The 108,640-nt window shown below is 45.2% G+C and overlaps 3 protein-coding genes and 2 long non-coding RNA genes across 7 annotated transcripts in view; 2 read left to right on the top strand and 3 right to left on the bottom strand.

Moving 5' to 3' along the window:
* The first annotated feature begins 4,220 nt into the window (after window positions 1-4,220).
* On the top strand, window positions 4,221-55,286 carry SCG3 (secretogranin III). The gene is made up of 12 exons (XM_079953379.1): window positions 4,221-4,833; window positions 5,744-5,796; window positions 9,551-9,596; window positions 9,699-9,914; window positions 13,983-14,125; window positions 14,963-15,124; window positions 16,207-16,360; window positions 21,946-22,062; window positions 37,305-37,382; window positions 39,606-39,731; window positions 48,750-48,830; window positions 52,581-55,286. The coding sequence occupies exons 1-12, from the start codon at window positions 4,743-4,745 to the stop codon at window positions 52,697-52,699; spliced, it is 1,386 nt and encodes a 461-aa protein (XP_079809505.1). The 5' UTR covers window positions 4,221-4,742; the 3' UTR covers window positions 52,700-55,286.
* Window positions 25,068-45,969, bottom strand: LOC307203056. The gene is made up of 2 exons (XR_013833113.1): window positions 45,816-45,969; window positions 25,068-25,520 (listed from the first exon to the last, which is right to left on the bottom strand). It is a non-coding gene; the product is annotated as an uncharacterized lncRNA (long non-coding RNA).
* A 5,709-nt stretch (window positions 55,287-60,995) lies between the features above and the next one.
* On the bottom strand, window positions 60,996-72,338 carry LYSMD2 (LysM domain containing 2). The gene is made up of 3 exons (XM_079953519.1): window positions 71,926-72,338; window positions 64,177-64,508; window positions 60,996-61,888 (listed from the first exon to the last, which is right to left on the bottom strand). Exons 1-3 carry the CDS (start codon window positions 72,145-72,147, stop codon window positions 61,837-61,839), a joined length of 606 nt encoding a protein of 201 aa, XP_079809645.1. The 5' UTR covers window positions 72,148-72,338; the 3' UTR covers window positions 60,996-61,836.
* A 1,660-nt stretch (window positions 72,339-73,998) lies between these two features.
* Window positions 73,999-90,162, bottom strand: LOC307203005 (rho guanine nucleotide exchange factor 11-like). 3 transcript variants are annotated; one of them, XM_079953528.1, is made up of 7 exons: window positions 89,797-90,107; window positions 89,156-89,235; window positions 88,385-89,014; window positions 87,275-87,453; window positions 87,105-87,181; window positions 85,936-86,023; window positions 73,999-74,954 (listed from the first exon to the last, which is right to left on the bottom strand). In XM_079953528.1, exons 3-6 carry the CDS (start codon window positions 88,440-88,442, stop codon window positions 85,969-85,971), a joined length of 369 nt encoding a protein of 122 aa, XP_079809654.1. In that variant the 5' UTR covers window positions 88,443-89,014; window positions 89,156-89,235; window positions 89,797-90,107; the 3' UTR covers window positions 73,999-74,954; window positions 85,936-85,968. The 3 variants fall into 3 exon arrangements, with proteins under 3 accessions (XP_079809654.1, XP_079809653.1, XP_079809655.1); XM_079953527.1 differs by lacking the exons at window positions 73,999-74,954; window positions 85,936-86,023; window positions 87,105-87,181; window positions 87,275-87,453 and having other exon boundaries at window positions 87,954-89,014; window positions 89,852-90,162; XM_079953529.1 differs by lacking the exons at window positions 73,999-74,954; window positions 85,936-86,023; window positions 87,105-87,181; window positions 87,275-87,453 and having other exon boundaries at window positions 87,954-88,503; window positions 89,852-90,162.
* Window positions 90,163-104,401: 14,239 nt separating this feature from the next.
* Window positions 104,402-108,640, top strand: part of LOC307203062 — a 7,088-nt gene continuing 2,849 nt past the window's right edge. The window contains exon 1 of the long non-coding RNA XR_013833119.1: window positions 104,402-104,683. This is a non-coding gene — a long non-coding RNA (uncharacterized lncRNA). The remainder of the gene's footprint in view (window positions 104,684-108,640) is intronic.

Below are 108,640 nucleotides of genomic sequence, written 5' to 3'. Positions count from 1 at the left end.
TACGTGTCATTACACAAATCTATAACATAAAGCATTGCTCAGACAGAGCATCAACTTCCTTCCCTCCCTCTTTCTGACTTCCAAACACCTTTTACTAAATTCTCTCATTTCTATAATCACTTTTTTACCTTAAATCTTCTTCTTTTTTATGAAAATTACCTCCTTATATGTAAAGCGCTTCCTTATTTTCACATTACAAAGCATTTCAATTCAAACCTACAAACGTTTTCAAATGTTTACAATTTTCTTTCTCTTTGACATCTGGTGGGAGGGCGTTCCACAGGGCGGGCGCCACTACCAAGAAGGCCCTCTGCCTGGTTCCCTGTAACTTGGTTTCTCACAGTGAGGGAACTGCCAGAAGGCCCTCAGTGCTGGAGCTCAGTGTCCAGGCAGAATGATGGGGGTGGAGACGCTCCTTCAGGTATACTGGACTGAGGCCATTTCGGGCTTTAAAGGTCAGCACCAACACTTTTAATTGTGCTTGGAAACGTACAACCACAGCTTTCCTCTTGAGTCAAAGAGCTGTGTATCATAATACCTACTGCCAGATCAAACAGTTACTGAGGATCCAGCAAGAACACAGAACATCATTCCAAATTGCAAAAAAATAAAATTTGCTGTCTGGACTGGGTTTAGCCTAGAGACATACGGTAGTAGTTGTTTTTAAAGAGGGTTGAAAATGGTTTGAGGGATGTTTCCTTTTCTTTGGAACACACCAATATTTTTGGGGTCACAGTATCATCTCTGGTCAAGCAGGTACTGCAGGTCTTGGAAAAGACAACAGAACCATGCAGCCCCTGTTTATTAGAGGGAAACATAGGATGAGTGTAGACTTCCTCATTAACAACCATCTCCCTTTCAAACCACCTTCAACTCTGTGTGACAACTATCCATTCTCAGCCTGTCATTCATAGGATTCCTAAGAGTTCCTTTCCTATGAGCCCCATGAATTAATTTGAATGGCAGGAGTCTCTTGGTGTGCACAGCCCTTTGGGTGGATGTCACTGTTTACTCCACTGAGATGAATACAGAAGCCTTTGCAAACAGAGGAGCTCAGTGTATGTAAACAAATCTGCACCCATCACAAGCAGAAAATGGATTACAATAACCTCCCCCAAACGCATCTCCACAGCCACTAGTGCTGGAAACTTGTTTTGTGTGTGTGTCCGCTTTCTTAAATGAGAGCTGCAGTTCTGAGGAACCTAAATTTCACTGTCCAGTGCCATCCCAAAATGCTCTATATAGCACTTTTAAAATGTATTTTTGGTCAAAAGGCGGCATTCAATGCAGTGCACCACACTGACCCTCAGGCTTATTACATTCCCCCTGTTTCAATGTTATTCATCTCATTTTCCTGATTTTGTTATTTTTAATGCCCAAGAATCATGGCAGCAGCACAAGCAGATCCTTGGCAATTCATTAATTTGCCTTTGGCCGCTCATAATTGACTGAATTTGGAAGGTTTATTGCTCAGCATTGGGCTAGGAATAAAGAGTTGTCAAAAGAGCATAGAGTAATTACAGCGGAAGAAGGAAAGGCAGCTGTGGGAGACAAATTTCTTTTTGATTGTGTTAGCAAATTTGGGAACCTAATTTAAAGCTACATGATCATTAGCCTAGAAGCACAATGACGGGAAGGAAAACCATGCCACATGGGGCCTGGAAATTGATCTGCCTGGTTTTCTGTCTCAGTATTATACAGTATCTTTGGTTTAGACCGATTTCTAGTGATACCATACTAAAGGTGGCCACGCCAAGGAATCTTTGGGATCTCTCAGTTATCAGTACAATTATGAGGATTTTCTAGGGCTTAAAACAGAACTCAGATTCCACAATGTACTATTCTCATTTTGTAATCTGCATGATAGTAAGAAGGCCAGAATACACCATCACTACCTTCAGCCATAAATATGAAGCTCTGACAAGTTCACTATTGAGCATATACAAAGTATCCTTCTGAGCAAACCCAGGCATATGTTCAAAGACAGCTTCTATGTGCAAAGTGCCATAACTTTTTCTTCATAACTAAGTAAGAGTGAAAGCATTCGTGCACACACACGTGAACACACACACACACACACACACACACACACACACACACAAATATGTTTGTAGATAGCTAAGGTTTCAGGCTGATTAATAAGATTTTGGACTCTTAGCTCCTGGAACTACCAAGATGGCCCCATGATTTATGTTACAATATTCACCACGTAAAATACAGTGGTACCTCGGGTTAAGTACTTAATTCGTTCCGGAGGTCCGTACTTAACCTGAAACTGTTCTTAACCTGAAGCACCACTTTAGCTAAGGGGGCCTCCCGCTGCCGCCGTGCCACCACCACGCAATTTCTGTTCTCATCTTGAAACAAAGTTCTTAACCTGAAGTATTATTTCTGGGTTAGCTAATGGGGCCTCCTGCTGCTGCCGCACCGCCGGAGCACGATTTCTATTCTCATCCTGAAGCAAAGTTCTTAACCCAAGGTACTATTTCTGGGTTAGTGGAGTCTGTAACCTGAAGTGTATGTAACCTGAAGCGTATGCAACCTGAGGTACCACTGTATATTATTATTATTATTATTATTTAATTGATTACCCACCCTTCAACCTAAGGTCTCAGGACAGGTTACAACAATTAAAACACAACGTTAAAAGCAGTTTAAAACAACTTGCAACCACAGAATAAGTTGGTTCTTTAAAAGAGGTGTGTTTGGTATTTACTGAAAGCTGTATAATGAGGATGCCAGATGCAGCTGTGTGGAGAGAGAGTTTCACAATTTGGAGCTGCCACAGAGAAGGCTCTCTTCTGGGCTGCCTTCACCCCAAGCTTCTGAGGGCAGGGGAACAATAAATAAGAACCCCTCTGCCACTATTCACACCTAAGAAGGTCTGTGGGAAGGGAGGCCGCCTTTCAGGTATCTGGGACCTGGGTAGATTAGGGCATTGAGCACCACTGTCAGCACCTTGAATTGGGCCCAGAAGCAAAGCAGCAACCAATTATTACTGTGTTTCTTTTCCCTGTATTCCCACTGTCTGTCATTCCACACACAAACCCCCCCAAAAATGTGCGTGTCTACCTGTAACACTTCATGGATCCGATGAAGTGAAGTGCAGTCCACGAATGCTTGTGCCACAATAAATTTGTTGGCCTTGAAGGTGCCACAAGGCTCTCTGTTTAATATACACCTCTGATCCTGATCTTTGAAAACTCATAAAGGTAAAGGTAAAGGTACCCCTGCCCGTACGGGCCAGTCTTGACAGACTCTGGGGTTGTGCGCCCATCTCACTTAAGAGGCCAGGGGCCAGCGCTGTCCGGAGACACTTCCAGGTCACGTGGCCAGCGTGACATCGCTGCTCTGGCGAGCCAGAGCCGCACACGGAAACGCCGTTTACCTTCCCGCTGGTAAGCGGTCCCTATTTATCTACTTGCACCCGGAGGTGCTTTCGAACTGCTAGGTTGGCAGGCGCTGGGACCGAGCAGCGGGAGCGCACCCCGCTGCAGGGATTCGAACCGCCGACCTTTCGATCGGCAAGTCCTAGGCGCTGAGGCTTTAACCCACAGCGCCACCTGCGTCCCCATGAAAACTCATAAAGAAGCCTAAAAAGATCTTTTTTCACCTCTCAAACATGTGTGTATGTCTGTGTATGCACGCACATTTCTGCTCTTCACAAGATAGAAGATAAAAGGTGAACTGTGGCTAAACTGATTTATCATGCCCTGCAGCTCAGGAAAGATGAAACTGCTCTGTGCAGAAGAGTGTGAGTGGAATGTGGGGGTGGTGATTTAGCTATTATGCTCCCTTGCTGCTGCAACGGGTCTGGATTTTGCCAAGGGAAAACCCATCCATTGCAACAACTTGCTTTTCTATGCTGTCTGCAGATGGATTCTTTCTCCAGAAAGCTCACCAGATTGGCTGAGGTTCCCTGATTCTGCCTTAACAGCCTTCCCCCTTAAAAAAATAAATAAATCGCCTAACAGATGAAACAATGCTGTTCTCACTCGCCAGCCTTGGTGACTGAGAAGCCAAGATGCTGCACGTCATAAATGTGAATCATACGCCTTGCACATCACTTAAACAGATGCTGCTTGCAGAATAGAGATATAGATCACCGTCAAAGCTCTTGGCCTTTTCCTCTGCTTAGAATGGGCACAGGGGCGTTCTGTGGGTGGAGATTTTGTATGCATGCAATTCCGGAGGCAGGAATCCCCTGCCTGTGGATTCAAGGCTTGCTGCTGGCTCGGATAGAGCAGCTTTATCCAACAGGCTGGGCTGGGCTAAAGAGCTGCGTGTAGGTCCAGGTGGTGCACGCATGCTCCCACATCCGCAGCCCCCCTCCCTCCCATTCTCCTCCCCTTCTTTCTCCTCCCACCCCTGTCCGGAGCTTTCAGCGGGGAAAGGACCTCGCTCGCCTATCGATCAGGGCAAGGGGAGAAGAGGAGGAGGACGCTGAGCAATAAGGGCTCGAGCCATATCCCGGAGCAGTGAGCTGCGGCTGCGGCTCCTGTGATTTCAGCACCAAGAGTGCTGGACAGCTCCCACTGCGGCGGGCGAGGCACCGCTGCCAGTTGGGTTCAGTCTAGGTCCGCCAAGGGAGGCATTGACACACAAAGCCTGCTGGAAAGAAGGGAGGGAAGCATTTTTGATCTTGCTGAAGCAGCCAGGGGATCCTCTCCTCTCTGGTTTTGCCGCAAACCTTTTTCCAAAGCCACAGTCAAAGCAGCAAAGAAGACCTAACACACGGGAGGATGCTTCTCAAGCTGTCTTTATTGATACCGGTGCTGGCACTGATTTTAGGCCAGGTACATGGATTTCCCAAGCCCGAGGGCACTAGAGGAGGTAGGTACTTTAAAAGGTATAGCACCTATTTTGAAAGGCATAGCCCCTATTTTGAAACTTCCCAGTGTTGGGTAGGTGGGTCATCTCTTCTGATCATTCATTCCCGCATAGCTGTGAGAACTGGGACACTTTATTTTATTTTATTTTATTTAGCCAAGTTGATCCAGTTTCCTCTAGTGACTATTGACATATTACATGCCATTCTGTTTTGAAATCACTGCCAAGGGTCATAGCTGAACAAGGTGGATAAGTGTGCCAAGGTAAAAAGCAAAATGGCATTTTTCTCTTCCACCCACCCACACCCACCCCAGATAATTGGAAGGAAATGAATGTGTGTTCTCTTTTTTATGCTAGATTTTCTTCTTTCTGGAGTGTATTCTGAGACAGCCTGATCTGTAGTGCAGCAGTTTTCCACGTCTCTCTTTGTAGGGATTGCTCTGAATGTCATAAAATCTTTTAAGCTCTTGATTATTCCAATCCGATTAGATTACTGCTATTTTAGTCCAGCTCTTATGTGAGGTTTTTCTTTTTTATGCGTGTGTGTGTTGGTTTTCTGCTTGAGAAAATGTAGGAACAGTCCAGGGTGAAGGAGATATTCAAGGCTAATTTCCTAAACAAAGGCAGGAACCAGGCAAACTGTACCCTCCTTCCTTTCTGTGACGTACAATGTAATCCTAGGCATATTTCCTCAGAAGTTCAGTGGGGCTTACCTCCTGAAAAGTATGCATAGGATTACAGATTTAGCTTCAGCATCTTCAATATTTATATTCCAGGAACTGATGTTTAAATACAGGCAGGGTATTAAGGGTAGATTGTTTAATACTATAACTTGTTTTTTGTTAGTGTGTGTGTGTGAGAGAGAGAGAGACTGCATACCACAATTATATGTATATGTGTGTCTCTTTTCTAGATAAAGCTTTAAACAACAGAGAATTAAGTGTAGAGAGACCACTAGAAGAACAGGTAGGTAAAACCAGTGTCTATTTATTTATTAAATGTCTATCCTGCCCTTCCGCCCAAAGGAGCCCAGGATGGTGAACACCCAAATGATAAAACAAGAGAATGAAAAATAAAATAAAATAATAAAAATAAAAACTAATTTAAAGACATGTAAAATACAAATTCTCTTTGAAGTTGTTGCAGATAGCCCTGCTTTTAATTGTCAGGAGAGTCCCAACAGTTTGATGAGATGAATGGAAGAATGGTAGGCTATGTTGTAAGACTAGCGGGGGGGGGTGAAGTCTCATGTTGCCATAAAGATTAATTATCCCAACTAACTTGTACAAATATACTTGCTTGTAAGCCCTCAGAGTTCAATGGCTCTTACACCCAAGCAAGTCATTGCAGCCTTATTTGTGGTGGGAGCTTTCAGCAGGTAAGAAATGTAACAGTGCTATCCTAACCACGTCTACTCAGAAGTAAGTTTTACTGAATCAAATGGGGCTTACTCTCAGCTAAGTGAGGTGAGGATGGCAGGCTAATTCATTGGAGGAATGAATCTGATAAAGTAGACTCTTGGTGTTCTAAAAGCTCATGACATAGTAACTGTGTTAGTCTTCTGAATGTGTCCTAGGATTCTTGAATGTTTTGCAGGCTAGCTAGAGTTCAAGAAGAAAATCATTTAACTAAAACAAGAACATGTTTCCAGAGCTCACTTCTAGCCCAGCCAGTGTCTTCTGTCATGACAACTTACAAATTATTCAGTAGACACATATAGCAGGGAAATCCAATAGTGCGCCATTCTTTTTCACTTACCCTGAACATTTGTCTCGTACAGGCCATATTTACTCAGAGGTAAGTCCCATTGTGATCAGCATGGCTTACTTAGATTCATAGATTCATAGAATTGCAGAGTTGGAAAGCACCCCTACGGTCATCTAGTCCTAAGCAACATGAAAAGCTCCAGAGCACCCTGAACGCAATAATTGATATCTTGGCTTCACTCTGTATTGATTTCAGATGCTTGTAACCTCTGGATATGCAATGTCTTAACAGTATATAAGGGAGGTGGGGGGATTCTTGCAAGAACTGTTACCTTCTAGCCTTCATAGCCTCTTTCAGCCATGTGAATTTAATGTCATGTTCCTTCTTTGAAGAGACATAAACAAGGTTATAAATAAAAGTATTTCTGAGCACGAGGTGCCTAATCTCCCACCAGGCTGATCAAGTGTAGCCCGTCTCCAAGGACTAGAGTTTCCTACCCAGATGGAATCAATAGATCTTAAAGCCTGATGGCTTTCTTTTATTTATTACCCACACAATTTATTTCATTTCTCTCCCTTCCAAGGAGCTCATGGTGGTGTACATGGTTCCCCCCTCCCCATTTTATCCTCACAACAATCCTGATGTTAAGCTAAGAGACAGTGATTGACCGACCCAAGGTCACCCAGTGATCTTCATAGCTGTGAGGGGTCTAGATCCCCAGTCTCATATGCCTCAGTCCAACCACTCTGGCCACTACCCCACAATGGCTCCCTGTCTCTCACTCTCTCTGCTCCAGCTTGCATTCAAAGCACAGTCATACCTTGGTTTTCGAACAGCTTAGTTCTTGAACGTTTTGGCTCCCGAACGCCACAAACCCAGAAGTGAGTGTTCCGGTTTGCGAACTATTTTTGGAAGCCGGATGTCTGATGGGGCTTCCGCAGCTTCTGATTGGCCACAGGAGCTTCCTGCAGCCAATCAGAAGCCATGCTTTGGTTTCTGAACGTTTTGGAAGTCGAACGGACTTCCGGAACAGATTCCGTTCAACTTCCGAGGTACGACTGCATCTTATAAAAGTCACAGTTCATTTTCAATCCTATTGGTATATTACACCCAGAGGCTTTAAAAATGGACAAGCTGTGTTCCTGACTAGTCCAACAAACCCCTCCCACAGGGCAAAACATGGTCCGTGGTATACTAACCACCCTTTGAACCAAACAGCAAGGTCATTTTAAGAGTGAAAGTATGCAGGATTTATGGAAGAGATTAAAGAGCCACATCTGGGGGCAGAGGAGTGGAACAGAAGAACAGATATATATTCTTGCAAGATATCCTTGAATTTTCAGAAGTGGCCCCCTTTCTCTCCTTCTCATGCCCAGATATGTTTTACCCAAATGTCAAACCTGGTCATGATGCCTTCTCTTATCATTATCAGGGTTATTCCCACCTGTTCCCATCTAAACATACCCACTTTCCAGATCGCAGAATCCCCTCAAATTACCACACCTCTAGTAATAGTTTTAAACTTATATCCCAGCCTCAGATGTGACTTATCTCTAGTTATTGTACCCTCCTAAGTTCTGGTTTTTGTGTACCTTCCTAAGTTCTTCATGCCTTCTTATACCTATCCAGCCACTGTACTTTTGATAACTTAAACGTTATGCAGTAATAACCCTGGTGACCTTTGAAGTATGCCAGTGGCGGCTAGCCCTTTGGGGGGCAGATTGAGGGCTGCAGTGACCCACACCCAAGCCTCCAAGGGCTGCATATCACGGTAGGCATAGAGAGCGAAAGTGGGTGTGGCAAAAGCTGCAGTTCTCAAGGCTGCCTTCCAAAAGGCTTTCCCACCAGCTGTTGCATACTGTTTAAAATCATTTTTATCACTCAAATCTTCATCATTAAAATTAGCAACCAACAAACAAATCCCCAAACACGTTTTTTAAATAAAATTTTAAAAATGGACAAATTTGAGAGATGCCAAACAAACAAAAACCCTTTGGTATCAAAACATCACCAGGGTGGGTGGGTTGGACTATTGTTGCTGTTTAGTCGTTTAGTTGTGTCCGACTCTTCATGACCCCATGGACCAGAGCACGCCAGGCACTCCTGTCTTCCACTGCCTCCCGCAGTTTGGTCAAACTCATGTTAGTAGCTTCGAGAACACTGTCCAACCATCTCGTCCTCTGTCGTCCCCTTCACCTTGTGCCCTCAATCTTTCCCAACATCAGGGTCTTTTCCAGGGAGTCTTCTCTTCTCATGAGGTGGCCAAAGTATTGGAGCCTCAGCTTCAGGATCTGTCCTTCCAGTGAGCACTCAGGGCTGATTTCCTTCAGAATGGATGCAGTCCATGGGACTCTCAAGAGTCTCCTCCAGCATGATAATTCAAAAGCATCAATTCTTCGGCGATCAGCCTTCTTTATGGTCCAGCTCTCACTTCCATACATCACTACTGGGAAAACCATAGCTTTAACTATACGGACCTTTGTTGGCAAGGTGATGTTTCACAGCAGTCAATAAAAATATGCCATTTGACATGTCTATTCAGAAGGACGTCCTACTGTTATTCCATGAGATTTACTCCCAGGAAAATGTGCAGAAGGTTGCAACTTGGAATGCCCCCCCTCCCACTCCGTCAATTTTTTAAAAAAGAGCAGCTTCCCACAAAAGAAAGGAAATTCTCCATGAAAAGAGCACAAATTGGTATTAAAGGGTCTAGCCCAGAATCTTTTCTTTAGGGAAATGCTTCCATCACCTCCTGGGAAAAGGACAAAAGACACTGTGGTGGGAAGTGGAAGGGCTGTGGCTCAATGGGAGAGCATCTGTTTTGCCTGAGACCTTGGAGAGCCACTGCCAGGCAGTGCTACCATAAGCTAGATGGACTCAGCGTCAGGCAGTTTTGCACGTTCCAATAGGTTAAAAGAAATAGATTGGAGGAAAAGAGCTACACACAATTCATTCCAGTGCAACAGATACAGTGTGTTTATATACCCATAAACTATCTTTCTCCCCAAAACAGATTGCTGAGGCAGAGACGGATAAAATGAAAAAGCCAGCCTCTACAGGTAAATTTTGTGCTTCTTCCCCTTATTCATTGCACACTCATACTGCTGATTGTTCAGAGGTATGAGATGGTTTATTGGGCACCTGTGCTGTACGTCTTCCAGACAACAAGCCGGAATTCAGAAATTACTCATTTGCTGATGACCTGAACCTGCTCAAATTGGCAGCAGAAAAAGAGAGGAAGGAGAAGGAAAGGGAATCTATCCGAAGCTCCCTGTATGACCAACAGCTTGCCCTCGAGGATACAGATTCCACCAAGAGCCGGAGGCTGGTTGATGATTATGACTCCACTAAAAGCAGCCCGGACTATAAATATCAAGGTAATTCATTAGCCTTCATACACCAAGCTCGTGTTTTGAGTGTATATTGCATATAGGGCCTCTCCGGACGTCCATTTCATTCATGCTTCTTTGTGCTTGTGATGCTGTTGGGGCAGTCATATGCAATACCATTTTCAATACTATTTGCACACAGCCCTCTGACTGAAAGTTGAGCATTTGGGGAGCAATCCAACGCTCAAGAGGACGCAGGTGGCGCTGTGGGTTAAAGCCTCAGCGCCTAGGACTTGCCGATCGAAAGGTCGGCGGTTCGAATCCCTGCGGCGGGGTGCGCTCCCGCTGCTCGGTCCCAGCGCCTGCCAACCTAGCAGTTCGAAAGCACCTCCGGGTGCAAGTAGATAAATAGGGACCGCTTACCAGCGGGAAGGTAAACGGCGTTTCCGTGTGCGGCTCTGGCTCGCCAGAGCAGCGATGTCACGCTGGCCACGTGACCCGGAAGTGTCTCCGGACAGCGCTGGCCCCCGGCCTCTTGAGTGAGATGGGCGCACAACCCCAGAGTCTGTCAAGACTGGCCCGTACGGGCAGGGGTACCTTTACCTTTACCTTTTACCAACGCTCAAGAAGGTGATGCAAAGCAAACCAGTGTAAATGAAGCCTGTGTGAAGTTACACCAGATCCAAGCCCAGCTCAGCAGCAGGGCTTCTGCTCTGCCTAACCTGGCAGAAAGGAAACAAGCCTTTAGAAGAGTGTCTCACATTAGGTTGGGTTGCTGGATCACATGACCAAGCTGAAGAGGCTTAGGATCCAGCCTACATCTCCCCTCTCTAAGCCTGCTTCCTTTGGGGGACTTAAACAGGCCTTGACCAGCTTTGCCTGTGTATCTTTCGCTAAACTGGAGCTGGGGACTTAATGCTGGCAGAGCCTGGCAGAGCTAGAGATCCCTTGCATCCTGAACCAGCAAATCTTGCCATATTATGTATTGACCCCTTAGCGTAACTACTCTGCAGTGGAACACTGTTCATTGCAGGGATGCAGCAGGCATCTTCACTTTTGACATTCAGGTGCTGCTTGAAGACTTTTTTATGCTGACAGGACTTTGCAGCTGATTAATTTTTATTTTTTATTAGCCAGTCATCTGAATGATTGTGTGTGTGTGTGTGTGTGTGTGTGTAGAAAGAAAGAGACAAAGTTAGGTTTATGTTTTAACATTGTGCACCACCCTGATATTTTATGATCATAGAATCATAGAATAGAATCATAGAATCATAGAGTTGGAAGAGACCACAAGGGCCATCGAGTCCAACCCCCTGCCAAGCAGGAAACACCATCAGAGCACTCCTGACATGTGGTTGTCAAGCCTCTGCTTAAAGACCTCCAAAGAAGAAGACTCCACCACACTCCTTGGCAGCAAATTCCACTGTCAAACAGCTCTTACTGTCAGGAAGTTCTTCCTAATGTTTAGGTGGAATCTTCTTTCTTGTAGTTTGGAACCATTGCTCCGTGTCCACTTCTCTGGAGCAGCAGAAAACAACCTTTCTCCCTCCTCTATGTGACATCCTTTTATATATTTGAACATGGCTATCATATCACCCCTTAACCTCCTCTTCTCCAGGCTAAACATGCCCAGCTCCCTTAGCCGTTCCTCATAAGGCATCGTTTTCAGGCCTTTGACCATTTTGGTTGCCCTCCTCTGGACACGTTCCAGTTTGTCAGTGTCCTTCTTGAACTGTGGTGCCCAGAACTGGACACAAAACTCCAAGTGAGGTCTGACCAGAGCAGAATACAGTGGCACTATTACTTCCCTTGATCTAGATGCTATACTCCTATTGATGCAGCCCAGAATTGCATTGGCTTTTTTAGCTGCCGCGTCACACTGTTGGCTCATGTCAAGTTTGTGGTCAACCAAGACTCCTAGATCCTTTTCACATGTACTGCTCTCAAGCCAGGTGTCACCCATTTTGTATTTGTGCCTCTCTCTTTTTTTGCCCAAGTGCAATACTTTACATTTCTCCCTGTTAAAATTCATCTTGTTTGTTTTGGCCCAGTTCTCTAATCTGTCAAGGTCGTTTTGAAGTGTGATCCTGTCCTCTTATGGCAGGAAAAACATATTTTCATAAAGCAAATAAATAAATTGGGGTACTCAGCCCATGAAAATGCCCAGGGACACCTGACCTTACTACTGCGTAGACAGAGAGTCATTTGCAGGATGCCACATATAATATGTTTTCACATAGGAGAGGACATAAACGACATAAACAATGCAAACCACAGCAAAGTATATCACACAGAAACAGCCTATGAGAAAACCCTAGAATCGTATTGATGTGACCAAAGCAGTTCATCCATTTATGGTTTAGCCTTCTATCCTTTGGGACTGGTGTCATGGGGGGGGGGGGCGTGTCAGATCATCACTTGAAGTAAAATTGGGGGGGGTTCAGTCCAAGCAAACTTTAAGAAGCCTTGGTCTTGGCTGTTGCAAATTCACACCTCAGAAGCCAGGCAAGTCTGCAAGCACAGTTTGATGCAGGAATAACATCCCAGTCATTGCCAGATCCCAGCCTGTCTTCATGGATGGCTTCCAAATGCAAAGTAATCTTCATATGCTAGCGGAACTATAGATGGCACAAAACGGACCTCTTCCAGTGCATCATTATTCCATAAACACTCTCCTTGTCTTATTGCATACTGTGAATTTGCCATTATGTTTTGCCAATATATTAAGACAATGTTGACAACACAAAATATCATATACGATAAAAGCAATCTCAGTTCTCTGGATGCTTGTGTAGCTATTCAAATAACACCCATGCATAAGAGTAGAAAGTATCAGCAGGTATCAGAAAGGGTAGAAAGTATCAGCAGGGAGAACTCTAAGCTTTGTAAAGGTAAAGGGACCCCTGACTATTAGGTGCAATCGTGGATGACTCTGGGGTTGCGGCGCTCATCTCGCTTTACTGGTCAAGGGAGCCAGCGTACAGCTTCCGGGTCATGTGGCCAGCATGACTAGGCCGCTTCTGGCGAACCAGAGCAGCGCACGGAAATGCCGTCTACCTTCCCTCCGGAGCGGTACCTATTTATCTACTTGCACTTTGATGTGCTTTCGAACTGCTAGGTTGGCAGGAGCAGGAACCGAGCAACGGGAGCTCACCCCGTCACGGGGATTCGAACCCCCGACCTTCTGATCAGCAAGCCCTAGGCTCTGTGATTTAACCCACAGTGCCACCCGCGTCCCACTAAGCTTTGTAGATGCACCCAAAAAAACCCCGTAGAAAAAACACCCAAGAGGAAGGATGCTAAAAACAGCTCAATGGAGCATACTCAATAGCCTTAGAATGCTGGCTTGCTGTTGAAACAGAGAGGAACGTAAGACAGGGAGGAAGGAGTGGAACATCCCGAAGAGAAGTGCTCTTCATGGCAACATTTTATCACAGGCTCCTCTTGGGCATAGTTACCTCATTTATTTATGACGGTTGTCTATGGAGTTCCAGTTTATGTATACTGCTCCCTTCACATCCATAGAGCGGGCAACTGCTCAGTTTGCATAGTTTTGGAAAGCACAAATTTGGTAAATGTGAATTTAAATGTGAACTGAATCCAATTTCTTCCCCTTCCCAGCTGACTGCAAATAGAATTAATTGAGTAACCCTACAGTTCTAATTATTTGAGAGAGAATGAATCTCTTGATATTATTCATGCTTATATACTTTTCTGCCATGTCCCCTTAGACTTGTGTGGGTGTTTGTTTTGACAGCTAAAAAGCCCTTATTTCTTAAGACTTTTTTCAGTTGATGGATGGACTTCATCAAGCAGAAAGCACAAAGCCACGTTGATAGATAGTGGCATGAGATTTTCTGCACCCGCACCATTAATTTGACTGTGCCAGACCTGAGCATCTAGCAGTCCCCTGTATTTGCAAAGTTGACAAATGGTGGGGGTCAGAAGAGGCCATCAACACTACGGTATTTCTCTCACCATCAGTCATTTTCTCATACCGGAAAGTATCAAGAATAGCATAGTCCAGTTTCACCTAATGTTTTTACCCATGCAAAAGATAAACTCATCAAACGTAGTAGAGTAGAGCATCACTTTGTCAACCTGTGATACTTTCAGATGATCCAGATGGACTACACCAACTTGATGGTACGCCATTAACAGCTGAAGACATCGTTCAGAAGATTGCCATGAGGATATACGAGGAAAATGACAGAGGAGTCTTTGACAAGATCGTTTCCAAGCTTCTAAATCTGGGACTCGTAAGTTTCTGGGCACCAGTTCATTTATGCTATTATGCCTGGTTTTTTCCCCTTTCTTATTTTAGTCTTAGCTGCTATTTTTAAAAAAGCACTGAATGAATAGTTTGATCCTGAAACAAATGGATGTTCTTTTGAAGCAGAGCTTGGGCTCTGAGCACTGGTTTCAATTTGCATCAATCTCACCCTGCAGTTAAACCGGCTATTTGAAGTTTAGCCATGCAATGCAAGATGCCAAGTTCTTGAAAGGTTTTATAATGGGCAAATAAGCCCAGAAGGAGAGGGGCCGGGAACACAAGAATGTGAGAAACAGTCCCTGTAAAGGTCCAATCCCCAACCAAGGTTGCAGATTACAGAGTGACTTGCAATATATATATATATATATATATATATATATATATATATATATATGAATAATCTGCAGGGCAAACATTACTGGATATAAGGCATAGCACTATTGACTTCAATAAAACCAGGCTATTTAAACCAGCTGAGTTAAAGTCTAAATTGATTTGCTTTGCTTATCATTGCTGAAATATGATGCCAAAGGACTTTATTCAGAGAGGTGGCAGGCTGGTTTTTTCACCTCCTGAAGCTCTGACTGTCCTTATGAATTCTTGTGGCAGATGTTCAACATCGTCTTGAGCCAATGGTAGTGCACAATCAAACCATCAGCTGCATCAAACTAGACGCTATTGATTTCCAAGGGAAACCTGCAAATTCAATTTGAAATGGATGTTCCAGTCTCCCTAATTCATTCTTCAGATGTCCCTGCATGAAACAACTTGCAGACCTGAAGGGAGATGGATAATTTGGCTCTACTCTCCTTGTCTTTCCCAGATCACAGAAAGCCAGGCCTACACACTGGAGGACGAGGTGGCTGAAGTCTTGCAGCAGCTCATTGCTAATGAAGCAAACGATCGCGAAAAGGCATCTGAAGCTCTTGGTGACATTCCAAGCAGAGCAGACAGTAATCCCAGTGAAAAACAGGAGGAAAACATGGTAATGCCTATCAGTTTCATCCCACTTCCTGGAAAGCACAAATAGGCCCCCTCATTGATCTTTGCTTTGGGGGGACGTGACTTCTAGATAGAGCAAATTAAAGAGGTGTTATTATCATTGTCAATATATCAAGTATTTGTAGGAATCTAAAAACCTGCCATTTTTGTCCCTCTAGTCTAGTGTTTCCCAACCTTGGGTCTCCAGCTGCTGTTGGACTACAATTCCCATCATCCCTGACCATTGGTCTTGCTAGCAAGGGATGATGGGAGTTGTAGTCCAAAAACAGCTGGAGACCCAAGGTTGGGAAACACTGCTCTAGTCCAGCCTTCTGCTTAATACAGTGGCCAGTCAGGTGCCTCTGAGCACTCACAAGCTGTGCATGAAAGTGAGGGTGGGTCCCTGGAGTTTGTCCCCAGCTTTTGGAATTAAGAGGAACTTTAGGAACCTGCTAAGAAGAAGGAGGGATGCAGGTGGCGCTGTCGGTTAAACCACAGAGCCTAGGTCTTGCCGATCGGAAGGTCGGTAGTTCAAATCCCCGCGGCGGGGTGAGCTCCCGTTGCTCGGTCCCTGCTCCTGCCAACCTAGCAGTTTGAAAGCACATCAAAGTACAAGTAGATAAATAGGTACCACTCTGGCGGGAAGGTAAACGGGGTTTCCGTGCACTGCTCTGGTTCGCCAGAAGTGGCTTAGTCATGCTGGCCACATGACCTGGAAGCTGTATGCCGGCTCCCTCAGCCAATAAAGCGAGATGAGCGCCGCAACCCCAGGGTCACCTGCAACTGGACCTAATGGTCTTTACCTTTAAGGAGAAAGAAGCTGACAGCCAGATGGGCTTTCCTTCTTACTTGCAACCAGTCCAGAGGGTGGTCCTGACTGTCAGCTTCCTCCTCCTTAGTGGTGCCCTGGTAAAACTCAGCAGGAAGGATGGGGACAAAATTAGAATGAGTTGGCTTTGCCTGTCCTTTGCTCTGGCTCCCCCTACTGTTGGCCTCCCTGCCTTCCACCCTATCAGTCCCAATGGGCACCAGCTACCACTGGGCATCCATATTTACACACTTCTGTTGTTAATGTCTTACATGGAGGCTACGAAAAATACTGATCAAGATGACACATTGGATAACACGTGGACTTCCTCCAACATCTTGGAAAGAAGAAATGAACTGCCTCCCGAGGATAATTTTGAAGATCTCCAGTATTTCCCTAACTTTTATGAGCTACTGAAGAGCCTCAACACAGGTGAGTCTCATACAGGTTGAAATATTTTCTGACGTTTGGTTTTCTGGAACACCGACTGCCTATACGCTGATGTGAACGTGTGTGTTTTTTAATAAAATAAAAAAGGATGGTAAAGACCCATCAGGGCTATAGCATTTCCAAGGCTTGCAAAGCCGTGTAATGGGGTGAAGCAAGTCCCCTGATTCAGGCAGCACATGGGGCAGAGGGGAAGTGACGAAGGTAAGAACATAATAATAATAATAATAATAATAATAATAATAATAATAAAAATAAAAAATTTTATTTATATCCCGCCCTCCCCAGCCGAAGCCGGGCTCAGGGCGGCTAACAACATTAAAACAGTGTGACATTATAAAACATTATAAAAATGAATTAAAATCAAAATTGATGGCAACCATAAACTAAAGCTTTGTAAAGATTGCCAGAGGAGGGGGTCAGGCTGCGCCCTGACCAAATGCCAGGTGGAACAGCTCTGTCTTGCAGGCCCTGCGGAAAGATGTCAAGTCCTGCAGGGCCCTTGTCTCTTGTGACAGAGCGTTCCACCAGGTTGGAGCCGCAGCCGAAAAAGCCCTGGCTCTAGTTGAGGCCAGCCTAACCTCTCTGAGGCCTGGGACCCTCAAGGTGTTTTTATTTGAAGATCGTAAGTTCCTCTGTGGGGCATACCAGGAGAGGCGGTCCCGTAGGTACGAGGGCCCTAGGCCGTATAGGGCTTTGAAGGTTAAAACCAGCACCTTAAACCTGATCCTGTACTCCACCGGGAGCCAGTGCAGCTGGTATAGCACCGGATGAATGTGATCTCTAAGCGAGGACCCCGTAAGGAGTCTCGCTGCGGCATTCTGCACCCACTGGAGTTTCTGGGTCAGTCTCAAGGGCAGCCCCACGTAGAGCGAGTTACAATAATCCAGTCTGGAGGTGACCGTCGCGTGGATCACAGTGGCTAGGTCAGGGCGAGAGAGGTAAGGAGCCAACTGCTTAGCTTGGCGGAGATGAAAAAATGCCGCCTTTGTTGTAGCTGCAATCTGCGCCTCCATGGAGAGGGAGGTATCGAAGATTACACCCAAACTCTTAACGGACGGTGCTGGCACTAATTGCACCCCCGCAAGAGATGGGAGTTGCCCCCTCAGTCCCATGTCGTCCCGTCCCAGCCAGAGGACCTCTGTCTTCGAAGGATTTAACTTCAGCCGGCTCCCACGTAACCATCCAGCCACAGCCTCCAAGCATCTGATCAGTGTGTCTGGGGCCGAGTCCGGGTGGCCGTCCATCAACAAATAGAGTTGGGTGTCATCAGCATACTGATGGCAGCCCAGCCCAAAACTCCGGACAAGCTGGGCGAGGGGGCACATAAAGATGTTAAAAAGCATCGGGGAGAGTATTGCACCCTGAGGCACACCACACACCAAGGAGTGGCGGGATGACAATTCCCCCCCAAGCGCCACCCTCTGTCCCCAACCAGAGAGAAACGAGCGCAGCCATTGAAGGACTGTGCCCTGGATCCCCACGTCGGCAACATGATGTCTGAATGGTGCAGCAAGACCTTTTAAGTGATGGCACCCTTACCCTTCATTAGGGCTGTGTTTCCGGCAGCAAAATGCCTTGCTCTGGCTAGAGATGGGGGAGAATTTCAATTCCATTGCATTTAAAACTGAACCTACCCAAAAAAAAACACATGGATAAAAACCATGACTTTGGTTTTCTGATAGTTTACCACCAGCTGTTCTCTCCTGCAGTATGCTGAGAATTCTCCTATCAACCCTTTTAGGCCTATTTTTGATCAGGGTAGGAGGACTGCATCACCAGCATATAAGAGCACTGAGATTGGTTTTGTGGCCAATTTAGGAGCATGGAACTCCAGAGGTTAGGCTTTTAACCATGTCATTGATATATAGGTTAAATAAAGCTGGGGCTAAAATGCAGCCTTGCTTAACCCCCTTGGTGGCTGGTACAGGGCCTATGTGTTGGCCATTTGTGGAGGATCTTACGTACAACACAGTATATAGGCCATTCATCAAAAATAATAATCTTTTATCTATACTGGATGTATTCAATTTGGCCCAGAGTCTTACTCATGAAATTGAATCAAAGGCAGCCTTCAAATCAATGAAGGCTGCATATAAGACCCCATGGGTTTTCTTGGCGTATTTGTCAATAAGATGTGCTAAGACAAAACAGTGGTCTATGGTAGATCTGCCTTGCCTAAATCCAGCTTGCTCCTCCGCCAAGATAGCCTCTGCGTCCATCCAACTGGTTAATTTGATATAGAGGTGTTTTGCATATAATTTGCTAAAGGTAAAGGTAAAGGTACCCCTGCCCGTACGGGCCAGTCTTGACAGACTCTGGGGTTGTGCGCCCATCTCACTTAAGAGGCCAGGGGCCAGCGCTGTCCGGAGACACTTCCGGGTCATGTGGCCAGCGTGACAAAGCTGCATCTGGCGAGCCAGAGCTGCACACGGAAACGCTGTTTACCTTCCCGCTGGTAAGCGGTCCCTATTTATCTACTTGCACCCGGAGGTGCTTTCGAACTGCTAGGTTGGCAGGCGCTGGGACTGAGCAGCGGGAGCGCACCCCGCCGCAGGGATTCGAACCTCCGACCTTTCAATCGGCAAGTCCTAGGCGCTGAGGCTTTAACCCACAGCGCCTAGGTATAGGTAAAAGACTAATAGGTCTGTAACTCACCGGGTCTGATATGGGGCTCTTTTTACCCATTGTTGTCTTTTTAATTGTATATATTGCTTGTTTTATCTTGCTATGGCCGTTGGCTAATGCGAATAAAGTTCATCTATCTATCTACATGGATAAAAGCACACCCACCCTTTGAAATTCACTCTTCTCTGAATTTTGCAATGCAGTTCTCCAGCCAACTAAGATGTTACCAAATTGCAGATGCCAGGATAAAACCTGCAATAAAATGAACCCCCCCCCCCCAAATGCTTTTTTATTAGGGGAAATAGCTGTACAAAGTTTTGAATATTAGTGTTCTAGCACCATTGAATATCACTTCTAAGCTACCCCAGCTGTTCCAAACCTAGCAAAGAGTCCATATGAGCCCATTGAGGGGACATTGATGTTTGCCCTCCCACACTCGCAGCCCTGCTCTCACAATCTCCACAGCCGTTGATGTTCCAGCATATCATCGCTAAGATTATGCAACAGAATCAGCCACCTCTTCCTTATCCCTGGCCCAATCTGCCTCCAGGAGAGCAGCACTTTGAACCTTTGCATAATTCAGCAGGGAGGTCATTGTCACTCCTCCATCCCATCCGCACAGCTCTCTTGCTTTTGTCCCGTCAGCCCGCATCAAGCCAGGATGCAGAAGAGGCTCCTGGAATTGTAACTGTATGCAGAAATGGGAAGCTGTGCCTTTTCTCTCTCTCTTAAAAACAAGTGGCTGTGGCAGCTCTGAAGCTCTTCTAGTGAGGTCCCCTGCCAAGGCTGAGTGGTTTTCCCCACCTCTCGCCACTTGATGACAGGCTACTCAGCTCTGTATTAAAGTGCCCTTCAGTCATCTTGCACGCTTCCTACATAGATGTCCCTGCCAGGCTAGGCAAATTTCATGCTGCTAATGCAAATGTATATGTCATAGGACTTTGTTCAGTCTGCATTTTTAATCAAGCTTGCCTGATTTGCACTTCCTGGAGGAATCACTGGGCCGGAAAGCAGCTACCCTTCAGTTTTTGCACTTCTCTAAATTTTGCAAAACAGTTATTGGCTAAAACAAACAGACACAAAGAGAGAAAGAGAGAGAGAGAGAGAGAACACAAAAATATGTGTTGAAAGTCATAATTTTAAATGCTGAAATGCATACAACATGTTATTTTATGGGAAAACGTGTACAAAAATATTGCACTTTAAAAAAATAAATTAAAAGGATTACAGTAAGCTACAAAAATGGATGGAGCAGACTTATGAGCTATGTGAAAAACTGACATGGACCAACATCCATCCCTTTTGTGTTTGTATATTAGGGATGGATGATCTGTCTGTTGCACAGAGAGCAGCAGAGATATGGAAAGTCAGAGACAGCCTGTTTGGTATAGTGCTTAGAAGGCTGGAATGGGACCTGGGAGAGGAGGGTTCAAATCCCACTCATTCACGAGGATCTCCTTGGGCCTATCACTATCTCTCAGCCTTAACTGACCTGGCAGAGTTGTTATGGGGGTTAAAGAAGGAGGAGGAGAATGATGTACACCACCTTGAGCTCCTTGGAGAAACTGGTGGGAGTTAGATGCAATAAATAAATAAATGTGGGAAGGAAAGAAGAAAGGTAAAAGAGGAAAATGTGCATGCTATGTTACAGGTTTTATGACAAGCTACTGTTTGGCTCCCAGAACCCCTTTGTGATTTTAGTCCTTCTGATCTATAAAGTGCAGCTCTATGGCTTGGTCCATTGTAAACGTGTGGGAGGTTGCAGTGTTACAGTGCTACAGATTGCACCTTAGAAATTGCTGGAAGAGAAAGAAAAATAGGCATAAAAAGACAATTCTCTGAATGTTTGGGGCAAGTACTATTTGGTGAGAGAATGTAATGGTTCCCTGACAGAGAACCCCAGCAGAGATTTGAAATCACAAAATATGCAGCAGAGTAAAGCATTGAAGTACAGGTTGTTAGACCTTTAAAATATGGCCTTCCAAGTTCCTTCCAAAGTTTGGTGAGTTGAAAATGGTTTACTTACAAACCCTTCAAAGGTCAGATTTCTGTGCTTTTGCATGCAACAGTCATGAAACATGGGTTAGTTCCAAAGTGGTGAAAGTTCCTAAATTATTTGCATCAGAACACAAGGATGGATGGTAGAAAGAAGCCATGTGGTTGGAGTGTGGAGCAGCAGAAGAGTTCACAAACACTATTATTATGTACTTTGTGTTTTTATCTTGTATTTTTATGCTGTGAACTGAGATCTACAGATGAAGGGTGGTATACAAATTTAGTAAATAATAAAACAATACTAATATGGCATTAACCCCTTCATGCATTCATTAGACTTGAGCATCTTGGTTTTTATATGAGGCTGGTTAGCCTACAGAGATTACATTAACCTGAGAGCAAGTTCCATTGAACTGATTGGGACTTGTGTACACTCAGGTATAAGCCCCATTCTTTTGAATTGAACATACTCACAAGAGAGCATGTATTCGACCACAGCCTTAAAGACCTTCTGAGTGGGACCTAGATATCTTGGAATATTAGTCTTCTACTGGTGGGTTGGGGTCCGAAGTGGGTTGTATCCTGATCTGAAGTGGGCTGCAGCAACAGATTGAATACTGTTGTCTTTTGGAGAGGAAGATAGAGCAAAGGGAGGCCAGCGGTAAAGGGAGACAGACCTCCTTTGTAGAAGAGGGTATTCCTATTTCAGAAGGTGCATTTATTAAAGTGCCATCTGCAAAGAGAACCAACAGACTAAAGGCAGAGGAAGATCTCCTCCCTTAAACCAGACTGACCCCAAGACAAAAGTGGGGAGGTGGGCATGCAGGGCTAAAAAATTAAAAGGATCCCATGTTGAAAGTTGAAGTTAAAGGGGGGGGGGCCATCATGTCCCTAACTTTCCACAACCTGTGCACATGTTTACATGTGTGCTTTGCTCATCAACACAGAGAAAGAAGCCAAAGAAAAAGAAACGCTCATAACGATCATGAAGACTTTGATAGACTTTGTGAAGATGATGGTGAAATATGGAACAATCACACCAGAAGAAGGTGTTTCGTACCTAGGTAAGAACACATTCCTAACTCCTTGTAACAACATTCCTCCCAGTGCCAGATTTACCTATAAGCTAAACAAGCTATAGCTTTGGGCCCCACTCTCTTGGGCCCCCCCAAAGAAATTTAAAGGGAAAAAACCTGGATGTACATTTCCAAAATATAAGATAAAAAAACCAACAGTGTTTTGTGTTGTATAGGTTCCTATGATGTAAGTAAAGGGCCCTGCCTGCTAGCCTGCTCCCTAAAATATCACTGGTTTGCTCATTTCTATATATAGGGTACCTACATTCTGCATGTGCAAATGGCTTTAGATACCTATTAGGTCCATAAATTACCATGTAGCATATATTCAATACAAAAAACAGCGACAATTGACAAAGTTGTTGTTGACAACTGAGTTGTTGACAAAGGACAGCTGGACATATAAAGGGCTCCATTAACCTTCAGTAGCTTAGGGCCTCATCAAACCTAAATCCGGCCCTGGTTCCTCCCTTTTTGCCATGAATACTGGTGATTATACTATCATTTGATTATCATCAGGGCTGGTTCCTGTAAAATCAGTGACCTTTTCATGGCAATTTATTGTAAGTAGTGTTGAGGTGCCGGGTTTCTCTGTTCTTGGTCATAGTGTGAAACGATTTCAACCAGAATGAGACTGAACCTGAACAGATGTTCTCTGTAAGCTGCTGTAAGGCAATTCATTTCAGTGGCCTTTTACTTAGGGATGGGAGGTATTTGATTTTGTTTGCATTTCAATGAGGAACTACCTAATTTGCACTGTTCGAACCTGTCCATGAACAAAAACACATCAATCCTTCAGAATCTGTACTATTTCATATTTTATGATGCAGTTCTTCATCCAGAAAATGTGTACCAAAAATGCAGCCTATTGTATGCAAAAATGTGTGTTTGAGTCAAAACTGTATACTAAAATGTGTATATGAGGAGAAGCTGATACCAAAATACTGACAAGTTTTCATGAGGATTTAAAAAAACTGAATTTATGACCAGAAAAAAATGAGAAACGGAAAGAAACTGGAACGGACATTCATTTTTCTGATACTCAATAACAACAGAACATTTCTTGACTGCAAGGTTTCCAATAGGAAACCTATATTTCAGATATTCTTTTCCTGCTATTATTCACTACATGTACAGTGGTACCTCGGGTTACAGACGCTTCAGGTTACAGAAACTTCAGGTTGCAGACTCCACTAACCCAGAAATAGTACCTCGGGTTAAGAACTTTGCTTCAGAATGAGAACAGAAATTGCATGGCAGCGGCGCAGTGGCAGCAGGAGGCCCCATTAGCTAAAGTGGTGCTTCAGGTTAAGAACAGTTTCAGGTTAAGAACGGACCTCTAGAATGAATTAAGTTCTTAACCCGAGGTACCACTGTATAAAGTGAACTAATATCTCCAGTTCTTGGTGAATAGGACCTTGAAGTATTATGACATTTCCCTGTGATCAGTTTTAGTTCCCATTCAGTAGTAGCCCTTGAAGCCAGTGGTCATCAGGACTGCTTCTGATCGCTTGTGTTTTACAAACCCAACAGTTTACCCTTAATGGGATCTAGATGGATTTGGAAACAAAGTGTTGGCCAGGGCTGGAAGTACACACTAAAAGGCATTCTGTGAGGTAGCCTGGTGGAGAGGCAGTGCTGCATGGTGGGGAGGGAGTGGAATGAAATTCCTGCTGTTGCTGAATATATGGCAAAGTTTCCACACGCTTCAATGAGTTTATTGGATTGCAACCCTTTTGGCAATTCAGAATGTTTGGGTGGGTAGCAACAGTGGTGAAGCTGCATGCTCCAGAACGGGGGGCGGAGAGCAGGCAGGGCTTGACTGGCGCACGTCCCAGGTGTGTGGCATGCTCCTGGGGGTGTAGCACATCTCCTGCGGGGGCGTGGCATGCGTCCCAGGGGCGTGACGTGCATCCTGGAGGCGTGGTGCGCTGGCCATGGAGGCGTTGTGCCTGGTATGGTGGGGGGCACATGGCATGTGTCCAGGGGGTGGCCCCAATGGTACCCCCCTCCCTGATGGTGCTGGGGGCAGTGCGTTCCCCCCGCCCACCCCCCGTTCCTCCGCCAGTGGGTGGAAAGCCACTTTGCAAGTACCCAGCAGATTCCAAATATCTGAACAGATACCCTGACGCATGCTGCATCAGGGAGAAACAGTAGCATGACGTGATGTTAGATGGCTTCCTCCAAATGGTAAAAAAAAATGCGAGGGTTTAGACTGCAGTCTCGTGGGAGTAACTTTCCTTGAAATCAACAGGAGTTGATTCTGAGCAGACATGGATGGGATTCAGACTAAACCTCATCTTTTTGTACCATTCCGGTTCCCTGCCTTTCTTAGCCGTTCAGCTGCTTTGACAGTGTATGTCACCTCTTGGGCTACAGTAAGATCCAACCAATCAGGGATCACACAGCCAGCAGCATGCGGCCAATCAATTTGGCCATCATGAAGCCAAATCAGAGTGATGGCCATGTTTTGTGCTCTCGCTTGAAGTACACAAACATCTCCCCCCAGTCTTTCGCAGGCCTCCTAAACTATCAATGAAAGGGGAAGGTGTGCGTTTTGCAGGAGCAAAGTTTTCAGAATGCGCATGCGCCATTTTGGCTCAGCCCAAGTTACTGTGAACTAGATGACTGGTGGTGGAATGTGTGAACCAAGTCCATTGAGAAGCACTATGTTGAAGGCTGTGTGAGAGTTCTATCTGTTGCTTGACCTGCAACAAGTCATTCCTAACAAGTCATTCCTAACTGTTAGAGTACAGTGGTACCTCAGGTTACATATGCTTCAGGTTACATACGCTTCGGGTTACAGACTCCGCTAACCCAGAAATAGTGCTTCAGGTTAAGAACTTTGCTTCAGTATAAGAACAGAAATCGTGCTTTGGCGGCACAGCGGCAGCGGGAGGCCCCATTAGCTAAAGTGGTGCTTCAGGTTAAGAACAGTTTCAGGTTAAGAACAAATTAAGTACTTAACACGAGGTACCACTGTAGTCTGGTGATTATCATGATTCCTTTTATAAATTGCATTCCACACAAGTTTCCCAAGGCAATGCACAAGAGAAAGGTTAAAAACAACACAAATAACAGCAAAGAAAACAGAACAGCAGCAGAAAATACAATATAATATAGACACACATGGCAGAGAACACGTCACCCAGCTGGGAAAGTTTGTTGGAATTAAAATGTCTTGACAAGAATGCTATTCCACAGAACAGGTGTATCTATGTCAAAAGTCCTGCTCTGAGTGTAGAGTGGACTTCTGATATCTTGGGAACTTGCAAAAGAAGCTCTCTCTCCCAGTAACAAATTGGCAGCCAGAGCAAATCCCACAAGTGATGCTGGTGGTAGTTTGTCCCAACATGCAACCAGACACAAGCCTCCAGACCAGGGGTCAGCAACCTTTTTCAGCCATGGGCTGGTCCACCATCCCTCAGACCATGTGGTGGGCCGGACTATATTTTGGGGAAAAAATATATGAACGAATTCGTATGCCCCACAAATAACCCAGAGATACATTTTAAATAAAAGGACACATTCTACTCATGTAAAAACACACTGGTTCCCGGACCATCCGAGGGCCGGAATTAGAAGGCGATTGGGCTGGATCCGGCCCATGGGCCTTAGGTTGCCTACCTGTGCTCCAGACCAACCTCAAGGGTAGCCCCACAAAGAGCACATTGCAGCAATCAAACCCATGAGGCTACCAGCGCATGGAGAGAAGTGTGGTCAGCTATCTCCATCCAGGAATGGACGTAGCTGCCTTAGCAACCGGAACTGGTAAAAGGCTCTCTTAGCACCAAGGACACCTGTGCCTCCAGGAGTATCGCCAAACCGCACATGATGAACATGCATGTGTGAGCCAGCCCCAAGAAAAACCTAGCCACAGCTGTGGCTCCGCTCTGCTCTGCTAGTTTGTGATGCTCAGGGCACTGTTGTTTGCTATCGAAGCAGTCAACTGTGGTGGAAGGAAAACACTCTCTCAAACGCTTCAAGTTGTTTCACCGCTGGGCTATTTTTAGCAGTGCAGTTGAAAAGTGACTCTATTTTTTACCTTCAAAACGCTGATCTGATATTCTTCTCAAGAGGCTTAAGAAACCATGAGAATATGAGCTTGGCATAGCAAGGGGGGGGGGAGCAAAGTGCTTTGTTGCCAGAGCTGCTGTGATTTGTGAAAAGGTCTGATGTTTGTTTTTCCTTGGGAGCATGGACTGCAGGGCAGAGAACTGTTGCTGTGGGCGTAAAGGGAAGCCCCACACAATACCTAGAGACTAATGTTGAAGAAGCACTGGCTTGAAAAGTAAACCACAAAAAGTGGATTATTTGCCAAAATCCATATTGGAGCAGGATTAACAGGCAGGGGAATCACTCGTATCTGCATTTTTTGATACTGGAAAATACCATAGAGGGTGATGCAACTCTGAGATCACTTCCCTTTTCTGCTGTACTAAGGTGGCTGTAGGGATATGGGTGGCGCTCTGGGTTAAACCACAGAGCCTAGGACTTGTTTATCAGAAGATCGGTGGTTCGAATCCCCGTGACGGGGTAAGCTCCTGTTGCTCGGTCCCTGCTCCTGCCAACCTAGCTGTTCGAAAGCACGTCAAAGTGCAAGTAGGTAAATAGGTACTGCTCTGGTGGGAAGGTAAATGGCGTTTCCGTGCGCTGCTCTGGTTCGCCAGAAGCAGCTTAGTCATGCTGACCACATGACCCAGAAGCTGTACGCCGGCTCCCTCGGCCAATAAAGCGACATGAGCGCCGCAAACCCAGAGTCGGCCACGACTGGACCTAACGGTCAGGGGTCCCTTTACCTTTAAGGTGGCTGTAGTGGGCCATTTTCCCCAGATGGAGGTTGAGAGAACTAGGCCAGGAGTCCTGAAAAGTGAGGAATCTGTCGGGAAAGGCAATGACCTCAGTGCTGGGAATCACTTGGGATAAGCAGTGATGGAGGTCACTAGAGGTGGCAGCTGCTTATGGCTCCACCAAAGATCAGGATTAGCAAACAATGACTGAGAGCAGCTTTCCAGGGCTTCAGGAAGACGTCTCTCCTTGTCCTAACTGAAGATGCCAGGAATCAAACTTAGGACCTTCTTCATGCAGAGCAGATGCTCTACCACTAAGCTACAGTCCTTTCCTTATTTCCATTATTATTATTAAAATTTGTACACCGCCTTCTTCCATAAATCCCAGGGCAGTTCACAACACAAAATACATAATAAAAATAAGAACAACTGCAAACCAATAATCCCCCCTCCCACAACACATTTAAAAGGGCATCAGATGTCAATAAGCCAAGGATCTGGTGGAAGAATGTTTTGCATGCATAATGAAGATCATTCATGATACATTCCAGCTATTCACATGAGGCCAATAAACAGTAGGCAAGGCTGTCGACATCAAGTCACGTTCCAATCATGGGCAATGACCCAGTACGTCTGTAGGTTTGATCTGGGTATTTCCAAAGCAAACTAGATTCTCGGGGCTTAGAATTATTGGGGGCACTAGAAGTTGACAAGATGCCCCATTCGGTTAAGGGTCAACCTGATGAGAATCAGTACCTTCATCTTGATTCTCTGTTGACAGACAGACAGACATGTCAGAGTCAATGCAATCCATTTCTGACTTTGTCAAGCTCTTCTCTTTCAGGGGCAACTTTGTAATCAGCATGGATCTTTGCTGCTGCCTCCTGCAAGGGGTTCAGAGTATCACCCTCCACTTTTTATTGACTAGGGACAAGGGCAAATCAACATAGGTACCACCCCTTTTACCTCTTATGAGATTATATGTAAGGAATCTGCTGTAAACAACAACCATAGCTCAGCAGCAACCAGCAATATCTATGAAGTTAAACAAGGCTATCTGGTTTTAGAACAGGTGCATTAAAACACCCCCTCTCCACTTTTAGGCTGAAGCTACGAAGCTGAATTATGCATTAAAGGCAATAAATCATTTAGTAGAGCATATCACATGCTTCTCGAGCTCCTTGCTTGACAATCTGCAGAGACAGTTGCGTTTAAAAGCACATCTCGGTAGCAGCTGGTCTGGGATTTGAAGGCCCAGCATTGTGTCATCTTCGCAAGATCTCTCCCCAGGGAGAACAGTCTTCAAGCATCATTCAGGGGATGAATTAGGTCTCACTGGGAGCCGTGCAGGATTTAGCCTCCAAATCCAAGGCTCACTGAAAGGATACTGAGGCTATATATGCAGTTGTATTCTTCTGAATCTGAAACCTATGCTGACCTTTTAGTTCCAGAATCACATTCTGTCCCCCTGAGACATGTTCTCTTAAGTACTAGCATCCATGTGCAAAAACAGGCACATCAATATCAAATAGGCCTAGGATTAGAATAAGGATGTTGCATAGTAAAATGGATGTAAGCCAATAAGAAAAGAGATGAAAGTACCGTATTTTTTGCTCTATAAGGCTCACTTTTTCCCTCCTAAAAAGTAAGGGGAAATGTGTGTGTGCGTCTTATGGAGCGAACGCAGGCTGCGCAGCTATCCCAGAAGCCAGAACAGCAAGAGGGACTGCTGCTTTCGCTGCGCAGCGATCCCTCTTGCTGTTCTGGCTTCTGAGATTCAGAATATTTTTTTTCTTGTTTTCGTCCTCCAAAAACTAGGTGCGTCTTGTGGTCTGGTGCGTCTTATAGAGCGAAAAATACGGTAATTAATTGAAGGAGTTAATGGTATTAGAAAGAAGATCTTGGAGAACTGTTACAAAGGTGTCACAATGAAATTCAGTTAGGGGAAGATTTGAGGAAGTCAGATAACAATGAAAGTTAATTTGGGTTCTAGAAGTAATAAGTGTTTTTATTTTGATTAGATTTTTATTTTAGTATTGTAATGTGTGTCGTTTTGTGACTTTTATAGGTTATATTTGTTATAAATGTGGAAAATCAATAAAAAAAATAACGGGGGGAAACAAAAGCAGGCACATCAGCCTTGTGTGTGCACAAATTTATAAGGTGTCATGGCTGCCCATCACAGTCTGTGCTTTCTGTAAGGTTCTGTTTCTCTGTTGCCCAATCCGTCAGCAGCCTTCCAAGTGGGAATCCAGTTTCATTCAACGGGTGTCTACTAACTTATTTAGCGACAAGGAGAAAGTCAAGCCAACCATGTTCTGGGGTTGCTGTTATTTTTTAAGAATACCAGTGCAGGCAGCAAACTAGGTGTGGATAAAAACAGGAGCGTGGGTTAAGGCCATGTGCTATATATTGGGAAATCTCCACAATCCAGACCAGAACCTGTGTTCTGAGTACGTTGTGTGCTTTGGGCCACGGTCTCTCAGTTTCAGCCCTCCCCCAACTGACCCCCGCTCACACAGCAGTTGTAAGGATGTTGCATTTGTGAAATGCTTTGAGCATGTGTATATTGAAGGTAAATTTTACTATGATGTTTATTATTAAAAAAAAGAGTTTGGATTTGATATCCCGCTTTATCACTACCCGAAGGAGTCTCAAAGCGGCTAGCATTCTCCTTTCCCTTCCTCCCCCACAACAAACACTCTGTGAGGTTTAAGTGGGGCTTAGAGACTTCAGAGAAGTGTGACTGGCCCAAGGTCACCCAGCAGCTCCATGTGGAGGAGCGGGGAAGCGAACCCGGTTCACCAGATTACCAGTCTATTGCTCTTAACCACTACACCACACTGGCTCTCTATTAAGCTTTTCTGCAGCAATGACGGGTGATAGCACTGCATGCTGCACACCCTGTTTGCTTCTGCAGCAGAAGACGATTCTGAGGATAGGGCATTCACTATCCATGGTAGATCACTCCCAGGCCCTATACCCAATGGCTCCTGTTTTGAGCCTTGGAGACACTTCGTTGTTGAAGCCACATTCCCTTATAGGAGATATGATATCCATCTTCAAGTATCTAAAGGGCTGTCACTTGAAGGATGGAGCAAGCTTGTTTTCTCCTGCTCCGGACGGTAGGGCTCAAACCAATGGCTTCAAATGACAAGAATGGAGATTCCGACTAAACATCAGGAAGAACTTTCTGACAATAAGAGATGTTCGACAGTGGAAAAACTTGTGGGAAGTGTCAGGAGCTCGAGTAGGACCCTGGCAGAGAAACATGCCCGACTGGCATGTTCCCTCCCTCCTGGTCGATCGTTCGGGAGCTTCAAAAGCTTTCTTCAGCCCAAACATCACAGCGACCGATGCCAACAAAGCACACTTAGGGATCCGCAGAGTCTTGACAGCTTGTGTGACAGACCTAAGCAACTCAGCATTTTGGCTAATCTACGAGTGGCACTGTGGGTTAAACCTCAGAGCCTAGGACTTGCCGATCAGAAGGTCAGCGGTTTGAATCCCCGCAACAGGGTGAGCTCCCATTGCTCGGTCCCTGCTCCTGTCCATCTAGCAGTTCAAAAGCATGTCAAAGTGCAAGTAGATAAATAGGTACCGCTCCGGTGGGATGGTAAACGGCGTTTCCGTGCGCTGCTCTGGTTCGCCAGAAGCGGCTTAGTCATGCTGGCCACATGACCCGGAAGCTGTACACCGGCTCCCTCGGCCAATAAAGTGAGATGAGGGCCGCAACCCCAGAGTTGGTCACGATTGGACCTAATGGTCAGGGGTCCCTTTACCTTTACCTTACTTTATTTACATATAAACACACACGGAGCACTACAACATGGCTCCCTCTCTCTCAAGCATCAGACAGCAAAGAGAAAGAACAAAGGACAATAGTCCCATTTCACGGAACACAGTAACACAAACATCCTGTCTCTGTCACTTCCCACTCTGTGGAGTCAGAACATACACCGTCATGTGATAGACAAAAATCCCATGACTGCAATCATGGAGCAGGAATTCTAACAGGAAGTACCATTAAAGATAAAATAACCAAGCATGTAGAAGAACAAGCCTTGCTGAAGCAGAGCCAGCATGGCTTCTGCAAGGACAAGTCTCATCCCATGAAGCTTTCAGAGTCTGTTGAGAGTGTCAACAGCATAAAGAGCGAGATGATCTGGTTGACATAATGTAGTGTTTTCTACGAGGAAAGAGTGCGGCATTTGAGACTTCTTAGTGTAGAGAAAAAGCAAGTAATAAGTGGAACGGTCTCCCTTTAGAGGTGGTAACCCTCTAGGAGTTTTTTAAGCAGAGGTTGGGTGGCCATCTGTCATGGATGCTTTAGCTGAGTTTCCTGCACTGCCGGGGGTTGGACTAGAGGACCCCTGGAGTCCCTTCCAACTCAACAATTCTATGACTCTACCATGTCTCTATCTGCATCCCAACTCCCCCTACTTCTCTGAGCCACTGGCTGTCGCACTGCCTTCCTTAGTCACCAGAATCACACCTTCCTCCTTCGCCCATGACTCAGCAATCCCATTCCCTGGCCAACTTGCAACTGAGAAGAGAATTGCTTTGAGTAGTTGTGGACATGTCCAGATGTCACCATATACTTCACCTCCCCCCATGTTTTCCTCTACTTTGCCAAGATGGGCAAGCCCCATCTTCTGCAGAGGAGTCAAGGATGTATAGCATATGGCGAGGCATTGAGCTGTTTTCTCCAAACAGCTAAATCGTGAATTCATGTGAGCAAGAATTTCTGTATTCGCTTAGGATCAGTGGTCCTAAGCGATTACCAGCTGTCACATGTGCTTCCAGCTAAGGATGTGAGGGATTCTCTTCTTTTTGCATTGGAAGGCAAACATAGCAAATTTTATGAAACAAGACATAAACCGAAATATACCCATAATTTGAAATTCTCAGAGTTCTCTGAATTTTGTAATGCATTGTCAAAAAAATGTGTTTACTGGGGTAAAGTGTGCATATAAATACATATACAGTTATACCTCAGCTCCTGAACGCCTTGGGAGTAGAACATTTCAGCCCCTAAATGATCGAAAACCGGAAGCGAGTGTTCTGGTTTTTTAATGTTCTTTTGGAAGCCAAATGTCTGACAGGACTTCCGCGGCTTCTGATTGGCTGCAGGAGCCAATCAGAAGCCGCTTTTTGGAAGTCAAACGGACATCGGAAACAGATTCTGTTCGACTTACAAGGTATTACCAAAAAGGGGAAATTGCTTTGCAAAAAGTGTGTAGCTTAAGGGAAATTGCATTTAAATAGGTTATTATTTATTTCTGTAGGTGAAGCCATTACAAAGCAACGTACATAAAAACAAAGTAAAATACATTATACTGTTAGGGGGGAAATAGTAAAAAAAAAAAATTAACATTCTTTAACATTTTTTTAACAATTTATTTTAAACATTCTGCCCCCCCCCCCAAATACTTGCTCCACTGAAGAATGTAACTTAGCATTCCCACAGACATTTCTCCTTAAAATTGCTGCTCTAAACACAATATATAAGCCAATCCCATACAGACTGTGCTATGATGATGGTGACAAAGATCTTTGTCACAAATATTTAAATATTTGTGTTCTAGTGCAAAAACATTTCCATAGGGGGAGTGGGTGGGAAATGTCAGGTCTTTTCTCCGAAGAATGACTGAATGCCACAGACGCTTTGATGCGTATTGCTTCCAAGATATACTGACAAGTGAACAAGTGTGCGCTGACAAAGTACCTCTCAGGCATATGTTGATTTTGCAAAGAATACTGTATCTGCCTTTTCAGGAAATGCAAGGAGAGCTCTGGAAATGTATGGAGAGCAGCAATGGCAGTGTAAAGCAAAAGATCTGCTTTGCAGCTCACTGTTTGGACAAATGACTTAATGACAAATGACAAACCTGAAAGTTTTCCCCTTCCCCTGTCAGATGTTAAGATCAGCAAGAAGGCCCTCTTGGCCAGGGATCAGCAACTTTTTCCAGCTGTGGGATGGTCCACTGTCCCTCGGACCTCGGGGGGGGGGGGGGCAGGACTATATTTTGAAGGAAAAAAATTAATGAATTCCTATGCCCCACAAATAACCCAGAGGTGCGTTTTAAATAAAAACACACATTCTACTCATGTAAAAACACACTCATTCCTGGACCATCTGCCGGCCAGATTGAGAAGGCGATTAGGCCTTAGTTTGCCCACGTCTGCTCATGGCAGTTCCACCACCCTCAGACGTTTGGGGTGTGTGACCCAGAAGAAGGAATTCTCTGGCAACCCCTAAGTTGTGGACTTCCCTTCCCATAGAGGTGTGTTTGGCACCTTCATTGTCTTCTTCTTTGAGAATCCCTCATAGCCAAGTAAGATTGTCTTCCATGAACACGGTTTTAAAAGTGAGTCCATAAGTGACTGTGGAGGCCAATTCTGGATCCACACATCCTTCCACAGTGGGGACATTGGTTTCTGGGCAGGAGTTGATCACGGTGTGGATTTGCCAAGTGTGCCTTCCTCTTAGCATGTTTCTCCCTTGCGTCCTGAGTTCAAGCGTCTTCAAAGTCCATGACACCTTTGGTAAAGGCTGTTCTCCAATTGGAGCACTCGCAGGCCAGTGTTTCCCAGTTGTCGGTGTTTACACTACATTTTTTTAGATTTGCCTTGAGAGAGTCTTTGAACCTCTTTTGTTGACCACCAGCATTATGCTTTCTATTTTTAAGTTGGGAATAGAGTAGTTGCTTTGGGAGACAATAATCAGGCATCTGCACAACATGACCAGTCCAACGAAGTTGATGTTGAAGAATCATTGCTTCAACACTGATGACCTTTGCTTCTTCCAGTTCACTGGCATTAGTTCGCCTGTCTTCCCAAGTGATGTGTAAAAATTTTCAGACTTCCCTTCCCACAGTGGTGTGTTTGGCACCTTCATTGTACAGCTTTCCCTGTATACCAAGGATAAACCTCTTCACCCTGGTCTTTGACACTTGAGATACATATATTTTAGGACCTACTGTAGTTGTGATTGTAAACTATTTTCAGTGCTGTATTTTGTATTGCTGTACCCTGTCCTCAGATCGTCTGGGGAAAGGCAGGTAATAAGTATAACAACAACTTAATTAATAACTCATCATTATGTCAGATGATGGCAGGTGGGTGCACCTCATCCCTTGTCAAAGTTGGTCCATGGGGTGCAGGATAGATAAAGATCTGACCCACAGGGTCAAAAATGTTCCTTACCCTGATTAATTTTCTCATATCAATGACTTCCATTCTTCTCTTTCCATGGTTCATTTTGCATATCATAAATCCCTTCATATTTTACAAAAACTAAACCATTCAGTATTCCATTACTGCATCCATCAAAACTTATTTACACTGTTGAATTTATCTTAAGGCTGCCAAAGTTTTCAGGTGTACACAATTTCCCCCCATACGTTCAATAAACATTTTCCAATCTTCTCTAAACGTATGTTCCTCTTTGTTCTCTTATTCTGTATGTTAAGTCTGCAAGCTGCACATATTCTGTCAGTTCAAGTTGCCATTCTTCTTTAGTTGGGAGTTTTCCATTTTTGGGCTAACAAAACACTGGATTCACTGGAGATCACTGGAAATCTGCAGAGCTGTCTCCAAGACAAACCAGGCTGTTTTATTTAAGTTGGAAGCTTTTTAAAAAGTGGTTCAGCTGCGGCAACGTTTCCCTTTCATTAACCCTATTAGAAATAGATGTCCAGATGGGTGAAAGGTTGTCACCTTGATGAGCTCAACTCCTTCCTCTGGTTTTTTTAAGGGTTGCCAAGGCAACCAGCCTAGCAATGACATCAGATCTCATTAGAGGCCCAAGTAGGACACCGAGTTGCTAAGCTACTGGCCTTGCTTATGACATTTCTCAGAATGACTCACCCCATTAGGATAACTCAAAGCAAATATTGTGCACACATATTCAGACCACAGCTGGTGGGCACTTAGAGTCTCGGCTGGAAACAGGGCCGGCTGGCGTTGCTTCCCTTTCCATTCTCATTTGTTTGAGGTAGCAAGTCTTGCTTGACATCATTTTGTGCTTGAGAATCTTGTTCTGTATTTTGTTTGTGGGGAAACAGTTTTAGGGAAGTGACGCTGTGATCCTGCCAGGGACAAAACCTAAATGGCCTCGACAGAAATTGCTTCTCAGCAGACAAGGTTGGGGTTGCACTATAGTGAGAGAGAATGTGGCAACACCTTGCAAAAACTATTGTTTTATGGCCTTGTAGAAGCTTCTTTGGTTTCTAGTCCTTGTGGATACAGAATTTGAAAATGTGATAATAAGGGGTCGTGTAATTCGAGCTTCTCTCGGTTTCTTGGTTTTACAATCTTCAGTTCAGTTTCCACCTTTCCACATCTGTTTACAATTATAAACAACAACTCATCATGAAAATCAATCAGTGTAAATGTTGCCTGGTATCTATACATTTTTGTACGCAATTCTGCCTAATATTCACAGCTTTGCAAATCAACTTTCCCAAATATAATACATATTCTGTGTTGTTTTCAGTAACACATCCATGTATATCCACATTTTTCCTTTGTATATGCATTCTATTACACATAAAGTGCCTGGAGAAGTGATTGCAAATTTTGCAGAACTGCAGATTTCAAAGGCTGGCTGTATTTCCTTTCATGTATTGTTTCAGAAAGTGCGGAGTACGTAGGTTTCTAACCTGCTATATAATTTCCCCCCCTATAAACTGACTCTTTTTTTTTCACAATTGAAGGCAACATTTTTAGAATAAGAATATTGTTAGCATGTCTGAAGGCCATGGTTTGCTGTCCCCCATATCATGTTGTGCTCATTGTGCAGAGGTAAAAGATCTCTCTTGTTCTCATTGGCAGGGTGGCGTACAAAGGGAGCACAATAGTTAGTGAGTGCAGAGGGTGCTATAATAGAACAAGGCTGAGGATTTTTTTGCCTCAGTGGGCCAAATCCTTATCGGCATTGACCTTGCAGGGCAAATTTGACAGGTGAGCGGGGTCACGCACCTGTCAATTACTTGGCATCACAATCACATCAGGTGATTTGATGCTTTGAAGCCCTAAGCTGGGACTTCAAAGCACCTCCAGGCAGCAAGGCACTGCTAAGGGGGGACCTTTGTTTTAGCAGGGGTTTTGATGCAAATCTGTTTGTGATCAGGAAAGGGGTTGTGTTGAATCCTGTTGAATCTCTCATCAACTGATTAAAAGATAAAGGGACCCCTGACCATTAGGTCCAGTCATGACCGACTCTGGGGTTGCGGAGCTCATCTCGCTTTATTGGCTGAGGGAGCCAGCGTACAGCTTCTGGGTCATGTGGCCAGCATGACTAAGCCGCTTCTGGCAAACCAGAGCAGTGTACGGAAACGCCGTTTACCTTCCCGCCGGAGCGGTACCTATTTATCTACTTGCACTTTGATGTGCTTTCGAACTGCTAGGTTGGCAGGAGCAAGGAACGAGCAACGGGAGCTCACCCCATCGCGGAGATTTGAACTGCCGACCTTCTGATCGGCAAGTCCTAGGCTCTGCGGTTTAACCCACAGCACCACCTGCGTCCCTATCAACTGAGTAGCAGGGGGTTAAATCCTGGGGAGCTGACTGCACATGTCAGCTCTTTGCAGGAAACTGGGGTGTGCAGTCAGCACAGAATTGAACACAAACTCGTCCATCAGCTGACATCACCCACTCTTTGAAATGATGTCACTTGATTGACAGGTGGGTGTGGTTTTGGAAAAATTGCCTCATAGGCCTCTGACAGAGTCTGAAGGTTCCCCACAGTCATTGAAGTCCCCATTTACCCTTCTGAAATCGTTTTCATTTCTCCTCTGGCTGTGGGCATAAGTGCAGGCCACTGCTGCTGCTACATTTTCCTGCTTCCTCAGTTAAAACGGAAGAATATTAAACTGGCCTTTTGTTGAATGCAGCAGGCATGTCTATGAATAGATTTCATTTTTGGTTCTTGGTATATTATAAGCAGCATTATTATTATTATTTATTTTCAAACATGCAAATAAATATAGTTAACAAATACATACATTGATAACTTCTCTAAACGTCAAATAATATAAAAGTTAGAAACCATACATCTCAGCATCTTTAATTAGAAAGATAAAGGGGGGGGGAGCAAATAAAAAATAAAGACAAGACAAAAACAATAACAAAAACAAAATAATTCAATATGTGTCTTCTGTTAGATACTATTCAATGCGATTCAGTCCTAGAGTAGCATTTTTTGTATGTAATACCTTTCCATATGGATTGAATCTCCTTGTGTATTTTAATTGTTGTGGACTTCCATCTACCTATTTTCATCCTCTGTGCTCAATAGCTTTTTAAACATCTGAAAACCTGTATTTTCCTCAATGCAAGGGAATAATTCATTACTTTGCAAACCCATCAAATAAAAGCCTCATATAAGCCCATTCTAATGTGCAAGGATAAATATCTTCTGCTTCTACTTTCTAGAAAACCTGGACGCAATGATAGCTCTACAGACAAGAAAGAAACTCGAAAAGCCCAACACCAAAAACAAGCTGCCATCAGGTATTCATTTATTCTGATACTGCATCACTTTTATAGCTTTGTTCCCAGTAGATATATTCAACTGCTTATTGCACAGCTGTCCAGTCGATTTAAATAGTAAAAGCCTTCTGTCGTGAAAATCCTCTATTCCCTGGTGTAATTTGATTCCCATAATTTTCCAATTGCCTTAGTCTGGCTTCTTTGGGTTGGTTTTCTACCTGAGAGCTATCGCTCCTCAAAGCACATAACTGAGTAACAGAACACATGATCTGCTTGAAGAAGGTTCAGTGGCAGATCCTCGGGCAAGATGCTCCCAGTGGATCTTGGACACATCCACACCATAAATTTAAAGCAGTTTTTTGTCCTAGGAATCCTAGGAACTGTAGTTTGACCAGGGTGCTGAGAATTGTTAGGAAACCCCACTCGCAGTTGCATGATTCCCAGCATGCTTGACAACTACAGTTCCCAGGATTATTTATGGGGGGAGTAATGCCTATTTAGGGACACGGGTGGCGCTGTGGGTTAAACTACAGAGCTTAGGACTTGCCGATCAGAGGGTCGGCGGTTCGAATCCCTGCAACGGGGTGAGCTCCCGTTGCTCAGTCCCTGCTCCTGCCAACCTAGCAGTTTGAAAGCATGTCAAAGTGCACGTAGATAAATAGGTACCACTCTGGCAGGAAGGTGAACGGCATTTCCGTGTGCTGCTCTGGTTTGCCAGAAGCGGCTTAGTCATGCTGGCCACATGACCTGGAAGCTGTACGCCGGCTTCCTCGGCCAATAAAGCGAGATGAGTGCTGCAACCCCAGAGTCGTCTGTGACTGGACCTAATGGTCAGGGGTCCCTTTACCTTTACCTTTTTAATGCCTATTTAAGAGGTATAAGAGCTTATTTCTGTGAATGGCCTCACCTTCTCATAGCTCACAATCCACAGAGTTGGCCTAACAGAGCAGGCAAGATGAGATGGGGCTGTTGATCATCCTCTTTGTTCCTGCCAGTACCCACTTGCTTAGTTGAAGATCCAGCCATAATCAGCAAGACAGGAGCAGCAGGGCCAGGATACTCCAGGAGTTGGCAGAGGGTCTTCTGCTGGGGCATGGCCTTGGCAGGTGTCCATAGGTGCCAGCCCGTTACTCCTGCCCCAAAGAGGTCCCAGGTTCAATCTTCAGTGAGCAGGATCTCTGGTAGAATTGCTGGCTAAGCATCAGTCTGAGATGGTGGAGAGCTACTGTTTCTCTCTCTTTCTCTTTTTTAAAATAATTTTTATTAAATTTTCCATTTTAACAATCCAATCAAATCACATTAAGTATTCCAAATTATACAAATACATATCATATAGTCCAAATATTCTGCCAAATTATAAATTTTTGTTGGGGCTTCCCATGCTTCAAGTTCAGTGGGGTCCAATCATCTTATGTTTCTACTGCCTTGAGTTTCCAATAGTTCCTTCTTTAAATCTTCCTGTTGTTATCCTTTTCTTTCGTGGCCTCTGAGTTGTTTCTTTCTAGAGGAGATTTGCCAAATCGGACTTGAAGTACAGATATAATAACAAATTAAGAGCTCACCTGGTGGAGAGCTACTGTCTCTCAAGAGTGTGGCCAGTGTTATTCTACCTGCCTTATAGTGGCTATAAACATTTTACTAGGGTAGAGACTTCAGTGCCATCGGAGGACACAGGTATGCATCAAATTTGCACCTGCAAATCTATAGGTAGAGGTGCACATTTAGACATAATTCCTGCAAATTTATAGGTAAAGACGCACATTTAGACATAATTTATGTAGTTTAAATAGAAACACAATCTGCCTCACCAAAGTGAAGGAGGCCAACCAGGTGACTGCCATGCCTACTAAGAATGAGAGCTACTCAGTGTTGATGGGCAATTCCAGCCCCCACTCTCCATTCTGTAGTTTCTTTATCTTTAAACAAGACTTGGATGAAAAAGCCCTTTAAAGAGAGGAGTGTCCTCTGTAAAGTAGGGCTGTGCACACAAGATAAAGTTAAAGCACCTTTAAAATGCATGGCTTCCCCCAAAGAACCTGGGAACTCTAGCCATGTGCTTTGACTACGTTCTAAATGCACGGTGTGTACACAGCCCTAATGTACTCCTGGAAGAAAGAAGTCAGCCAAACGGCGCTTCCAATTCCACTCGGTGCGTAAGGGTGAGCTGGTGCACTTTCAGGAAATGATGCGGTTGAGATGATACAGGGAAACCTTCTGCTTTCAACCCCCTCCCCCCCCCACCAGACAAGAGCACTGAAGAGGCTGACAGCACAAAAGCTGCAGCAGCGAAGATGGAAAAAGAATACGAAACGCTGAAGGATTCGACAAAAGCCGAAGAACAAAACACAGGAAACGACGAGGAGCCCAAAGGTAAGGAGAAGTTCCTGTCCTTGCTGCTGCCATTGTCAGATCCAGCCCCCGGGGTTTTTCCAGCATGTGTCTTCAAAACCTTATGTAATGAAATTATTGTTGTGGCTGGTTGCCAAAGACCGTACATTAAAAAAGCCCTGAATCCTCGTCTCTTAACAGTGGCCAAAGAGATGCCTCTGGGAAGTCTAGAATCAGAGCCTCAAGGCACATGCCTACCAGAATAGAATCATAAAAGAATATAATTGTAGAATTGGAAGGGATCCTCCAGAGGCCATCTAGTCCAGTGTTTCCCAACCTTGGGCATCCAGCTGTTTTTGGACTACAACTCCCATCATCCCTAGCTAGCAAGACCAGTGGTCAGGGATGATGGGAATTGTAGTTCAAAAACAGCTGGAGGCCCAAGGTTGGGAAACACTGATCTAGTCTAACCCCCTGCAGTGCAGGAGTCACAGCTAAAGAATCCCTGACAGGTGGCCATCCAAACTCTGTTTAAGAACCTCCAGTGAAGAAGAGTTCACCAGCTTCCGAGGGAGTCCGTTCTACTGTCAAACAACTCTTGCCATCAGGGAAAGTTCTTGCTAATGTTTAGTCAGAATCTCCATCAGTTTGGGCCCTACCTTCTGGACCAGCAGAAAACAGGCTGGCTCCATCATCCGTGTCACAGCCCTTCAGATATTTGAAGATGTCTATCATATCACCTCTCAGTCATCTCTTCTCCAGGCTTAGACATCCTCAACTCCCTCAAGTGTTCCTCATAAGGCTTGCTTTCCAGACCATTTATCAGCTTGGTCCCCCTCCTCTGCTTGTCAATATCCTTCTTAAATTGTGGCACCCAGAACTGGACATGGTACTTGAGGGTGGGGTCTGACCAAGGAAGAATAGAGTGGATGCGGGTGGCACTGTGGATTAAACCACAGAGCCTAGGATTTGCTGATCTGAAGGTCGGCGGTTCGAATCCCCGCGACGGGGTGAGCTCCCGTTGCTCGGTCCCTGCTCCTGCCAACCTAGCAGTTCGAAAGCATGACAAAGTGCAAGTAGATAAAGAGGTACCGCTCCAGTGGTAAGGTAAACGGCATTTCCGTGTGCTGCTCTGGTTCGCCAGAAGCGGCTTAGTCATGCTGGCCACATGACCCGGAAGCTGTACGCCAGCTCCCTTGGCCAGTAAAGCGAGATGAGCGCCGCAACCCCAGAGTCGGTCACAACTGGACCTAATGGTCAAGGGTCCCTTTACCTTTTTTATTACTTCCCTTGATCTGTACAAGATACTTCTGTTGATGCATCCTATAATTTCATGAGCTTTTTTTGGCTGCTGCATCACAGCTTTGACTCATGTTAAGCGTGTGGTCCAGTTGTGCACTTTGATCCTCCTCTGAATCTGAGCTCAAAGTCTTCCATGTCAGGGTGGGACTTTTCCTGGAGAACAGCAGTATCGACTGGTTCTGACCCCTTGCCTGTGGTTTCCATTTCTCAGGTCTGACTGGGCAGCTGGCAGTGCCCAAGCAATGATATGAGGCTGTTGCAATGAGTAAATGGCCTCACATATAGTACTGTGCCGAGTCCCACAAACGTGAACAATAAATCAGCTGTAAAATTATCACATCAAATGATTGATTAATGCTTCTGGCCCTAAAAAGAAGGAAACAGGAAAGCAATGCTGAGCCTCTGGTTTAAGCCACACAGTATAACTGGGGTTGATATACTGAATTCGAAGCAATTAGCGTCCTTTATTTTTTCTTTCAGGCTCCGAATGCTACTTTTGCGACCTAAATTCAATACATTCAGTGCACCACTATAGCTAAAGATTTTCACCTAATTGCATCTATCCCTTTTTAAGAACGTAAAATCATTAGTGAGCTCAATAGTCTGGGTCGGGCATATTGATTGGTCTGTAACATGAGAGGTGCTGTAAAAAACCAACGTCTGCAAGTCGATTTCCAGTGCATAATGCTGCCTGCTGAATGGCTCAGAACAAAGTGCCCATATGATGGATGAAGTGGAGGCTTTCAACATCCCTTCTCCACATCACCACTTGTGCAAAGTTGTATGTAGTGAATGGCTAAACAGAAACTTGGCAGTGATGTTTGATCTGCAATTTTGACGATGATACAATTTATTCTCTGCCCTCATCCAAAAATAATGCTCCTTCATTTGCAGGTGTCAGGAGGGGGGGCACTTTGACCAATCTTTTGGGAGGGGTGTGTGCAAAAAACAATAATCAGCTTATAATTGCAACAGACCAGGGGCAGGCAACCTAAGGCCCAGGGGCCGGATCTGGCCCAATCGCCGCCTAAATCTGGCTCATGGACGGTCCGTGAATCAGCATGTTTTTACATGAGTAGAATGTGTCCTTTTATTTAAAATGCCTCTCTGGGTTATTTGTGAGGCATAGCAATTCATTCATTTTTTTAAAAAAATATGGTCTGGCCCCCCACAAGGTCTGAGGGACGGTGGACTGGCCCACGGCTGACAAAGGTTGCTGACCCCTGCAACAGACCTTTGTTGTTGTGTTTCCCTTTCTCCTCAGTTTTATAACCCTTGCCACAAAAAAGTAGCTGCATCCCTCTTGGTGGTTGGTGGCTGGCGGCCAAAATTTCTCTCCCTCACTTTATCCAGGAGACATTCTAGGACATTCTAGGTTCCCAACCTGGTGCCCTCCGAATGTTGTCGGACTCCAACTCCCATCAGACCCAGCTAGCAGAGCCAATCGTCATAGATCGTAGAGTTGGAAGGGACCAGGAGGGTCATCTGGTTCAACCCCCTGCAATGCAGGAATCTTTGGCCCAACTTAGGGCTCAAACCCACGACCCTGCGGTTAAGAGTCTGGTGCTCGATGGGAGGTGCCGTCAACCAGTTAGAAGCAGTTTCCCTTTTGGTGCAGAACTGCTATGCAAATTTTGCAGCGAGTGACTCACTGTTGCTTGCAGAGAGTTAGAGGTGGCAGGGAGGTCATGGTGAAGAAGAGTTTGAAAGAGTTTGGATTTGATATCCCGCTTTATCACCACCTGAAGGAGTCTCAAAGTGGCTAACAATCTCCTTTCCCTTCCTCCCCCACAACAAACACTCTGTGAGGTGAGTGGGGCTGAGAGACTTCAGAGAAGTGTGACTAGCCCAAGGTCACCCAGCAGCTGCATGTGGAGGAGCAGGGAATCGAACCCGGTTCACCAGATTACGAGTCCACTGCTCTTAACCACTATACCACGCTGGCTCTCCCATAAGAGCAAACTGGCATGCCTGCTGGCGAGTTTGCCATGTGCCGACCTGCCCACCAGCTTGCACCTTCCCTTTCCGCTCCCAGTAAACAACAACAACTCATCTGCCACAAAGTTTACATAACCTCTCCACTCCACCCAGCAAGTAGCTTCTGCCAACAATATCTGGAGGGTCTCGTGCTGAAGAAGTCTACTCTGGGATATTTGAGTGGGGGGATAACAGAATGCCCTGGGTGGAGTGTGATTCTGGGGTATTCTGGGGAAAGCATGGTGGCCATTGAGAAGACCTGTGCAACTCTCTGCCCTCAAAGCTTCAGTCACCAAATAACAGGCATTTGCGTATTCAGACCCAGAAACCTCCCCCCCTAAATAAATTCACACATGACTCAAATTTTGGTTTGGTTTTTGGCAGAATTTAGGCCACAACTTTATTGATTACAGAAAGTGATTGGTTGCATAGGCTCTGGTTCAACTAGCTCCCTGCCATGCAGGTAGCGCTAACCCAGGGTTCCAGCATAGGTCAGCCAAGGGTGAACACCTGGATAAGCGGAAAGCCAGGCATGGGCTAACTCCGCCCCCCAAATGTCCCCCTGCACTCAGGCACGGGCACAACCCCCGAACCATTGAGTCCCTGGATTCCGTTAACGGAATACCCTTCACATAAGGATGGCGAGAACGTTCTCCCATCCCTATCACCTGAACCAGAGCCTATCTGCAACCTTACAAGTTGTGACGATTTGCTACACGGCAGGGGAAACCCAAATGGCAACAGCCAATCAGCCAAGTGGGGGAAATTCCTGCCATGCCCCTGTCTCAATGACAGATAACACACGACGGCATAGCAAGGTCAAGCGCACAGCCCTAAATATAGGGAGAGGTGGGCGGGTGTTCCAAATGCACACGCCGAAAGAGGAAGCTCTGGGTCACGTGCATGGGCATAAATAGGTCCCTCGAACCATTTGGACTGCGTCCCATTGGCCAGATTGCACCTAGCTTCGAGGGACCTACCAATCGGGTGTTGTGGCTGACCGATCGTACCCACCCACAACACAGGGTGTCGGTTGTCCAGGTCTCACCACAATACATGCCCTCTTTAAGGGAAGACCCAATTTGTGAATAACTGCTTTTCTTTCTTCCTTTTGATTGACTGTCTTGTACGCCAGGATCAGAATATTGTTAATTTGTTGAAACCATAGATTTATTTATTTATTTTTAAAAAATGCAAATTTCATGTATGTAGTCTACATCCTAATTAAGCAAAGTTGACAGAGTTAACCAGAATACCAAACATATTTCAAATGTTTTGCTACAGGTTGAGACTAATTATATATATTCTGCTGCCAATTGGCTGTGCATTTTAATAGCAGCAACCCAGGAATTAGCCTTTATTTCTGGAATAGCAGGTTTGACATCTGCTGGCGGAAAATTGACATAAAAACCAAAAGATCCTCCTGGGTGACATTGAAGTGGTAAATACATACTTTATTTAAAGCTAATTCACCACATATGTTCAACTCCCATTTAATTCACAACCCCTATTGAATTCATTGGACTTGCATGATAATAAATCAGAGGGAGTTGGGCTGTTGCATTCTTCACCATAGCCTGATTTTCTATGCTCTTCGAAACAAAAAAATATTATCCCACTGCTAGCGCTTAATTCACCTGTTCTTCAAATTACCGGCTCTTGAGGGAATGAGCCACACAGACCAAATGGGACCAGATTTCATCTATGAAGCTCCAGCAAAGTTAAGCGATCATAATCCATTAAACTATTATATTCCACTGGAGACCACATTAGGTTATCTTTTGTCCTGGTTGCCCTGTAGACACAATGACTCACGGCAGTATAGAATTTTAAGCACTAATTTAAGTCACGGCTCCCACTATTCTTTCTCCCCTTTTCTAACGCCCTGTTTGTTGTCTGCTTCCTGATTCTCTTTCCTTCTCTCCTCTTCAACTTTGCATGCTATGGCTTCACTTTCTAAGCAGCTCCTGCTCCCATGCACATCTGTGGACTGCACTTGTGGAGAGCTGATAGAGGGGAGCAGATAGGGCTGTTATGCTCAGTGGGGAAAGCACTGTTGCACTGAGGTCCCACCGGCAGATGGGCTCCTAGCCTGATCTTGCAGGGGTCTTCTTATGTTAAGGCTCTCTGTTGTTGTTGTTGTTGCTGCTGCTGCTGCTGCTAATCATAATTATTTTATTGTTTATATGCTGCCCATCTGACTGGGCTGCCCCAGCCACTCTGGGCAGCTTCCAACAAAATATTAAAAATACAATAAAACATCAAACATTAAAAACTTCCCTAACCAGGGCTGCCTTCAGATGTCTTCTAAAAGTCAGATAGTTGTTCATTTCCTTTACATCTGATGGGAGGACGTTCCACAGGGCGGGTGCCACTACCGAGAAGGCCCTCTGCCTGGTTCCCTGTAACTTCACTTCTCACAATGAGGGGAATGCCAGAAGGCCCTCAGAGCTGGACCTCAGTGTCTGGGCTGAACGATGGGGGCGGAGACTGGGCTGAGGACAATTAGGGTTTTAACGGTCAGCATCCACACTTTGAATTGTGCTCAGAAACGTACCGGGAACCATCCTATTTGTGGGCAGTGAGATTGGTGGTGGGGGAGCATTCTCCTGAATATTTGGGATGGGAGGATGGTAATTCTGCTGCAGTTTGGATGTGACAAAAAAAGAAAACTCAGAAAACTAATCAGAAAACTCCCTGGGAAAATTGCTGGCTCACATAACACCCAGCATGATACTTGCAATGGTCAAAAACCAAGGTCCTTGGTCCAAGGAGCATCTTTAAAAACTGGGCATGTGGTGGGAGCACGAATCTTCAGAATGTCTCCCCTCTTTCCCATGACTTTACCTTCTGCGCAACCAGGGGCACATTGTTCCATGTGGGTAGAAAACTGAAGGTGTCCAGAAAGTCAGTCAATCCATCTGAACAGCTTTCAAGACAAGAACAGAAGAAGGGATCTGAATGGCTTCTAACTGCTCCAACTGACTGGGCTTTCAACTGACCCAGGGATCCTTTTAAGCAACTCACCTGGTCTCCTAGGAAACAAGACATTCCCCAGGATTCCACAGCTGGTTGTGAGGTCAGAGCCGGGCCAAGGACAGGAGCCAATGGGCTCTGGGCACCTGGGCAACCTCAGGCAGCTGCCAAGCGTCGTACCCACCTTTCCCTCAGAGAATCCCAGGCACTGAAGTTTACCTCTCACAGAGTGACAATTCCCAGCAACTGAACAAGAATAAAAATAAGAATAGTTTATTTATACCCTGCCCATCTGGCTGGGTTTCCTCAGCCTCTCCCAACAAAATATTAAAACAGAATAAAACATCAAACATCAGAGTCTCGGCTGAATGATGAGGGTGGAGACGCTCCTTCAGGTATACTGGACCAAGGCCGTTTAGGGCTTTAAAGGTCAGCACCAACACTTTGAATTGTGCTCAGAAACGTACTGGGAGCCAGTGTAGATCCTTCAAGACCAGTGTTATATGGTCCCTGCAGCCGCTCTCAGTCACCAGTCTTGCAGCCACGTTCTGGATTAGATGTCAAAGGAATAAACAACTACCGACATTCAGAAGACATCTGAAGGCAGCCATGTTTAGGGAAGTTTTTAATGTGTGACATTTTAGTGTATTTTTGGTCTTTGTTGGAAGCCGCCCAGAGTGGCTGGGGAAACCCAGCCAGATGGGCAGGGTACAAATAATAAATTATTATTATTATTATTAAGCTTAAAATCATAATTTGGGGGAGGATAAATCAAATTATATAATTTACATTCCACTTTGTGTGTGTTTTGACGTTTTCTTAGTCTATATTGTGCAGCAGCTTGTAACATTCTGAATGCTGAAATTTGGGGGGGGGGGTGCATGCCAAGGATTATGTGGGTAAACTTGAACTGACTGTGAACCAAACTAGTTCTTTTCGTAAAGGAGCAAATATGAACTGGGATGTTTCCTTTTGGAGATGTTGAACTTGAACAAGAGTTAGTTCCTTTTAAAATGTACCTTCCCAAATTCTAATAATAGATTGTGTTTAAGACATGCTGTAATGAATCATTGCCTATAAGAACGGGACGATCTACTAGTCACAGTTTTCTCAGTTCTGTTTGTTTTTCCAATTGTAAACTCAGTACTCCACATTTCTGCAGCAATTTGCTTCTTTTAAAATCCTCGTGAAAATTCTTCAGCATTTTCGTAATGAAACATGTTTTTGTATGCAGTTCTGATTCACGTACAAATTTTGGAAGCAATTTCTCCTAATCTGATGCATTTTTGTATGTTATTTTTCAGGACCCGCCCTTTTTATTTCATTTTATTGTAATAAGTTTTTTAAAGTAATAATAATAATAATAATAATAATAATAATAATAATAATAATAATAATTTATTTATACCCCGCCCATCTGGCTGGGCCTCCCCAGCCACTCTGGGCGGCTTCCACAGAAACCAAAAATACAGTAAAATATCACACGTTAAAAACTTCCCTGAACAGGGCTGCCTTAAGATGTCTTCTGAATGTCAGGTAGTTGTTTATCGCTTTGACATCTGCTGGAAGGGCGTTCCACAGGGTAGGCGCCACTACCGAGAAGGCCCTCTGCCTGGTTCCCTGTAGCTTTGCTTCTCGCAATGAGGGAACCGCCAGAAGGCCCTCGGCGCTGGACCTCAGCGTCCGGGCAGAATGATGGGGGTAGAGACGCTCCTTCAGGTATACAAGACCGAGGCCATTTAGGGCTTTAAAGGTCAGCACCAACACTTTGAATTGTGCTCGGAAACGTACTGGGAGCCAATGTAGATCTTTCAAGACCGGTGTTATATGGTCTTGGCAGCTGCCCCCAGTCACCAGTCTAGCTGCCGCATTCTGGATTAGTTGTAGTTTCCGAGTCACCTTCAAAGGTAGCCCCACGTAGAGTGCATTGCAGTAGTCCAAGCGGGAGATAACCAGAGCATGCACCACTCTGGCGAGACAGTCCGCAGGCAGATAGGGTCTCAGCCTACATACCAGATGGAGCTGGTAAACAGCTGCCCTGGACAGTCCTTAAAGGTTATTTTTAACATTGTGTTTTGGATTGTAATAACCTTATGGTGAAGGGTGGGTAATAAATGTGTTGTTATTAATATTAGTTCATTTTTATGCATACCTCCCCCCTAAAATAGGCCTTTTTTGTGAACATTTCATTTGGTTGGAGAACTGCATCCTAAAATTCATATAAGTGTGAATTTCAAAGGATAGTTGTGTTTTGGATCTCAGATTGCTTTGGAAAGTGGATTTGGTAGGATGAAGTTAATGGACTATGCAGAATTAGATAAACTAACAGGAAGGATTCGAAATCGGCAAGACCAGAAATTCATGGAAGACTGGAGTAAATTTATGGACTATTTGAAAAGTAGTTGTGAAAAACAGACGACGTTTGTAGGGTTGCAAGAAGTTTTGTGAGGAGTATTATTAGAAGTATTGTAAAAATGGAGAAGGGGAAGGATGATTTGTTAAGAGATGTAAAGGCAATATAAAGTTAAGAAATGCATAAGAAGTGGTTAAAACGGTGGATAATCAGAGGTGCTGACGGAAATCTAAAAAGATTGTATAAGTGATAAGTTTTGTGGTACATTTTATAATTTATATGTTAAAATTAATAAAAAATATTATTTAAAAAATGGAAAGTGGATTTGGTAGATTCCGCTTTAAATGAGAACCAAAATGATTCCTACCCCCATCTCTAATTTCCTATAGCTACCCTGAATATTTGGACTTGGTCCTAAATAGTTTTATTTCTCTTTTCTCTTGCTCTTGAAGGGAAAGCAGAGGCATATTTAGAAGCCATCAGAAAGAACATAGAGTGGCTAAAGAAGCACAACAAGCAAGGAAAGAAAGAAGGTAGGGTGGGAGAAACTCTTTTGTGATGGGGAGGAGCTCCTCCCTGAATGATGTTTGTTTGTTCGTTTGTTCGTTAAGCCCTGGGATAATGGACTTTACAGCTCAACAGTGTGCTTTCATTCACTTATAATTTATTTACTTGCTTTACTATGGCTAAATGGACAAAGTCAATCATAGGATTTCATCACACCATAGGACTTGCATAGCGTGGGTTGCCAGTGCCCAGGGCAACGCAGAGGAGGAGGAGGTGATAGGGAGGGAAACAGGCAGAGGACGCATGCGCATTCAGCTGCCTAACGGCATCCGCGTCACCCAGGAGATTGCAGCGGCAGAAATAAGAAAAGGAGGCGTTCCATTGTCTGGAGAGGTCACTTCCTGGTTCACATGGAGATGCCATTTTCACCACAGCCCAGTGACGGAAGTATGCAGCTATACTGAGGCAGCACTGGGCAACAAAATTTTGTGCCCCTAGCAATTTTGCGCCCAAGGCAACCGCCCCTGTGCACACCTCACACTACGCCACTGACTCTCTGGGCTGATTTGCTGGCATAAATAAGAAACATTCATTTCAAGAAATAAAATTAAGGTTGTTCTCTACCTACATTTGTACAACGGAAATTATGTACCATGTTATTTACATATACCGGTATATATATGTATGTGTGTGTGTGTGTGTGTGTGTGTGTGTGTGTGTGTGTTTTATGCACACACACACACACACACACATTGATTTTCAGTTTTATACATTTCAATAATTTTACAATCATTTTAACATTTCAAAACTTGAGTTTCTTCCCCCTCTTTCTCTGGTTCCATAAATTTATTTTTTAATATTTTCTGCATATCCAAATTAACATAATTTGCTCATTTATTCATCTACTTTAAATATATATTCTTATAAAACTGCAGGTTATTACAATAATCCTGCCAATGTTCTTATCTGTTTAAAGTTTGTTTGGAAATATTCCATAAACCATTTCCATGCTTTTATAAAAAAGTTTATCTTGATTTCATGGTTTTTTTTAAATTATATGTAAGTAGATGGTTTAATTTTATATATATATATATATATATATATATATATATATATATATATATATCATACGTAGATAGTGCAATCCTAGGCATGCCTGCTCTGAGCTAGGCTCCCTTGAGTTCAATAAGGCTTACTCCAGGTGAATATGTATATAAGATTGGACTGGAGGCTCGTTTATCAGGGCAATTGGAGTGTTTTCCCACCAAGCTCAGCAGGTCCCACCTGCCTGAGTTCTGGCTTACAACCAATCAGGGGAGAGGCTCTGCCTGTCATTGACTCCATCTCCACCTACCGTTTGGTCTCCCTCCCTCCTGCCCTACCAGACCCAATAGGAACCAGCCGCTGCTGTAACATTGCACCCTAAGTAACTCTCATTTCAAGGTACAGTGGTGCCCCGCAAGACGAATGCCTCGCAAGACGAAAAACTCGCTAGACGAAAGGGTTTTCCGTTTTTCGAGGTGCTTCGCAAGACGAATTTCCCTATGGGCTTGCTTCACAAGACGAAAACGTCTTGCGAGTTTGCTTCCTTTTTTGTAAAACTGTTAATACCCAGGGAATCCGCGCTCCGCAAGACGAAAAAATTGCAAGACGAAGCGACTCGCGGAACGAATTAATTTCGTCTTGCGAGGCACCACTATACTGGACTGCCAGCATTTAGATTTGTGCTGTGTTTGCTGTTTTGCGTCTGCCTGCAGCCTTAGGTCTCCCTTCCCTGCAAACATTTGACCACAGATCCGGTGCACAAATGTTAATCATTCCATTAAACGAAACCGGAACAAAATGAAATTAAAGACTTGAGCACACAATTCTGAGAATGAGGTGTGTTATATTCGTATGGGATGCTAGTGTAGATTCGTATAGAGTTAACGGAAGAAAATCTGAAAGGAGACTCAATGAAGGGGGAATGGGGAGAGCCGATATGATATGGCACAGCAAGTACAAACTTGGCAATGGTATTTGAATTATTAATCTGAAAAGCTCTGCGATCGCGCCTGGGGAAATGGTACAACAGTGTTCCTTAGGCATCAGTGTTAATTGAGACAGCAGATGGGAAGATATTGCTGATTTTTTGTTAATGTGCCCATTACGATACTTTTCCACCGAACTTAACAGAGATAAGCGACATGCTTTGTCTGTTAATTATTAGAGTGCTGTGAAACATATTTACCAAATTAGCCGTAATCTGCAAATTTGCAAAGACCTTTATCCACATATATTTGCCCCTGTCATCTGGAATGTTGGGCCGAATGCTGCAATGAATGTGAACTAAGTGACAGGGAGGCCTCTTTGCACATTCAATTCAGACAAATGAACTGAGCAACTATCCATTTTCTCTAAATGGCCCTGGAAAGCGAGTGCTGTGAAATGTGATGGCTTGGTCATTATCTTTTGTGTTTGCAGATATTTTCACAGTACGCTGATCTGAATATACAAATTGAAGGGGAGTCCTGCCAATTTCTAGGCTGGAAATTAATGTAGGGTTACATCCCACATGCTGCATTCACCTGTCATGGTAAGCCAGACTGTGGCTTACAGAAACTGTGCAGGTGTGCTCTAAAGAGGAGTTTGTAGGGCCAGATTTAGGTTTGATGAGGCCCTCAGCTACTGAAGGTAATGGGGCCCTTTATATGTCCAGCTGTCCTTTGTCAACAACAAATTGCCGCTGTTTTTTGTGTTGAATATGCGCTATATATAAACCACAGCGAATAGGGCTCGCCAATCAGAAGGTAGGCAGTTCAAATCCCCACGACAGGGTGAGCTCCTGTTGTTCAGTCCCACTTCCTGCCCACCTAAGCAGTTCAAAAGCACATCAAAGTGCAAGTAGATAAATAGGTATCGCTCCGGCGGGAAGGTAAACAGTGTTTCCGTGCACTGCTCTGGTTCACCAGAAGCAGCTTAGTTATGCTGGCCACATAACCCGGAAAAACTGTCTGCGGACAAACGCCGGCTCCCTCGGCCTATAGAGCGAGATGAGCACCGCAACCCCAGAGTCGTCCGCGACTGGACCTAACAGGTCAGGGGTACCTTTACCTATATGCTATATGGTAATTTATGGACCTAATAGGTATCTAAAGCCATTTGCAAATGCAGAATGTAGGCACCCTGTATATAGAAATGAGCAAACCAGTGATATTTTAGGGAGCAGGCTAGCAGGTGGGGCCCATTATTTACATCATAGGAGCCTACAAAACACAAAACACTGTTGCTGTATGTAGGTTTTATTTTGTTTTTTATCTTATATTTTGGAAATGTACATCCAGCTTTTTTCCCTTTAATTTTTTTTGGGGCCCCCAAGAGAGTGGGGCCCTAAACTATAGCTTGTTTAGCTTATACATAAATCTGGCCCTGCCTCTCCTCCTCGCTAGCCCTTTCAGCACAACACATCACAACCGCTAAGTCCAGGTTTGACTTAGTGTATCATCTGAACATGGAGTCCTGAATAAAGTCTCTATCCCTCAACCATTGGGCAAAATTAGGCTACAAGGTGTGGTTAAGGAGGAGAGGCATAACCACCATCTCAGGTTTGGACCACAGTTGACGTTTGGCTTCGTTGCCACACTGTGCTGTGCTAAAAGAACTGTGGACTTCTAAAGGCACTAGGAAACCTTCACAAAAACTTTGTTAAACCCTCCCTTGGCAATGAAAACGTTATGTTCACTGGGAGAACCTGACACCGAGGAGGCTTGCTGCATGAATCCTTTCTTGTGTTCCAGATTACGATCTTTCTAAACTGCGGGACTTCATCGACCAGCAAGCCGACGCTTACGTAGACAAGGGCATCCTGGATAAAGAAGAGGCAGACGTGATCAAACGTATCTATGGCAGTCTGTAAAGAGCAGAGAAGGGGACGCCTCTTGAAGCTGTAGGGAATTCTAGTCGAGCTTCACCCACACCTAGTACAACCTCCTTTCTCCCTGCCCTCGCCTCTCACCCCAAGATTATTAGAAAGTATTCTCTCTGCGTTGTACTGAATTTCTTCCAGGTGAAAAGCCTTGGTTCACAACCCACTATGACTGCATCTTCATGTTCCCCTGCGCATCAACCATTCCACTTAAGGCAGGGGTTTCTTGCTGCCCACTTTCTAGTCAACAGGGTAAAATGCTGGCATCATGTTGCCGTTAGCCTAATTTTTGACATCCTCTAGGGAAGGCGGGTGCTTTGGTGAATATATCTTCCCCCTCACGCCCAGCATCCGCCAACTTGTTCCACCATTCAGTGGCTTTGTAGAGATGCCACTCTCTGCATTTGCAAAGGGCATTATTAGGATGAGAACGATGCAACTAAATATTAAGAAATCTCACATTCGGGTTCCCATTTGTCGTTCCTATTATTTGGTGTCAAAGATGGTCCCATTTGAATTCGTATGTCGCCATTTCCTCGCTGTTTGGTGCATTCTGTATTGTGTCCCTGTCTGTGTGCCACTGAATAGCTGCTACATGTTCGACACACTGCATCAAGCCTTTAAAGTAGATCTTACAGGGAGAAGGAACTGTTTTGTCACGGCATTGCTATGGTCAGGTACACCAGCAATGTTGTCATTAACACACCTTCATAGTTCTTTAATAAGTGTTATTTCTCTGCATGTCTAAAGAATGGAATTCTTGATGTGAGTAGCCTAATGGCACATGTAAATAGCTGTTAATTTATAAGGAGGAGGAGAAATTTAAAGACAAAGCATTTGAGGAGCCTAGAATTAGAAGTGTACTTAGGATGAGAGGTTTCAATATCAATATAGGTTGCTCATCACTTCTGCCAGTCAGACCATGCAAAGTTTTGAACTTTTGGCCTGCATTGAAGGAAATTGCTGTTATACCCTCAAGCTTGTTGGAGATTGAATGGCCATTTAGCGCAATGGACTGTATCCAGTGTTAGTCCTACTCAGAGAAGACCCACTGAAGTTAATAGGCATGGCTAACTTTTATTTGTTAAGTTCTGTGGGTCTACTTCAGGGTTTCCCAAACTTGGGTCTCCAGCTGTTTTTGGACTACAGTTCCCATCATCCCTGACCACTGGTCCTGCTAGCTTAGAATGATGGGAGTTGTAGTCCAAAAACAGCTGGAGACCCATGTTTGGGAAACCCTGGTCAAGTTGAACGCAACCCAGTGTTTTCCAAATGTCTAAGAGATGAAGCATACTTTTATCAGGTCTATATCCCTCTTACTCCTAAGCAGATACAGTTATGCAGTGTGTGGGAAGCATGTCTTTTTTAAAAAATAAAGCTTAAATGAATTTTGAACATGCCTCCAAATTGCCCTAGGCATGCCTGTTTCCAATGGCACATGCAAAGAGACAATGATCAGCTTCATCAGAGGACAGGCTATTCTGCTGCTGCTGCCTCAGGAATCAGCAATATCAAAAGCAACACAATGGCCAGAAACAATTACAATGTGAAAAACCTTATGGAATTATTCAAAACCGGAATAGTGCTCATGTGATTATGTAGTCACTGATCACATGAGCACTGTTCCAGAGTATTTTTCATTCTCATGTTTATTATATCTATTCGAAAAAAGATTGGTTAATGAAGAAATTACAAATCTTTCTACTTATGAGTGCTGAACTAATTAGCTGATGAAGAATTCAACAAAACAGTAGTTGTTATCCGGAAACACTGTTCAGCAGAGTTCAGAGCTGGACATCAGAATTGGACATTTGCTGATTATACAAAGCTTCACAGTTGCTCTCCACCAGGTAAAGTCTGGCACTGTGGTTCATTTAAGGACTTTCAGAGACTTCAGTTTGTTAGTTTTGATGTTTTGAATTATTCCTATAAAGTTTTTCAAATTGTAATTGTTTCTGGCCATTGTGTTGCTTTTGATATTGCTGACTCATATTTTGCAACACAGGGGTTTGTTTGTTTACTCATTGCTGCCTCAGGAATAGCTGAATGATCCAATCACATATCCTGAATTGTTGTGACAGAATAATCTGCCCTTTCAGAAGCAGAGATTGGCTGGGGAGGAAAGCTAAGACTAGAGTTGGATATCATGCAGAGTTGCAGCAGGCAGCCTCTTTTGCAGATGGGAATTTGTAGTCCAGGAGGAACTTTCATGATTTCACTACTTACCAGTAACTTCTTGTCTTGGTTCTACTGTGGTATGTTGTGGGATACAGCTTTGGGGAACAACTGATTTACCAAAATCATGACTGTAAAAAGTTGGAAGGAGAAACAACAATGCAATAAAACAACAACAACACATGGGCTTTCCAGTTGCGCAAGAGAAATGGCTTGATGAGTATTAAAAGAGAGAAGAAATAAGTTAGAAAAGAAATAAACATCTGCCCATGAGGAAAGGTTACAATATCTGGGGCTTTGGAGTTCAGAAAAAAATGTGAATAAGGCAGGGCATGATAGAAGTAAATAAGATTCAGGTAGGTAGCTGTGTTGGTTTGATGCAGTTGAAATAAATTTAAAAATTGTCCAGTAGCACCTTAGAGACCAACTATGTTTGTTCTGGGTATAAGCTTTCGTGTGCATGCACATGAAAGCTTATACCTAGAACAAACTTAGAAGTAAATAAGATTAGACATCGTGTGTAGAAAGCAGAATAGAGACATTTTCCCTCTCTCCTTTTATAATAATAGAACCTATGGGGCATTGAGTGAAGCTGAATGTTTGAAGAATCGGGGCAGACAAAAGAAAATACTGTATTTTTCGCTCTATAAGATGCACCAGACCACAAGACGCACCTATGTTATTGGAGGAGGAAAACAAGAAAAAAAATATTCTGAATCTCAGAAGCCAAAACAGCAAGAGGGATCGCTGTGCAGTGAAAGCAGCAATCCCTCGTGCTGTTCTGGCTTCTGTGATAGCTGTGCAGCCTGCATTCGCTCCATAAGATGCACACACATTTCCCCTTACTTTTTAGAAGGGAAAAAGTGAATCTTATAGAGCAAAAAATACGGTACTTATTCACCCAGTCCAGGGTTAGGGTTACCATTCACTTATCTAGGAGTGTCTGAACATTCTTCGGTAGGAAAAATACAGCTTGCATTTCCCCCCACCTCTGCCTCCCTAAATCATACGCAGAACTAGGACCTGCAGAGATTCCCCTGTTGCAGAAGAGAAAGTTGCCACACATTTTAAAGCCTTCCTGGGATTGTTGCAGCTATGAGTAGAATTCTGGTGACTAATTTAGTTGTGTAGTGGTTTCCATGTGCTAGACACTGTGCAGACCACACATGTGGAGCTCCAAAGAGGACTTACTATATCTGGAAAGAAAAAAGGAATGGGGAAAAGTGGGGGGGGGGGGTTTAGATCTGTGTGACCCACGTGTGGGTTATTAACAAAAGAATTGGCTGTATGCCTGGCTTCAAAACATGGGGCTTAACATACTCCCCAGTGGAGTTTAAAACAGTCAGAGTTAAGCAGCAGTATAGCATGGGAATATACAGTGGTGCCCCGCAAGACGAACGTCTCGCAAGACGGAAAACCCGCTAGACGAAAGGGTTTTCCGTTTTGGAGGCGCTTCGCAAAACGAATTTCCCTATGGGCTTGCTTCGCAAGACGAAAATGTCTTGTGAGTTCCTGCAGTTTTTTTTTTCCTTTTCCCCCCCTTTTCCTAAGCCCTAAGCCGCTTATCAGCTGATCCGCTAAAAGCCGCTAAACCGCTAATAGCGCTAATCCGCTAAGCTGTCAATGGGCTTGCTTCGCAAGACGAAAAAACCGCTATACGAAGAGCCTCACGGAACGGATTAATTTCGTCTTGCGAGGCACCACTGTAGGTTGTTTTCATATCCCATTTCGTCTGCTTGCTGTGCTTGCCCCTCTCTCTATCCCTCTGACAATGAACAGACCACACACTTAAGTAAGGTTAAAATACTTTACTTACAAAATCAAAAGTTCTGATTCATGTGTTGTTCCATGCAACCGCAAGGAGAACACAAGTGGAATACTCCTGGGTACAAAATACAGAAAGGTGGTTTCAAGCAAGCTGTCTGATGTTGGAGCAAGCTCAGGCAAGTCCTTCCTGGTTGATTACATGGTGCAAAGAGAGTGAGAGAAGGAGGAGGTGAGATAGTGTGGTCTGAGTCTAGGAATAGACCTCTCTGATCTTAACCCCTTCATGCATTAACTAGCACTCATTCATTGTTACGGCTGACTGCAATTTCCCACTAAAAGAACAGCTAGGTGGCAATGGTCAGATGAAAGTGTGGCTGGGGTTGCTGAAAAAGTTAATTTTGAGAAGATACATAAATGGAGTAGGGAGTAGCATGCCAAAGAGGGAGAGGAATGTGGCTCAGATACAGGAGGTGTAAGAGGCTCCCCATTTTAACCAAAGATAGATGTACGTAGGAGCAGGAGTGGTGACAAACAAGCTTTTGCATAATGGGCAGAAAAGAAAGGAGGCTAATTTTGAGTTTAGCAGAGGAAGACGATAGGGCAGAAATAAGAGTGGGTTTTAAAGAGAAGGATGTGGGATGATGAACTTGATTGCAAATAGCTATAGGGCATCACTTGAAAGATTTAAGGAAGTGATAGACAGAGGTGGCATTAACCACAGGATGCTAGATGCAGGTAATAGTTTCACTAGTCATATAGAAAGAAACCGATCTAGCCTGGAGGTGCTGGAAGCAAAAAGCAGAATTTGCTTGCATTTTAGGTGATGAAGGAAGGAGGTAAAGATGACCCCAGGCTTTCTTTCCAACAAGAGAATTAGAGATGTGTTGGAGAATTAGTAAGAGAAGCAGATTTGCAAGTCCTTAGCATGAAGGTTGTAGCAGAAGCTGTCAAGATGCAGAGAAGTTGTGTGCAGAGGAGGGGGAACAGAGGGATAAAAGGGCAAAGTTTTGTGGTTCCTATTAAGGAATAGAGAAAGAGGAGAAAGTAGAATAGAGACTGGTGGAAAACACAAAAGGGGCTCCATGTATGGCGTTTCCTAGATTTGTCAGCCCAGTTGTGTGGAATGGATCCATCCCTGACCTAGCAACTTGCAAGAGCTGGCAGGAAATGGTCCATGCCATTGTTCTGACACACACTGGAGCACAGGATGCTGCCTTGTACTGAGTCAGACCATCCAGTTCAGTGTTGTCTACTCTGACTGGCAGCAGCTCTCCCTGGAGATACCTGAGGATGAACCTGGGACCTTCTCCATGCAAGGCAAATACTCTACCACTGAGCATAGTTAACAAGACCACTAAGTGACTTACACTTAGCACTGCATTGGATACAACCCAGTGTCTTTTTAATGGCGAGGGAACGTTGCAGGTTCATTTCCCTCTGCTTTTGTTCGGTGCACGGGCTCAGTCAGGCTGCATCAAACGCAACGGCTTTTCATGGCGTGAGATGACAATGCAAAGAGGAGGCAGCCTCATCCATCACCCTGCACTGCAGAAGGGCTGTGGCTTGCGTTAAAAGGCCAAAGTGAGCAATTTCGGTCATCACGATTAGCACTGCAGATGCCCCATATGGTACCCTGACAATTGGAGGCTTTTGCTATCACAGCATTTTAGTAGCAATTTTCAGACCACAGCTTGCAATCATTTTCTCTTATCACCTCCATGGAATGAAGTAGGTATCCTGTACATCTCCAGTTGTAATCCCACACAGCACCATTAATATTTTTTTTAACATTCAAAGTATCTTTTAGAATTTAGGTATTTTGAGGTGTCTTCACTATTTAAGACTATTGCTGATGGGCAAATGTAACAGAAGTATACTACATTCACAATACACTTTTCTAATACAATCCTGTTTCTGATACTGTACTTTATTAAATGCTTTACTACAAGATACATTGGTGCAGGCTTTCTTTTTTTTCGTGCATTGCCTCTGAAGGCTATGATCCTGTACTGTGGAAATTATTATAGAAGTCTATGAACATGCATTGGGGGTGGAGAGAAATCTCTGCCATTTGAGACACATTTTTTGTGAGACACATGTTTTGTGACGCAAAACCTATTTGAAACCTATTCCGACTGATTTCAGAAAGGGGCCAGCAAGAACAGAAAGGCTATATCCAAGGATCTGTACAAAATGTGGAAACTGTGACTTGTAGCCAATGCTACTCCTGCTTAGAATAGATCCATTTAAAGTGATGGACATAACTAACTTGGGTCCCTTAATTTAAATGGGCCTGCTATGAGCTGAATGCAATTGTCTACAATAGTATGTCTGTCTCCCAGAAATCATTCTGACAAGAGTTCAGAATCTTTTATTTCAGAAGTCTGCCCAAACCCACACCTGCCACTTAAAAAACGCGGGTGGCACTGTGGTCTAAACCACTGAGCCTCTTGGGCTTGCTGATCAGAAGATCAGAGGTTCGAATCCCCACTAACGGGTGAGCTCCCATTGCTTTGTCCCAGCTCCTGCCAACCTAGTAATTCAAAAGCATGCCAGTGCAAGTAGATAAATAGGTACCACTGTGGCGGGAAGGTAAATGGCATTTCCGTGTGCTCTGGTTTCCGTCACTGTGTCCCGTTGCACCAGAAGTAGTTTAGTCCTGCTGGCCACATGACCCGGAAAGCTGTCTGTCGACAAACGCCGGCTCCCTCGGCCTGAAAGCGAGTTGAGCACTGCAACACCATAGTTGCCTTTGACTGGACTTACCCATCCAGGGGTCCTTTACCTTTTTTTTTTTTTTTTTTTTTTACTTACAAAACCTGCAGAAAAGACATACTCTTTCAGAACATAGACTGCTGGATGAGGCCAGTGGCTAATCTAGTTTAGCATCTCAGTGGCCAACCAAATGCCTCTGGAAAACCTGCAAGCTCCCCTTCCAACAACTGGTGTTCAGCTACATTACTGTCTCTGCCCACGAGTGCCATCGATGGCACTCTGCTTCATGCATTTCTCTAGATATGCATGTGAAGGTATTTTAAACATGTTTCCAGAGGTTAAAACAAATATTAAAGATGTCGTTCACCCATTACTTTGGGCACTAGGGTAATTGTCCTCTTCAAGCTGCATGGTGTTATGAGATACAGCCCCCTGGTAAGTGCAAAACAATTCCACTGGAGGCTTCTCTTTCAAAGAAAGTGAAGAGTTGACAGGAAATCTATAGGGAGAAGTTAAAGCGGATTCATTTCGCCCAAACGTCAATTCTTAAGGCAACAGCTTTCACTGGGCTTGAATAAAAAGGAGCGGGGGGGGGGGGAAGGCAGAGATCTCTGAAATGAAAACCTTAGAACTTTGCAGTTGCTTTTCAAAACAGAACTCAGGGCTGCTGTGAGACACTGAATGGCTGTGTTCCATCGAAGAATAGAAGTACTGCACTTGATTTTAAATAGGGACATATATTAATCAATTAATTGCATTTATATCCCACTCTTCTTCCCAGGGCAGCAAACACTAACTGGTAAAACAATTAAAATACCGAAAAACAATTCCAATACAGATGCAGACTGGGAAAGCTCTCTCCTTAAAAGGCGTGTTGAAAGAGGGTATGTTTGCTGACATCAATCTGTCTCAGGAGACAATGGAGGATTGCACCTTTGAGGGTGAAGTCAAGGTTGTAGCAAGCACCTGCTGTGGCTGTAGACACCGATACAGGAGAGACATGCTTTGTTGCAGCTGGGGCAGATGAAGGCATCTGGTGTGCTGCTGCAGATGCACCATGGTGTTTATTCTCTCTGTGACTGTCTGATATTTGACAGGAGGCAATTCCAAAGGGTAGGTGCCACAACACTAAGGGCAGATTCCTAAATTGTGCAGAACAGACCAGATAAGACAGTGTCTGTAGGAGGCCCTTGCCTGCAAAGCACAGTGATCAAATTTATATATAAGGGGTGAGATGATCTTTCAGAATCCTGATCACAAGTCACATGGATGTATTGTAAAGGGATGAGACAAGCCTTGAATTACGTGCCCACCAAGGTCCTTATAATTTGTATGCATAGTAGTTCCAGACACAAGCAAATGGTGAGACTTCTATCCATCTTTGCAGTGCCGGTGCAATGAACCGCTGGTAATAGATGGGGCAGAATATTGTAACCTGAAGTTCCCCAACCCTGACATATACAATAGCATCCTCATTCATTTTCCACAGCCAAGATATTAAATTTCTGATTTCAGTTTTTCAGAAAGCATAAAGAATAAAAAAGCATAATCAATAGATTCATTTTTCTTTATGGTCATAAAATTAATGTATTTAAAATAAAGCTGCAGTAGTTAGAAAAAAGTCAGACACTTTGACAGCTTTGGAAATTTTAATACACTCAAATGAAACAGAAAAGCATATTTTTGAAATGTATTTGCAAAGCACCAGACATTCTGTATTTTCTATACAGATAGGCTGAAAAACAAAGACAGTTCACTTTCTTAAAGTGCATTTTGCATTTATTACATGAAAACTACATATATTTGCACACAAGTATCTATGTTTCGAACATTACCCTGACACAAAGAAAAATACATTTTTACCAAGGTTCTTCCCTTTGTTTAAAAAAGTCTCCGAGCAAGGTATTGTGCCATACATACTTTAAAATCTCAACTGATTTCCAAAACAGTTAAAACTGGTTCATTTTAAGAACAAATATCTTTCTATACATATTTTTATATCTGTATAAAGACACATGTACACACACATGGAGAAAAAAATATTCAGAGCTGTATCCATCAGCTCCGATATGCACAAAATCTGCATGACAGGCTTATCTATCTCAAGGCTCCATAATAATGACTTTCATCATAAATACTTAATCTTTCTTACACTTTATCTTATAAGTATATACAGCTGTTTCCTAACGATCCTGATTCAGAGTTGTCTCAGGGATATATTTTCATAGCAGAAATACGAAGGCAATTACTAGTTTTGGAAGGATCACTTCCTTTATTAATGTATAGTAAAAGGACATTGGCCTGCAGAAGGCAAAGGTCAAATAATTTTAGTGCAAGTATAATTAGTGGAATTACCTATATACGACTTGTAACAAGTACACAATAATAAATCAATCCAAAAGGTTTGCTTTTGAATCCTCAGATATTTAGTTCTTTAAGAACAGTTTTGATTCCAGCTCTTCAGTCATCTTCTACTGCTGCTGATAAGAAGAAGTTGCATAGGAGTTTTCCTCATCGTCCTCCCTGTTGAGAAAAAAGGAAGCTTGTGAAAATGTTTCCAGGTGCTTATAAAATTTACTCCACAAAGTAAAGCCTTCAAGGAATGTAGCAGAATGGTCATTCCTTGTAGGAAACCTTCACAATTTTCAAGCAGCAATGTATCAAGCGAGCCCACAAGCATTTTGTATACAGTGAGAAGTCTACAGTCGTACCTTGGTTCTCGAATGCCATCCATTCTGGAAGTCCGTTTGACTTCCGAAAAACAAGGTGCGGCTTCCGATTGGCTGCAGGAGCTTTCTGCACTCAATCGGAAGTCACGTCAGACGTTCAGCTTCCAAAAAAAGTTCACAAACCACTACACTTACTTCCGGGTTTGCGGTGTTCAGAAGTCACAAGGCATTCGAGAACAAAGGTACGACTTTATATGTTGTCTACATAAAATGAAATTAAATATAATCCCTGCCCTCAGGCTTACAATCTACAAAAACATACCACAAAAGGGGAAAAAATAGATCAGTAACAAATAAGAAATATGCAGATGCAAGTACAACTTCTTAGTTACAAGTTTTTCTAAAGACAAGTTGGGGTGAAAAAGTTCAAGGACAGATAGCAAAAGTTGCTAGTCTCTCAGCTGCACTTATGGCATGGGCTTGCAACCTTTCTATTTGTTGCAGCCTTAAGCAGTAACTGCTTCTGGGCAGCAGTTCTTGCTACTTTGCACAATTTATTATGACTTTGCTAATCATGGCAGGGACAAAGACAATTAAATCATTCAACAATATTTGAAATCACATTCAGCTGCATCAGGAAACTGAATTCTGCTCCCACCTCTACATTCTGGGCTATTTCTATGCTCCCAATGGTTCCATGGAATTATGGCATACATACACCCTGCGTACATTAAGAAAACAGCAAAACATACCACAAAAGGAAGATGGTTTGGGCCAACAAATAAAATTAAAAGAATAATATTAAAGAATAAAATTAAATATCTTTCAGTGCCCCTATCGAGTAGAACAAATGTCATTTTTAGAACTATAATTCAAACTTAGCCACCTGCCAAATGCACTGTATCATAGAAAGATGGGGGGGGGACTGCATTTATCAAAGGAATTCAACGAAATTATTGCAACCTTTCCGCAAAGAGTGTTTTGTTTTACTAAAAGAATTTCTAAAAATAAGCTAAATGCACTCCTTTAATTTTTATCAAAATAAAAAAGGAAAGAGTAAAATACAAAGGCACAGAAGAAATAGAAGAACTGCTGCCCTGAGCAAGGAAATAATTACTGTGCATTAACAAAAGGTCAAGAATGAATGAGGCCATAGAGATGCTTGCAAAAATCTGCACTGCTACACTCTGGAGTGGGAGGGAAAGGAAGAGGGAGGGAGAGCCCTGTTATCTCCCTGAGAAGGGAAGAAAAGGGTGAAAAGGTTTGCTCCTGGCCTTGTTGGAATGTAAGTTGTATTGGTGCAACTGACACCCACCCTGTGGAATGTTCTCCCATCAGACGTCAAACAGATAGTCGACTATACAACTTTCCGAAGACATCTGAAGGTAGCACTGTATATGGATTTTTTAAATGTTTGTTGTTTTTATTATGTTGGAAGCCACCCAGAGTGGCTGGGGCAACCCAGTCAAATAAATTATGATGGTGATGATGGCTGCTACAATTATCTTAACTGTTTTTACTTTGTGTGGGTTTCTTTTTGTCTTTTTTACTGAAGGAGGTGAAATGTGCCTAGAAGGAGAGGAGCTGGAAGAGCGGAGGGGCAATCACAGTAGTTCAGGGTAGGGGAAGGGACACATAGCACAGGCAATTAGTGACTGTGCTGTGTGCCAGCCCTCAGGTCTGCTGTGGCTGTTGCTGTTGAATGGTGGGTTGATTCTGAACAAGTTCTCCCTCATCCATGATCTGACTGTGGATGAGGAGGCCAATCTCATTAGCATCGCTGAGACCAGGGCAGGGCAGGAAGATTAAACTCTGGAAAGGTCTTTGGTCTTTTTGCTTTTCTCTTTCTTTTAAAAACGGAATTACTTCAGTTCTCTAGGGGTGTGGGTGGGTGTGTAAAATTTTAGCCACTGAGCTGATCAAAGTATCTGGAATTTGCCTAACCAAATCTGTAACATGGAAGCTCAAATACTAGAATTTAAAGAAAATTCTCAAAATTTTCAGGAAAAATTGTAAACCCTTTCTGATGGTACTGTGCTTTAGTGGGTAACTCTCTGTTTTGTATGCTACTGTTCTAAGTATTATCCACACCAAGCCCTCAAATTGTGTTTAAATAAGCAGGCAGTTTTCTTTTTTCTTTACCTGTTATCTTCAGGTTTTAGTTTCCGAGCTGCCTGCTTGGACATCTTAATCTGCAAGTCCAGTCTATGTAGAAAATCTTTGGCAGATAATTCTTCAGGTGGAGGGAGCTGATTGTCAGGCTCTTGAGGACTGGGTGAAGAGTTGTCTTCCTGAACTGTCACTGGTCCATCTTCACAAGAAGAGGGGGTGTCAGCTTCATTCTCTGGAGACTCCAATGAGTTAAGTCCATTAAACAGCAAAGGCTTCTCAGATATAACAGGGATATTCAATGTTTTTCTCAGAAATATACAGTCATTGGTGAACAGTTTATTTGCCCTTTTTATCTGCTCCATCTGAAACAAACACACAACTATGTTTACTGATTCAGGTAAAGATTGTTTATCAGTTTTCTACAAACAGCTTCATGACACACATTTCCTTCTTAAATGCAATGTCTCAGCAACTTTACCATCTCTTCTTTCAAATATACACTATAAAATGTATCTTTCAACAATGAAATTAAATAATAAAATATGATCTCTTTGGGCATATTCTCTTATTGATGCCCCATAATAATGTTTCTTGCAAAAAGTAGAAAATAATGCTGCAAAACACAAATTGAATTTAAATACCAGGCAACCAGGCAAGTTATCTCTCACTCATTCAGCAGATTAATGGAACTGGAAGTCATGAACCAGGGCACCTAATGCAAAATATTCCATGGAACTTGAAAATTAGGGGTCCCAAGAGCTTATCTGAGTTTCTAGTTGCCAGCCTTGGTGCCCCTTCCAGCACTTGCTAGAAACAAGTGTGAAAGAGGGCCTTGTCATCTTATTTACATCCCTTCCACTCTCCTTCATTTGCCAGTTAACTCGTCAAGTAATAAACATAAAATATCATGTAACTACAGTGACATTAAAGATGGCATAACTGAAGAGCTGTGGCTCTAACTGCACCACACCATCAACCATCCAAAAATCCCACGATGGTGTTAGGAAAAGGTTAGGTTGTAATTAACAGTCATGGAACTAGACTAACCGTCAACATGAAGCCCTATGTCCTATTACAGCTGAAATAACAGGTGCCTACCATAGACATGTGAATATTTAAGTTACAGTAAAGGTTTTGGAGACAAACTGTATTTCCAGCTCTAACTAGACAAATAAAAAAACCCTGAAATTAAATTGCATTTTCTTTTTTATTTCCATAACTTTATGAAACAGTTTTGTGTTTTTGTTTATTGAAACTGGTTTTTATATATTTTTCACTAACAGGCAACAGTTTCTCCATATATGTGAATCATCTCAAGTAGGGTAGTATCAACCAAGAAACACAATATTTTCTCTGAGGTGTTGTTTTCACTATGGGCTAGCAAGAAAATGTAGCAGCCACAGCGCAGCTTAATAAATAATGCACATAAAGCTATTACGTAACTCAAGATTTTGTTTCCCTCCTGCTTCTCTAGCACATGGCTCAAGAAATGTAAAACTTCAAAGGAATTTTTAACATCCTGGTTAAAATTATATCTAAATACAAACATGTTAATTTACACCTATCCCTTAAATCTAAATCAGTAGCTTTCTATTAATCATGCTTGTTAATTTCTGCTTTTCTATATAAATATTGAACCATAGGAATGAGATGAAGCACTACAAATACAGCACTTTAGGTCATATTGTTATTATGAGTCAATAATGGGGACCAGGGACTGAGAAATCATCATAGGTACTAGAATCCAGCACCTGGCTCCATGAGATGCTATCCTGTCATGAGAAAGTTCATCCCACTGTACCAACATGAGCTATCCTCCTGTTTTTATAATCTTCCAATACCTGAGCTCTGCAATCTTCTATATAATTGCTATATAAATCTGTTATAAAATTGCACACCTTCTTCTTATCTTATTAAGACAGAAGATCCAAAACCAGAAGCCTTTGCTTTCGAAAAGTTCTAGGCCCATAGTTATCTCTAAACAAAGTCCCTTGCGCAATGAGTTTTAATGAAACAACATTTTACATCAGAGATGGGAACTTTTCTTTCTTCAAGGGTCACATTGCCTCATACCAAATGTTTAGAAGCTGCATGCCAAAAGTGGGTGGGATCTGAGGCAGAAGTGGACAGGGTTATTGCTGTAACATCCATCTCCCACTATGTAAAAAACACGGTTTGCTTCCCAGGATAGCATTTTTGGCAGCAGGCTGGTGAGCTTGTTCCTAGCTCTTTCATTATTAGATGGTTCATTGTCCTGCTGTATGCCATGTAACAGGTAAATTAGTGCACTTATGTGTGTAACTTGACTTTATAATTATATATAAAACCCCTTACTAGCACGAATGCTTATTTCATAAATATGCTTTAGTAATTAGCTTAGCATATGCAATACTATTAGTAACCCATTCCATTGCATCAGTAATTGTCTTATGTCTGATATACGTTTCCAAGTTTTTCTACCTTCTTCAAGGACAAGCCCAGTGTGAATGTTAGTCCAATAGTTTGCTCTCTCTAGCAACCCATGAGACTAGCTCAGGATCTCCTTAGAAAGCTTGATACAACTCCTGGACTCCTGGTAGCAGCACATATTCCAGGAGTTGCACCTAAATCTCCCCAACCACTCTGCAAGGGATTGTTGGGATGCACCTTAAACCAGTGTTTCCCAACTGGGGGCCATATGGCCCCCTGGGGGGGCCCAGGATATTCCAAGGGGGACACAGGTGAAAATCGCATAAATGGGGGGGGGGGCCTTGGCACGAGGCTAGGGGGCCACAGAGGGAAGTGAGAAGGGAAATCATTTTTTTTTAATAAAAAAATCCTCATTGGCCGACTATCCGCAAAAAGTAGCACTATGTTTTGCCGTGTGCTTTTTCTTGGAGCAGTCCTGGTTTGTTTCCTCTCAGAACCCCCAGGTCAGGTAAGTGCAGGGGTGGAGTGGCAATGGGTAGGGCTGGGAGAGCAGGAGCTGCTTGTTGCTGCCACCAGTGCTGGGCCCGGTGACAGCCTGGGCCTTACTCAGCAAGGCGCAGGGTGCAATCCACCCCAGCGCCAAATGGATCAGGGCCTTTGGATGTTGCCAAGGGGCACAGGGCCTGTTGACAGCGTTGGCCTGGCTCTGCAAGGCACAGAGTGAAATCCACCCCAGTGCCCAGCCAAGCGGAGTTGTCTGGTGCTGCTGACTTGCCTCTAGTAAATAACTGTCTACTCAGAAGAAAGCCACACTGAGTTCAGTGGGCCTTACTATCAGGTAATGGTTTGTGGGGCTATAGTGCTTTGTGTAGGTAGCCAGGGCTCCTCTGGATGACAAAATCTTTCTGCACCAGGTCAGTGAGGACCACTTGCTTTTTAAAATTATCCCTTATATACAGAACTCCCTGTGTACCTTTTGGACTGTATCTGTAGGTTTCCCTCTCTATGTCGAATAACTGGGGTCAAATAAGTGTTGCTTACTTTTTATAAACGCAGGTGGCGCTGTGGGTTAAAGCCTCAGCGCCTAGGACTTGCCGATCGAAAGGTCGGCGGTTCGAATCCCTGCGGCGGGGTGCGCTCCCACTGCTTGGTCCCAGCGCCTGCCAACCTAGCAGTTCGAAAGCACCTCCGGGTGCAAGTAGATAAATAGGGACCGCTTACCAGCGGGAAGGTAAACGGCGTTTCCGTGTGCGGCTCTGGCTCTGGCTCTGGCCAGAGCAGCGATGTCATGCTGGCCACGTGACCCGGAAGTGTCTCCGGACAGCGCTGGCCCCTGGCCTCTTAAGTGAGATGGGCGCACAACCCCAGAGTCTGTCAAGACTGGCCCGTACGGGCAGGGGTACCTTTACCTTTACCTTACTTTTTATAATACATGGAAGATGGATCTCCCTCAGGAGGTTCTGGACTCTCCTTCCTTGGAGGTTTCTAAGCAGATGCTGGATGGCCATCTGCCATGGATGCTTTAGCCGAGTTTCCTACATTGCAGGGAGTTAGAGTAGATGACCACTGGGGTCCCTTCCAGCTCCATGATTCTATGTTTTTCTGCTTCAACAATATTTCATTATGTTCCTATCATTTAATGTAATTGTATTTTGTATAAATTATAAAAAATATAAATAAAACATGTTCTATTTACAAACAAAACATTTAAATAGCTACCTTTCTACCAGTTTGGGGGGGCATGAGCGTAGTCAGGATTTCTGTTAGGGGGCAGGCTTTTGTTAGGGGGAACAGAACCTCAGATTTGTACTGATTTGTATTGATTTTTACTTTTGGGGGGAAGCTGCCCCCCTGCCCATGCCCATGGGGGGCACAGGAAGGAAACAAGGTCGAAAGGGGGGGGGAAGGTTGGGAGATAGTTGTTTGTTGCTTTTCTGAGATATTGCTTCTAAAATGTATTGTCACCCAAAACAGCCACTTCACCTTCTTTTGTATCTGGGTGAATCTTTAAATAATTCATACTAAAGGGGAGACATGCAGCCAAGGCAACAAACTGAATCACAGTTCAGTAAGGTTGGGGAAGTGCAACAGTTGTGTAACAAACATCACCTCTCCTGCTATGCAGAGAATCCTCCAAAAAAACTTTCTTTACACAGGGCAACATACCTGACCATGTCTTTGTTCTTAAAGCTAGAGGTGCTGGAGCTCAGGTATCTCTGAAAGTTTTCTGAAAGGTATCTTCTAACCAGTTCCTAAGGTGCTGGCTTTAGTACCTCTTATGATGGTGAATATACTCTCTTCATGCTGAAAGGTGACCACAGCAGGGCAGCTACATATGAAACATTGACATTTTGTCTGCTGCCCAATTATGTCTTTGAGGGAGGACAGTAGAACAATGTAGAGAATCTGCATTGCGTTCAGAAGGTCCCAGGTTCAATCCCAGGCATCTTTAGGTAGAGCTGGAAAAAGCTCGTACCTGAAATCCTGGAGAACAGCTGCCTCTCACAGTAGAGATTACTGAGCCTAGATGGACCAATGCAGTGAATCAGCATAAGGCACTTCCCTGTGTTCTTACAACTTTCGTGCTAAAGACAGATGTGCTGGAGTTCCAAGCACATCTGTCTAGATTCTAGCAGCTCAACATCTGAGGTGCCATCTACAGATATCCATGTGGGGGGGGGGGACATGAGGACACTGCACAGATTCAGAGGAAAGCATTTTTCTCACATCAATCACAGATGCCTGAGGGGCAATTTGTAGTGGGAGCCGCTCTACACATATTCAGAGTGAATTGTTCTCCTTTTATCTGTCACAGGTGCCTCAGGAGCTATCTGTAATTATTGCAGGGGAAGAAGAGAAGGCAGGCCCTCTGTACATACTTCTTATCACTCACAGAGGCCCCAAAAGCTGACTTGGGTTACTGGGCTGCATACCTATTGCACAAGTACTGTCCACATATCAATCTCAAATGCCTAAGGGGCTGAGATTTATTGGGAGGAGAGACGAAAGGCCCTCTGTACATGCTCAGACAAACATTCTTCTGTCAGTCACAGATGCTTGGGGCTCAGCACACCCGCAAAGAGAAGCACTCTCTTCATATCAAGCACAGATACCACCGCGCCGCTGGAGCACGATTTCTGTTCTGATCCTGAAGCAAAGTTCTTAACCCAGGGTAATATTTCTGGGTTAGCGGAGTCTGTAACCTGAAGCGTATAAACACCACAAAGAACTTTGTAACAATAAGAGTGGTTCAACCGTGGAATGGTCTCCCTCGGGAGGTTGTGAACTCTGCTTCATTGGAGGTTTTGAAGCAGAGGTTAGAATCACAGAATCATAGAGTTGGAAGAGACCACAAGGACCATCGAGTCCAACCCCCTGCCAACTAGGAAACACCATCAGAGCACTCCTGACATATGGTTGTCAAGCCTCTGCTTAAAGACCTCCAAAGAAGGAGACTCCACCACACACCTTGGCAGCAAATTCCACTGTCAAACAGCTCTTACTGTCAGGAAGTTCTTCCTAATGTTTAGGTGGAATCTTCTTTCTTGTAGTTTGGATCCATTGCTCCGTGTTCGCTTCTCTGGAGCAGCAGAAAACAACCTTTCTCTCTCCTCTATGTGACATCCTTTTATATATTTGAACATGGCTATAATATCACCCCTTAACCTCCTCTTCTCCAGGCTAAACATGCCCAGCTCCCTTAGCCGTTCCTCATAAGGCATCGTTTCCAGGCCTTTGACCATTTTGGTTGCCCTCCTCTGGACACGTTCCAGTTTGTCAGTGTCCTTCTTGAACTGTGGTGCCCAGAACTGGACACAGTACTCCAGGTGAGGTCTGACCAGAGCAGAATCCAGTGGCACTGTATTAACCCAGGTTGGATGGCCATCCGTCATGGATGCTTTAGATTCCTGCATTGCAGGGAACTGGACTAGGTGACCCTCGGGGTTCCTTCCGACTATGCTTCTAAGTGTACTCTTCCTAACAGCCACATATGTCTGAGAATCCAGCTGGAGTCACTGGGAACGTGGCGGGGGGGGGGAGCACTCTGCACATGCTTCAGATAAAGGAGGGCCGCTCGCTTTCGCTTATCAATCCCGCAATTATTCCACTCTGGTGGCGGGAGCCCCCAGAAGACGGCACTCTGCACATGTTCAGACGCTTCCCCCCCCAACCCGTGTCCTCTTAAAGGTAAAGGTACCCCTGCCCGTACGGGCCAGTCTTGACAGACTCTGGGGTTGTGCGCCCATCTCACTTAAGAGGCCAGGGGCCAGCGCTGTCCGGAGACACTTCCGGGTCACGTGGCCAGCATGACATCGCTGCTCTGGCCAGAGCCAGAGCCAGAGCCGCACACGGAAACGCCGTTTACCTTCCCGCTGGTAAGCGGTCCCTATTTATCTACTTGCACCCGGAGGTGCTTTCGAACTGCTAGGTTGGCAGGCGCTGGGACCGAGCAGCGGGAGCGCACCCCGCCGCAGGGATTCGAACTGCTGACTTTTCAATTGGCAAGTCCTAGGCGCTGAGGCTTTAACCCACAGCGCCACCTGCGTCCCTTTATGGCTTCTAGGTAAAGGTAAAGGTACCCCTGCCCGTACGGGCCAGTCTTGACAGACTCTGGGGTTGTGCGCCCATCTCACTTAAGAGGCCAGGGGCCAGCGCTGTCCGGAGACACTTCCGGGTCACGTGGCCAGCGTGACATCGCTGCTCTGGCGAGCCAGAGCCGCACACAGAAACGCCGTTTACCTTCCCGCTGGTAAGCGGTCCCTATTTATCTACTTGCACCCGGAGGTGCTTTCGAACTGCTAGGTTGGCAGGCGCTGGGACCGAGCAGCGGGAGCGCACCCCGCCGCAGGGATTCGAACTGCTGACTTTTCAATTGGCAAGTCCTAGGCGCTGAGGCTTTAACCCACAGCGCCACCTGCGTCCCTTTATGGCTTCTAGGTAAAGGTAAAGGTACCCCTGCCCGTACGGGCCAGTCTTGACAGACTCTGGGGTTGTGCGCCCATCTCACTTAAGAGGCCAGGGGCCAGCGCTGTCCGGAGACACTTCCGGGTCACGTGGCCAGCGTGACATCGCTGCTCTGGCCAGAGCCAGAGCCAGAGCCGCACACGGAAACGCCGTTTACCTTCCCACTGGTAAGCGGTCCCTATTTATCTACTTGCACCCGGAGGTGCTTTCGAACTGCTAGGTTGGCAGGCGCTGGGACCGAGCAGCGGGAGCGCACCCCGCCGCAGGGATTCGAACCGCCGACCTTTCGATCGGCAAGTCCTAGGCGCTGAGGCTTTAACCCACAGCGCCACCTGCGTCCCGCGTCCTCGTACCCATACCTATAGCAAGGACGCCAGCGACCCGGCCGGCCCAGCCATCACCTACCGTCACGCCGTACTTGAGCGCGATGCCTTGCAGGGTGTCGCAGGCGCTGATGCGGTGCTCCACGTAGCGCTCGGCCAGCGGCGCCGCCACGGTGGCCGTGCTCCCGTACGAGCGGGTCTTGGTGCGCGCCAGGCTGAGGGACAGCTCGGCCTCCGTCTCGGACGCATCCGGCCCGGGAAGCGGCTCCTCCCGAAGGAAGGGCACCGGCAGGAACTCCGCCATGGGCCTTTTTTTTCCTCACGCGCTCTCTCCCTCTCAGCGCCTGGCGGGCGACGCCGGGATTCGCCGCCGCCACCACCACCACATCCTCCCTCTCCCCTCAGCTTTTCCTGAGGAGAAGGCCGGCCGCCAGGTCGCCCGGAGCAACGGCCTCCTCCTACGCGCCTGCGCACCAGGAAAACTGAAGTGCGTGTGTGCGCGTGTGGAAAAAGTTCCCCCTCTCAGCGAAGGTCTCCGCTCCGCAACTGACCTCCCACCCGCAGTCTGCGCGTGCGGGCAACCGCCGGCGCATGCGCCGATCACGCTTGCGCGCCAAGTCGAGGCGAAGACGGTTTGTCCCTCGGGCCAACCGCCGCCACTGGCGCGCGCCAAGTTATTGTCGTTGCTCTAACCGCCTCCCTCTTATTCAATGGGGGCTATGAACTCTTGATTGCAATACACGGGTGTTTAGGGGAAGGGGCGTTTTTCTTATCAATTCCTCCAATTATCAATTCCTCCAAACATTATTATCAATGCTATTAATAATTATTCACGTTAATCATCATGATTAATTCCTCCAAAGAATCCATATTGCTTTTTTTGACAGCTCTTCTGACTCTGACCGTTGCTTTAGGGAAGCTTTTAATGTTTAATAGGTTATTGTATTTTAGTGTTTTGTTGGAAGCTGCCCAGACTGGCTGGGGAAACCCAGTCAGATGGGCGGAGTATGAATAATAAATTATTATTATTATTATTATTCTACATCCATAGTTTCTCCTTTGTCATCTAAAATTATTTTTGCTGCCAGGATGCCCAAAATGTAGCCGTTAAGAGGCTGCGGCGATATTACTCTCACAAGCAAGTGTACAAAACTATATTTTAAAAAATGCACAACTTGCAGACTTGACATATAGAATAAGAGAACAAGGAGAACATACATTTAAAGAAGACTGGCAAACGTTTGTTGGCCATATGGGAAATAATTGTGTACAGCTGAAAACGCTGGCAGCATTTAAGATAAATTCAGCTGTGTAAATAATTTTTGATGGATGTAATAATGGAAAACCGATTGGTGTAGATATTATAAAACACGCAGGGATTTATGATATGTAAAATGAACCATGGAAAGAGAAGAAGGGAAGTGATTGATATCGTAAGGATGTAAAATGAGTATTTTAAGTTGTAAAAGAGAAATTTTAAATAAAAATTATATACAAAAGAACAAAACTATAAAAAGAATATTGTGTTGTATTCAGTGCTTGTCCTACTCGGACTAGACTCATTGAAGTTACTGGGCGTGATTAACTTAAATTCATTAATTTCAATGAGCATACTCTTGAGGATGTCCTTAGCCGGACATACCTCTTATGAGAACGGGGTGGGGAATAAGAACCCTAATTTCAGCATCAATCACATTTTTACAGTATTCTATTTAATAACGAAACCAGCTTTTTGAACACAGTATTGAATAGTTTGATATTAACCACTTCTACACTTTTAAAACAATTATTTTGACTGCTGCTGTGTCCAGGGGCAAAAGTAGGCTTTCTGTCACCTGGGTGAGAGACCCAGTTTGGCAAACACCACATGCGTTTGTGTAGACACACACACAATCCCCTCAACATTTTGTTTGTAGAAGGCATAAAAATAGGCAATATATAATTTGAATACAAAGATTTATTTTTAAACGTTATTTATATTGATTTCCAGCATCATTTAAACAACAAGATATCCAGCGTAACATAACTAGTAAATAATAAATAAAATATTATAAAAGTATGTATTTTTACAGTATTAGGATATATAATTTATAGCAATTGATAGCACTATTATTATTTTTTAGCTCTGAGATAAATAAATTGTTGTTGTATATTAAAGGCCAGAGTCAAACTGACTGATGATGGGGAGGGTGGGTGGAAAATAAGAATACAAAAGAACAATATACATGATGCTTCAGATCCAAAGGAAGCTATTATATACAAGCAGCACTGGAATTATTTGAAGTAAAGTTTATAGCCAAACTCGTACACGGTGCCCAGTTAGGTTCCCTTCCAAATTTGACATCGTTGGAGCGCATTGAAACCACTGAAGGTGTAATTAGTATATTGGAGATTTCACATAGCTGGTTTTTCGCAGCAATTCATGGGGCTTTGCTGATCTCCAGGCTCTATGTTTTCCCAGGATAAGGTTTGGGTGGACTGCCATGTAGCACTCCCACTGCTTCTCATCTATCTCCTGGAAAAGGGGGAGCCCAGAGGGGATTTTAAATCTTAAAATTTTAAGATGAATCTTTCAGGTCCCAAAATGTGTCACCAATGCCATCTTGAGGCTAGAAGCAGGTCTCTTGAGCATAGAGGCAAGAGTATAGATGCCTATACTCAAATATTGACTAAGATTATATTTTTTTCCTAACTGGGCTTGCCTTCCTTTGTTGTCAAGGATGAATTCCAATCTGCATAGTATCAGGCAGTTATGACCAAAATTCTAGCTCTGGGCTTTTCCCTTGAGCAATTGCTCAGAATGGGCTTTGGGGAGGCTAGATCAGCCATCAAACAGCGTATCACAAACACAGAACACCAAACAGATCTGGATAGGTTCTCCCTCTCTTATTGCCAGGTATCTCTCAACGCCTATGGACTATCTTAGCAATCTGCATCTGCCTAAATACCATAAGGCATTCACTCTGACACAACTCTGTGCTCTCACCTCTGCTGTTCTTGAAGATCGCTATAGAAAAATCCCATATCCGCAGAGATGCTGTCCCTGTGACTGACCAAATTGAAACTGTTAGACCATGGGCTTCTCTAATGCTCGTTTTACAGAGATCTAACCTGTAGAAGTTTAAATAGATAGATTCTTTATTGTCATTACACAAGTGCAACATTGCACAAGTGCAACGAAATTGGATGCCATCCCTTAAAAACAACAAAAGCAAAACAACAACAACAACCAAACAAACCACATTCCAGCCACACCCACACCCACACCCATCAAACTCCCAGGTCACACTATCGAGTTACAGCATTTAAAAAGGCCACAGCTCTTGGATAGAAACTATTTTTCAGTCTATTTGTCCTTGACTTGATGTTTCTATATCTCCTGCCAGAAGGCAGTAGTGCAAACAGACTGTATCCCGGGTGAGATGCATCCTGCAGGATGTTGTTTGCTTTCCTAAGACAACGGGAACTGTACAGTTCTTCCAAAGATGGGAGAGGATGACCAATAATCCTTTGGGCTGTGGTTATGACCTTCTGGAGCACCTTCCTCTTCCTAGCTGTACAACTGGAGAACCAGGCACAAATACAGTATGTGAGAATGCTCTCTATGGAGCCTCGGTAGAAGGACACCAGCAGTCTCTCACTCAGATTGTTCTTCTTTAAAAGTCTGAGGAAATAAATTCTCTGCTGGGCCTTCTTCACCAGAGCAGTGGTATTTGCGCTCCAAGTCATGCCCTGATCGATAGTCACTCCCAAAAACATAAAAAGAAGAAATTTACAACACTGAATTTAAAACTGGAGTGCATTCACATAGCTGGAACAGAACTTCTTGGCTGCCAGTGCAAATTCGGCTACCTGGTGTGTAATACATAGAAGCTTATCTGCTAGGAGTTCAGCTGTCACTTCCTGTGCGGATCGACCTGGAAGCCAGTTAAGAACTGGCAATATAAATTTTCCTCTGGGCATTGTATACAGGGGGCAAATCGTATTGCCCTTGTAGTTGGTTAGGTGCTGCAGTCCTTGTCACACTTGTTTCATGTTGTTATCAGCTAAATAATTTTCCACCTTAAGCTTATATTGTTGTTTTGCTGCCTTAATGCCTTTTTTGAGATTTGTTCTCGCCTCTCTGTATATGACTATATTCCCTGTCTTAAAGGCAGAATTCCGGGTTCTCAGGAGTGTTCTTACCTCAGCAGTCATCCATGGTTTACAGTTCCCATAGACTCTAATGCATCTCTGCGCTGTTACATTATCGGTGCACACTTTAATATAGGAAAGTATAGCATCTGTGTATCTATGCAGATCTTGATGTTCAAACACGCTCCAATCAGTGCTCTCAAAACAATCCTGGAGCTGACTAAGAGCACCCTCTGGCCAAATTCTAACTCTTTTTATAACTGGCTGAATTCTTCTCCTGAGAGGGATGTACTTCGGACATAGAAAAACTGAAGAATGGTCGGATGAGCCTAAGTGGGGGAAGGGGATTGCCCTATATGCCTGTTTCAAATTGGAATATGTGAGATCTAGAATATTCTGTCCTCTAGTGGGAAATTTCACAAACTGTTCAAACTTAGGAAAAACTGTCTTCAGGCAGGCTTGATTGAAGTCCCCTGCCACAACAAGGGTGTCCTCTGGGTGGATTTGCTGCTGCCTGGAGATGAGGTCATATAGCTTAGAAAGTGCCGCACTGACATTAGCATCAGGTGGAATATAAACAGCTATAATAATTATGACAGCTACTTCTCTAGGCAGATAAAATGGCCGACATATAACTGCCATCAATTCTACATCTGGGAGCAATACGTGTAAGCTACTTTGCGGTTAATGCACCAACCATTGTGTATGTAAATACAGACTCCTCCGCCCCTAGCTTTACCAGAATCACTGTTTCTATCAGAGCAATAAATTATTTGATTTATCAGCTCAACTGCCACATCCGGTACTGCTGAATGTAGCCAAGTTTCTGTAATAATTACCACACAGTTTTCACGAAGAAGCTTGTTTGCTGCCATCAGCAACTGTAATTCGTCAATTTTATGGACGAGAAATCTGGTGTTGGTCAGGAAGAGGCTTGGCAGTGCTGGTCTGATGGGTCTTTTTCGAAGCCGGGTTAACAGACCTGCTCTGCAGCCATGTTTTTGCTTTCACCCTTTTCTCTTTCGCTTCTTTTGGCATGTCCCCCTCCCGACAACAATCCATAGAGATCCTGGAGCTCTTACTGTGCAGTTTGGTATACAGTGGGAAATTTGAAACTCTCTAGTTATCTCTATTTTTCTTGCGAGCCCGATGTTTACCAGTTTTGTGAGTGAGTAGGTGAGGTATTGGGAGCTCAGAGCTGCAGCGTATGAACGTGCCGCCATCTTCGAACCAAAATGAAAACCAAAGAGTATTTCTTTACTCAACAGCAGCAGCCAGAATGTTAATAGCAAAACACTGGAAATGTCAGAATTCCTGCTCCATGATTGCAGTCATGGGATTGTTGTCTATCACATGACGGTGTATGTTTTGACTCCACAGAGTGGGAAGTGATGGAGACAGGATTTTTGTGTTACTGTGTTCCGTGAAGTGGGACTATTGTCCTTTGTTCTCTTTGCTGTCTGATGCTAGAGAGAGAGGGAGCGTACAATTTTAATTGGCTCTGGGAATAATCCTAGGCCTGAGGACCCAGTTTCCAAGTATGAGAGCCTGCTCCAACAATTAAAAACCCCATCTTTTTAATACCACAGGGAAAAGGCCAACTAAACCAATAACATCAAATAAACCCTGGTTTGACTACACCCACTTTGAGGCCAAGAAAGCCCTGCAAAATGCTTACAAAGCTGCCCTGACAGCCGAAAATTCTGTCAGACAGCAAGCCTATCTTGCCGTCCGTGCCTTAAAAAAAAAGAGTATAAAGACCTAATAACCCACCAAAAGAACGCCTATACCAGAAAATGTTGGCTAGAATTAATTAGTGCGGCAAAAGCAAAAGATCAGACACTATTCTGGAAACCGGTAGCTTCTGGCACCCACAAGGCTATTTCCCCCTTAACCTCACAAATTCCTCCTAACCTTTGGGTCTCATTCTTCCAATCTTTGTACGAGGACGCTGAACCTCCATTACAAAATTATAATATAGAACAACTGGCAAAATGGCCACCAGTTTCAGTAACTGAGTGAAATCATATATAAACCAACTGAAAACTGCCAAAGCCCCAGGCCCAGATGGCATTACGCCAGAAATGATAAAAGCACAGGCGGATTGGTGGGCACCTTTCTTAGCCACCCTCTTCACCTACATAGATGACACTGGCCGCAACCCAAGGGAATGGGGAACAGTCATAATAGTCCCAATCTATAAAAAGGGCAACAGAGGGGACCCAGCGAATTATAGGCCGATTAGCCTATTAAGTGTGATTAGTAAACTCTGCTCAAAGCACCTCAATAAGTTTACAGAATGGCTAGAGAATGAAGATATCTTGGCAATAGAACAAGCGGGCTTCAGACCCGGAAGGTCCACGACAGATCACTGTCTAACGTTACAACATCTCATCGACAAATACAAATCAGGAGGGCAGGCCTCACTATACGCTGCCTTTGTTGATCTAAAAGCAGCCTTTGATACAGTCTCCAGAACCAGACTCTGGGACAGACTACAGGGTACCAATATAGATAGAAGGCTTCTGCTGTTAATTCAGACACTGCACACAAACACGGCTCTTAGAGTCAGGTGTAGCCGCCTATGACACCTAACGGACCCTATTACTGTAAAACCTTCAAAGGAGTCAGGCAAGGGTGCCTATTGGCCCCTCTATTATTCAATTTCTATTTAAATAATTTAGTATCTGTGCTCAATGACTCAGAACTCCACCCTCCAAAGCTCGCAAATCGGCATATTTCAGTCCTGCTATATGCCGATGATACGGTAATTCTATCTAGAACCCCCATTGGACTCAAAAGAGCACTAAGAAAGCTCGCAGCATACTGTAAATCTGAATGTCTCAAAATCAACTATCAAAAGATACTCGCTTTTGGGGAAAAACCAAAGCTTAGAAGCTGGGAATTCCAAGGCCACAAATTAGAACAAGTCACAATCTATAAGTATCTAGGAATGGTGGAACAGGCCTCAGGAACTACACACAAACTCCATTGGGAGCTCAGCGGGGGGAAACGCAAACTGTATTCTTAAATTTTTCAGAGCACAAGGGGGCTTCTTCATCCCTGTGGCTCTAAAATTATACAAGGCCAAAACTTTGGCACAGCTCCTTTATGGATCCTTTCTGGGCCCACCTTCCTCTGCTTTCTCCCCCCTTGAGAGAGTTCAATCCAGACTTCTTAGAGCTCTCCTACAAGTCCCCAGATGTGTCTCAAACACATGGGTTAGATTAGAAACGGGGATGATGAGAGTGGAGGCTAACATCTGCCTAACATCAATCTACAAATGGCTGACGTTGAATCTGCTCCCCCAAGGGATAGCCCCATTGATCCTCTGCGATCAATTCCAGTCAGGCTGGCAGTTCTGAACACTCTTCAGAAACTGGGTTTTGCCCCTCAAGCTCTTCTAAGTCTGGGCTTGGGCCAGGCAAAAGCTACAGTCAGGCAAAGAATATTAGACACTGAGAGACAACACGACTGCTCAAGGTGCCCCGACTATAAAATTGGAGAAATCGAGAGAGATATAGCCACACCGGCAGCATATCTCTTCTTTCTCGTATCTAGAAATGCAAGAAGGGCCTTTACACTCGCCAGAAGCTCAGCTCTGCCCTCGCCAGTCCTGGAAGGTGCCTTTAGAAAAGTCCCGTATGCTCAGAGACTTTGCACCTGTCCATTGGGGGTCCAGGTACCCTCAACATTTTTGTTATGGGTGCCCGGCCTCTTTGGTGACTGAGCCTAGGCCTGGGTCTCTGCCACAGGACTTCTGCAGTCATTTGCGGCCACAGTGGGGCCTAACAGTGGGGTGGAAAGGCTGAAGATAATGCCAATATATTTTGCATCTTTGTGAAATAGCAGTCTATCTGAGAGGCACAGGCTAAATGCTTTCAAGGATCGTACCCTTATTAAGCACCTGCTGATGAGAACTAAGAGCAGGGGGCTGGGCACAAAAGTGCCAAGATAAGATATGGGCTTATTATCTTCAAATGGAGAACTACTGAGCCCCTAGCCCACGTGACCTTAGAAATTGCATTTTTTATTTATTGCATTTTTAAAAGCTACAGGAAAAAAGAAAATAGATTAGATTTTACACACGTGTATTTCAAAAGAAAACCAAAGAAAAGTACGTTAATTAAATTTTATAACTATAAAAAATAGACTCTGCCGTCTAGCGCAGTGTTTTCAGCCTTTTTTGGGCAAAGGCACACTTGTTTCATGAAAAAAATCACGAGGCACACCACCATTAGAAAATGTTTAAAAAATTAACTCTGTGCCTATATTGACTATATATAAAGTAATTCTCTTGAATAGGAATCAAATAAACACAAAGAAAGTATTTTATAATTACTTTATTATGAAATAGTAAGTAAACAGAAATATGAAAAATTATAAAATACTTTATTCAGTGCGCAACCTGGGCCTGTTTGGCTGAACACAAAGCTGATATTCTGGCTGGAATCGAAGAAAGACACACACGTAGCTCTTCGTCAACAGCTCTCAGTCTCTCTCTGTATTTAGTTTTTATAGCAATCATGCTTGAAAAGCTCATCTCACACAGATATGTAGTGGAAAATGGGAGCAATGTCAAAATAGCTTTGTTTGCCGGAAGGGGGAACTCCTTGGCAGTATCCAACCAAAAACTGTCCAAAGGTAGATCAGCAAATCTTAGCTTGAAACCACAATTTTGTCTCAATTCAGTTAGTTCCTCCTGCTCCTGTAAATTCATGTCCTTTCCACCAACTGATGCTGAGCTATAAGGGTCCCTAACCCAGCCAAGGCATTCAGTGGAGACTGAAGAGAAATAAAATGACAACTTCTCCGGTCCTCCTGGTGACTCGAGTCGCGACGTCTTCTTCTCTCTGCTGCTGCACACACTGTGCTCGGGCAGGAAGGAAGTCGGAAGATGATGTCCTACTGTGATAGGTCCAGGCTGGAGCCCGGACATCAGAAAAGTGGAGGGTGTCCCCCTGAGGAGTGCCAATCGGCACCCCTGCTGGCCGAGGGCAGGGTCAAAAACCCCACCCCCCATACCCAGGACACAGTCCGGCGCCCGCCTAGTGGGCGAAAATTTGATTATTTTTTTTTTTTAATCTTTCGAATTTTTCAATTTTTCCCACGGCACATCAGGCAACATCTCACGGCACACTAGTGTGCCGCGGAACAGTGGTTGAAAAACACTGGTCTAGCGCTCCCATTTCTCCTTGTCTATCTCCTGCAAAAAGGCGAGCCCAGAGGGGAGGGGTTAGGGTCCCCTGAGAAGGAGGGCAGCCATCGCAAAGGGGAGTGTCCATCCCCTTCACCCAGCTGAGAAGCCTCCGAGGAGCGGCTCTCTTCCAAACCGAGGGCCACGCGCCTCCATGGGAAACCTCCTGGGGGCCATATGCTGACAGTGAGAGAGGGCACAGGGCCCAAAGATGAGACAGTCATGGATGAGGCTCCCACCTTTGCCCTGTTGGCTACAATCCAGCCAGGTCCCTTGCCTGGAGGTCTCCTAACCTGGCAATGGGAAACATGCAGAGTGGGGGGGTCTCTCTCACCTGAAAGGCACAGGTGGGTGCACGGGGGTGGGGGCATCTGATGGGGCTGCCTCGGTCAGAGGAATGTGCCACTCTCCAGGCACCGGCTGAATTCCTTGTTGACCTCCCCCTGCGACTCCCGGCAGGAAAACAGGCGAGGTCTGTAATCGGCGATCCTTCCCAGACGTGAGAAGAACACACCACTCCTTCACTCTCCTCCCTGCTATCCCCAGGGAGGGGAAAGAGACAGACAGAAATGTATCTACATCCTTTTATTTCTGTCTTTTGCAGCAGTACAGAGAAACATGTCCGTACTCTTCAAACAACAACAGCAGAGAGCATAATAACTCCACCCATGTACTTCCAGTACAGGTCAGAGGACACACTGAGCTAACATCCGGTGCTCAGTTCGGTGAAAGGACTGCCCCTTTCTTACCATGGTAACAGTCACAAACGTCAACATCCTGTTTGGCTTTCCAGCCACCTGCAGCTGACGAAGCTGCTGCTCGCTGCTGCATTGCTCCTTTTTGGTAACATCCTCCCCCAAAAGAATCAATGCGTGCTGCGAGCAAAGCGTGATCCAGAGAAGAAAACAAACAGTTGTTATACATATAACATTCCCCTGTTGTTCCAGTTCCACCCTTGGAACTACCCGCCACTGGTTTCACCAATGTACCTCTCTGGTTGTGTGACTTCCAAGGAATGAGTGCATCTGCATTACCTTGGCTAGCAACTCTCTGTTGTGCCTTTGTCTCTGACTTAGACACAGCTTCAACCTGTTCTCGGTTGTTTACAACAGCAACACAAGCAATAGCTAAGTTGGTAAACTCTTTTGAATACCTCTTGGGTGGTACACCCTTCGTAACTCTCTCAGACCTATGTATGAGGTGCTGATCTTCTCTGCTTTCTGGTTCAGCCTCTGGACTCTTTGGAGAACCAGTACTAAGTGTAATCAGTGGTTCGTCCTCCATCTCTGAGGGTCTAGCCATTATGTGAGATTTCCTCTCAATGACTGTGTTAACTGAGCTCTTTGAGCTACTACTGTCATCATCAGTACCACTGTAGTCGATAAAATCCTCCTCCTCATCATCAGAATCATCCCCTGTGGGAAATGTGTGAACAATTACTCTCTCCTGTTCAGGAGCACTCTCTAGAAATTTTGTGAGAATCACCTGACCAGATTCAGACAAAATTACTCTGTAGAGACCCTTTTCATATCCCACAAAAATGCCTCTGGCATTCTTTACTCCACCTGGAGCTTCTGTCCTCACATGAGACCCAAAAACCTTGAAATGGGCAACAGAAGGTTTTCTATGGAACAGTTTCTCAAAAGGAGAACTTCCCAACTCTTTTGAAACCTTTCTCAACCACGTATAAGTATACGACAATAGTGACTCCGCCCAGTACTCATGTGGCAGATGTGAACTAATCAATTGCGCCTGCATTCCCTTTTGCAATTCTTTGTTCACCCTAATACAGACACTTTTCTTCCACGCTTCTGCAGAAGCAGCAATCTTGTGTCTAATCCCTTTCTTCTGCAGGAACTCCTGGAAATCCTGTAAAAGAAAAATTGGCTTCTCATCTGTGAAAAGACAAGCAATGTTAGCATCATGCATGTTTTTAACCTTGTCACAAAACTCTTTAAACCTTTCTAAGGCTTCTTTTGGTTTCTCCAAAACATAAATCCAGACAAAATTTGAGAATGAATCCACACACACAAGGTAAAATTTTGCATTGCCTCTAGATGGTGCTAGAGGACCAATCACATCAGCATACACCCGCTGAAATGCCCTGTCGACCCTTGAGGTCACCTGCTTGGCGTTCTTCTTGGTTACACCTGCAAAAGAGATCATGTTAGAATTACATTTCATGTAATCACATTGATCAAAGGTCAACAAATACAGTCCATCTTTCTCTTTGGCGGAAAGATACAACTCTCCATCTTTGTAGATCTTGCAGCTCTCAGCATCATAGGACAGTTTCAGTCCTTTCTTAGCAATCTGCGAAACACTCAGCAGATTGAACTTTAACTCTGGAACCAAGTACACATTGTTAATAGTCAAGTTCAGACTTTCAAGATACACAGTCCCAATCCCGGTCGCTTCCAGCTCCTGACCGTTGGCCTGTTGCACAGCGAAGCTTTGCTTCTTAAACGTCGAAAATAGCTCTCTGTGAGATGTCATATGAACGGTCGCTCCAGTGTCCAGGACGAAAGAGTTCCCCACTTCTGGTGTGGCCTTTAGCGACATCAAAGCCTTTGCAGGCTTCGCCTGTGACTTGGTATGACTTTTGCCTGACACCTCAGACTTCGCAGAGCTCCCCTTGGCTCCTTTCTGCTGACGTGGCTTCTTACAGTTCCGCTGAAGATGCCCAGTCTGTCCACAATTGTAACAACGGACAACGTTCAAAGCTACAGCATTCTCTCCAGTAGCAACAGCAGTGGGGGTGTTAGAACTCCGTTCTTCCCTCCCCCTGTCCTTAACCTCCAGTGCAGCAAGTCTGTCATGTTCATTAAGCACCACGGCACACACCCTCTCCGCGGTTAATTGCTGCGCCGGAAGAGAACCAAGCTGACTGGCAACCGATTTATAAGTCCGATTTAGACTGTTGATCATCATGAAGCAAAACACTTCCTCCTGCAGACGGAAATTGTGTTCCACCATCTGTTGGCGCAGATATTTCATTTCCGTCAGGTGCGCTTGAACATCTCCATCAGGCGCAAGCCTCAGATTGGTCAGCTTTTCAAAATACAGCAACGCTGAAGAACCTGCATCTCTCTGATGTGTCCTTCGCAGTGTGTCCCAAACCTCTCGCGCGTATTCTAAATCTTGAATATGCACAAGTTGGGAATCTGAAACACACAGAATTATAGCCGTCCGGGCCTTCACATTCTGTGATTCCCAAGCACGCGTTGGTGCTGCAGGGATGGGGTTCTCAATCACCCCAAACAGCCTCTGATTCTGCAGCAGGACCTTCATCTTGACAGACCAAGATGAATAATTGTCATTAGTTAGGAGGGGTGGATAAGGCAGGGCTCCCCCCTTCTTGGCATCCATTTTGAGTCCTTGCCTTAGCTCTCACTCTCAAGCCTGCTAAAATCCAATAGCTGGTTGTTTACGCTCTTGGCACCTGGCAGCTCTTACGCTGGCTGCTTTGGAAAGTCCCTTCCAAGAGTTCGTGAGATTCTAGCCAAAACAAACACAGCCTTACAGTCCAGCCCCTTTGTGTAGCTTTCCACTACACTGACGAGCGTTGTTTAGCAACTGTGCATTCCTTTCTTGTACAGGAAACCTTATCAACCACAAGAATTCCTGGAATGCAAGCCTTCTCTCTCGGAGCTGTTTTTCCCAAACACTGCTCCCGTGAACCAGAGAATAAATCAATCTGCGTTCACACTTTTAGCCCGAAATTCTCATACCTTGGGGCTCCGTGGCTTGGCTGTCACCTCGTCTGTTGAGCTTCTGGCTGCACGCAGACGTTATCTTCTTTCCGTGGGTGCAGAAGATCAACCTCTCATTGCAGACTTCGATGGAGCGAAGAAACCATCCTCTGCTACCATTGTTGGAATCCTGCCTCGGTCAGAGGAATGTGCCACTCTCCAGGCACCGGCTGAATTCCTTGTTGACCTCCCCCTGCGACTCCCGGCAGGAAAACAGGCGAGGTCTGTAATTGGCGATCCTTCCCAGACGTGAGAAGAACACACCACTCCTTCACTCTCCTCCCTGCTATCCCCAGGGAGGGGAAAGAGACAGACAGAAATGTATCTACATCCTTTTATTTCTGTCTTTTGCAGCAGTACAGAGAAACATGTCCGTACTCTTCAAACAACAACAGCAGAGAGCATAATAACTCCACCCATGTACTTCCAGTACAGGTCAGAGGACACACTGAGCTAACATCCGGTGCTCAGTTCAGTGAATGGACTGCCCCTTTCTTACCATGGTAACAGTCACAAACGTCAACATCCTGTTTGGCTTTCCAGCCACCTGCAGCTGACAAAGCTGCTGCTCGCTGCTGCATTGCTCCTTTTTGGTAACAGCCTGCAGGGCAGAATGACAATTTTCCTGGTGGCCATTGTCACCCTCTCCTGATGCTGCAGCCACCTGCCAGGAAAAGAGGGGAGACAGAGAGAGACGCTCTTAAAGCCCCAAAGAGAGCAGAAGAGGGGCTTTGATTTGCCAGTTTGCAAGGCAGGCGACCAAAGCACAACCCCACATTTATTTCAGCAGTGTCTTTCTCCAGGGGGTTCCAACACTATTCAAAGCTAATATATATGCATACGAAACATACACATATATAAATACACACCTTTACCCTGCCTTTTGACGCTTAATGTATGTCTCCCCCGCCCCAATACATCTCGTTTCTGTGCTTGTAGCTTCGTTTAAATTGCTTGGCTTGTTGTCATTTGCCAGGGGAGAGGGGGAAATAAGAGGCAAACATCTTACATGATCCTCTCAGAAGGGCTGGACGCCACCAGCTCACAGATGTCTGGTGTCTCCTCCAAAACACAGATCAGGAAGAATGATCTTGGATCTGAACAGAGAAAAGAGACAAGATGGAAGAAGAGTCCTTACAGTGCCATCATGTGTAGTGGTGTTATGGCACCCCTTCTTACCTCTGGCTGAGAGACAGACGAGGGCTTAAAGAGGAGCCCTGCTCTGTCTTCTTCCTCAGGCATTTCATCTGCACCCACTTCTCCTTTGGCTTCAGGAAAACAACCAGGTCTTTAAGAAGCCGGGTGTGCAGGCCTAAGAGACGCACACACAGAGAATGAGGGGTTGTTGCTCATGGTGTCATGAAGAGCAGTGGTGTTATGGCCCCCCCTTCTTACCTGTGGCTGCAGGGCGGACGAGGGTGGTCTCCAGAGGAACCATGCGGCTTAAAACAGAGCCCCCTGCCTTCCTCTTGAAGCATTGTAACTGCATCCGCCACCCCTTCGGCTTCAGAAATATTGCAAGATGTTCCAAAAGCAGGACGTGCAGGCCTAAGAGACACAAGCACACACAGAGAGGGGTTGTTGCTCACCTGCTCCACTGATCCTGAGGAGAACATCTAGGTGCCAGGCCGCAGAATCAGGCCAAAGGCCCATCCAGGCCAGAGGGACAAAGGAGGCTGGACCAAATCAGGCCCTTGGGCCCATTTAGCCCTGTCTTGTCTACTCTGACTGGCAGAAATGGCTCTGCAGGGTCCCAGGCAGGGAGTCTTCTCCTGAGCCCTACCCGGAGACACTGTTGGGGATGGAAGCTGGGAACTTCTGCATGCCAAGCAGGTGTTCTGCCATCGAGCTACCAGAGCCCTTCTGCCACCCAAACACTATTTCCGAGAGTCTTGTGATCTGTGGCTTGTTGTATGACAGCTCTAAACACTCGTGAAAGTTGGATGTTTCAACAGCTAAGGCTCTACTTTGCAGCAGTGACTCTCCGGGGCTTTTAGACTCCAGAGTCTTTCTGCCACAAAGCCACAATCCCCTCCCCTCATTGATTCCTGTATTAATAGAAAAGGGGGGGTCTACATGGCAAAGCCAACTGCAGAGGGAGAGCACATGCCCCTCCACTCTGAGTGGCCTGTGCCATGTGTGTGTGTTTTGGCGGGAGAGGTTGTTTCTTCCACGTACCCGAAGTCGTCTTCTTGTTGATTGCGCAGCTGCAGAGGCCCCTCCTGAATTATGTGGTGTTCTGTGAGGTTAAGGTTCTGCACAGCAGGGGTAGAAAAAGGCAGCATTTCACAGAGGGGAAGAGCAGGACAAGGCCAGGGATTGGGGAGAGGGTGAAGGGAAGGCCCTACCTGGAACTGCCTGGCCAGTGGGTGGCTGCTCTTCGGCAGAGATCTGGCATCCAAATGCTTTGGGGAGACATCCAGCCGTCTGTCATTCTCTGCCTGCCTCAACTCCTCCTTGATGCCCTCAAGGAGCTCCTTGCACTCATCGTGCGCCAGGCAGAGATACTGGTGCTCCCAAGTTGAATCTGAGCGAGGAAGGTGCAGAGAGAGGGGGTGACGAGGGAGTGCTTCTGATAGGCTGCCTGCAAAGTTGGTTTCATTTTATTACTTTGAAACCCAAAGCAGCTCCCAGCACAAACTAGGAACAAGGCTGCATTTAAAAGCAAACAGGTCTGAAAGACAGATGAGCAGCAGCAGCCCAGATGCAGAAGGCAAAGGGATCCTTGTTTACTGATCAGAAAGTGGGCTGCTGGGCCATGGGGCACTAATGAAGGCAGATGGGGGCTGTATAAACACACACACCATCGTCTTCCCCCCCATCACCCTCTTGTGTGCTGTCTTTCCCTAGTAAGGCAGGCTCAATGCAGCTCACAACCTCCCAAAGTTAGGAAGCACATCAACATGGAATCAACATGGAATTATGGAGAGAAGCAGCTTGTGGCAATCACACACAGTGGACCCTGTGCCACCACTGCAATTGCTTTTTTCCACTGCCACCACCCCGTATCTCACAGGGACAACACGGAGTCCAGTCAGTTGTTAACATTAACAAATAATCAAGTTTATTTTTAAATGCAGGAACAAGCTTATGGTTACAGTTAATTTTTCTTGGCAGTTTCTTAATCTTTGTTCCTAACAACTTCAAACTGATTATTCCCAACTATTTATCTGACTCCACCTAACAATTCCTCTCACTCTCTCACAATACAACTCAACCAACCCACTGCCTATTCCTCCCTCTTTCTTCTTCAACTCCCAAACCTCAACTGACTTTCAAAACCTCCCACTCTAACTTTTACTCCCCACTTGCATTCTCACTGGCCAATCACATGACACCCATTTTAACCCTTTCCTTATGACCCATCCTGGGAGGCAAACACCACACAGCTCTCTTGGGACACCCTCCCCACCACACCCGACACATAAATATATGGAGAAAGAGAGAGAGAGAGACACCATTAGTGTGCTGGATGATGTTATTCAGCAGCAGAGGGTAGCTAGCCAGGCGCTGCATCTCACACTCCAAGAAATCCTTTAGCTGAATGGTGGTGGCCTTATGGGCAGCTCTCGATTTCCTGGGAGAGGCAAAGAAGGAAGCAGACAGACAACATAATTATCATTATTATGACATGTTTCTGGACACCAGAGAGAGTCAGCGGCAAAACAAGTGGGGGAGCCTTGCTGCTCAGCTCCTGCTCGCTTAGGGGCTTCTCCTTTGGGGCAGCTGGGCAGCTGCTGTGAGAACAGGAGGCTGCCGCTCATTCCAAGGAAACCAAACCTAGGGAAAGCCCTCAGAACCCCTGGAATCTTGAACCCACCTGGAGATTGGGGCAGCATGCAACTAGAGGTTACCACCTAACCTATGCCATCTTGCTTGTTCTCCTGCACTCTTGCATTCGCCCAGGGAGTAATCCTTCGGCCCTTTCCTTGAGCTCAGCCTCCTCTTCTCATGGAGCATATCTGGATGACACGCCAGAACCGAGCATCCCTCGGCTGCTTCGCTTGAAGGAACTCCAGGGCCCTGGCCTGCTGCAAGCCATATTTGGTAATGGCCTGCTGGAGCGCCTCACTTGCAGCCACACCAAACTGGGGGGGAAGGCAGGGGGCAGGGGAGAGGAAACACGTCCAGTGAGCATCAGGAAATCAAGGGCCCAAGTCCACTGGAGACCCACAGGCAGAAACCTCCCAGTTGCCGCCCGCCTCTCTGCCCTGCTCTGCAATCCTTACCTGGGAAAGCAGGTGGTCCCCAATCTCCTCAATGAGGGGCCCTTTCTCCTGCAGATCCTTCATTTTCCCCGACAGAGAACCTGGGGGGGGGGAAGAGGCGGGGGGGAGGTTGAGCAAGGCACAGGAGAGGGGGAATAAGGAATAACCCCAGCAGGGACAGGAGAGGGACAGAGATGGCCTGCTCTTTTTTGAATCCCACTTTCTCAGTGGTGGAGAGACCAGGCGTCTCATTTATTCATGTCATTTACACCCCACCTTTTCCTCCAAGGAGCTTAGGAGGGTGTCCATGGATTCCCTCCTCATTTAATCCTCACAACAAGCCTGTGAGGTAGGTTAGGTTGAGAGGCAGCAACTGGCTGCACAAGGCAGTGGATGCCTTCCCTGCTCCTGGGGGGGTGGGTGGCATTGTTCTCATCCAAACTTGTTGCATTGCATCGGTGGCCAGTGTGGGTTGGAGAGTGTGGCGTGTGCAGGGCATCGGGGGAGTTTGGGGGGGGCATTGAGCTTCTGCCCTGCAGCTTGTGGGGCCCCCTGAAAACAGGCTGCAGGTCTGGCTGGGTCCCTTGGGCCTGATCCTGCTGCAGAGCTCTTTGGGTGCTGTGCCTTTCTTTTTGTCCCTTTTCCCTCTACCTGTGACCCACCCAGGAAGAAGCGGAGGCCTGGGCCAGCCACAGAATGGGGGGGAAACAGACTTACCATGGATCTTAAGCAGTTCTCTTAGGTCGGGGAAGACGAGGGTCAGCTCCTCCTGAGAAAGGAGTTTTTCTTTATATAGCCGCTGGTAGAACAGCACAGTAAGAATGTGCAGGGAGCTCAGATGGGAGGCCTCCATCATAAACAGCTCTGTGCAAAGAGGGCAGAAGGGGAAGGACGTTAGGTTGAGGCTGAATCCCAGCAGGGTCCGGAAAAGAGGCAGCTAAAGCGGGTTGTTCTTCAAAAAAGACTTGGGCTCTGCGTTACAAGGAGAGATGGATCCTGCCAGAGGCGTAGTAAGGTCAGGTGGTGCTCGGCGGGGAATTATAGAACACTTGATTGTGTACATTTTTGAATGGTGTTTTTGCCTGGGTTGTGTGCATTGCATCAGCCGCCGGTGTGGGCTGGAGAGTGTGGCATGTGGAGGGCGTTGGGGGAATCGGCTCTGGAGACATCTTGATTGGAGTCTGGACTGTCTGTTTTTGGAGGGACCCTGATGATGACTCTTTTTGGCATTTTGAAGAGTTCAGTGGGTGGTATCCAGGGAGATTTTTGTTGCTCAGAACTTGATGGCATTGGCTTCCATTGTGAGTTCAGCCACTGTGGTATTTGTGTTGTTTGCCTTGTGCAGTGTCTTTGGGCCCGTGGAATGTGGGGATTTTATCGTGATCTTTTTTGGTCATGGAGCTTCCCTGAGCTTGCCTGCAGTGATACTTGTCCTATTTTCTGTTGTATGGAACATGTGTGCTGTCTTGCAGGGGGGCAGGTCCACTTCCCAGTGGCTTTTGAGTTGCCTGGGGTTCCCGGCGAGCAGCATATTGGACCTTCTATTTGTATGGGGCGTATCACTGCAGGTTTCCAGCTGCTGAGTGCATTCTTCGTGGGTATGGAGAGATTTTGCTTCAAGACCACCAACTGCTGCTGTGGCCAGCTGCTGAGATGAACTTTAGCAATAACTACTTTAACTCTTAGTTAGATCTCTATATTATTAAGGCATGTTTCTGTTTCTGTGTTCTTGAAGTAAAATATCTCGATGGCAGCAGATGATGCATTCGGCGGCTGGAGGCCCACAGTGATGTGTCCTGTGTCAATGGAGGGTCCGGTGTGCTACTCGCTGGGAATTTTAGGCAGTTGAGAGGTTGCTGGGAGGTGGATTTCCCCATTTTTGAGGACAGCACACATGTTCAATGTGGCAGAGGGTGGGACGGGTGTCCCTGCGGGCGGGTTCAGGGAGGCTCTGGGACTGGAAGGGATTTGGACAGTATCCGTGAATACTGCAGCCGCTGAGCTCGTGGTGGAGGGTGGTGACATTGGGTCCTGTGCAGTGAAGGTTTCCCTTGGGAGTGTTGAATTTTGCTTTTTGAGGTTTTCACAATGCCGGGGGGAGTCGCCGTCGTCACTGGTGTCTCTTCTGGAACAGACAGTCCAGATTCCACCTGGGGCCGTTCCGGGGCTGATTCCCTTGGTGTTTTCCGCATGCCACACTCTCCAGTTCACACTGACTGTTGATGCCCATTGGAAATGCACATGGCTGGAGGTGGGAAGCTGGGGGCAGCCATCTTGCGCCAGAGATCCTTCTCTAGCCCGTAGGAGGGGATTGGATGGGATTCAGCAATAACTGGAAGGCCAACAGTCCCCAACATCTCCCCTGTTTCTGTTTCGGTGGGGTGGGGTTTCTGTTCCAGTGGTCTCAAACATTCTTGAAGCAAAATCTCTCCATAGCAACAAATCAGAAAACTCCCTGGGAAAGTTGCTGGCTCATGTAACATCCAGCATGGGATTTAAGAAAGGTCTAATAACCAAGGAGCATCTTTAAAAACTGGGCATGTGGTGGGGGTACGAATCTTCAGAATGTCTCCCCTCTTTCCCTTGACTTTACCTTCTACGCCACCAGCAGCATATTCTGCAGAAGATCTCCAAACCCAGAAAGGCCCACAAAGTCAGTCGAACAGCTTTTAAATTCAGAAAAGAAGGCTCCTAACTGAACCAACGGGCTTTCAACTGACCCAGGGATCCTTTCAAAGAACTCACCTAGCTTCCTAGGAAACAAAACATTCCCCAGGATTCCACAGCTGGTTGTGAGGTCAGAGCCTGGCCAAGGACGGGAGCCAATGGGCTCTGGGCTCCAGGAATGCTCTCTCTGCCAGGCCCATGGCACCACTGGGCAACCTCAGGCAGCTGCCAAGCATCTGGCCCAGCCCTGCATTTACCCCCAAGCAGAAGGCTCAGGCAGCTGGATCTAGGCTCCGCTTAGAGTTTCCCCAAATCCTCCCAACTTTGCACCCCTCTGGAGTATCGAAGGAAATAAGGCAGGCCATGACTGTGGTCCAGTTTCTGGCATCTCCTTTAAACCCACCAAACAGAGTTGGCTGGCTGGTGGTCCATCATTTGGTGCTTATAGCACCCTGTATTCCATCCCTTTGTGTGTGTTCTGCCCTCTTCTGCCGGTCTAAACCCCTCTGCCTGTTTGCTCTGTGCCAGCCTTCCCCTTTCCGTGGGGTTTTTTCTGATTGGGTGTGTTTTGCCCCCTGGGAACTCCTTATACTGAGAGGGCTGTTAGTAGGGGTTAATATTGCCAATAGTTGGCTGGTCTGTGTTTCTACAGTATGTGGAGACAAGCAGCCTCCCCAGCTCGGGTGGCGGTTAGGCACTGGAATGTGTTGGTGGTGTTTGGAAGGCTCCCCCGACTGGTGGTTAACCCCTCTTCATACTCACCCCTTTCCGAGTGGGTGGAGTCAAATCTTCTGTGGTCCAGTGCCTAAGCCAATACCTTCTCACGTGCTGTAATCAATAAAGTTGTGGCCTTTTCTTGCCCATTAACCTTATATACCGTGTCCACGCGTCTTTATTCCCCAAGCGGGGATCAGGTCCTCGAATCACAACTTGGTGTATAGAGTATTGAAGATATTGTTTGTCTCCTTTGAATAACTTTGAATACTTGATTAAATTGTTTTTGTTTTGTTCTTTTTCTTTTCTTGTAATATTTTTCTTTTATTTTTTTTCTATATTTTCTATTTTTTGAAGATTCAGATGTGATGTTTAATTTATGTTTTCTACATAATCTTTTAAAATGCAATAATTTATTTTTTAAAAAAAAAAATACAATCAAAAGCAGTAATGCTTTGGAACAGGGCTGGCAAAGACATTTTGGCACCTAAGGTATACCATGAATTGACACACACATCCAATTTGTGGAGGTGATGATGTGGAAGAAATTTGGTTTTATCTGGAAAAAAGTACAAAACCAGACTTTTAAACACAACACTGCAGTCCAAATACAATGAAGCCCACAAAAAATTAAGTTGTAGTGTTACAACTCTGGAATTTGAGTTTACCTGCTTTTAGCAGTCCAATTCTGATACCAAGGAAGATTATGCAAGCTCAGTGACCGTCCATCTGTCCCCAGCCTGCCCAACACACTCAGGTGTCAGGTTCAAATTTCAGCTTCTTTGTAAAGCTCACATGGTCACTTGAAGCCAATTACGACCTCTCAGCCTAACGCACCTCACCAGATTGCTGTGAGGAAAAAATGTGCAAGGGGATAATGCACAAGACCTTTATCTCCAACAGATAAATGATTTAAAAGAATAATAATAATTCTAGAGTTGGAAAAAACATCGTGGTACAATATACCATTCCAAGCCTGGCATGCAAAATCCTAGCCTTTGCATTGTATGGTGCCTTGCAGTGTACACACATTAACATACATAGATAAGGTACACCCAATACCCAATCCGGAGATTAGTTTCACAAAGACCCCGGGAAGGCAGCAAAGTCTGCAATCCTTTGCACACTTACCTGTGAGTAAGCCCAACTGAGCATAGTGAGACTGGCTTCTGAGTAAGCATGCATAGGTTTCTGCTGCGAATCCTAAAGACTGACTGACATGAAGCAACCAAGCAGAGCAGGCCGCGGGGGTAGCCTTTTTGTTTGGGGGGGGGGGCATGGCTCTGCCACCGCCATCCACCGATGCGGGGCACCTCACCAGCCTGACCGGGCAGCCTGCGCCCCGGCTAGGCTGCAGGGGCGGCCTTTTTGTTTTTGTGACAGCGGGGGGTGGGGCATGACTCCCCACCACCACCATCCACTGGCCCAGGGCACCTCACCAGCCTGAGCGGGCAGGGCAGGCCCCGGCTAGGCTGCAGGGGCGGCTTTTTTGTTTTGCGGCGGCCGGGGGATTCTCTGGTTGGCCTCTGTTATTTTCTCCTACCAACAGGGAACCCACTTAAGGACTCTATACAGGCTCTTGGATACCCGATAAGGAGAAAAGGGCATATTTTGTTTACAACATTGCCTCGTGGACAGGCCGGCCCTGTTAAGCTTTAATACAACTGACGTTGCCTATACTTCTTCCGTTCAAAGTGTGTCTGATGATGTTCTCTCCCTACAGCTATGTGTATGTCTAGATATACCCACAACTCCATGCATATGATGAAGGGGCTGCAGCCACAATAAAACGTGTTGTCTGAAAGGTGGCACAAGACTCCTTGTTCTTTTTGCATAGAGTAAATATAGCTCTGGACTGGTTCATCTGCCTACCTAACTGAAAGTATGCTGGGGGAACATGAACTCTCAGGGCCCCTAACAACCACACCGACAATGAAAAATTTCTAGGCCGCCATTAGCAGGAGCAATTTAAAGGAGTCTTTTTCTCTCTCAGAGCAAGCGGGGAGGCAGAATCCGGCAAGGTACCTCTGCATCCAATTATGTTGCATGTAACACTGTAGGCAGGGCAAGAAACCTCGAATAAAATTTAAAGAAAGAGGTGGATTTGCCCTGCCAGACTTTAAACTTTATTATGAATCAGCCGCATTTTGTTGGCTGAAAGATTGGCTGCTTCTTGAAAACACAGACATTTTGGACTTAGAAGGTTTTAATAATGTTTTTGGATGGCATGCATATCTGTGGTATGATAAGGTCAAAGCACACAATGCCTTTAAAAACCATATTGTCAGGAAAGCTTTGTTTAATGTCTGGATGAGATATAAGGATTTGCTTGAAAGTAAAACACCAAGGTGGTTGTCACCAATGGAAGCTAAGGCTCTGAAAAAACTTAATATGGAGACAAAATGGCCAAAATACTGGGAAATTTTGGAACAGGACGGAGATAGATTAAAGCTGCAGAGCTTTGACAGTTTAAAAACGAAAGTACGAGACTGGCTTCACTACTATCAAATAAGGGAGGTTTATAATTTGGATAAGAAAATTGGTTTTCAGGTGGAAAAATCAAAATTGGAAACAGAATTGTTAGATCCTAAAACTAAGAATTTATCAAGAATGTGTAACTTGCTGTTGAAATGGAATACACAAGATGAAATGGTTAAATCTGTTATGATTAAATGGGCACAAGACTTTGGACATAACATTATGATGGCTGACTGGGAAAAGTTATAGACCACAGGTATTAAGTTTACGGCTTGTAATGCCTTAAGAGAGAATATAATGAAAATGATCTACAGGTGGTACCTAACCCCAGTCAAGCTGGCAAAAATTTACCATTTGCCCAATAATAAATGTTGGAAATGCAAAGAGATTGAGGGCACATTCTTTCACCTTTGGTGGACGTGCCCAAGGATTAAGGCCTTCTGGGAGATGATTTATAATGAAATGAAAAAGGTATTTAAATATACCTTCCAGAAGAAACCAGAGGCCTTTCTCCTGGGCATGGTCGGACAATTGGTGCGAAGGGAGGATAGAACCTTTTTTATGTACGCCACAACAGCAGCAAGAATACTCATTGCAAAGTATTGGAAGACACAAGAATTACCCACCCGAGAAGAATGGCAGATGAAAGTGATGGACTATATGGAATTGGCTGAGATGACCGGCAGAATCCGGGACCAAGGAGAAGAGTCAGTGGAAGAAGATTGGAAAAAATTTAAAGTATATCTTCAAAAATATTGTAAAATTAAGGACTGTTAGAAAGATGTTGGAAAAAGAAAATTAGGTGGTTTGGGTAGAAATAATATAAAGGACTAAGTAAAAATGAGTTGATGAAATTGACGAAAGAGAGGATGTTAAATTATAATATATTAAATTAAACTACTTAAATGAAATTAAGGTTGGAAGGATTTGCTGAAATAACGATTGGAATTAGAATACAAAATTGGGAGGTGAGAGGAGGCCAAGAAAATAAGTAAAGGAAGAAAGTTATGTAAAGATTTAATCAGTTCTTTTTATTTTATAAGTGAATGTATTTTTCATTTTTTCATTTTTTTTTCTTGTGTGTGTGTGGTTTTTTTTAATCTGTTGTTGTTGTATTCTTCTTTTTGTATTTTGTATTGTTCTTTTTTCTTTTTGTAACTCTTAAATCCTGAATAAATATTATTATTAAAAAAAAAGAAAAATTTATAGGCTGCCATTAGCAGGAGCAATTTAAAGGAGTCTTTTTCTCAGAGCAAGCGGGGAGGCAGGATCCGGCAAGGTACCTCTGCATCCAATTATGTTGCATGTAACACTGTAGGCCTTGCAGGATGGGGCCTTGCAGGCACGAGTCACCCTGCCTACCATCTGTGCAGGAGGCATAAATAGTGGCCCCAACCTCCTTTATCAGGGGGCCTTCACTTCTCCTGTTTGTCTTTGTGTTGGGTGTCCAAGTATCAGGGAATGGACTGAGGAGGAATTGTGGGGGTCGCCCCCCACAAACGTTCCTGAGAAGAGGAGGACAGTATAGATTTACAACGGTGGTTTGCAGAAGGTCATAGTTCTTTTTTTCTTTTCTTTTTATAACCTTTATTATTTTATTCACATAATAAACATTCTTTAAAACAAACAACTCCAAAATAAACAGACGACTAAAAAAAAAAAAATGTAGCAAAACCATAAGTCTCATGTTTTACACTGATCTCTCTGATACCTTTACTTGATATTTCTTGCTGCTCTCTGCTTTCTTTATAGAATCTTTATGAAAAATTAAATCTCTTAAATCCTATACCAATCTTTAACAATTTCAATTAATCTCTTCACCTCCCTCGCACAGCCCAGTATAGTCATACCTTGGGTTGAATGTGCTTCAGGTTGAGCGCTTTCGGGTTGCGCTCCGCTGCAATACGGAAGTAACAGAGTGCGTTACTTCCAGGTTTTGCCGCTTGTGCAGATGCTCAAAATGGCGCCATGCACGGAAGCGGCAAAACGTGACCCGCGCACATGCAGTCACGTCTTACGTTCCATTCAGGATGCGAACGGGGCTCCAGAACAGATCCCGTTCGCATCCCGAGGTACCACTGTACTTCCCTCCACCTGTGCGATCCAGAAGGTCATAATTAAGAGGCTGCAGGGTGGAGAAGCTGGGAAATATTTGGAGAGGAGCAGCAGGAAGAAGCAGCTCCAAGGGAGAGACAACTGACAGACTCAGTGTCTTTAGGAATAATAATAATAATAATAATAATAATAATAATAATAATAATAATATTTTATTATTTGTACCCCGCCCATCTGGCTGGGTTTCCCCAGCCACTCTGGGTGGCTTCCATAAAAACCAAAAATACACTAAAATATCACAGATTAAAAACTTCCCTGAACAGGGCTGCCTTAAGATGTCTTCTGAATGTCAGGTAGTTATTTATCGCTTTGACATCTGATGGGAGGGTGTTCCACAGGGCAGGCGCCACCACCGAGAAGGCCCTCTGCCTGGTTCCCTGTAGCTTTGCTTCTCGCAATGAGGGAACCGCCAGAAGGCCCTCGGCGCTGGACCTCAGCGTCTGGGCAGAATGATGGGGGGGGAGACGCTCCTTCAGGTATACTGGGCCGAGGCCGTTTAGGGCCTCGTTTAGGAAGCATTACTGACACACACACACACACGGACATTGAGAGTACAGTAGTAGAACAGAAAGCTCAGAGGCAGAAAGCACAGATCAGCCAATGCAGGGATGACATAGACTAGGAGAGACGAGGGGGGTGGGACCTTACTCAGATCAACGCCATTATATGAGAGACTGCTTCCTACGTCTATCTCTGTGAATATTGAATAAAAGACTTGGTAAGAACTCTTCTTGTTTATCTACTTCTTGGCTGCCACCGTGGCAGGGATCGGATTCTCCTGACACCAAGAGGCCTCTTCCTGCTTTCCCCCTTCATCTTCTGCAGCTGGGGCATCCCCAAAGCTTCACAGCAGCATTTCATTATGCTGTTGAAGGTGCAGTTGCCAAAGACCGTGTTGAGATGTTCAACGCCAGGCATCACCACATGCCCCTTTGCCCATGCCATAGATGCAATACACCTCGACCCCCAGGTTGGGCAGCCCCTTCAGCAGATCCTTGGTGTCGTTCCACATGTACCAGCCATCCTCAAAGTCAGTATCGGTGAGGAAGTGCCAGTAGTCCCAGTAAGTGTTATCATAGGAGGGGGTGGAGATTAAGACGTGCATCTCAGGCCACACCAGCCGGTCTGGGAACATCCAGGGGCTGGCTGTGGCCATGCGATCCTCCTCATGCAATTTGATGCCGGACACGATGGGGATGCCCCGAAAGCAGCAGGGGAAAAACTAAGGCTGTACCTGTTGTTCTAAGAAAAACTCCCTTTTCCCTTATGGGATATTCAGTCTCTCAGCCCCACTCACCTCACAGAGTGTTTGTTGTGGGGGAGGAAGGGAAAGGAGAATGTTAGCCGCTTTGAGACTCCTGAAGGGGAGTGAAAGGCAGGATATCAAATCCAAACTCTTCTTCTTCTTCTGGATCCCGTATAGAGTCCTTAAGTGGGTTCCCTATCAGTAGGAGAAAAGCACAGAGGCCAACCAGAGTATATTTAGAAGCAAACTGGCTAGTAAGTCTGATCTTTATTCAAAGAACTGTTGCAACAGGGTCCCCTCTCACCACACGCAGGAGGGCGGAGAACACCAAACAATGGTGTGCAAGGCCTTATATAGACTTTTGAAACTGCCCACCCTGTAACCCAAGACCACCCCCCTAAAACATTATACATACATCACAGAAGGAGGCGGTCTACAGCAGAAATCCTGTTTGCCAGAATACCTGACAATGGTCACTGATTGCATTACCTGGGCAGCCTGGCCATACTTTATTTCCTGAATCCAGGTCACAGAGAACGGGAAGGCTTTCCCCATTTGCCTCCCTTACTGCAGAGGAATATTTGAGGTAACTGGGAGTCAAAATGGCTTCAGGATTGCTCCCCCATACTATTTCAGACACTTGGTTCATATATTTAGATATGTGTTGTTGTAGGAAAATGCTTGGGCTAACTTGGATTGCCAAACAAAGACACCAGCCAGGAATATAGGAGCAAAACAGCAGCCTGTAGGCCTGATCTTTATTGTTGCGACAAGGCTTCCACCCCCCACATGGAAGAAGCATGAAGAAGCCCCTTAAGTTTCCCCTTTTTACCCACAACACCCTTAGTGAGGGGACGCAGGTGGCGCTGTGGGTTAAAGCCTCAGCGCCTAGGGCTTGCCGATCGAAAGGTCGGCGGTTCGAATCCCTGCGGCGGGGTGCGCTCCCGCTGCTCGGTCCCAGCGCCTGCCAACCTAGCAGTTCGAAAGCACCTCCGGGTGCAAGTAGATAAATAGGGACCACTTACCAGCGGGAAGGTAAACGGCGTTTCCGTGTGTGGCTCTGGCTCTGGCTCTGGCTCTGGCCAGAGCAGCGATGTCACGCTGGCCACGTGACCCGGAAGTGTCTCCGGACAGCGCTGGCCCCTGGCCTCTTAAGTGAGATGGGCGCACAACCCCAGAGTCTGTCAAGACTGGCCCCTACGGGCAGGGGTACCTTTACCTTTACCTTTTTACCCTTAGTGAAGCATCATACACACATCATATATACATCACAGCTATGTCATAATCCGGGAGGGGTCTTCTGGCAGAAACCTGCTCATCAGTTTTCACCTCTCACCCATCAAGAGATACAAAAGAAATATTTACAAGTTCCTGTTTTTCCTGGTCAAGGTAATTACACTCCTTTGTCCTGAATGAGAACCTCATCCATTCCTAGAGGGTCTGCAGGCACACACACTAAACCCTGTCTGTGGTGCCTCCCCCTTTACCCCAAATGATGAGACAAGAGACGAGAGTATGGGTTCAAATTGGCCACAACCTTATTGAGCTTCAGAAGTGGGAAACTTGGCACAGGCCTTGGCAAGTAACCCTCTCAGCCCGCCTGGCTGAGGATATGCAGGCAGGTGAGGTCCAGTGAGAAGGCACACACTTACACACCATGCCCTTCCACTGACCTCGTCCAAGGAGTTTGACCTACATGCCGCTGCTCTAGGGCCAGGACCTCCTGGTTTTTGCCCTTTAACAGGCCCTGCAAGCGCCTCCGCATGGGAGGGAGCATGAATGCATCCCCCTCCCTGATGTGATGTAAGACTAAAGGATACCTTGCCAAGGCCTAAAACCGCCAAAGTTGTGACGAAATGCTACGGGGAAGGCGAAACCTGCCAATGCAGGGAAAATTCCTTCCCGGTTCTGAATACAGCAACCATCATGCGACTGCAGCAGCGCTCGCTGACCTGGAATGCAAAATATTAGTCTGTAAGGAAAAAGTATCCTTAACTTGGTGACCGTTGACCTAGGATAAAATTATTTGGAGGCAAGGAATTATTAAATTAAGGGAGGGTGGGTGGGTGATCCTGAAGGAAGAAAACCAAATGAGGCCTTAGCCCCACCCCTGACCGGCCTGTCCATTGTCCTCCCTGGCCTAGGTGAGCCCCATTCGGTGCCGCAAACCCCGCCCACCTGTGGGGAAGGGAGGGCGGAAATTGTCTATGGGATGGCTACCGGTTTGACACCCATCTGCCAGGATGCCAGTAATCCTTTCTTGTGTAAGAGGCTGCTGAGTACATGGTCTCAGCCTTGAGGGATTATGGCTGCTCACATCCAGAACAAAGTTGGAATGGCCCAAATCCATACTGGAGTGATTTTATATGACTTTCTAAAGCTTTCCCAGTCAGCCAGTGCATTGGTACATTTATCAGTGAATTGTTACATCTGGCAATGTGCAGCAGAGGCCCTTTGAATAGAGATAGGAAAAAACAACTGTGTGATGAAATGTTTTGTGGGGACATTTGCAGGAGCTATTGTGTTGATTTGGGTAGTCGGGGGGTGGCGGCGTAGGAAGTCTGCTGGAGGGGGCAACCTCACCACCACCACCTTTACATAAATTCCAGTAAGAGTGTGCATTTATGAATATTCTATATTTGAGACCTTAAAATTCTTATAACAACATGCTGCATCTTTAAAGCACATCTGAGTCCTGTCTAGTCAAGTTGTGTGGGATCAATTCCAATCTGTTACCTCCAAGGATGTGGACAGGCTGCTTGGATGAGTGAAACCGCCCACCTCTCTCCTTGCCCATCCTGGCTCATAAAAGCAAGCTAGGAAGGGCTGGGTGATGGGCTCTGCAGGGTGGCGAATGCTTCCCTCTATGAGGGAGCCTTCCCAGACCCACTGAAAGGTGATTATTAAACCGCTTCTTTAAATAAAAATCTTGGGACCCAGCCAATATGGCCAACTATCACCCAGTCTCAAATCTTCCATTCTTGGGCAAGGTGATTGAGTGGGTGGTTGCTGAACAACTCCAGGCACACCTGGAGGATGCGGACCATTTGCATCCCTTCCAATCGGGATTCAGGCCTCATCATGGGACTGAAACTGCCTTGGTCGCACTGGTCGATGATATCCGGCGGGCTAGGGACAAAGGTGAAAGCTGTTTCCTAGTTCTGCAGGATCTCTCAGCGGCCTTTCATACCATCAACCATGACATCCTTCTGGACCGTCTAGAGGAGCTGGGAGCTGGAGGAACTGTTATACAGTTGTTCCGCTCCTTCCTCATGGGCCATGTCCAGAAAGTAGTGTGTTCAGACCCCAGGCTCTCACTTGTGGGGTGCCTCAGGGTTCTATCCTCTCCCCCATGTTTTTTAACATCTATATGAAGCCGCTGGGGTTTTGGGCTGGGTGTTCATCAGTATGCGGATGATACCCAGCTCTACCTTTCTTTTAAATCAGAACCAGTGAAGGCGAAGGTCCTGTGTGAGTGTCTGGAGACGATTGGAGGATGGATGTCAGCTAACAGATTGAGGTTGAATCCTGACAAGACAGAAGTACTGATTTGGGGGGACAGGGGGCGGGTGGGTGTGGAGGCCTCCCTGGTCCTGAATGGGGTAACTGTGCCTCTGAAGGACCAGGTGTGCAACCGACTCACAACTGTCCATGGAGGCGCAGGTCAATTCTGTGTCCAGGGCAGCTGTCTACCAGCTCCATCTGGTATGCAGGCTGAGACCCTACCTGCCCGCAGACCGTCTCACCAGAGTGGTGCATGCTCTAGTTATCTCCTACATGGACTACTGCAATGCGCTTTACATGGGGCTACCTTTGACGGTGATCCAGAAACTACAACTAATCCAGAACGCGGCAGTTAGACTGATGACTAGGAGTGGCTGCCGAGACCATATAACACCGGTCCTGAAAGACCTACATTGCCTCCCATTATGTTTCCGAGCACAATTCAAAGTGTTGGTGCTGACATTTAAAGCCCCAAACAGCCTTGGCTCAATATACCTGAAGAAGCGTCTCCACCCCCATCGTCCAGCCCGGACACTGCAAGAAGTGAGGTTACAGGTAACCAGGCAGAGGGCCTTCTCGGTGGTGGTGCCCGCCCTGTGGAATGCCCTCCCTTCAGATGTCAAGGAAATAAACAAGTATCTGACTTTTAGAAGACATCTGAAGGCAGCCCCTGTTTAGGGAAGTTTTTAATGTTTGATGTTGTAGCCTTTTTAGCCTCGGGTGAGAAAAGCTTTGTGCCCGGGAGAGGGAAATGGGAGTCAACAGACACTCAAGGAATAGTTTCAGAGAAAAAGCTTTATTCTACCATCCAGCTTGTAGAAGGAGCAAGTGTGATAGATTCACAAAACAAGCACGAGTTCACAGCCATTTGCACAGAGCATATATTCCCCTTCCAGTTCCCTCCACTTTCTCCTCCCCTCAGGAGTCCTGCCCCATGATGAGTTTCCTGAGCATGAACAGAAAGCTCCTGTTTTGGGACTCTTTTGGACTCTTCCCAGGAAAGGGGGATGAGAAGCCAAAGGGGGGTCGAGGAGCCTTGCGGTTCAGCATGTTTAAGATGTGTTACAACCAAATGAGATAAGACTCAGTTCTCAGGCTTGCTCTGAACAGAGTCTATTCATTAGCTTTTTGAAGCCTTCTCGTACTGATAAAAGAATAACATTTTGCCTTTGCCACAGCATCTTGTGAGGAAAACTTTAGCTGTGGATTTTTAGAAGAGAGAAAGAAATTTTGGACAGTTTTGAGGCCTGGTTGGGGGGGGTGACTTCGGGCCTAGGTGGGGTCACCTGTCCTCACCTCCTTCAATGTTTTATTGTGCTTTTAATTCTGTTGGGAACCAGATGGATGGGGTAAAAATAATTTATTATTATTATTATTATTATTATTATTATTATTATTAAAAACACAGAGAAATTGCAGCATGATCCAAGAGAGGTATCTCTATTTTTAGCAACAATAACAAAAAAGAGGGGGAGATTTATTTACATACCGCTTTATATTTTTAATAAAAATCTCAAAGCGGTTTACAGCATATTAAATCAATAAAACAATAGCCGGGCGATGTTCCTCCAGCCTCATGAGGAGCCTCTTCAGTGGGGCTGGTGAGTGTGGGTCCAGCCCCCTAGGCCAGGTGGAAAGGGCTTTGCGGGGAGCGTCCTTTACACTCACAGCCGGCCAATGTTCCTCCAGGATCATGTCTAGATTAGTTTAGCAAGAGGCAATAAAAAAGTAATTCTGTGCTTGAGGCCTGAGAGCTCTTTTGTTTCTTAAAAGCACATTTAAGAGGTGCACAGCAGCCTTTTTGGGTCTGGAGAGGCCCAATATTCTAGCCCACCTCACCTGCTGGCAAGGAACTCACCTGAGGCCAGCACCTCCATGGGCTTCACGTAAAGGTGTAGCTTGGGGGCTGGGTGGGGGGCTAGCCAGGGATTTTGCCCTGGGTGAAACTTCCAGAGGGTGCCTTTGAGGCTCCTAGCCTGTCCACCTTTTGCTCTTCAGGCTTCAGCCAAAGAGAAAAAAGTGAGCAGCGTTTGCTAACACAGCCTTGTCTTATTGATTCTTCCTCTCAGCTCCCACATTCCTCAGAGAAAAGGTGTTTTCATATACCGGTAATAATACAATAAAGCACCAAACATGTTTTTAAAAAGATGTCTAGTGGCGAATGTGAGTGAGCAACTAGGTGGAGAAAGAAGGTTCCATAATACAATGAAGGCCCCCCCCAAAAAAAAAATTTAAGGAAATTCAGCCCACTGGGACGTATGATACACCATGACCAAATGATGGACCACTAGAGTCTAGACAACCAACGCCTGGACAAACTGGTGAATTTAAAGGAGGTGCCAGAAACTGGACCACAGTCATGGCCTGCCTTATTTCCTTCGATACTCCAGAGGGGTACAAAGTTGGGAGGATTTGGGGGAGCTCTAAGGGGAGCCTAGATCCAGCTGCCTGAGCCTTCTGCTTGGGGGTAAATGCAGGGGGTGGGCTAGACACTTGGCAGCTGCCTGAAGTTGCCCGGGTGCCCTGCACCTGGCAGAGAGAGCGTTCCTGGAGCCCAGAGCCCATTGGCTCCAGTCCTTGGCCAGGCTCTGACCTCACAACCAGCTGTGGAATCCTGGGGAATGTTTGGTTTCCTAGGAGACCAGGTGAGTTGCTTGAAAGGATCCCTGGGTCAGTTGAAAGCCCAGTCAGTTGGAGCAGTTAGCAGCCATTCAAATCCCTTCTTCTGTTCTTGTCTTGAAAGCTGTGCAGATGGATTGACTGACTTTCTCGACATCTTTGGTTTTCTACCCCCATGGAACAATGTGCTGCTGGTTGCGCAGAAGGTAAAGTCATGGGAAAGAGGTGTTGATCCAGAATTGGCCTCCACAGTCACTTACGGACTCACTGTTAAAACCGTGTTCATGGAAGATAATCATACTTGGCTATAAGTGATCGCCAAAGAAGAAGGTCAGGAACATTGTTGTCATGGATCCTATGAGAGAAGTTTCCATTGTTATATCGAAGACTGTTTTGTGCTAACAGGCCTATTCAGTTGTTTAATTCTCCCCTTTTTGATGAGCTAGTCATTCTTGTGATTATTTTGTATTTCTTAACAATATTTTTGTATTTTATTGTGTTTGCATATTTTGCTGTGTATCACCTTGACATTTTATGTGAGTATATAGACTTTTATAAATGAATGAATAAATATTAGCTGACTTTTCCGATCCTAGAAGTGTGCTTTTTACTTTGCTGTTGGGAAACACAGACCCTCCAAGTGTCCCTATTTTCCTGGGACATCCCTGATTTAGAGAAGCTGTCCCAGTTTCTGATTTGATCCTGGAATGACCCATTTTTCCTTAGGATGTCCCTTATTTTCATTGGGGAAATGTTGGAGGGTATGGAGTTATCTGATCCCTGAGCCATCTGAAGGCAATCCTGTATAGGGAAGGTTTTTTTAATGTTTAATGTTTTTATATATGTTGGAAGAAGCCCAGAGTGGCTGGGGCAACCAAGTAAGATGTGTGGGATATAAATAGTAAAATTATCATTATGGAATGGGACGTCCCTATTTTCATCGGAGAAATGTTGGAGGGTATGGGAACATAGGAATCTGACTACATTATTTGCTGGTATAAGCTGCAGCCATTATAGCTGGAACATATGATTGCAACCTCTCTGTTCACTCTAAAATAGCTAATCTACCATAAAAACAGTTGCTCAATTTGCTTTTTTATATAATGGAAGCCGAGCACTGGTATTTTGTTTAGTAACATTTTCCTCTGCCTAGAGCTAATTGCTTTAATTTTAGCCACAATACAGTCTGGTGGATTATTATATAATTGTGAGTAGGAGTTGTTGCTCATTAACTAGGGCAAATGAGTGAAGACTGGGCTGAGGCTGACCCATGGGAATTAGTGATCCACTCAGTTGAGCCCGAGGTGAATTCCAGCCATCCAGCTAATTGACAGAACTAGGAAGTTGCAGGTTGGAACCAAAATACATGTGTGCCAAAGCAAAACTTTCATTGGAAATGCATGAAGAAAACCCAAATACGGAACAAAGTAACAGAAATTTTGCTCCATGAGTAAGACAAATTCTGCAGCCTGAATAAATTGTGCATATATGTGCGAGAGAGTGCTTGTTCTGCATTAATAATAATAATAATAAATTCTATTTATTCCTCGGCTCAGGGCGGCTAACACCAGTAAAATTACAGTAAAATCATAATAGGGGAAAAAAAACAATTTAAAATACAGGTTATAATGCAATTTAAAATGCAGCCTCATTTTAAAAGTAGCCCATAGATCAAAACCATAAGGGGAGGGAAAACAAAGGTCAGACTGAGTCCAAACCAAAGGCCAGGCAGAACAGCTCTGTCTTGCAGGCCCTGTGTAAAGATGTCAAGTCCCGCAGGGCCCTAGTCTGTTGTGACAGAGCGTTCCACCAAGTCTGGGCCAGTACTGAAAAGGCCCTGGCCCTAGTTGCGACCAATCTGATTTTGCTGCTGCTAGCCACTGAGGGAGGGATGAAGCTATGCAGACTACAAGTCACATTCTCCTTCCCAGCTGCCACTATTTGTCATGCAGTGGTAAATTAATCAAAGCAGAGTCTTCTTCGTAAGCAGAATAAAAACTTTTACTTGAGAAAACAAAGTTGTTTGTAAACAGCATAGTTAAAGAGCATACACAGAGTGCTCATGGCAGCTATCTGACTCTTCACAGAGGCACAGTCTTAGTTACTGATTTACTAGAGTCCTGGAGCCACTCTATCTGCAACAACACAACACACACACTGGCTGAGACACATACACTGAGGCCCACAGAGAGGCTGGCTACTTTTATAGGGAGAATGAGGATGAGTCACGAATCACAGTGACTTAGCAGTTTGCTGTTCACAGTTAGCAATTAGCAGGTTTGAATGATTTTGTAGGCCTTGTAGGCCTTACTGCTTCTGCTCTCAAGAACCTTTGTCTCATGACACTATTCACATCACTGCTTAGGTTTGAAGTTCCTAGATGGCCTTTGTCAAGTCACCACTTCTCAGTCTCTCTTGCAGGTCCAGGCATTGTGCTCTCCAGTCCCCAACCTGCAGACAAAAATAGGACTGATTTGGAGCGAAATAAACTTTATTGAATACAGATGAAAGAGGTTTGGCTTGGGCATGGGGCAATCAAAATACTTGCGGCCCGTCCACTGGAAGTGACACTTAGGCCAGTCCAGGCAGGGGGTACCTAATACTTGGGGACGCAGGTGGCACTGTGGTCTAAACCACCGAGCCTCTTGAGCCTGCCAATCCGAAAGTCGGCGATTTGAATGCCCATGACGGGGTGAGCTCCTGTTGCTCTGTCCCAGCTCCTGCCAACCTAGCAGTTTGAAAGCACACCAGTGCAAGTAGATAAATAGGTACCAGTGTGGCTGGGAAGTAAACAGTGTTTCCATGTGCTCTGGTTTTCGTTATGGTGTTCCGTTGTGCCAGAAGTGGTTTAGTCCTGCTGGCCACATGACCTGGAAAGCTGCCTGTAGACAAACGCCGGCTCCCTCGGCCTGAAAGTGAAATGAGCGCCGCAACCCATAGTCGCCTTTGACTGGACTTAATGGTCCAGGGGTCCTTTACCTTTCCCTTTTCCCTTTTCTTAAGACTTACATCAAATAGGGTGACTACCGTAGGGACCGCTGTCTGGGGGAGTGCCTTCAGCCATGGCCCCGCCTGGACGTGCGGACATGACCATTCCCCCCCCCAGGTCCCTTTAACGGGATACCCCAGCATTTGTAGGGGCAGGCAGAGACTATAACCTCCCCTCCATCCAAAACAAAGGATTGCCCCAATGCCCAACCCAGTTGTGACAATTGCTAGGAGGTAGGCAAAACGCGGGTGGCGCTGTGGGTTAAACCACAGAGCCTAGAGCTTGCCGATCAGAAGGTCGGCGGTTCGAATCCCCGCGACGGGGTGAGCTCCCGTTGCTCAGTCCCAGCTCCTGCCAACCTAGTAGTTCGAAAGCACGTCGAAGTGCAAGTAGATAAATAGGTACTGCTCCGGCGGGAAGGTAAACAGCGTTTCCGTGCGCTGCTCTGGTTCACCAGAAGCGGCTTAGTCATGCTGGCCACATGACCCGGAAGCTGTACGCGGCTCCCTTGGCCAATAAAGCAAGATGAGCCCCACAACCCCAGAGTCGGCCACGACTGGACCTAATGGTCAGGGGTCCCTTTACCTTTACTTAGGCAAAACCACCAGGTTGGAGCATAGCTGTCAACTTACAGATTTGAAAATAAGGGACCAGCAACCAAAATAAGGGACCTGCAGCCTCACCTTTTCCAAGCACTCCAGTCTTCCTGTCCTCCTGCAGTCTGGTCAAACTCATGCTGGTAGCTTCGAGAACACTGTCCAACCAACTTTGTAACCAGAGGTTCAACCGAATAGAATCTGAATCACATGCACCACAAGGCCTATGCAGCCTCAGCTTAAGATGGCTCCCCGGCCTGGCTTTGCACTGCAAAGTTTGTAGCAGCACGTGCAACAAAATGGCGTCCAGCATTCAAAACCCCCCTCAGCTTGCATTAACTAGCCACACACAAGGCATGCAAGCTCCACCCCCCCCCAGTCGTTCTTAGACTTCTTATTGGGTGAGCAACACAGCCAAGCAACACAGTTGGAGCCTCCCTCCTCCCTGGCCGGCAGGGAGGGAAGGAGAGGAGCTGCTTCCTTTGAAATTTAAGGGACATCATTTAAGGGACATTTAAGGGACATTCATCAATAAGGGACAGCAGCGGGACATGGCGCTGGAATAAGGGACTGTCCCT

The sequence above is a fragment of the Podarcis cretensis genome (genome assembly GCF_951804945.1).
Source record: "Podarcis cretensis genome assembly, chromosome: 14".
NCBI lineage: Eukaryota > Metazoa > Chordata > Lepidosauria > Squamata > Lacertidae > Podarcis > Podarcis cretensis.
This window is presented reverse-complemented; position numbering and strand designations above follow the sequence as displayed.

Bases quoted from the DNA above. Each gene is read 5' to 3' on its own strand.
- SCG3 (XM_079953379.1), top strand. From the start codon at position 4,743: ATGCTTCTCAAGCTGTCTTTATTGATACCGGTGCTGGCACTGATTTTA. The intron at 9,915-13,982 runs GTAATTCATTAG...TGATACTTTCAG, and splicing joins CCCGGACTATAAATATCAAG to ATGATCCAGATGGACTACAC. The intron at 48,831-52,580 runs GTAGGGTGGGAG...CTTGTGTTCCAG, and splicing joins CAAGCAAGGAAAGAAAGAAG to ATTACGATCTTTCTAAACTG.
- LYSMD2 (XM_079953519.1), bottom strand. From the start codon at position 72,147: ATGGCGGAGTTCCTGCCGGTGCCCTTCCTTCGGGAGGAGCCGCTTCCC. The intron at 64,509-71,925 runs GTAGGTGATGGC...TGTTTGTTTCAG, and splicing joins CGCTCAAGTACGGCGTGACG to ATGGAGCAGATAAAAAGGGC. The intron at 61,889-64,176 runs GTAAAGAAAAAA...TTTTCTCAACAG, and splicing joins CTAAAACCTGAAGATAACAG to GGAGGACGATGAGGAAAACT.
- LOC307203005 (XM_079953527.1), bottom strand. From the start codon at position 89,990: ATGATGGAGGCCTCCCATCTGAGCTCCCTGCACATTCTTACTGTGCTG. The intron at 89,236-89,851 runs GTAAGTCTGTTT...CCCCCCCCCCAG, and splicing joins AGAACTGCTTAAGATCCATG to GTTCTCTGTCGGGGAAAATG. The intron at 89,015-89,155 runs GTAAGGATTGCA...CTTCCCCCCCAG, and splicing joins GGGACCACCTGCTTTCCCAG to TTTGGTGTGGCTGCAAGTGA.